A 144179-nucleotide genomic window follows, 5' to 3' on the forward strand; every position below is an offset into this window, starting at 1 on the left:
CATCATGGGGCACAAGGGGTGCATCATGGGGCACAAGGGTGCATCACGGGGCACAAGGGGTGCATCATGGGGCACAATTTTAGGCTGGTCCCCAAGATTCATAAAAGCCTGAACTCCCCTCCAGGGAGACCTACTGTTTCAGGTGTTGAATTCTTGGTGGAACATATGGGGGAATGGGCTGACAATTTATTACAACCAATAGTCAAAAAGGGCCGCGATCCGATATAAATCATCGCCCGCAGAAGCTGGCGATGCCAAATTTTGCACGGGGCGCGGGTTTGGTATCCTATATACGGCGTAACTTAAAAGTTACGCGCGTATATTTCTGCCTTCGCCCATCGTTTTTTGGCCCATAGACTGACATACAAAAAACGCGCAGTTTGGTATCCAATATACGGCGTAAGGACTTACGCACGCAGATTTCAGAAAATCTACTCCATTCTCATCTTGCCACAAATTTCAGCCGCAGGAACCCTTGCACTGACTTAGAAACCAACATAACGCTCTGAAGGCCTAACAAGTGCATGCTTAACAACATACATATCAGCAGCTTGATCACAATAGTTAACCTCTTCAAAGCATTTATTATGCCTGCCCCTGCAAGTTTGTCAAACCAATCACAAAGGGGTGCATCATGGGGCACAAGGGGTGCATCATTGGGCACAAGGGTGCATCATGGGGCACAAGGGGTGCATCATTGAGCACAAGGGTGCATCACGGGGCACAAGGGGTGCATCACGGGGCACAAGGGTGCATCACGGGGCACAAGGGGTGCATCATGGGGCACAAGGGTGCATCATGGGGCACAAGGGGTGCATCATGGGGCACAAGGGTGCATCACGGGGCACAAGGGGTGCATCATGGGGCACAAGGGTGCATCACGGGGCACAAGGGGTGCTGGAAGCCCTACAATCCCCTGTTGTTCCGTCTACACATGCTGATTCTATAGTTGCTGCTGAGGTCCATGGTCATGGTGCTGCCCCTGCTGCAGCTGGTCATCGAATTACATACTGCGGATTTCCACTGCATGTAAGTGAAACTACTACATACCACCCAAATTCCCTTGAACACCCTAATTACTGAAAATATATCATTAGTTCAATTCATGTTTTGGTCACTATGATTTATTGACTATCATTTCGAGGAATGAAAATGGATGTTAATACCTTATGTTCACACCTTCTGTAAAAACATTATTATTTAGCTATATATACCCATGTGCAGGGATAGGCAAGGTGTCCTTCACTAAAAGTCTTTACCTTAGAAAATGTCCGCCACAGCCTTGGCTCGTGCCTATCCCTGCACATGGGTCAATTTCTATTGGATGTGAGAAACCTTGATTTACATCTTAAAAGTGAATATCACTATATGTACCCTTCATACACAACTATGTGATGTGGTTTAGAGAACATGAATATGTCATAAACATGATAATATTACCTTTTTTGGGCCATTTCCACACAGGCCTTATTATATGTTTAAAAAATATTAGTGTACTAAAACACCCCTCACATGGATGTGGATGACAATTATATGGTAAATAACAGAGGACAAGATTTAGGCTGAAATATAACAATATTTTTTTTTAGGCTTCTTAGATGAGGGGGCTGAGGTGCCTGGAGTGGCTCTCCTGGTTCTCCTGGGTTGTGTGGATTCAGAGGATTCTGCAGGAGTGCTGGCCTCAGATGAGAGGCTGGAGGCAGTGTCCTGCTGGTGTGTGAAATGCTCCACCAACACACCCAACAGTTGGTTTTGTTCCCGCCATCTGTTGTCAGTCTGCATCTGCATATCCAAAATAACTCTCATCATCTGAGATTGGTTCTGGACTATACCATTTAAAGATGCTGCCATGTCCCGTTGCAGCTCAATGGAACGCTAGAGTAAGGTCTGTTGGCTCCTGTAAAACCTGCTTTGCTCTCTCTGTCTTCTCTCACAGCTTGCTATGAGCCTCCTCTGGAGGGCAATGTATTCGTCGCCCAGACAGAGGATCTACAGGCTGTTGACCAGCAGGGATTATAGGCGCAGGTTCACCTCTAGCTGCTGTTACATCTGGAACATCCTCAGCTTCTGCTGCATCGGGAACTATGACAGCTGGTGCTTCCTCTGGAACTATGACAGCTGATGCTTGCTGAGGAACTATGACAGCTGGTGCTTGCTGAGGAACTATGACAGCTGGTGCTTCCTCGGGAACTATGACAGCCGGTGCTTCCTCGGGAACTATGACAGCTGGTGCTTGCTGAGGAACTATGACAGCTGGTGCTGCATGAGGAACTACGACAGCTATATGCTCCTCTTCAGATGCTGGAGCTCTTCCAAGGGAAGCGGATGGTGGAGCTCTCCGGGTGGACTGGTAGTCCCATTGCCAACTGGTGTGCGACCACTCAGCCTGTCCAGTTTGTATGTCCTGTTGGTAAAAGTCCTGACTGGCCTGATATTGGGAGGGGGGGGGTAAAGACATCTACCCTTTGGGGATGACTTGGCTCCACCTCAAAACCAAAAGAATAGTCCTCCGGCCAGGGATCCTGCCAGGGCTCGTCTTCCAAAGTTGGTGGCATGACGTATGGGTCCTCAACAGAGGCAATCCAACCCAGCTCATGCCTGGGAGCATACTGTTGATGGATGCTCTGGCCTGGTGGTTGCGGTGGAGGCATTCTCTGGACTGGTGGTTGCGGTGGAGGCATTCTCTGGCCTGGTGGTTGCGGTGGAGGCATTCTCTGGCCTGGATATTGCGGTGGATGCATGCCCGTTTGCACCCTGGTGACAGGAGGTTCTGTGGAGGAGTCAAATGATGAGAGGTATTAGTACAATCATATATATATCCATGTGGGCATACAATGTACATTGATACATGCTAGGGCCTATACTCATTCTAATGTCAAACTCTATAACATGCATGTGCACATTGTGATTTGTGATATGAGGGATTTTAATATGCAAAGTATACATGTATGTGTTTCATACAATAGTTCTTTGTACATGTCAGTGATGGAGAAAATGTGTTCTTTAAGTGACACTATGGTCACACAATTTCCTTTAGCCTGATGTAGGCACATAACGTGCTTTCTTGAGCTAAAAGTATTGTGATGACTATAGTGTCCATTTACTGAAAACTCTACATGTGGCTTGTGGCCTGTGTTACTCTGAGACATATTAGTATTTAACTATTCCACCTCATATCATGAATTTCAATGTGTTAAGTAGCATTAAATGGACATTAAACACATTTTTTTTATTTCATGATTCAGCTAGAGCATGCAATTTTAAACAACTTTGTAATTTACTTTCATTACCTAATTTGCTTCATTCTCTTGATATTCTTATCTGAAAAGCATATCTAGATAGGCTCAGAAGCTACTGATTGGTGGCTGCACATCAATGCCTCATGTGATTGGCTCACCCATGTGCATTGATATTTAATAAACAAAGAATAACAAAATAATGAAGCAAATTAGATAATAGAAGTAAATTGGGATGTTGTTTAAAACTGTATTCTCTATCTGAATAATGACATAAAAAGATTTGGTTTAATGTCCCTTTAATGTGAAATATAATTGTAGATGTTTTTGTTAGTAGGCCAAATACCATGCTCCTCATTGTGTACATGAATGTGTGACATTAAAGGATGTTATATCTCAAATACATATAATACTGGTGTGTGGGATGTTACTCACCAGCATGCTGTGCTGATGTTGCAGCCCCTGAGTCACGAGCCCCTGGAAGTCCACAAACTGCTGTGACGCTCAGGGACCTGCGAATGATCTCCTGCCACACATTATATTCCGCCTCCTGGGGAGGACAACCACCTGTTCCCCTCTGGTACATGGCTTCTTGGCCCATTTTCTCCTTCACCCGTATCTTGCAGTCATTCCACCTTTTCTTGAGCCCATCCACATTCCTCCTCTGCTGGGCCACGCTGTTGACTGCCTCCTCGACCTTCAGCCATGCATCTCTACGCCTTCGGGCAACTCCTTTGCCCTTCTCTTGACCAATGAGGGCAGTGTGGTTCTCCATGACGGCCTGGACTAGCGCGAGGTTTTCGGCAAAAGAGAAGTTGGGGCACCTCATGCACTCCTCGTCCTGGGCCGCCTGGCTCCCTCCCTGGGATGTCCCTGGTGTGGGTTCCTCCCTATCCTCTCCCTCCTCCCCCCTTCAATCCCCATGTGCACCCTCTATCCCTCTTCTGAGTGTGCCTGGCCTTGGGGCAACCCCACTCCAATCCTCCCTTCTAACTCTCCCTCTCCCCACTCCACTCACTCCCTGACGAGGACCCTGCTGCTCCTCCTGTCCATAATCCTCTCCCTGCAACTCCCCTTCCCTCCTCCCCCCCGCCCTAGCTCTCCCTGTCATCCTCAAACTACACACACTCACACACTCACACTCACTCACACTTCAATCACACACAATCACAAGCAAACACTATCACAGCCTATCACACTGTAAAAGATAAATAAAATGTGTGAGGTGTTATAAAAAAAAGTGTTGTGTATTTTGTATATGTGTGTATGCAAAATGTGTGCAATATGTAAAAAAAGGTGTTAATAAATGTACAGGTTTAACAATCCAACAATCCGACCTAACTAACTGAATGAAATGCTCCTCTCTCACTGCTCTTACCACTAATCTCTCTACTCGCTGTAGTGTGCTGTAGCTCCAAGAACCAACCAAACACACTAAATAAAATGGCTGCTGCGCATGGGTTTATGTATGAATTTTGAATGGCGTAATTACGTGGCGCATCTTTTAGAACTGGCCATTGTTTTTTACGATTCGTAGCCTAATTTGCATAAAACTACACTTTATTGAGACTTTATGTGAACAAAATACTGGCGTAAGTACTTGCGACGACTAAAATGTGTATTTGCGCACATTTTAGTTGATTGCCGGTTTTTCCTACTTACGCTAGTTTAGCATCTGACGGCACAGTATATTGGATAGCTCGAGTTGCGAGGTGAAATTACAGGCGGCGCGGGTTCCCTCGCTTGTGCCGCAAACTACGACGTATATCGGATCGCGGCCATGATTCATAACTATTTTAGGGTTTTTAAACAACTGCTACAAAATCTACAACACTTTCAATAGGGGGATACACACAGCTGGCTCACGGTCGATGTGAGCTCGCTGTATTCATGTTTCCCCCATGATCTTGGAATTGACAATGTTAAATACAATTGGAAACTTTGCTTGATATTCCCAGATGAATTGATTAACTACATATTGGAGGTTTTAAGATTTCTTCTGACCCACAATTTCTTCTTATTTAATGGTGATTTCTATATCCAGAGATGCAGGATGGCAATGGGGGCCAAATTTTGCTTTTGGAAGATTTATTTGACTGTATGTCCATTTCATTGGCGATTTAATGTTTATATGGGAAGGCTCGAAATCTTATGCAATCTCCTTTGTTGAATATCTAAATTAAACTGTGAGTTTAAATTCACTTGGGAACATGAAGTTGAAAAAATTAAATATCTGGATGTCCTATTTAAGGGCAATATAGAACAGAGAAAAATTGATGTTGAACTATATTGGAAGGATATTGAGGGTAATACTATTCTCAGATATGATTCATGCCATCCATGCCACCTAAGAAAATCTATCCCCAGAAGACAGTTCATACGAATTTGCAGGAACTGTACATTATTAGTTGACTATGATAAACATTCACTAGAACTAATAGATAGACTGGTACAAAGGGGATATAATAGAGGTTTTTTTTTAACAAAGAGAAGGTTAGGGCAATAAATAGGATTAAGTTATTAAAAGATAAAAAGATAGAGAGCCGATTGGGAGGTGGAGATTCAGATGGCAATACAATTAAATTCATCACAAATTTCAGTAACCAATATACTAAAGTGGTAAATGTTATAAAAAAACAATCTAAATAAATTACAGACCAACCCTGATCTAGATAAAATAGTATCAACAGGGTGCTCACTCACATGTGGCAAGGAGGGCACCAACAATAGGGGATAGATTGATAACTTATGTATATGGTGAAAATAATAAAAATTCAAAAGAGTGCTGGGTAGAAAAAAAGGAACATTTAAGTGTGGTAAAGACCATGTAAAACGTGAATATATAAAAAGAGGGGACACCTTTGTGTTTAGCCAATCAGGTGACACATTTGAGATTAAATTCAGATTGGACTGTACATACAAATACAAAGTGTATTTTATAAGCTGTGAAGTATGTAACAAACAATAGGTAGGGTGCTTTAGTAGAATGTTAAAAGATCATATTAGGGAACATCTCAATGATATAGAGGCAGATCCACCTAGAAACCCTGTTGCCAACCACTTTGCACAACATGTAATCTCCAAGGGAGGACAGATAGGCTCAGAGTACAGTGTATTGATTATGTACAGGTTAACAAAAGAGATGGAACAGATTTGGAAAACTATTATATAGGGAGGCATATTGGATTTTCTCTTTGAAAACTAAAGAACCATCAGATATAAATATAAGATGGGCTATTGATCTATTCCTAGGGTGAAGGATTAAGTGATGCATGGGTATATAGATTTAATAGAAAATGTGATAATTATTTAATGTATAGCAGCTTTCCCATGACAAAATAACAAAATGTATATACTATATTATTCATGATTGCTTTTTTTGCCTCTACTGTCTCAAAAAAAATTGAGTATATATACTCAATGTGTTTTCAAAGTATATATAATATTGTTTTATTTATGACCCCAAAAGCCTGGATGCTTGTGAAATAGACTAAATTTGCGCTAAAGATTTGAGCGCCTTTAAGAAGAATAAGTGATGTGTAGTATTGGCAACAAATGATCTACTTGGTATTACGTGTAGAAAAAAAATTAAACATTTGTTAGAATGAATCAGGCTAATATGACGATACCGGCTTGTGTATAATTGGTGGATGGGTCCGATACATCACTTCAGGTTCACGAGCAAACAGCGTGGAAAGGAGGATTTAAATGCAATCTGTTTCTGCCTGTAAATGAGCTGTCTTTGAGAAAGTGGTTAAGCGAAATGTGTCTGATGGCGTGCTGGTTGGGCTACAGCGTGATACAAGCATGACTATATTTACTCCATAAGTTTTTCTTTTAACTTTGTAGACAATAATAATGGAAATTGTTTAACCATACTGGGCTTCTCCATACTAATTTGGGGTTAACTTAAAGAAGAGCTTAAAACTTAACAAGCTTCAGCAATGTTTTTCATAAAAAAACAACCCTATTGTTCTCAAGGAGAGGCCCATTTAATGGGCTGAACATGCAGAAACAGCAGACCTGGTCCTATTATCTCGTTTTGTACACAGAGACTAATCGTTAGGTATTGAAATGCAAATTAAAGGAACAGTAAAGTCATAATTAGACAATCATGATTTAGACAGAACATACACTTTCATAATACTTTCTAATGTACTTCTATTATTTAATTTGCTTCCTTATCTTGTTATCCTTTGCTGACAGGTTTATCTGCTAATTGGTGGCTGCATATATATGTTCTAATATATATGTTCCTAACCCAACTCTTTTTGTGCGCACTATTAGCATCAAGAAAACTATTTTTATCAGTGGGTTTACGATAATTAGACACTGCCACCCTGTTGTCTTTGTCTACAAATAGATTCAAGTCCAGGAACTCAATTGATTTCTGGGAGTATGTGCCCACAAAGGTCAAATAAAAATAATTTATATTCATATAATTGAGGAATTCATCTATCTCCAATTGTCGTCCCTTTTCACAGGATGATGACATCATCAGTATAATGATGATATTTAATGATGTTATCATTAAATCTATTTTTGTTCCATATGTAATGATGTTCATAACTATCCATAAAGAGGTTGGCGTATGATGGGGCAAAGGTTATCCCCATCGCTGCCCCCTGTTTCTGATTGTAATATCTACCCTCGAACACAAAATAATTGTGCTCGAGGATAAACCCTATGAAAGATAAAATAAACTCTAAATGGATATCTGGAATATTCCAGCCCAACAGGGGATCCTCTGTTGCTTTTATTCCCCTAGAGTGTGGGATGCAAGTATATAGTGCGGCTACGTCGCACGTCAACCACCATAAATCGTCCTCCCATTGCTGTCCTTCAAAAGTCTTGATAACATCTGTAGTATCCTTCAGGTAGGCCCTAATTTTCTGTACAATGGGCTCTAGATAAAAGTCCACATATTTTGGCAAATTATCACATAAAGCTCCAATGCCAGAAACTATGGGCCTACCTGGGGGGTTATCAAGGTCCTTGTGCACCTTGGGCAAATGGTAAAACAAAGATAGACTTGGGTCAGGGTTATATAAAACCGTATATTCTTGTTTGGTAAGTATCCCTTGATCTTTGGCCTGACTTAGTAAATCATTGAGTTCCCTAACATATGCAATAGTAGGATCATTAGGGAGTATAGCATATGTTTTCTCATCATGGAGTAGCCTTATGGCTTCCTTCAAGTAATCTACTCTCTTCATAAATCGTCCTCCCATTGCTGTCCTTCAAAAGTCTTGATAACATCTGTAGTATCCTTCAGGTAGGCCCTAGTTTTCTGTACAATGGGCTCTAGATAAAAGTCCACATATTTTGGCAAATTATCACATAAAGCTCCAATGCCAGAAACTATGGGCCTACCTGGGGGGTTATCAAGGTCCTTGTGCACCTTGGGCAAATGGTAAAACAAAGCTAGACTTGGGTCAGGGTTATATAAAACCGTATATTCTTGTTTGGTAAGTATCCCTTGATCTTTGGCCTGACTTAGTAAATCATTGAGTTCCCTAACATATGCAATAGTAGGATCATTAGGGAGTATAGCATATGTTTTCTCATCATGGAGTAGCCTTATGGCTTCCTTCAAGTAATATACTCTCTTCATAAATCGTCCTCCCATTGCTGTCCTTCAAAAGTCTTGATAACATCTGTAGTATCCTTCAGGTAGGCCCTAGTTTTCTGTACAATGGGCTCTAGATAAAAGTCCACATATTTTGGCAAATTATCACATAAAGCTCCAATGCCAGAAACTATGGGCCTACCTGGGGGGTTATCAAGGTCCTTGTGCACCTTGGGCAAATGGTAAAACAAAGCTAGACTTGGGTCAGGGTTATATAAAACCGTATATTCTTGTTTGGTAAGTATCCCTTGATCTTTGGCCTGACTTAGTAAATCATTGAGTTCCCTAACATATGCAATAGTAGGATCATTAGGGAGTATAGCATATGTTTTCTCATCATGGAGTAGCCTTATGGCTTCCTTCAAGTAATCTACTCTCTTCTGTATAACAATACCACCGTCTTTATCGGCGGCACAAATGTGCCTCTGTGTTATTCATAAGATTTTCTTTTCTGACTATTGAGGTTATCATTAAATTTATTTGTCATTTTGCCTTTTTGGCATACAGATGAGCTTAAATCCTCAAGGACAAGTCTAGAAAAGACAGGTATTTGACCCCTTGTGCATTAATGGGATAAAACATAAACTTATTCTTAAATTTGGTATGTCCTATTTCAGAAGCTTCATTATGTGTTGACAAGTTTAATAAATCCATTGGATCAAATATCTCTTCTGGACTATTCAAATGATCTAAATGTGCCTCATCGAGATCCTTTAAAATTTTTAGTGTATCAAGATCTGCTGATTCTAGATGTTCAGGATTATTTATACTCCTATTCTCTGATCTCTTAAGGAAATTACACTTTAATGTTAATTTCATAATAAATTTGTGTACAGTATATCCATATAGGTTTTGAAATTATTTAACTCCGCTTTTGGGAAAAAACTAAGATCCTTACTAAGCAATGTGGTGTCATTGTTGTTGAGTTCTAAATATGCCAGATTAACTACAGTATCTCTGCTTTTGATTAACTTAATATCTTGCTTTTCTGGTGTTTTCCCTGAACTCTGAATCCTCCTCTATTTCCTCTTCTATATCCAGAGTTCTGTTTCTTACTCTCTGGGGTTGAGGCTCCCAAACTGCCAATGGTGGATGAATTTGGTCCCTGGGCTGGATATATGGACCTTTGTCTTGTGGAGGAATAGTCCCTGGTTCCTGTCCCTGTTCTAAAAAATAAACTTGGGTATTACTTTTAGGTTTAGCCCCCTGTGTGTGCCATGTAGGTTCTTCATTACTTAAAGCTTCATATCTATTAGGGGTCTTAAAGTCAAAATTCTGGCCTCTTGTGGGATTGTTTGTATATGATATACCCTGGTGATGTTTTGCATTCTTGTTAAAAAAATTGTTATTATAATGTTGATTAGTTTGAGGATTGTTATGGGAAAATCTCTCCTTATGTGTAGCATAATTACTAGATCTTCCTGCTAAAATTTGTTGTTCCTTCCTTTTAATAGCTGTAAATAGTGATGTCGCGAATAGTTCGCCGGCGTATAGTTCCCGGCGAACATAGCTTGTTCGCATTCGCCGCGGCGGCTAACATATGCGATGTTCGATCCGCCCCCTATTCGTCATCATTGAGTAAACTTTGACCCTGTACCTCACAGTCAGCAGACACATTCCAGCCAATCAGCAGCAGACCCTCCCTCCCACACCCTCCCACCTCCTGGACAGCATCCATTTTAGATTAATTTGGAAGCTGCATTCTTAGTGAGAGGAGGGACAGTGTAGCTGCTGCTGATTTAATAGGGAAATCAATAGCTAGGCTAGTGTATTCAGTGTCCACTACAGTCCTGAAGGACTCATCTGATCTCTGCTGTAAGGACAGCACCCCAAAAAGCCCTTTTTAGGGCTAGAACATCAGTCTGCTTTTTTTTTTTTTTCCTGTGTAATCTAATTGCAGTTGCCTGCCTGCTAGCATGTGTGTCAGGCTCACAGCGTATACTGTGCCCACTTGCCCAGTGCCACCACTCATATCTGTTGTAACAGTAGTGTACATTTAAAAAAAACAACACTTTTTTGACTGTGTTAAATAATAGCAGTCAGTTTCCTTCACACGTGTGCGTTTCAGTGCCTGCCTGCCAGGGCACAGTGTCACACCAGTGCCACCACTCATATCTGTTGTAACAGTAGTGTACATTTAAAAAAAACAACACTTTTTTGACTGTGAAATAATAGCAATCAGTTTCCTTCACACGTGTGCGTTTCAGTGCCTGCCTGCCAGGGCACAGTGTCACACCAGTGCCACCACTCATATCTGTTGTAACAGTAGTGTACATTTAAAAAAACAAACACTTTTTTGACTATGAAATAATAGCAGTCAGTTTCCTTCACACATGTGCGTTTCAGTGCCTGCCTGCCTATCAGGGCTCAGTGTCATACCAGTGCCACCACTCATATCTGGTGTAACAGTAGTGTACATTTAAAAAAACAAAAAAACTTTTTTGACTGTGAAATAATAGCAGTCAGTTTCCTTCACACGTGTGCGTTTCAGTGCCTGCCTGCCAGGGCACAGTGTCACACCAGTGCCACCACTCATATCTATTGTAACAGTAGTGTAAATTTAAAAACAACAACACTGTTTTGACTGTGAAATAATAGCAGTCAGTTTCCTTCACACGTGTGCGTTTCAGTGCCTGCCTGCCAGGGCACAGTGTCACACCAGTGCCACCACTCATATCTGTTGTAACAGTAGTGTACATTTCAAAAAAACTAAAAAAATTTTACCGTGAAATAATAGCAGTCAGTTTCCTTCACACGTGTGCGTTTCAGTGCCTGCCTGCCAGGGCACAGTGTCACCTCAGTGCAACTCATATCTGGTGTAACAGTAGTGTACATTTAAAAAAAAAAACAACACTGATAGGGGACGTAACAGGGATTAAACTGATAAGAATAGTACTACTTAACACACCACTCCTATCTGGTGGCACATTAGATTGCATGTGCAGTGCCCCAAATTTGAAGTAGGAGGTCCGACCAAGCATCTTTTTCCATCTCCCGGTTCCTAAAATCGATGCCATATACACGTCCCCTGATAGGGGACGTAACAGGGATTAAACTGATAAGAATAGAACTACTTAACACACCACTCCTATCTGGTGGCACATTAGATTGCATGCGCAGTGCCCCAAATTTAAAGTAGGAGGTCCGACCAAGCATCTTTTTCCATCTCCCGGTTCCTAAAATCGATGCCATATACACGTCCCCTGATAGGGGACGTAACAGGGATTAAACAGATAAGAATAAAACTACTTAACACACCACTCCTATCTGGTGGCACATTAGATTGCACGCGCAGTGCCCCAAATTTGAAGTAGGAGGACCGACCAAGCATCTTTTTCCATCTCCCGGTTCCTAAAATCGATGCCATATACAGGTCCCCTGATAGGGGACGTAACAGGGATTAAACTGATAGGAATAGAACTACTTAACACACCACTCCTATCTGGTGGCACATTAGATTGCACGCGCAGTGCCCCAAATTTGAAGTAGGAGGACCGACCAAGCATCTTTTTCCATCTCCCGGTTCCTAAAATCGATGCCATATACACGTCCCCTGATAGGGGACGTAACAGGGATTAAACTGATAGGAATAGTACTACATAACACACCTTATAATAACGCAGAGAGAGGAGTCTGAAGAAGAGGAGTCAGAGGAGGAAGGTGGCTTTGAGGAGATGGAAGACCAAACACAGCAGGCGTCCCAGGGGGCTTGTTGTCACCTTTCGGGGACCCTTGGTGTTGTACGTGGCTGGGTGGAGGAAGAGACCTTCAATGACATCAGTGAGGACAAGGAACGGGACATGGCTAGCTTGGTATCCAACCTTGTGCAAATGGGGAGTTTGCGGTTGTGCAAATGGACTGTTTGCAGTTGTTTGCGGTGCGTTAAACGGGGAGTTTGGTCTGTCACTGTGAAGCGGGCGTAACCCTTACACTACCTGATCGATACAACATCATACCTAATGTTTTAAAGCACGTTATTCCAAACAATTTAGGAATGTTAGGTGATTTATGCCCTTTATGGATTAAAACCAGACTCTGCATCAACTATGTAATTTTCCATGGGAGTTTTGCCATGGATCCCCCTCCGGCATGCCACAGTCCAGGTGTTAGTCCCCTTGAAACAACTTTTCCATCACTATTGTGGCCAGAAAGAGTCCCTGTGTGTTTTAAAATTTGCCTGCCTATTGAGGTCTATGGCGGTTCACCCAGTTCGCCCGTTCGCAAACTTTTGCGGACGTTCGCGTTCGCCGTTCGCAAACGGAACGGCGATATTCTTATTAATATTGTAGTTGTTAAAAGGATTCCTACTACTATACTTCTTTTTATAAGTATGGATTTTGTTATCTTTGAAATCTTGTAAATCCCTCGCCATATATATGGTAAAGCCCTTGCCTGCTTTTTTTCCAACACCTGAGACCTCATACATTTGAGCCCTTATAACTAATTTATGCAATATTTTTAAAATAATTTTTATAAGACAGTGTTATTATGAGTGTAACTGTACTTTTAAATGTATTTTGGATGTGTTTTGTGCAACTTTTTAGTTGAGCGTAACAGTTAACCAGATCTCTGAAGTCGTGCTATCCCAACGCGCGTTTAATTAAATTACGCTCAAGGGAACACATTTAAATAAACTATATGGGCGTTACTTACGCCGTGCACAAAGAGCCGCAATAATCCCTTTATCGCTTGCAAGCAACAGTTAGCACGCCACTCGTAATCTAGCTCATTGTATTCTAGTGCAACTCTCCTGCAATGTAACTTTCAAAATGGCAGCACCCATAGTTAGATTGAAATGCATGAAAAGTATTTATCATGCACAACACATTTTTTTGTATTTGGGCAGAACATAAATCTGCCCCAATACAAAATATAAAATATATTTTTACAAATTTTTTTTTCAATATTGGCTCTGGGGATAATGGATCAGAAGACCATCTTGATGATCAACTGATCAGTAGTAGCAGATTATAACGCTAGCCTTTTATGCAATGTGTTTGAAATTTTACTAAACAGCAGTATATTCAATTTAGCACTGGGTGGCGCCAAAGCTCAAGACATTCTGCTTGTAATGTAGATTCTCGGACTCCATTCAAAAATGCAACACAGGTTACAACAAATTAATATGAGAAATAATAAATACTGTTAAATGTGTCATGATTTTAAGTTGTAGATCAGATGAGTCTGGAGTAATTTTGTATAAACAACTTGTTGGGGTTGACCAGCCCTGATATTGCACAATTGGTTGCATGAACAGGGTAAATTAAAGTTGTGCAGTGATAAAGGCAGCAGTAATTGCCTCCCTACCCCCAAATGCAGGCAGACAGGTTCCATAGCTGCAGAATGAGAAATGGGGCCCTATGAATTAAGCTTAAAAAAATATAAAATGCCACGCCAATAAATAACTAATAATATAGCCCTGGAATCTTGCCATTTGTGGAATATAAGAGGCCTTACAGGCAAACTTGTGTAATACGTGACTAGAAGCATATGATTATGATATATATTGCATTATATACATGAATTGGATTTCCAAAGACACTGCTTTTTTTTTTTTAAATATAATTTTTATTGGTTTTTATGTTAACATAAGAATAAACTTGCATATAATACTAATTTATATAGTAGAATTAACCATATACATATACAAATATACAGGTACATTATTTGTATATAAGAAGAAGAAAAAAAGAAAAAGAAAATGAAAATACTCTTTACCTGAAAATGAAGATTTGGCAACAATGGATACGATACTTGATGTATATGCAATGCAAGAAAAGAAAAAACCATACAAATACTGTACATACAATTATAATAAAATAAAATACATCTCACAAAAACTTATAATGTTCCTTTTTTTTGTAGAATCTGCACAGAATTGCAACACACAAAACCCAAATAAGAAAATCTGTTAGTATGTTACCTCCATGATTTTGTCACGGCACACACACACACAAAAAAAGAAGGGATAATTGGAACTCCCCCCACTCTCCCCCACCATCATCAATCATGTATCCGTGATACATTATCTTATAGATCACTAACCTAACCAAGTAATTGGGAAATGACTTGCATATATATTTTGGAGGACATACACTGAGTTAATGAATGCTTTGACTAGCTGAATCTGTATATTGTTTGGAAATGTTTGGATTACCTCTATCCATTTATTAAAAAAAAGTTTCAATTGGCGATGATTACAACTCTGCATATTATATTGTTCTAAAGTAAATTGCATGATCACAGATTTCTTAAAATCCGGGAATTTTGGCGCCTGGGTGGCCTTCCAGGTTCTTAATATGATGTTACGAGCTACTATCAGTATTAATTAATTTATGGTTCTTACAAGCTGTAGAATATTTAACTAAAAAGAAAATATGTTGTGGGATCACCACAAACCCTAATTCAAAAACATTAGTCAACCAAAATTGTATTCTGCACCAGAATTGTGCAATTTTGGGACATAACCAGAAGCAGAGATACATATCTGCATACTCTGTATTGCATCTTGTACAGAAGCATATATTTTTGTACCAATTTGTCACCTTTCCTGGAATAATATATGTATCATACATAAGTTTTATGTGCGATTTGCGCCATGTCGTAGGTATCCATGAGTCATTGATTATTTTTAAGCTCTCCTGGATATCTTGTATATAAATGTCTGAAAAATATCTTTGCCATTTATATGGTATGTATTTCAAATATGTCTGATCATTATTTGAAATCAAAATGTTGCAAAAGGAAGAAATGGTGAATATGCCTGCCTGATATAATTTAATTCCCCCAGAAAGATGTCCTAATGACCATTCAGAACTATATTTATTTTGTATATCCACAATAAAGTGTCTGATCTGCAGAAATGCAAAAAAATCTTTATTAGCTATTCCAAATTTAGTACGAATATCATTGAACTTGTCTATAGTGCAATCTGTTGTTAATAGTTGTCTAACCCGCTTTAATCCTTTATTTTCCAATCTTGGAAAGCCTTGGGTGTGTAACCTGGTAAAAATTCAGAATTGCCCTGAATTGGTAACATTTCAGTTGCATATGGGACTATTTTTATATTATATTAGCCTGGCAATATTTCTGCCAGGCTAATATAATATTTCTAAAGGTTATCAAGTCAGAAACATTAGATGGTTGTTTAAAAACCGGACAATGTATTATCGCTTTCAGATTCGATTCACATTAAAAGAAGGAGGCATATTCCTTTTCTGTGATCCAATCAATAGCGAATTTAAGAAGAGCAGCCAAATTATAGTATTTAATATTTGGGAATGCCTATCCCGCAGCTAATTTAAGACTCATCAGTCTATTTAATGCAATACAAGGTTTTCTTCCATTCCATATGAATCGAACACAAAGCTGGTTAAATTTATTGACATAATTTAGGGAATAATATGGTTTTCGCTAGCATAATACGTGCAGTAAGGGAAATTGGTAAGCTCATCCAGCTCTCTAACTCCAGCTAACCTTTAAATTACTCAAAAATAGTAATAAATCATCTGCATATAATGATAACATTTATTTCTGACCACCTAATTGAAGACCATCTAAATGTTGACGTAACATAATAATTCAGCAAGTGTAGTGGCATGTAAATCCCACTTGGGGCTCCATTACATATACGGCATCGCCCACAAAAGCCGCCGCCTCTGGTTTTTACGCGGTTTTGGTATCACATATACGGCGTAGCATACAAGTTGCGCGCATATGTTTCACCCGTCGCCTGCCTTTTTTACTCACATAGACTAACATAAAACTAGCACGCAATTCGGTATCCAATATACAGCGCAAGGACTTACACGCGCAGAATTGAGAAAATCTACTCCATTCTCATCTTGCCACACATGGCAGGAGCAGCAACCCTTGCACTGACTCAAAAAGCAACATAACTCCCTGAAAGCATTAAAAAAACACATACATTTAAGCAGCATCTCAAATATTTAAAGGGACAGTCAAGTCCAAAGAAAACTTTCATGTTTCAAATAGGGCATGTAATTTTAAACAACTTTCCAATTTAATTTTATCACCAATTTTGCTTTGTTCTCTTGGTATTCTTAGTTGAAAGCTAAACCTAGGAAGGCTCATATGATCATTTCTAAGACCTTGAAGGCCGCCTGTTATCACATGCTTTTTCATTTGATTTCTACAACAGGTTAGAGCTAGTTCATGTAAACCATATAGATAACATTGTGATCACGCCTGTGGGTTGTGGCAGACACTGCACTAATTTGCTAAAATGAAAGTCAATAAAAATGTCATGTGATCAGGGGGCTGTCAGAAGCTTAAAGGGACAGTCTAGGCCAAAATAAACTTTTATGCTTTAGATAGAGCATGTAGTTTTAAACAATTTTCCAATTTACTTTTATCACCAATTTTGCTTTGTTCTCTTGGTATTCTTAGTTGAAAGCTTAACCTAGGAGGTTCATATGCTAATTCCTTAGACCTTGAAGGCCACCTCTTTTCAGAATGCATTTTAACAGTTTTTCACCACTAGAGGGTGTTAGTTCATGTGTTTCATATAGATAACACTGTGCTTGTGCACGTGAAGTTATCTGGGAGCAGGCACTGATTGGCTAAACTGCAAGTCTGTTAAAAGAACTGAAATAAAGGGGCAGTTTGCAGAGGCTTAGATACAAGATAATCACAGAGGTTAAAAGTATATTAATATAACTGTGTTGGTTATGCAAAACTGGGGAATGGGTAATAAAGGGATTATCTATCTTTTAAAACAATACAAATTCTGGTGTTGACTGTCCCTTTAAGGATGGGTGGGGATACCACAGGCTAAGTAAAATATTTCAAATGCAATCATAAGGGTAAAGGAAATACTTGTAAACAATTTAATACACTTCAGCAGGTAAAGTGGATCATTGGAACAAATTAAAGGGAAGAACATTGTCCCGTTAAACTTTGCTGCCCACTTAATTATTATAATCAATATTCCTCCTCTGCAATTTTGTCAAACCAATCACAAACAGCACAACCTCTGACTTGCAGCCTTAAAACACCTGACAATACACATCATATCAGTAACATCAGTATTATATATACCCATGTGTCAATTTATATTGGATGTGAGATACATTGATTTACATCTTATAAGTGAATATCACTATATGTACCCTTCCTTCATACACAACTATGTGGATGTGAATTATAGTACAAGAATATGTCATGATAATATTATTTGTTTTTATTGCCATTTCAACACAGGTCATATTATATGTTTTAACAATATTAGTGTAATAAAACACACCTCACATGGATGTGTATGGCAATTACATGGTAAATAACAGAGGACAAGGTTTACGGTGAACTATAATAATATTATTATTTTGTTGGCTTCTTGGATGAGGAAGCTGAAGTGCCTGTAGTGGATTGTCTTGTTCTCCTTGTTTTAGCAGATTCTGGTGTTTCTGCTGGGGTGCTGGCCACAGATGATAGGCTGGAGGCAGTGTCCTGTCTGTGACTGGTTTTAAACACTTGCACTTAACAATGCTGCCATGTCCCTCTGCAGCTCTATGCTACATTTGTGTAACCTCTCTTAGCTACTGAAGAACCTCTCTTGGCCCCTGATAAACCTTTCTTGGCTCCTGAAGACCCTCTCTTGGCCTCTTTGTATGCTCTCAGTGCTTGTGATGAGCCTCCTCTGGAGTGCAATGTATTCCTCACTGAGGGGAGAATACAAAGCATCCAGAGGCTCTTGAGCAACAGGGCTGGCAGTTGCTTGAGGGTCAGGTTCAGTTGTATCTTCTGCTGCTTGAGGGTCAGGTTCAGCTGTATCTTCTGCTGCTTGAGGGTCAGGTTCATTTGTATCTTCTGCTGCATGAGGGTCAGGTTCAGCTGTATCTTCTGCTGCTTGAGGGTCAGGTTCAGCTGTATCTTCTGCTGCTTGAGGGGCAGGTTCAGCTGTATCTTCTGTTGCTTGATGGTCAGGTTCAGCTGTATCCTCTGCTGCTTGAGGGACAACTGTAGTTTTTGCTGTATTTCCATCTGCAGATGTTGGAGCTCATCCCATGGAAGAGGATGGTGGAGCTCATCCCATGGAAGAAGATGGTGGAGCTTGTCCCAAGGAAGAGGATGGTGGCGCTTGTCCCATGGAAGAGGATGGTAGAGCTCATCCCATGGAAGAGGATGGTGGAGCTCGTCCCAAGGAAGAGGATGGTGGAGTTCTCATGGATGATTGATAGTTCCAATGATGACCAGTGTGTGACCACTCAGCCTCTACAATCGGCACTTGTGACATAGTCTGTGGGTAATATCAGGGACTGACATGAGATTGTGTTGTGGGGGGTGTAAATACATGAACCCTTTGTGGCTGCCTTGGCTCCCCCTCAAAACCAAAGTAAGGATATTCCTCTGGCCAGGAATCTTGTCAGGGGTCATATGGAAATGGCAGTGACATCACTCCCAGGTCCTCAACTGAAGCCATCCAACCATGCTTATGCCTGGGAGTATACTGTTTGTGTGGTTGCCTGAAGACTGGTGGTGGTGGTGGTGGCATGGCTGTTTGTATTCTTGTGACAGGAGGTTCTGTGGAGGAGTTAAAGGATGAGAGGGATTAGTACAGTCAGATATATGTCCATGTGGGCATATAATGTACATTTCTACATGCTAGGGCCTACACTGATTCACATGTCAAACTCTATAACATGCATGTGAACATTGTGAGTTGGTTGGTCTATGAGGGATTTGAATATGAGCAGTATACAGGGATGTTTTTCATACTGTCAGAGATTGATATAGATTTGCTACTAAGAGATAGTTTTGTAGCAGAATGGGAAATAACGAGAGTTTATGACTGAAAAAAATGGGAAAAGCAATTATGCAGTTAATCCAAGATTGTGTCTCATTTAAGTAGTATATAACCAGTAATGAGTTAATATAATTGTGATGAAACTAAAAATATCCCATATTTGAGAACCCTGAGTTGTTGTGAGATAAAATGTCAAAAACTTCACTATGGCTTATTTGATTAACAGGTAGAAAGGAAATACAGATCTGAATGCAAATATATAATTATAGCAATTGAGAGTATGCTGTCAGTTACATAGAGATAAGAATAATACTGCTTGGTTGCAGATTACTTGCGTGTTTCCCAGGGAGCAGAGAGAGAGTTATGAGCCGAAAGGACAGCGGAGTTCAGAGGCTCTGAGTCCTAGAAGCTGTAGTCTAAGATCCCATGAAGAGACTGAGGAAATCCGGATATGATCAGCAGCTGTTATGGTTCTGGTCTTCAGCTGGGAGTCGGGGAGGAGCTGCGCATGCTGTTCACAAGCTTACAGTTTGGAAACTGAGTTATCGCTGAATGGGTCTCAACAGCTGCACACTGTGACAGATAAGAGGCTTCCCAGATGAGTCAGGAAACGGAGCAGAGGATTAATCTGTGGCTGTAGTGAACTCTGAGAAGTAAGATCTTGTAGAATTAGAAGAAGTGTCTCCTTTACACTGTTAGCAGGACGAGCTTGAACTAAAGTATGCAAACAAAATATTCAAGCAACAAAGTGAGCAGGAAGTAAGGTTTTATAGGCAGGTAAGGGGAGGAGCTACATTGCATATACAATAGTTATGTGTACATGTCAATGATGAAATAACGTGTTCTTTAAGTGACACTATGGTCACACAAATTACTTTAGCCTGATCTAGGCACCAAACCTGCTTTATGGAGCTAAACGTATTGGGATGGCTATAGTGTCCATTTAATGAAAACTCTACATGTGGCTTGTGACCTGTGTTACTCTGAGACATGTTAGTATTGCAATATTCCACCTCACATCATGAATTGCATTGTGTTATGTAGCAGTAATGTCAAGTATAATTGTAGATGTTTTTGTTAGTATGCTAAATACCATGCTCCTCATCATGTCCATGAATGTGTTATATTAAAGGATGTTGTATCGCAACTACATATAATACAGGTGTGTGGGATGTTACTCACCAGCATGATGTGCTGTGGTTGCAACCCCTGAGTCACGAGCCCCTGGAAGTCCACAGACTGCTGTGATACTCCGGGGCCTGCGTATCATCTCCTGCCAGGTGTTGTACTCTATGTCAAGGGCTGGCCCACTGCCTGTTCCCTTCTGGTGGATAGCTTCCTGCCCCATCTTTTCTTTGACCCACCTCTTGCAGTCATAAGGGATAAACCTCCTATTACGTCCTACGTTCTCTGAACTAACTTATAATAAATACAAAACACCACTGCTTGGGGAAAAGACCGGTCACAGTCACGTTTATTAAATAAACATATTTAATTCTGCCTAATATTATCCAATATTAGGCAGCTCTTTAATAACTTATAACTGAACTTGTAGTAAGTTCCTTATAGCTGGTGGCGACATCTTCTTCTCACTAACCTAACCCCTACTGATTGATGGTCAAGGCCCCTCCGATGTTTGCAGCGTGTCACAGGGTTGCTCACGCTCATTGGCACAGAGAGAGAGATTTTGTTATGGAGAGCTCTTCGGCCTGCAGCTCTTTAAAGGGAGAGGAACTCCTAAGCCGGCACTTAGTGGGCGACACCTCTCCCTGTGTTCGGGCCGTCACTCTGCTCTCTCCATGCCTGTGCCCAGTGCCTTGCCCGACCGCCAGCTAGGGCATACTTCAGCCAACCCAGTAAGGCGACCCCTCCAACCGAGTCGTACAACACGCCTGTGAGAGATGGATGACTATCTTACAACCCTGGGCTTATGGGGCTAGTTCAACTAAACCTACCCCCGCCGGGGGCAGAACTTAGAATTAATACCTTCTTGCCGCCACATACCTTCATCCAGGGACGGGCGGGTGGGGAAAATTCTACTTGAAGTCTGGAAGCAGGAAGAGGCCGGATCCACTGCAACAGGACCCTATAAAGGCAAGAGGTACACCTGCCCACCCACTTGCAACATTGTAACATACACACACTAGAACACTCCAGACTTCAAGTCAGCTATCCCTTAATTTTGCTACAGGCCCACTAGAGGGCCCTCCACTGCCATTCCACCTCTTTTTCAGACCCTCTAAGTCCTCCTCTGCGGGGCCACGCTGTTGACGGCATCCTCTACTGCCAACCATGCAGTCTTTCTTTTTTTGGCACTGCCTTTGCCCTTCTCCTGCCCGAAGAGGGCACTGTAATTGTACATGATGGCCTGGACTAGGGCAACATTTTTTTCAAATGAGAAGTTTGGACATCTCAGCCTCTCATCCTCCATGGCCACTTGGCTTCCTCCTTGTGATGTCCCTGGCAGAGTGGGTTCCTCCCTATCCTCTCCCTCCTCCTCCTTTTGTCCCCATGTGCACCCGCTGTCCCTCTCCTGGATGTGCTTGCTCTCTGGGGCTCTCTGGCATCTCTCCTCCCATCATCCCTTCTGACTCTCCCTCTCCCCACTCCACTTACTCCCTGACAGGGGGCCCACTGCTCCTCATGTCCTCTCTAATAATCGTCTCCCTGCCACTCCTCTCCCTGCCACTCCTCTCCCCTCCTCCCCTCTCCCCTCCTCCCCTCATCCCTACCTTTCCCTGCCATCCCCACACTAATCACACTACACACACTCCCACTCACTCCCAGTTCAGTCACACACAATCACAATCAAACACTCAGCCTATCACACTGTAAAAATAAATTAAATATGTCAGGTGTTAGAAAAAAAAGTGTGGTGTATTTGTATATGTATGTATGCAATGTGCGCAATATGTCAGAATATGTGTAAGTGTACAAGCTTACTCAATCCACCAATGCGACCTAACTAACTATTCTGTTTGCGCCTCTCTCTCTACTCTTACTAATCCTCCACACCTGGGCCGTGTGTTTTAGCTCAACGAACAATCCAAACACACTGAAGAAAATGCCAGATGCGCATGGGTTTATCTATGAATTTGAATAGCGTAATTAAGTGTCGAATTTTAAGTTTAATTCTGGTTTCAATTTTACGTGTGTTATCCTCTTTTGCATAAAACTACTCTTTATTGACACTTTACGCGGACATAATACTGGCGTAAGTTACTTGCGATGACAGAAATGTGTATTTGCGCACATTTCTGAAGATCGCCAGTTTGTCCTACTTACGCCAGTCTAGCATCTAATGGCGCCGTATATGTAATGTGAAGCCTGCACCGTATATGTAATCTCGCCCGTAATTTCACCTCGCACATCAGGGTATCACATAAACCCCGCGGCAGTTCATAAAGTGCCGTAAATTGGATAAACTAGCGATGTCCAGAAATGAGCGTAAATACAAATTGGTTTAGACGGTTTAGAAACTGCCGGAGCAGTTAAATAAAATCTCCTGTAAAAGTCTAACCCACCTCCCAAAAATAAACCGACACGTAAAACCCCTATATCCACCATCAAACCCACATCGGAACTAATAATAAAAATATTAACCCCTAAACCGACAACCCCCCACATCGCAATATGCCTAATTCAACTATTAACCCCTAATCCGCAATTCACCCACATTGTAAACTACCTAATAAAAGTTTTAACCCCTACATCCGCAAACCCCAACATCGCAAACTACCTATTAAAACTATTAACCTCTAATCCGCCATTAACCCACAACGCAATAAACCTATTAAACTTTTAGCCGCTAATCCGCCACACAACACAGTAATGCTAATAAATCTATTAACCCCTAAACCGCCAAATCCCACAGCGCAAATAACTAATCACTAAGCCCCCCTAACCTAACACCCCCTAATTTAACCCCATTACATAAATTAAAATAAAACTAAATTAAAATTAAAATAAAAAACCTAACATTACTTTAAAAATAAAAAAATACTAAGTTTAAATTAAGCTAAAATTACTGAAAATACTGAAAATAAAAAAGCTAAAATTACAGAAAATAAAAAAGTCTAACATTACAGAAAATAAAAAACAAAATTATCAAAAATAAAAAAATCATACCTAATCCCTATCAAAATAATAGGGGTTAAAAGATTTATGAGCATTATTGCATTGTGGGTTAATGGCGGATTAGGTTTAATATACTTTATTAGTTATTGCAGTGGGGGATTGCGGTTGCGCATGCTTTAGGTGTTAGCTATTTTCAGGAGGTAGATAGATATTGCGCATGCGTTAGGTGTTAGTTACTATTTTCAGGGAATTACGGTGCTCACATACTCAGCGAAAGGCTTGCTGCGCCTGCCTATGTGTTGAGAGGTGAAAATGGAGTAAAATTTCTAAATTTTTAGCCGTGCAAGTCTTTGCGCTGAATATGTGATACTGATTTGCGACGCGGTTCTATGTTAGCTTATTGGAGTAAACATAGCGTCCGACAGGGGAAATATACGTGCTGCATTTATATATGTAGGAGGGGGTGTCAATCAGCCCGATCGTATAGGATCGGGGGGGATTGATGTCCATGGCCTCAGAGCAGATGGACAAGTTATGGAGCTTGATATGGAGCTTGATAATTCGGGCCGCCCCAATGACTTCTGTCTTCTTATAACAAAAAAGTAGGCCCAATACGAAGTGTAGTGGTTCTAATGCAATTCAAGTCAGTAGTATAGAGGTATTTTTTTATTTTAGTCCAGAAAAAATGTACTTGTAACTAATTGTGTATATAAAATGTAATTTATTTTTTGTGAAAATATAACTTGTAATGATGTATTACTACCAGTAGGTGGCATTAGTGCTACGTAATATGTAAATGAATAGTTGACTAGCGCAAAATAGAGTCTATTTAAGATGAGTGTCAATGTATTTTCAAACATGCAAGATTAATAGCTATTCTCGAAGCGTTGCATGACTTTTGTACCAAGTTGATTGAATAAAGATAAAGATTTCTTCATATTGCTGTATACTATGGTAAGGCCATTGGCAGAAGCTCTGTATTCATTGGCACTTTAAAAGAGCTTCCAATGGAATAAGCTGCTGTTGCAAGTTTGATTGTGATAGATTTAGTGTTAACTAAGAATACCAAGAGAACAAAGCACATATGATGATAAAAGTAAATTGGAAAGCTGTTTAAAGTTACATGTCCTATCTGAATCATGAAAGTTTATTTTTGACTAGACTGTCCCTTTAACTAATGTGAATCAGTGCTAAACCACCCAAGGGGAAGATAAGCGGACAGGCTACACCAATCTACTTTTAAAGGGATAATAAACAGTGCTCCTTTTGTAAAAAAAGAAATGTTAAATCAAAAGTGCTGAATAACCTCAACATATGTGTTTGTCTTAAAGAAGTGGGCAGCCTGCAGGCAACAAGCTTTATTAGTACTAAAGCTAAGCTAGACAATAACATTGGCCTACATGGTAACAGTCATTTCAGTAAATTCAATGTAATATTCACCTACATAACAAGAGGTACAACACATATCCTCCTTTTTCTGTTGACAGTGTACTGTAAAATAATTTCCCCTTTAATGTGTTTCCATTTGTTTGTTATACCAGTATGAAATGTATGGGAACTTGTTAATTTAGGTTTGTTTTTGTATATTAAATAGTTGCTTCTTTTAATAGAAACTACAACCCAATAGAATGAACTGAGCATCCAGGGAGAGCAGACATAATTAGTCTCTCACTTTATATTTGCAAAAAACTCTCCTTATTTTATCTCAATATAGTGAGATCAATACATAAGGAGAACAATGGAAATGAAAGGAGGTCTTGATCTTGAGCTAAAGGGTAGTAGATTTATAAAGAATTTGCGGAGCACTTCTTTACAGAAAGGGTGATTTATTCATGGAAAAAAACTTCCACAAGCGATAGTAATGACAAACACTAAGGGGGACTTTAAGAATGCCTGGGATAAGCATAAGGCTGTCCTACGCACAAATTAATGCCTGGGATAAGCATAAGGCTATACTACGAACTAGATATGTTTATACTGTACTTTTAGGAAATATCAAGCAGACTTGCTGGGCCTATAGTTCTTATCTGCCATCAAAATCTATGTTTCTATGTAGCAGAGTTAGCCTTGAGGAGTTAGTAGGGGGCATTTTAAGGTCTGATATTTAGAAATAGCTCTTTTCTCAGAGCTAAAATACATGACAAGGGGGGCAAAATAAATATTACAAATATATTGTAATGTTTCTTTATGCATAACTAAACATTTTATATATAAATCTCATGTTTACTGTCCCTTTAAGCATTGAAGTTTTCAATACAGGTGGGGACACAAATGTCAAAAACAGCTATTTCAAATAACAAAATCAACGTACTGTAATCAAAGAGCTGTATGTGTAGATATTAAAAAAGTAGGGACATGAAATATAATTATGATTTATACTGTGCATATTTAATACGATTTATTCCTGTGTAATTTGCATACAAATTTAACATTTTTGGAAAAATAAGATTTTTAGGCCTAGATTTAGAGTTCGGCGGTAAAAGGGCTGTTAACGCTCCGCGGGTTTTTTTCTGGCCGCACCATAAATTTAACTCTGGTATCGAGAGTTCAAACAAATGCTGCGTTAGGCTCCAAAAAAGGAGCGTAGAGCATTTTTACCGCAAATGCAACTCTCGATACCAGAGTTGCTTACGGACGCGGCCGGCCTCAAAAACGTGCTCGTGCACGATTCTCCCATAGGAAACAATGGGGCTGTTTGAGCTGAAAAAAAAACTAACACCTGCAAAAAAGCAGCGTTCAGCTCCTAACGCAGCCCCATTGTTTCCTATGGGGAAACACTTCCTACGTCTGCACCTAACACCCTAACATGTACCCCGAGTCTAAACACCCCTAATCTTACACTTATTAACCCCTAATCTGCCGCCCCCGCTATCGCTGACCCCTGCATTACACTTTTAACCCCTAATCTGCCGCTCCGTAAACCGCCGCCACCTACGTTATCCCTATGTACCCCTAATCTGCTGCCCTAACATCGCCGACCCCTATGTTATATTTATTAACCCCTAATCTGCCCCCCACAACGTCGCCGACACCTGCCTACACTTATTAACCCCTAATCTGCCGAGCGGACCTGAGCGCTACTATAATAAATGTATTAACCCCTAATCCGCCTCACTAACCCTATAATAAATAGTATTAACCCCTAATCTGCCCTCCCTAACATCGCCGACACCTACCTTCAATTATTAACCCCTAATCTGCCGACCGGAGCTCACCGCTATTCTAATAAATGTATTAACCCCTAAAGCTAAGTCTAACCCTAACACTAACACCCCCCTAACTTAAATATAATTTACATCTAACGAAATAAATTAACTCTTATTAAATAACTTATTCCTATTTAAAGCTAAATACTTACCTGTAAAATAAATCCTAATATAGCTACAATATAAATTACATTTATATTATAGCTATTTTAGGATTAATATTTATTTTACAGGCAACTTTGTAATTATTTTAACCAGGTACAATAGCTATTAAATAGTTAAGAACTATTTAATAGTTACCTAGTTAAAATAATTACAAATTTACCTGTAAAATAAATCCTAACCTAAGATATAATTAAACCTAACACTACCCTATCAATAAAATAATTAAATAAACTACCTACAATTACCTACAATTAACCTAACACTACACTATCAATAAATTAATTAAACACAATTGCTACAAATAAATACAATTAAATAAACTATCTAAAGTACAAAAAATAAAAAAGAACTAAGTTACAGAAAATAAAAAAATATTTACAAACATAAGAAAAATATTACAACAATTTTAAACTAATTACACCTACTCTAAGCCCCCTAATAAAATAACAAAGACCCCCAAAATAAAAAATTCCCTACCCTATTCTAAAATACAAAAATTACAAGCTCTTTTACCTTACCAGCCCTGAACAGGGCCCTTTGCGGGGCATGCCCCAAGAAGTTCAGCTCTTTTGCCTGTAAAAGAAAACATACAATACCCCCCCCCCAACATTACAACCCACCACCCACATACCCCTAATCTAACCCAAACCCCCCTTAAATAAACCTAACACTAAGCCCCTGAAGATCTTCCTACCTTGTCTTCACCATACCAGGTTCACCGATCCGTCCTGGCTCCAAGATCTTCATCCAACCCAAGCGGGGGTTGGCGATCCATAATCCGGTGCTGAAGAGGTCCAGAAGAGGCTCCAAAGTCTTCATCCTATCCGGCAAGAAGAGGACATCCGGACCGGCAAACATCTTCTCCAAGCCGCATCTTCTATCTTCTTCCATCCGGTGCGGAGCGGGTCCATCTTGAAGCAGGCGACGCGGATCCATCCTCTTCTTCCGATGTCTCCCGACGAATGACGGTTCCTTTAAGGGACGTCATCCAAGATGGCGTCCCTCGAATTCCGATTGGCTGATAGGATTCTATCAGCCAATCGGAATTAAGGTAGGAATTTTCTGATTGGCTGATGGAATCAGCCAATCAGAATCAAGTTCAATCCGATTGGCTGATCCAATCAGCCAATCAGATTGAGCTCGCATTCTATTGGCTGTTCCGATCAGCCAATAGAATGCGAGCTCAATCTGATTGGCTGATTGGATCAGCCAATCGGATTGAACTTGATTCTGATTGGCTGATTCCATCAGCCAATCAGAAAATTCCTACCTTAATTCCGATTGGCTGATAGAATCCTATCAGCCAATCGGAATTCGAGGGACGCCATCTTGGATGACGTCCCTTAAAGGAACCATCATTCGTCGGGAGACATCGGAAGAAGAGGATGGATCCGCGTCGCCTGCTTCAAGATGGACCCGCTCCGCACCGGATGGAAGAAGATAGAAGATGCGGCTTGGAGAAGATGTTTGCCGGTCCGGATGTCCTCTTCTTGCCGGATAGGATGAAGACTTTGGAGCCTCTTCTGGACCTCTTCAGCACCGGATTATGGATCGCCAACCCCCGCTTGGGTTGGATGAAGATCTTGGAGCCAGGACGGATCGGTGAACCTGGTATGGTGAAGACAAGGTAGGAAGATCTTCAGGGGATTAGTGTTAGGTTTATTTAAGGGGGGTTTGGGTTAGATTAGGGGTATGTGGGTGGTGGGTTGTAATGTTGGGGGGGGGTATTGTATGTTTTCTTTTACAGGCAAAAGAGCTGAACTTCTTGGGGCATGCCCCGCAAAGGGCCCTGTTCAGGGCTGGTAAGGTAAAAGAGCTTGTAATTTTTGTATTTTAGAATAGGGTAGGGAATTTTTTATTTTGGGGGTCTTTGTTATTTTATTAGGGGGCTTAGAGTAGGTGTAATTAGTTTAAAATTGTTGTAATATTTTTCTTATGTTTGTAAATATTTTTTTATTTTCTGTAACTTAGTTCTTTTTTATTTTTTGTACTTTAGATAGTTTATTTAATTGTATTTATTTGTAGCAATTGTGTTTAATTAATTTATTGATAGTGTAGTGTTAGGTTAATTGTAGGTAATTGTAGGTAGTTTATTTAATTATTTTATTGATAGGGTAGTGTTAGGTTTAATTATAACTTAGGTTAGGATTTATTTTACAGGTAAATTTGTAATTATTTTAACTAGGTAACTATTAAATAGTTCTTAACTATTTAATAGCTATTGTACCTGGTTAAAATAATTACAAAGTTGCCTGTAAAATAAATATTAATCCTAAAATAGCTATAATATAAATGTCATTTATATTGTAGCTATATTAGGATTTATTTTACAGGTAAGTATTTAGCTTTAAATAGGAATAAGTTATTTAATAAGAGTTAATTTATTTCGTTAGATGTAAATTATATTTAAGTTAGGGGGGTGTTAGTGTTAGGGTTAGACTTAGCTTTAGGGGTTAATACATTTATTAGAATAGCGGTGAGCTCCGGTCGGCAGATTAGGGGTTAATAATTGAAGTTAGGTGTCGGCGATGTTAGGGAGGGCAGATTAGGGGTTAATACTATTTATGATAGGGTTAGTGAGGCGGATTAGGGGTTAATACATTTATTATAGTAGCGCTCAGGTCCGCTCGGCAGATTAGGGGTTAATAAGTGTAGGCAGGTGTCGGCGACGTTGTGGGGGGCAGATTAGGGGTTAATAAATATAACATAGGGGTCGGCGATGTTAGGGGCAGCAGATTAGGGGTACATAGGGATAACGTAGGTGGCGGCGATTTGCGGTCGGAAGATTAGGGGTTAATTATTTTAAGTAGCTTGCGGCGACGTTGTGGGGGGCAAGTTAGGGGTTAATAAATATAATATAGGGGTCGGCGGGGTTAGGGGCAGCAGATTAGGGGTACATAAGTATAACGTAGGTGGCGGTCGGCAGATTAGGGGTTAAAAATTTTAATCGAGTGGCGGCGATGTGGGGGGACCTCGGTTTAGGGGTACATAGGTAGTTTATGGGTGTTAGTGTACTTTAGGGTACAGTAGTTAAGAGCTTTATGAACCGGCGTTAGCCAGAAAGCTCTTAACTCCTGCTATTTTCAGGCGGCTGGAATCTTGTCGTTAGAGCTCTAACGCTCACTGCAGAAACGACTCTAAATACCGGCGTTAGAAAGATCCCATTGAAAAGATAGGCTACGCAAATGGCGTAGGGGGATCTGCGGTATGGAAAAGTCGCGGCTGAAAAGTGAGCGTTAGACCCTTTAATCACTGACTCCAAATACCAGCGGGCGCCCAAAACCAGCGTTAGGAGCCTCTAACGCTGGTTTTGACGGCTACCGCCGAACTCTAAATCTAGGCCTTAGTGAATTATTTTGTTACAATATTTGATGCACCTTAATAATACAAATTTTCCCTGCTTATTTTTGTATGAATGGTTTAATTATTTATTTTGTATGCTGTTTAAAATACGAATTTTATTGTGCACTTTTCATACGAAAATGCAGTATACGCCCCTTAGTGAGACACGCTGTTTTCAGTACTGGCGATCATTCTTTAATAATCTCGCCAGCCCAGACATTTTTAGATTATCAGGCCCCCAGTGAGAACCTATATCATGCACATAGTTAGAATTCTTTTTAATAAAGTGTATTTATTTTATAATTTTATTTTAATAAAGGTTTTTTTCTTATAATTTTATTTTAATAAAGCATATACTTTTTTATATCCATAAGTTTTATTTTCTACCTTTGGCTATAAAAGGGTTAAGTGTCAAAATGAGTTATCTAGTTCCAAAAAACATCAAAAACATATACTTTTGTGTAACAGTTTTGGATTGGATGGCTAATATTTAGCTTACAGTCCAAGCATAGCAGTTTTTTGTGTTAAACCAATCATTCCATCCTTTTAGTATTTGGCCTATATTTGCTATAATTATGTGGAAACCTAGACATATGAGGTATTCCTACAATCAGGACAAAATAATTAGGGCAAGATTACAAGTGGATCGCTAAACATCACTTTTGTGAAAGCGATATTAGCGTTCCACTGAGTGATACCAGCGCACACTAATGTGTGCTGGTATTACAAGTTGACAACAATGCGAACGCGAGCTATGAATGGCTGGGCATATACAAGGTAGAGCAAAGGGTCTTGAAACAAAGGAAAGTGGTCTACTTACTCATACCCTCCTTATTTAGCAATGTTAAAGTTTTATTGACTTATGTGGTATGTGCTTTTATTACTGACTTAGATGAGGTAACCATCAAACAGTAATATCAACCTTACAATCACTGGAAGATGCAATAGACTATGAGATAACTACACACAGTACAACTTCTCAGCCAGAAACATATTTGTAACTGATGTGGTGGTACTTGGAGCAGAAAGTAGCAAAAGGCTTCTCTTATAAGCTTTTCTCCCACAAACTGATTTATTATTTTTAAAGAGTATTTTTACTACATAGAGTCTCTCAGATCTTATAACAAATGCCATATTGAGAGGTGTTTACGTTTCTTGTCATCTTGTGTTGAAGCTACATTAGTACAATTGTAAGATATCTTGTATGTCGGCAGATGATTGTTCTCAATATCTGTCCTAATTGTTGTTTAATACTCAATTTTACCAAAATCTATCAGCACATAATTTATAACACAGTAGATACTTTGCCCCTATAATATATAACAAAGGTGCTGAGATGTTATAATAATGTTATAAAACGTACAGAAAATGGTCTCTGAAGTTTTTTGTAAGATATGATGTATCAGTATTTGATTTTTGTGGACTAAACTACAGAAACCCCTAAGGGACATTGGACTAAAAATGAAATCTTCAGTAACATTTTAACCAAACATAGGAAAAAAATAATGTGGTGTATCTAAGTATATTTGTTCTGCCTTTCCTGCAATTTACTCATACAAATGTACCATTTCCATGCTGTTATGGGAGGCTGTAGTGCATACTGCACACTGATTTTGTTTACATGATCCAGCTACATGACACACAGTGGTAGATTTCCAGAGTCACCAGTTCCTGTATATTATGGGGATGTACATGAGCTTTATATAAGAATTGACAGAGCCGTATAGGTTATTGAGGCTTATTATACTTTTTACCCCCACATCTGAGGATGAGGCTCATGTGGCACTTCGAAAAAGATTAGGGGAGAAATAAATGTCAGTTTAGAAGGAGAACAAGAAGGGGTGGGAGGAGAAAAAAGAAAATGAATGCGAAATTCAAGGAGTTATAAGAAGAACTACATTTGATGTCATAAATCTTTCTAGTGTTGTTGTCTCCTGACCACATTGAGTTGTTGTCCAGAGGACTGGGGTTTGTCCCAACTAATATGTTTTCTGTTTTAAGAACTCTTCTGGATATTAATACATTTTTAAGAAAATGGACTTTAAGAATATCATTTGGGTTTGGAAACGTAGACATTTCAAGTCTTCCTCTCCACCAACCTCTTGTGGGGGTTCTTTTTTAAGTGGTCAACTTTTGGCAATCATTGCATTTTGGAAGAGCTTAGAAGTTTGGAAGAGGATCAATTTGTCCCTTCTGATAATGAGATTCCACTCCCCAACATAGAGATCATTCAATTTTTACCTTATTTAGTTTAGGAATCATCACTTGCACCTACACCAGAGATGGGTTAAACATGAGATATTGGAATTAGAACAAAGCATTAGGAATGAGAGAGTCATCTCTAATATAACACCATCAGAAAGCAGAGCTTTAGTTCAACTACAACGTAATGAATATATTTTTATTAGGTCTACTGACAAAGTTGGAAATGTTGTAGTTATGAACAAGAGTTACTACATCCTAGAAGCAAGACGACAGCTAAATGAGTCATACTTATAGGAATTTAGTGAGATATCAAACAAATGAGTTTAAGAAGAAATTGATAGATCAAGTCTTTGTATTAGGAGTTGTTTCATCTGATCAAGCCAGTTATTTGATTCCTGTCCTAAGACACATTTAAAGTATGACAAGGTCATCTGGCCGTCCCATTATCTCTGGGATAGGGTCTATTTGAGCCATTGTCATAATGGTTATATTCCATTCTTCACTCATTGGTACAGGACCTGAATAGCTATTTAAGAGAATCTAGCCATCTTTTGTGAAACATTGAGGGGAAGGATTGATATGAATGGATAGTGGTTGATGCTGTTTCGTTGTATTCTTGTATACCCCACAATCTGAGCATAGAGGCTGTAAAATATTTTTTAGACAAAAGAAATGTTACTCAGAGGAGTTTAAGTTATTCCTCTTTGAGGTGATGATTGACAATTTACTTACGCATAATTTCTTTATGTTTTTAACAAATAATATTTCCTCCAAATATGCCGACCTGCAAGGGGAAAAATGTTTCCCCCTCATTCGCAAATTTGTTTGTTGGTTGGTGGTTGTTCAACTATATATAAAGCAGCTGCAATTGGTGCTTTTACGTGCAGGCGTGTTTTGGATTTTACTGTGAATATAATTCTTCACAGAGTAATTTCTCAGCTAAGTACAGCAGCTTATCTACATCTCTGCCCTAAGTGGGCAAAGAAAGGGAACTAAGATAAACACTCTTTTTAAGGAGTGCATTCATGGACTGCTGTAAAATAGCAAAAATCCTGCGAAATTATGGTTTAAAATACTTATATAAACATCTATTTTTCCTGCAGATCTTTTACAATTTAATGGCTGATATGTACTGAACATTTATAAAAATGATCTTAATGTACCCTTAATGTGTAAACTTGAAAGTGGATGCCTGAAGAAGAAAAAAAAGAGTATCTATCACTCCTCTCTATTTCTTTTTCTAGACCTGTTAATCTTGATTTAGTTAAATCAAATGTCTTTTCTGCTTAAGGCAATGCATTTGTATTTTTTTTAACTCTAAAATGTTATTTTACCATCTACCCATTGTAGAATATTTTTTATCTTTTTTTACTATTCTGTATAATTTTACATTGCTGTTTTGAATCATTGTATTTCTATTTGGCTTTGTTTATTAATATTATCTATCTAATTCCCTTAGTATATTTCCCTTGAAGAACTGATTGTGATATTTTTAGTTTTGCCTTCATTTTGAACAGAAGGTTTCCTTTCTGCTGTTTGTATATCATGCTTTTGGTTTATAACAAATATATAAAAATTGTGCACTTGTTGTGTCATCATGACTCATAATAAATACTTATCACATTGCAGAATCATCTACTTGATTACATTACATCAACTATTTATTCCAACAAAAAATTGGCTTGTTCTCCTAGCTGAACATAACTGAAAAAATGAACTAGAAATATTTTTTGAGCCATGGGCTTGCTGTATTACAGAGCAAATCTCAGTTTTCAAAAATAAATAAAGTTTGTTTTAATGTAAAAAAAAATAAAATAATCTGTCCTAGTCTTATGGTTATTATGAGTAAAAAAATAAGCATTATCAGTGTCTTTTTACAGCATTTGAAGCTAATATATGTTTTATAAATTAATTGATCACTACATTATATTCTCATCTATTTTTTTCCACATCTTTTAGTAAATCTTCTCAAAAATATTTCAGTTTTGTCTAATGGAATAAAACAGCTTTTGCCAGGAAGTAATGTTGTTTTATATAAAAGATAATTTTATCTTTTCTTTTTATTTCTTGAGGATGATATATGTTTTGCTTGTATTTTTAGCATGATGAGTCCAGAAAGTGCTGTTATTGTGTATGCATGTAAATCGAGCGTTAGTCTTGCGCTAAGCATTCAGCTAGGTGCTCTCCATGGTTCTGAACACAGGCAGTGTCTGCTGCCTGCCTTGTCGTCACTTCCTCCCTCGCAGCTTGTGTTTACAAACAGGATAGGCTGATCTGAGAGATTGAGGGCCCGTTTCAGAAAGAGAGCAACTCTGTGCATGCTCACATTCCTTGGAGACCCCAATACTCCACCTGCAGGAAATAAAGTCATAGAGCCACTGTATTTGTGACTAAAATTCACATCGCTTCTAAACATCTATTTACACTGCAACTAAGTATTACGATCCATAAACTATTGTTGGGTTGCTTCCAATCTAGTTCATCGTGTTTATTGGCTGCAGATATTATTTTTTTATACATCAAGTATATAGGATCGGATATCAGAAAAATCACTCATATGATACATGAACAGCAGCGACTTTGGCAATCATAATCAGAAAGTCATAGGGAAAGTGAAGAGGACACAGAGAGTTTGATTGAGAGAGGGGGGAAAAGGAAGTCAGGGATAGAGGGGGAAAAAGGATCAAAAGGGAGAGGTGTAGACATTAACAGGGAGAGTAAAACAGGCAGTCAGAGGTCAAGAGAAATTGAAAGGGATGCAGAAAGGAGGAAAGATAGTGATTGTAAAAAAACCATGGGGAGAGATAGTGAGAGTCACACATACAGAAGGAGATGTAGTGAGATGAAGAGAGGTAGGAGGAGAGATACTGACAGGGAGACAGACAAAGGGAGGGAGAAAAACAGTGTCACAAGAAGTAAAATGGAGACTAAGGGGGGTAGTTATCAACGTGTCAACTTTCCTGCCTTCGCCGGCCCAATACGCCCGCCTAAGCTCGCCTACCTTCGCCGCCGCGGACCTGAAAAAATACGCCTAAGTTATCAAAAAAAGATGTCAAAAAGCCGCGGGGCGATGAGCAGCGGACTGTGAGAGTTATCACTCATCCGATCTCGCTACTCTTCAGCTGTTTGACAGCTTTCTTGTTAGCCGGTCACTAAGCACCCACACTAAACTACACTGTTCTACCCCCTATACCGGCGCCCCCGGAGCCCCCCGCAACTAAATAAAGTTACTAACCCCTAAACCGCCGCTCCTAGACCCTGCCGCAAGTCTTATAAATGTATTAACCCCTAAACCGCCGCTCCTAGACCCCGCCGCAAGTCTTATAAATGTATTAACCCCTAAACCGCCGCTCCCGGACACCACTGCCACCTACATTATACCTAGTAACCCCTATCCTGCCCCCCCTACACCGTCGCCCTCTATAATAAAGTTATTAACCCCTATCCTGCTGATCCCGCACCTCGCCGCAAATAAAAAAATAGTTTAACCCCATAAACCGCCGCTCCCTGAAGCCGCCGCAACCTATATTAAATTTATTAACCCCTATCCTGCCCCCCCTACACCGTCGCCACCTATAATAAATTTATTAACCCCTATCCTGCCCCCCACTACACCGCCGCCACTGTAATAAAATTATTAACCCCTAAACCTAAGTCTAACACTAACCCTAACACCCCCTAACTTAAATATTAATTAAATAAATCTAAATCATATTTCTATTATGAACTAAATTAATCCAATTTAAAACTAAATACTTACCTTTAAAATAAACCCTAATATAGCTACAATATAAATAATAATTATATTGTAGCTATCTTAGGATTTATATTTATTTTACAGGTAACTTTGTATTTATTTTAGCTAGTTAGAATAGTTATTAAATAGTTATTAACTATTTAATAACTACCTAGCTAAAAGAAATACAAAATTACCTGTAAAATAAATCCTAACCTAAGTTACAATTAAACCTAACACTACACTATCATTAAATAAATTAAATAAACTACCTACAAATAACTACAATTAAATACAATTACATAAACTAACTAAAGTACAAAAAATAAAAAAAGCTAAGTTACAAAAAATAAAAAAAATAAGTTACAAACATTTAAAAACATATTACAACAATTTTAAGCTACTTACACCTAATCTAAGCCCCCTAATAAAATAACAAACCCCCCCAAAATAAAAAAATGCCCTACCCTATTCTACATTAAAAAAGTTCAAAGCTCTTTTACCTTACCAGCCCTTAAAAGGGCCTTTTGTGGGGGCATGCCCCAAAGAGTTCAGCTCTTTTGCCTGTAAAAGAAAAATACAACCCCCCCAACATTAAAACCCACCACCCACATACCCCTAATCTAACCCAAACCCCCCTTAAAATAACCTAACACTAATCCCCTGAAGATCATCCTACCTTTAGTTGTCTTCACTCAGCCGAGCCACCGATGGAACTGAAGAGGACATCTGGACCGGCAGAAGTTATTCTCCAAGCGGCGCTGAAGAAATCTTCCATCCGGGCGAGGTCATCTTCCAAGAGGCGCTGAAGAAGTCTTGTATCCGGGCGAGGTCATCATCGAAGCCGGGTCTTGAATCTTCATCCCGCCAACGCAGAACATTCTTCTTTCCCGACGAACTACCGACAAATGAAGGCTCCTTTAAGGGACGTCATCCAAGATGGCGTCCCTTCAATTCCGATTGGCTGATAGGATTCTATCAGCCAATTGGAATTAAGGTAGGAAAAATCTGATTGGCTGATGGAATCAGCCAATCAGATTCAAGTTCAATCCGATTGGCTGATCCAATCAGCCAATCAGATTGAGCTCGCATTCTATTGGCTGATCGGAACAGCCAATATATTATATATATTAACTATATTAACCCTAATTATATTAGGGTTAATATAGTTAATATCGTTATTATATTATATATATATATATATATATATATATATATATTTATATTAAGTATAATAACCCTATCTAACTCTAACATCCCTAACTAAATTCTTATTAAAATAGATCTAATTAATATTAATATTATTAATTAAAATATTCCTATTTAAATCTAAATACTTACCTATAAAATAAACCCTAAGATGGCTACAATGTAATTAATAATTACATTGTAGCTATTTTAGGGTTTATATTTATTTTACAGGTGACTTGGTATTTATTTTAACTAGGTACAATAGCTATTAAATAGTTAATAACTATTTAATAGCTACCTAGTTAAAATAATTACCAATTTGCCTGTAAAATAAATCCTAACCTAAGTTACAAATACACCTACACTATCAATAAATTAAATAAACTACAAATATCTAAACTAAAATACAATAAAATAATCTAAACTAAATTACAAAAACAAACAAACACTAAATTACAAAAAATAAAAAAAATATTACAAGATTTTTAAGCTAATTACACCTATTCTAAGCCCCCTAATAAAATAATAAAGCCCCCCAAATAAAAAAGTTTCCCTACCCTATTCTAAATTAAAAAAGTTCACAGTTCTTTTACCTTACCAGCCCTTAAAAGGTCCTTTTGCGGGGCATGCCCCAAAGAAAACAGCTCTTTTGCCTGTAAAAAAAAAAAACACAATACCACCCCCCAACATTACAACCCACTACCCACATACCCCTATTCTAAACCCACCCAAACCCCCCTTAAAAAAACCTAACACTACCCCCCTGAAGATCTCCCTACCTTGTCTTCACCCAGCCGGGCAGAACTCTTCATCCGATCCGGGCGATGTCCAATCAAGCGGCAGTGAAGTCTTCTTCCATCCGGGCGATGTCTTCAATCAAAGAGCCTTGAGTCACACTAATAGGAGGCTAAGAGAATGCTAAACCTCCTATTAGCATGGCCCTGGGCTCTGTGAAGAACGGTGGAGATTAGTGTGGCTCTCCGGCGTGCTATAGGTGAGTGTAGCATGTTGTGGAGCTGCACTTATCCCAATCCTTCATTACAGAGCCCAGGGCTGCGCTAATAGGAGGTTCTAAAGGATAATCAAACAACAAGAGAGGCTCCACATGTGTGTGTCAATAAAGACAGATGATCAACAAATCACGCTGAATACGGGGTACTCACATTTGGGGAGAGCACCCTAATGTGCTATTAGGCACAGGCTGAATATTCAACAGCAAACCAGCTAGCGGTACTTCGGTTCTCATGAACACAGGATCCTCAAATGCAGGCAGTAGGTATCACTAGGTTCCCATAGGTAGCTTGAGCTCATTAATAATTTAGGTTCGGCAAGTGGTACAAAGTTAAAAGTTATAAAAGGGTTGGCGGAAACACATTATTTGTACTTACATTATATCACCAATTCTGTTTATATTAGTGCACCCCCTTTTGATAGTATGGAGGTTTATCCACACTATTTATTTATATTAGCTAATAGGAGGTTTTCATTTGCTAGGTCTCATATTAGCGTGATCTGAGGCTCTGTGAAAAAGTGTCAGGATTAGTGCGGCCCTCCAGCGCACTAAAGGTATTTTATACCCTAAGGTAATTGAAAGGATATAAATGAATACTTGTTATATTATTGTGAAAACTAAACGATTATCCATGTTTTATTAAATAATTTACATTCATAACAATAAAAATGCCCGGCTACTTATTTCCTATCAGAATATTCAGGTAATTCTCTCAGTAGACCGACCATCAGTTATTATGAACATGTTTAGTTTTGTAAACAGATAAGAAGTTACATGCTGAGAAGACCAGATGTTCACAATATTCATGCTCCATCATAATGCACCAAAATGCAGGGTCAAATGTTTATTGTTTATAGACAAATTCATAAACTAAACTTTCTTTCAATGTAGTACTCTCTAGGTTCTCACAAACATGTCTCTCTCTAGATTAAAAGTGGAGCGCTAATTTAACGTGCACCAGTAAACGGGCAAATTCACCTGTTTACGGGCGCACGTTAAATAACTAGCCATTACGAGGGGTAGCAGTTTGCGCTAGGAAAATTAACTTCAGACCCCTGGTTAATTATAAAAAACGTACACCAATTGCCCCCCAAAATAAAGTGTACATTTCCTTTTTTAAAAGCACAAAGCAGTTATAAGGGGTAAAAGTTAGGGGGTGTTGGGTGTTAGGAAAAAAAACGGCACTGAAAAGTGCCTTTACATTGCGGTCTTTCCCATTTACTTTCATTATCAAAATCGCTTCATTCTCTTGGTGTTCTTTGTTGAATGAGCAGTATTGCACTGCTGGGAGATAGCGGAAAACATTGGGTCAGCCAATAACAAGGTGTGCTTTTTAGCAAAAATACAAAGAGAACAGAGCAGATTAGATAATAGAAGTAAAATGGAAACAAAAATAAGGTTTCATCCCCTGTAGCGGAACCTTTTTTAATGCTAACCATAATGTTTCACAATTGAGATTTCAAATTATTGATCATAAGCAAAACCCCCAGGAGGGGAGGTATCAGAGAACAAATGTTGAAACAGCGTGAATTATTTTAGATCTATAGATTAGAAGCATTGAGTCAGGTAGGGATGAACAAGGATTCTGTGAAGAATAAGTATACTTTATATTATGGGTTTTATTAGGATTCCTTTGAAATACAGGTTGCAGTTAAGGACATACTTAATGACATGAGATTAAGATATTAATCTTTTATGAAAAATTGTAAATAGGTACATGTATATGTTTGCTATTTTGCAACTATGTGTTTATATGTATAATTTCGATTTTTGAATTGACCACTAGAGGGCATAGCCACATAAATTTGTATAGTATTGTGTTTACCTCCTAACACAGGTGTACTAATTTGTGTAGGAGGGATTTAAGGTATTTAATGTGAGCTTTCAGTATAATGTTTGTACAACATGATTAAGGGGTAACACCCAAAATGTTGTTGTGTTTTTCTTGTCTGAAGGAAATGTAATAAATCTTTGATATTGGAACCTATTTGATGTGCTGCCATCACCACTGTTTTTGCCTTTAAAAAACTGCAACATTTATGTGTTTAGAAGGTCATTTTTAATTTATGTTTATATTGTCCTATACACCTAGAAGTTGTTTTTCTACCCCAGTCACTGCTATCTGCTGACTGACACTTATGTGCTGTTTTTCAGGGACTGACCTATAAATCTTATGGGGAAAGAAAACCAGTGCTCTATCCAAAGTCTCTTAAATAAAATGTTTAATTATGCATCAGATAATTATTCAGTGCATTGCAAATGATCTGCCTGCAAAATAATTATTTTAAATATTTGTACTACTGTCATTTTGTTATAGAAATATGCATTATTGTGAAGGCCAGCAGCTGTTAGATGTATTTAGAATGTAGGAGTTAACATGGGGGGTAACATGCCAACAAACATTGTTGGCATGTTACCCCCCACTATTATAGCAGGTGGAAATTTTCTTATTAGCTACTGAGAAATCAGTCCCTAGGGTCCGGTAATATACAGATATACACTTCCTAAACAGCTTGAAATGGACAATGCCGTCCTAACGGCGCTGGGGTTTAGTGGCATTAGGACGGCATGTAACGTCCTATCTTATATGGTGTACAGCAGCCTCCTTCTTTTAGTTAATGAAAAATGGGACTAGCAGTGTAGCGGTCCTCCATGATCCGATCCTGGCCTTGAAGAAACTTGATCTCATCAGCAATCATGTGATTTCAGTTTTCCAGCAAGTGTATACATCAGAACTTCATACTGATCTAAGCACTTGCCCCCTGGCATGAAGGGGTTAAACACATTTTGCTGTTGTGTTTTTCTTGTAGAGGTCTAAAACCAAATTCTTAAACCTGCAAAATGCTGCATTTTTAAAACCTAGGTTACAGATCTTGCTTTTTGGTCTCTTTAGGGAGACTAGGACAAATCATTTTTTACACAAAACAAGAGGTTTTTAATGTCCCTTTAAGTATTTTAAATAGTGCTCTCTTCTATGCATGTATAGTATCATTTGTTTTATGATTTAATGTCCCTTTAAATATTGTGTGGGACCCAAGCATATCCTCTCATTCCTGTAAAAAGAGCAGCCTAAGAGTTAAAAAGGGAACAGCTGCTCTGGAAGCGTAGGCAGAGTGATCAGAGAGAGGAGGTGAGCAAGATAGGAGGTGGCTGCCGTCTGGCAGGTGCTTAGGGATGCGCTGAACAGAAATTGGATAATATGGGTATATAAGAGTTTGTGAACGCTCAGCTGGTGTTCTTGTTTACTCTATTTACAATGCAAGAAAATTTGTCAGTCTATAAATGTTATCAGGATTAGCCAACTACAAGGCTTCTATTGGAGATGGACCCTGCAGTGCCGTGCTAATGATAAAGGGACAGTCAACATTACTTAAACATTTCCATCATTAAAACCACTGTTATTAATAATGCACTTTCCCATTTTAACCCTTGCAAGTATATAAATCTAATCTTGAGCTTCTCATGACTGGCAATTGGTGGCTACGTACATATCTTTCCCTTGATTGGCTCAGCTCAGTGGCAAGTTCACTTCAGGACCAGCAGTGTATTGTGACTGCTTGCAGCTGAATATAGTTAGAAGTTTAACCAATATAGTATTTTATTATTACTTTTTTTATGTCCCTTCAAATATCAAAAGTTTTTTTTTTTTATTGTCTGAAGGATGATATTCTTTACAGCATCTCAGGTATATATTTACAGTGTTGGGTCAGCTGCAGTTTTCACTCAAGACCAGCAGTTTTCTGTGGCTCCCCGATCAGTACTTTAACCATGTATTTAACCCTTTTGAGGGGGTAAACACATAGTATTACAGTTTAACAATGACATGGTCTAACGAATTAGAGCATATAGGGCTAGATTACAAGTGGAGCACTAAATATCATTTTCGTGCAAGAGATATTAGCGGTCTACTTTGTAATACCAGCGTGTGCTGGTATAACAAGTTAAGCGCAATGCGAACATGAGCTTGTGTTCGCAGTGCTAGCAAGCATTGCACTCACAAGAGCGCGGTTCCTATGGAAGCCTTGTTCTGACGCCGTTAGAGACTCTCATTGCTACTGTGAGCTCGCAGTAGAACCAGCCACTTGTAATGCAAATTTGCCTTTTTGCTGGAGCGCAATAATTTAGAGCTCCACTTGTAATCTAGCCCTTAATGTTTTGACTATAATGGCCCTTTAATGGGGACACAAATCTACAACATCTAGAATAGAATATCTATACAATTTTATTTGTTTTTAACCCTTTAACTGCCAAACTCGCTGCTGGTCCGGGTCCCCCCTCTCCTTTCAGCAGATTTAAAGAATTTTGCTGTGCGTGCAATAAACGCTTTACAAGTTCACTGTGTCCTTTTTGATAACTCAGGGGCTACATATACAGCACATTATATTATCTGTTGCTCATGATTAGTCTATGTATTGATTACAGTAACTGACTATCACTTGTACCAGTAGTTGTAAATACTGTTTGAGAACAGCAGGGGGAAGTAGAGTACCACACTGTTTAAATGTACTGAGCAGTTCTTGCGACCCCAACAAGCTGGTCACTCACACATGAAACACAAATCTTTCACCTGTATAAGTGTTCTGCTGTCACAGAACTGATATATTGCAAGTATAAAATAAAGATGGGGAACTCACAGAATAGGTACTGGCCCCATGATAAAGTTATCACTGCTAGGGCACAATGATTAGTAAATAAATGTACTCAAATCAGGTCTCTCTAAAGCCTTCTATAAAACTTGTGCTTTATTTTTTTTAAAGTACATTTTATTATTTTAATGAAAATTTAAGGGGTTTTAAAAAAATAATTAAAGAGACAGTCTACTTGAAAATTGTTATTGTTTAAAAAGATAACTAATCCCTTTATTACCCATTCCCCAGCTTTGCATAACCAACACTGTTATATTAATATCGTTTTTTTTACCTCTGCGATTCCCTGTATCTAAACCCCTTCAGACTGCCCCTTATCTCAGTGTTTTTTATTTTAGCTTTTTACAATCTTGCATTTTAGCCAATTAGTGATGGTTCTTGAAAAACAATTATCAATCTTCAAAGAAGTGAGCACAATGTTATCTATATAGCACATATGAACTAGCACTGTCTGACTGTAGTGCAAGATTGTAAAAAGCTAAACAAAATGCACTAAAATAATGGGAGGCCTGCAGGGTCTTAGAAGCAGTCAATCCTAGAAGTGATAAAGTGCATTAACTCCTGTCATATGGACGTAGATCTACGTCATGCAGTACATAGCCTATTGTACCGTATAACGTAGATCTTTCTCCATACTGCTGGAAGCCTAAGCAAACTGAGTTGTCAAGTGACAGCTGCTGTTCTTTGACTTCCAGCATCTGCCTTCATTTGGTAACAGAGCACAAACGCTGCTCCATTGCCATATGAAGGCAGAATGACAGATCATTATAGATAGTGACATGGGAGGGAAGGTGGGTGTTCGACACAGAGCCGAAGGGAAGAGGAGGGAGTGGCCCTACGCTGCAGAAACATTTCTGTAGGAAGAGGGAAGGATGGGAAGCTACACTACATCAAAAATGGGAATTGGAAGGGGGCACCCTAATTAATGATTGTGAGGAGGGGGAGGTAGGGGGCACCACTACACTACAGAAAATAATAACAATAAAAAAATAAAAATATATAAACTGGGTAATGGCAGATAACTGCCAATACCTAAGATGGCCACCACTAGTGGTAAGGGGAGGGCTCAAGAGCTGTGGGGGGGGGGGGGGCTCAGGTGGGTGGGGGGTTGAGGAGGGATCACTATAGTGCAGAAAAAAAAATAATTTAAAAAAGTCCTAAACTGCATACTGGTAGACTGTCTGCAAGTACCTAAGAGGGGGGCGACCAGTGTGTGAGGGGGGTTGAGGGAGGGAAGAGAGCTTTTTGGGAGGGATCAGGGAGTAGGAGGTTTCAGGTGGGAGGGAAATCTCTGCATCAAAAATTGATTTTACAAGCTAACCGATTAACCACTTCACTGCCAGCAATCTCAAGTAAATTGCGCAGCTGCAATTAGCGATGCTTTTCTGTTTTTTTTGTTAAAAAGTTAATGATTTTTATTTTTTATTTTATGTGCCGGCCAAATAGTGTTATCAAATATACCATAATGGGTCTAGATCAATAGCTTGGATTGTCGACTTCAAAAATATTTATTGTTTTCATAGGTAAATCAAAAAATGTCTGTTTAAACAGATGGGATAGCAAAACAGGCTAAAAATTCTCTTACTTTGGGCAAGTTTTTCTCTGAAATTCCCGATTGCGAAGGCGTTGATTTAACAATGTTGGTTATGCAAAGTTAGGGAATGGCTAATAACGGAGTTATCTATATTTTTAAGCAATAAAAAAAATCAAGTAGACTGTCCCTTTAATGAGGACCTTACTGGTCAGAGTTGTTCTTCCAGAATCCAACTACAAAATCAATAGTGTCTGCCTACATGTGTGTCCTACTTTTTTTACTTTTTTTCAAATAGTTTTTGTTGAGGTAGCAATAACATACATAACATAATCATACAGTTATCATGGCAACATGCCTATCAACATACATCACTTCCCAAATATCCAATACAGCAGGCATGTCTTAGAGTCCTTAAACTGTAGTATATCCTTGACAATAGGAAATATATAAAGCCATGCGCGGCACCTCTTTTTTTATATATATACATTTTCAAATGGACAACAAAAAATAAAGTAACAAGTGGTAGTCATACGGCCTGACTTTCATGTAGAAATTCTAGGTAACAAGTAGTAGGCCTTTATGCATCCATAACATTCACATCCGAACATATAACAATTTAATACAAGTTATAAGAATGTGAAATTGGGGGATGGGGGGGGGGGGGGTAATATGGCCATCCTTGGGCCCAATCTTATATAGAGTACAAAAATGCACAATATAATACAAGTAATTGCCATCAGAGGTGGACTTAAACATTTCTAAGATGAATATACATTATATCATACCAACATGCCCTCCTAAATATTATGGGCTTCTAAGGGCCTCAAGTTACACAGACATCTAATGTAAGGGGTTACAAGATGTGCAGAATTTAGGGAAATGTTTAAGGTGCAAACTTAACCACCTCTTGTTGTTGCCCTATAAAATATTCTAGGATTCTCTTGGGCCACACGTTAGCCAGGTGCACGATTTGAGGGAATAAATAACTACCAAATGACCATGGCCAATTTACCCCACACATATCATTTAACCTAGCCATCAGCATGAATAAACATATGAATGATATGAGAAATTAAAGCCCCTCCCCAGCAGAAGCCCCACACTGCACAGTACATCATATAATAGAAAGTAACACAGTATAAACAGCATTGCATATTATCGTACACGTCTTACTGTTCAAATGAAGCATTCACTTTTTGCAGATCATACCCTCATTATATCCAACTAAGAAGCCTTCATCCAGAGTATGATCATAAAGTCCTATGCATTCGATACCAGTCCTGCAGGGGCTAACCCTAATGTGGAACTATGACTTATAGCACCTCTCATTAATCCCTTCTGGGTAAATAGCGCCTATCTGTACAGTTAATTGTGCTACCATGAATGCATATGAGTATATCTCTTGTATTTGTGGAACAAACCAAAGCGGGTGTTAGCCAAAATGCGGGAACCTTGCAGGGGCATGATATTTACATACAAGCCCATACCGGAGCTTGCCAGCTAAATAGGCCTCCTCCACTAACCAACCCCAACCCTGGAAATATTGCAAAAACTCGGTCCCTCTAGAAGGCAGGCTGCAGCATGATCAGTCTCCCTATCAAAGTGCTCTGTTGCAGACGCCAATATTGAGGAGGCCCGGACTGGGGACCAGACTCTCCAAGGGGAGACCACAAGCTGACCTGCAGACAAGAAACAGCCTTACGCTCCCCGGATCGATGGTACTGCAATGCGGGTCTGTCACTTACAGGGTACAGTCGGGTAGGCGTCCTCCATTTGAGATATGCGGAGGGGTTGCGGGAGGGTAATAATACATCCCTGCTGTAGAGGCAACAATCATTTCAACTCTGCCGCAGTCCGTAGGCACCCCACTCTCCACTTCAACAATCACAGCAACTGCCCTCTTCTTGTCTTCCTCTAGAGGGCCGGCTGCTTCCCCCTGGGACACAATAGAAGGCAGGGTACTCACACTTTTGTTGGGCCGTATGTAGATTTGGCTTCCCATCTCGGGAGGTGCAGACAAATGTAGTTACTTTCCTCTCTTCGTAGAGGCCGCCAAAGACAGCTGTCCAGTCTGGGAAGTCCTGTCGCTCTATGAACACATATTTTTACATTATTCCACTCAGCAAAGTGTCCTTTATGTCCTGGAGTATGATTACTTGCTGGATGGTTATTTATTATTCAGATCACAGGCGGATTGTAATTCTGAATTGCAGAGCTCCCAGTTTAGCGGTCATCTTGGACCGTGTCCTACTTTTTAACTACATGTATGTCCTACTATCTGACTACATGTCTGTCCTAATATCATACATGTGTGTCCTATCTGACTACATGGATGTCCTACATATGACCATATGTGTGTCCTACTGTCTGATCATATGTTTGTCCTACCATCTGACTGCATGCATATCCTACAATCTGACTAAATGCGTGTCCTACTATCTGACTAAATGCGTGTCCTACTATTTGACTACATGCTTGTCCTACTATCTGATTATCTGTGTGTCCTATCTGATTATTTGCATGTCCTACTGTCTGATTATCTGTGTGTCCTATCTGATTATTTGCATGTCCTACTGTCTGATTATCCGTATGTCCTACTGTCTGACTACATGTTTGTCCTACTATCTGATTATTGGCATGTCCTACTGTCTGATTATCTGCATGTCCTACTGTCTGACTACGTGTGTCCTACTATCTGACTGAATGCATATCCTACCATTTGACTAAATGTGTGTCCTACTATCTGATTATTCACGTGTCCTACTATCTGACTACATGTGTGTCCTGTTATCTGACTACATGTGTGTCCTACTATCTGACTACATGTGTGTCCTACTATCTGACTACATGTGTTTCATACTATCTGACTACATGTGTGTCCTGTTATCTGACTACATGTGTGTCCTACTATCTGACTAAATGCATGTCCTACTATCTGACTACATGTGTGTCCTACTATCTGACTACATGTGTGTCCTACTATCTGACTAAATGTGTGTCCTACTATCTGACTACATGTGTGTCCTACTATCTGACTTACACGTGTGTCTTACTATCTGACTAAACGCATGTCCTACTATCTGACTACATGTGTGTCCTACTATCTGACTACATGTGTGTCCTACTATCTGACTACATGTGTGTCCTGTTATCTGACTACATGTGTGGCCTACTATCTGACTACATGTGTGTCCTACTATCTGACTACATGTGTGTCCTGTTATCTGACTACATGTGTGGCCTACTATCTGACTACATGTGTGTCCTACTATCTGACTAAATGCATGTCCTACTGTCTGATTATCTGCATGCCCTACTATCTGACTACATGTGTGTCCTACTATCTGACTAAACACATGTCCTACTATCTGACTACATGTGTGTCCTACTATCTGACTAAACACATGTCCTACTATCTGACTACATTTGTGTCCTACTATCTGACTAAATGCATCTCCTACTGTCTGATTATCTGCGTGCCCTACTATCTGACTACATGTGTGTCCTACTATCTGACTAAACACATGTCCTACTATCTGACTACATGTGTGTCCCACTATCTGACTAAATGCATGTCCTACTATCTGACTATGTGTGCCCTACTATCTGAATAAAAGCATATCCTACTATTTGACTAAACGCATGTCCTACTGACTACATGCATGTTTTACTATCTGACTACATGTGTCCTGTTATCTGACTACATGTGTGTCCTACTATCTGACTAAGCGCATGTCCTACTATCTGACTACATGTGTCTCCTACTACTAAATACAGGTACATGACAGTATGACAGTCATATAAATGTAACATAATGTCATCCTATGATAAAATTAACTGGTGATTCCTTTAATTTCACTTATGATAATTAAAAACAATGCTGAGATATGTTTTTTTTTATTTTTACAGGAAGATAATGTGTTGCCTGTACCTTCCCTGTGCGTTTACTTTTTTTATATTTTAATTTTTTATTTTTTTATTATTCTATTTGCAAAATGACATTGTTTATTGAGTGGCAGTGTCTGTTTATTCAACAAATGTCTATGCTGTGTGCTCAAGTAAAGAAATCCTAGTTTCCAGACTGCATATTCTCTTATTAAATGCATATTTATATGAAAAGGGATATTGTAGTCATTTTGTTTACTTTCTTTCATCTATCAGTTGGCATTTCTAGGGTACTTTTGTCTACTGGAAATGTCCTTATCAGCAAGTGAACATTATAAATCATGCAACTGATACTGAAGTATTAGTTTATCCAAGCAAAATATATTTTCAGCATAATTCTGCTCTCTCATGTACATGATAAAAAATTTTTAGCACAGTTTATTTTGTTTTGTTTTTTAAATATGCATAATTAAATTACATTCTTAGTATAATGTCCCTTTAATTTGCCAATCCCTGTTATGTATTATCTATATATAGAGAGATGTTTAATTACTTGATGACTAAATACATTGTCTCCTCATTTGTGTGGCAAATCTATCTAAAGCTATTTCCAACACCTATTCCTTAAAATAGCAGCGTATTCCTTCACAGGCACAACTAGAGTGAGGTATCTTTGTGTCTCAATACAAAATATCTTGTCTAGATGGTTCTTTTGTAGTGAGTGAGGCCTTAACAAATCCCTTGTTCTGCATTGTGAGAGAGGCCACAGCAGAGCCTGAGATGGATGTGCACCGCAAGAGACACATAAAGAGAAAACCCACAGAGCAATGATTAAGGATGAAACTGATCTCCTCGGTGGGGAAAGTATTGTTCATTTTACTACCCACAAGGTTATGAACTATCAAGGACCAAAGCAAAATCCAATAACCGACCTTTTTAATGAGTGGTTAATGCATCCTTTATCTTTTTTGGTCAGTAAACTCTATGACCAAGAGAAACCATATCTTCACTCACGATGCATGACTGCCCAGGGGATTCCAGTTATACTACTAGTTGTGGATGACATAAAGCTTCCCTTGATGCGAGGCACCTGCCCGTAAAGCTTCATTCTGCACAATCCATATGTCCAGGGAGGAAATGCAGGTGTTTAGCAATCAATTTTTATTATACATTAAAGGGATAGTAAACCCCAACATTTTCTTTTATGATTCAGATAGAACATACAATTTTAAACAACTTTCCAATTTAATTCTATTATCAAATTTTCTTCATTCTCTTGTTATCCATTGCTGAAGGGACAGCATTGCACTACTGGCAGGAAGCTAAAAATATCTATTTAGCCAATCACAAGAGACAAATGTGTGCAGGCAGCAATTAGCAGCAGCTCCCACTAGTGTATGATATGTGCGTATTCATTTTTTAACAAGGGATACTAAGAGAACGAAGCACATTTGAAAATAGAAGTGAATTTAAAAGTGTCTTAAAATGACACTCTCTATCTGAATCATGCAAGTTTAATTTCCTATCCCTTTAAGGGCCAGATTACAAGTATAGCCATATTTAACGCTATTTAACAGTAGATGAAAACATGAAAAAGCATATTTACGCAATATTCATTCTTAATAAAGTGTTATACTGTGTATTTACTGCAAATATTTCACATTCCAATTTTCTTCATGTACCATAATATGTTCTAAGTATTTATAAATATATATATATATATATATATATATATATATACACACACACATACAGTATATACACCTATATATAATCATGTGTGTGTGTGTATATATATATATATATATATATATATATATATATATATATATATATATATACACAAAACAAAACAAACTTGCACTCTCTGGTCTTTTCAAAATTCCTGTACTGTGAACAGTATAGGTATAGATATATATTGTACCAAAATACCATCAGATATATGTAAAAATATGTATTTATTAATAAATAGAACATTTTCTGCTATTCGAAGAACATTGGAATGTGAAATAATCTTATTTTCATGTCGGTTAGAGAATATGCGATCAGGTTTGCGTTCGAGTAGTGTTTTTCCCCTTTTTTGCTCCATTTGGGGGAGTAGGCACAATATTCTAAGTTAGGCTTTTTACGCTGATCAGGTTAACGCAAGAGTGAAAATTGTTTACTTTCAACTTGTAATGCAAGCTTAATTCTATCACTGTTAACCCTTGAGCAGGCGCGTAAAATAATGCTGCACTTGTAATCTGGCCCACAATCAGGATAAATGCGGCCCCGTCGAGCGCCTGTGAGAGGAGGGGCCAGTGACCTCACTCGAGGCGCAGATGGGCGTGTCTTCGTGAGCCGTTGCTCACTTTCCAGTTCGTCATCGCGTGGAGAAGACCTGCAAAGAAGCGTTCCTGGTACTTACCTCATAGAAGCGCTCCGGTTTTCTGATACTTACGATGGCGGATCTACAATCAATTCTTGGAACAGTGCAAGAGCTGCTGAAGACAAAGGGCGTCGACTGGATCCAGCGGAGACTGGTCCCTGAAGAGGCCGTCGGTTCCGGAGGAGTGATGACGGCGGGTGGCGGAGATTCTAGGCCTGTTCGCAGGTCCCGCCCGCCTGAGAGGCTGAGTCCGTCGGGAGCGAAGAGACAGGATTCCGGTAGCAGAAGAAGGAGAGCGGTGAGGACTTCATCAGCTGGAGGCGGTTCCGAGCAACGGGCGGTGCAGGTCGGCACCGTCGCAAGCAAGTCGGGAACTGTTAACAAGCGGCGGAGCAGGAATGGATTCGCAGCATTCCGGAGGAGTCACGGTTGCCGGTTTCGGAGCCTGGAGAAGGTAATATAATTTCTTTTGCAGGTGAAGTGGGGATGTATCCTGGTTGCCAAGAAGAAAATGAGGCGGCAATGGGGGCCTTTGAGGAAGACTCTGAAGATGAGTCATATTTGAATTTGGCGCCTTTTCGAGACCAGGTAACGGCCATTACAGGCCTTGAGGGCTCATCTTCCCGGAGGGGTATTACGGCCTCAGAGCCTATAGGAGCACAAGGTCTGGATATCACGGCCCTCAATGAAGGTGCCAACTTAGAATTATCAGGACACGCAGGGAATAAGAGCTCAACGGGCGCTAGGCCTGAGGCTAGGATGTTAAATAGGCCAGTGGCTGATACAGTTAGGCCAGGGGCTGACGCGGTTAGGCGTGAATTACATTTTTAAGACCCCAGCACTAAAGGGTCTGGTAAAAAAGCTGTAAGGAAGACGAAGCACTGCACTGATTTAGCTGGACCTGCTCACACTGTGGCTCAGGATGCTAGTTTAGATATAGGGTTTCAGCAGGATTATGACAATAGGGGTGGTAATCAATTTAACAGAAGTGGGGATAGTGGAATCAATCAGGGTTTTAAAGAATTAAGGGGGGCTGCCGTTAGGCAGGGTAATGTGTCTTTTTCCCCAGCTGTTTTTCAGGATAGGTGCTGCAATGCTGGACAGACTGACGGCGCTCGTCGGAGAGGCCATGAAGAAGGCGACTCTCTATGGATTGAGGAGCAGTATAGCGACTTTGGTGATGAGGAGGAGCAGTTACCATCTTGTTCAGGACCAGTTTCAACGGAACAGGTAGTGGGTATTGATGTTTTAAATCAGTTAATTAAGGCTTTAGTTCCAGAAAAAGTTGGGGGGTTAATTAGTAGTCCAGTGGGCAGGAATTCTCCTTTAGTTGAGGGTAATGTAAACAGGGATAGACATAGTTTTGTCAGGGGTGAAAGGGATGTTAATGATTATGTTAGCGGTAGTATTGTAGATAATAGGGATTACGCATCCTCTCGGTCACAGGTTAATTCAGGAGAAGGCAGGAATCAGGAAAGAAGGTCCAGGATTCCAGTTGCACGGCGTCGGGTAAGATCCCGATGACCTATTACTGTCAGAAAGAATCAGGATTCAGAAACGTCTGTCTGGGGTACACTAGACAGTCAGTCAAGGGAGAGAGTCAGGCATAGGAGATCTCCTGATAGAAGGAGTCACAGAGATAGAGTGGTTCCGAGGCATGGAAATGAATCTTTACGCCTGGATGCAAGGAAGGAGACAGGTACATCCAGAGGGTTATCTAGAACTTCACGTAATACAGGTGTGAGTAGTAGCAAGTTGCCGGTGTTGAGTGTGAGTGCGTCTGATGACAGGTGTGAAGTTTTACTGAGAGGTTTGAAGGATTTAGTTTCTAAGCTAGAGAGCAGCTCTCAGTCTAATGCTAGTGTCGTGAACAGTTCTCAGGCTATTGTCAGTGTTCCCTCGGGGCCCGTTGGTGCCTGTGTTGCGCAGAATGTGACTTCTAGTGGAAGTCTCTTGGATCAGGCGGTTTTTGTACCATCTGGTGCTCCTTCGGTGGTGAGTCAGGTTAGAGTATCTGATCAAGCCTTGAAGCGTCCTTGTTTGTGTTCAGTAGGCCCTTTGGGTATTCATCTCTCTAAAGATATTAAAGAAAAAAGTTTGTTTGTTGAAATTTTTTCTCTTCTTCCTGTGGATCAAAGTTTTGACAACAAGGAGGATAATAAAAGTGAGTCGGGTAAGAAGGAGGATGACGAACGGAGAAGAAGGTTTAGGAAGATTCCTAAAACTTTGTCTAACTGGTCTAGAGCATTTTGTATTTTAGCTAGTGTTATTGGTGAGAAGAACCCTGAATTGTGTTCTTCTCTATTTTGTTACTTGGACGAAATAGCAAGTGCTTGTCGTACTTATGGTGGTTTAGCTTGGTGGAAGTATGATGAGCAGTTCCGCCAGCATTTGGCGGTTCGGCCGGAAATGCTTTGGGATGATAGGGATATGGGCATTTGGTTGGAGCTTATGACTCCGTTGAGATCTGTTAAGCCCTTTCGGGGTTCGGGAGGGGTCTCAAGCGCTTCCTCGACAGCTTCATCTGCAGTGGCCTTTAGGAAAGGTCTCTGTTTTCAGTTCAATGAAAGGGTGTGTAAGTTTGGAGCGGCTTGCAAGTACAAGCACGAATGTTCCTTTTGCAGAGGAATTCATTCCAGTGTTAAGTGCTTCAAGAGGGCCAAGTCTTCATCTAAGGCCGATAGTGTCATTCAAAGCCAAGACTCCGGTGAAAGTAGAAAAGATGGAGCCGTGGTTAAGGTTGTACGGTAGGAGAAGGGGTATGGCTTCTGAGGCGGAGATTCTGTTCAATGGTTTCAATGTTGGCTTCCTTATTCCATTTGTCAAAGGTATTGAGCCTGTTTTTGCCAGTAATCTTAAGTCTGCTAGGGATTTCCCTGAGGTGGTGTTGCAAAAAATTTGGAAAGAGGTTTCTTTGGGTAGAATGGTAGGTCCATTTTCTGCTCCTCCTTTTGATAATCTAAAGGTGTCCCCCTTGGGTGTCGTTCCTAAAAAGGTACCGAATCAATTTAGGCTGATACACCATTTGTCTTTTCCGAAAGGTTTTTCGGTCAATGATGGTATTGAACCCGAACTTTCTATGGTTAGGTATGCTTCCTTCGATAAAGCTTTGTTTCTGGTTAGGGAGGCGGGTGCTAACGCATTCTTGGCTAAAGTCAATATTGAATCTGCTTTTAGGTTGTTGCCGGTGCACCCATCGTGCCATCATTTATTGGGCTGTTTTGTGGATGGTTCTTATTTTGTGGACTTGTGTTTACCTATGGGTTGTTCCATTGCTTGTTCCTTATTTGAAAAATTTAAATCTTTCCTGGAATGGGTGGTAAAACAGATTTCTGGGTTGTCATCAGTTATCCATTATTTGGACGATTTCCTTTTTGTAGGTCCGTCTGGACAGAATTCGTGTCAGGTTCTTATGGATTCTTTTTTGGCTATGGCGGGGGACTTTGGTATCCCTATTGCATCGGAAAAAACCGAAGGGCCTTCTTCGGTTATTAGTTTTCTGGGTATCTGTATTGATACAGTTTTGATGGAATGCAGGCTTCCTGAAGACAAGGTTAAGGATTTGTTAATTTCGGTTCATTCTGCTCTTAGGAGAAAGAAGCTTTCTTTGAGGGAGATTTAATCTTTAGTTGGCAAGTTAAATTTTGCTTGCAAGATTATCCCGGTTGGTAGGATTTTTTGCAGGAGATTGTCTTTATCAACAGTGGGGGTTAAGGTTCCTCATTTTAGGATCCGCTTGTCTGCTCAGGTTAAGGAGGACTTGCGTGTTTGGAAAGCTTTTTTAAAGGACTTCAATGGTAATTCCTTGATTCAGTCTGCAGAAGTGGCGAATAGTGAATTGCATTTATTTACAGATGCTTCTGGTGCACATGGTTTTGGTGCCTTGTTTGGCAATAAATGGTGTTCTGGTGCTTGGCCCGGTGTTTGGGCGGCAGCTGGCTTGACTAGAAACCTGGTCTTTTTGGAGTTATTCCCTTTAGTGGTTGCTTTGAAGATTTGGGGTCATGATTTTGAAAACAAAAAAGTGATCTTTTATTCAGATAATATGGGTGTAGTTTTTGCCATCAACCGTTTATCTTCTAGTTCAAAGCCTGTTATTGGTTTGATTAGAATGTTTGTTTTCAAATGTCTGAAACATAATGTGTACTTTAGAGCTGTTCATGTTCCTGGAAAGGAGAATATTGGGGCTGATGCTCTTTCTCGTTTTCAGTGGCAGAGGTTTCGAGAAGCAGTTCCGGATGCAGACACTGTGGGGGCTACGTGCCCGGAGGAAATGTGGTACCTGAATTTTCTAGAGTTTTGAATATGGTGAGGGGAGCTTTAGCTCCTAGAACTTGGAATGCGTATGTGGCTGTTTGGGTCCAGTGGCTCAATAAACTTGTTGAGAATGATAAGCATGTGGACGAAGTGAGTTTGCTTTTGGATTGGATCGAGGTGTGGGGAGTTAAAAAATTCTCTAAATCATTGATAAAGAGTAACATGTCGGCTTTATCCTTCCTGTTTAAAATGTTAGGTTGGGAGGATTTGTCTAAAATATTTTTTATTCGTATGGCAGTGAGAGGCTTGTTAAGGAAGAGAGTAGTTTTGGATAAGAGGCGTCCTTTGAATTTTTCATTATTAGAAAGATTGGTTTTAGTTTTACATAAAGTTTGTTTTTCTTGTTTTGAAGTATCATTATTTAAAGTAGCTTTTTTATTAGTATATTTTGGAGCTTTTAGGGTATCTGAATTGGTTTCCGCGAATCGTTGGAGTCTAGGTGGTTTTGATTTGAATGATATTGTGTTGAATTCGCAAGAGGTTTTGTTATGGCTAAAGATATCGAAGACTGATCAAGAAGGTAGGGGTTGTTGGGTTAGCCTGAAACAGATTGGTGGGGTGTGCTGCCCAGTTACGGCAGTTCAGGAATTTTTGAATTTGAGAAGTTGTTTAAAGGGTAGGGATTTGTTAATCCACGAAGATGGGTCATGTTTATCTCGTTTTCAGTTTGAAGCGGTGTTGAAGAAAGCGTTAGTGGAGATTGGAGTCGATAGTAGGGATTTTGGATGCCATTCCTTTAGGATTGGGGCAGCTACGGATGCGAGTATTTTGGGTTTGAATGAAGGTGTGGTGAAAAGGATTGGAAGGTGGAAGTCTGGTTGCTTCAAGTTATATGTCAGGCCAGATTTAGTGTGATAGTTTTCTGTTTCAGCAGGTCCCCCGCATTGTTGGATCGTTGGGCACTCCTATATTTACTGGGCGAGGAAAGCTGCTTCATGTAAAGTTGCGGGGTCCCAACTTTGTTGCTCATTTGAGAATGTTTTTATTAAATGGTTTGGCATTAGGGGTTTGAGGTGGGATCAATTGGTGGGACATGCTATTAATTGGGCTAGGCTTTTCCACCCTCCTGATATTATTGTCATTCATGCGGGGGGCAATGATCTTGGTTTTATGTCCCAGAAAAAGTTAATAGATATGATTAAGTGGGACATCATTAGATTAAAGGAATTATTTCCTCATATCACAGTGGTTTGGTCTGACATATAATGCAGACTTTGCTGGAGATCAGCCTGGGATGTTAGGAAATTGGACTGCTCCAGAAAGAAAGTTAATAGGACTATTTCCAGTTTCGTTGCAAAATCGGGTGGTTGTGCAATTCGTCATGTAGAGTTTGAAGGTGAAACGGGCAGATGTTTCTTTTTAAAAGATGGTGTTCACCTTAATGAGATTAGGCTTTATTTGTTTAATTTTAATTTAAGCGAAGGTGTGAAAAAGGCCTTAGCCCTGTGGGTTAGTGCACGACTGTAATTCGTGCAGTGGCGGGGTGCTAGCCTAAAAAGTGGAATATTATTGTGGGTACCTCCTCAGATATGGGGAGAGATTTTAGCTGGGGGCATGCCTGGCTGAGAGCCAGTGGAAGGAATCTCTTTTTGTTTAGGGCAAGCACCTTTAAATGAAGTTGGTGTATTTGAATAAAGTTTTGATCTTCATTTAATTTTAATAAATGCGGGCTGCGGCCTTTTTCACCCATGGTTTGTGTCCGTGTTTTATTTATTTAATGTAATCATTTAGTTATGCCTAGATGTGTGGTCAATGCGGCCCCGTCGAGTGCCTGTGAGAGGAGGGGCCAGTGACCTCACTCGAGGCGCAGATGGGCGTGTCTTCGTGAGCCGTTGCTCACTTTCCAGTTCGTCATCGTGTGGAGAAGACCTGCAAAGAAGCGTCCCTCCCTCCCCTTTTGATGTGGTTGTCGCAGCTGTTGTGGGGTGCTAGCCTAAAAAGTGGAATATTATTGTGGGTACCTCCTCAGATATGGGGAGAGATTTTAGCTGGGGGCATGCCTGGCTGAGAGCCAGTGGAAGGCATGTCTTTTTTTTTAGGGCAAGCACCTTTAAATGAAGTTGGTGTATTTGAATAAAGTTTTGATCTTCATTTAATTTTAATAAATGCGGGCTGTGGCCTTTTTCACCCATGGTTTGTGTCCGTGTTTTATTTATTTAATGTAATCATTTAGTTATGCCTAGATGTGTGGTCATTGACAGCCCTTCTAGCAGCGGATTGACTGCCAGCAAGCAGGGGGGCGGCATTACACAAGAATTTCTGGTAAAATGTTTGAGCAATGATAACCTGCAGTGATGTCTGCTCACCATTTGATAAATGGAGCCCTTACAGTGCAGGTCAGCAGCAATAGAGCAGGCTGAATATGTTCAGGGCCTCTTTAATGTAAGTTTTCTATTCACAATACAGGCTCTAGTAGGGAAGTGCAGGGGAGGAATATGTTAAAAGAAAATGAACGGAACAGGAAGGTATGAGTGATGGTTTATTGTAAGAAGAGAATTAGCTCAGCGAAGGGACATTATTATTTTCTTTGTTCCATCTAAAACAGGGTATTTCAAAATCAATGACATCTTTTTTATAATGGATGTTCCTGTGTGACCAAAAATAAATAAATAAACCGTGAGTGTGTTGTGTCTCTGCAAATTAGTACAACTGTGGGAGGTGTTATTTTCAGCCAGTAACTCTCTAGGGATGAGTTATATACAATCCTTAGCTTCATGTGAGCTTCAAAACTTTATTTTGTATCAGCAGACAATATTTTGTAGCATATTAAAATATTGCCTTTTCACTTGCATTATAAAATGACATTAAAATAATACATTTTCTCAGGAACATTTTGAGTAATTATTGCATATTTTAAAAGTATTTTTAGGTGAATTTGAAAATAACTAATTTGCATTTTAAAATAATTTTATGTCCCTTTACCCCAAGTGAACCATACCCCCTGACCAGCTGAGCTTCCTCTTTTTATGACACCCTTAAACACATAGCCCCTCCCCTATGGAACCACCTATCATACATTCTCAGACCCAAGGAACCAGCCACCATAAAGACTCTGTATTTCTGGTCGCACTTAATCATGCCTCTCCCCTTTCAACATGGTAATTAAAATGAAACTTTCATGATTCAGATAGCAAGTAGAATTAAAACACAAAACAATAGAAGTACATTGAAAATTCTTTTTGACATTGTTTGCACTATCAGCTAGATTACAAATGTTGCGGTACGGCTTTAAGCGCTGAAAAATGGCCATTACAGCAAACCCCCCCAAAAAAAATAAAAACACCTAGCCTACAATAAACTACCAATATCCCTTAAAATTGCATTTTGTAGGGCATTGTACTAAGTTCAACATCTCTTTTACCTGTAACAAAATACAAAGTCCCCCTAACAGTGAAACCCACCACCCAACCAACCCCCCAAAATAAAAAACCAAACTAAAAAAAAACCCCTAAGCTACCCAAAAGCAAAAAAAGGGCATTTAGCTCTTTTACAAAAGCCCAAAGCCCTAATCTAAAAATAAAAAACACCCCAAAAAATGAAAAATAATACCTAACACTAACCGCAGAATATCTACTCATGGTTCCTGAGCTTCTGAAATCCAATTGGCTGTTGAACAGCCAATAGGTTTTCAGTAGCTCTCATCCTATTGGCTGTTTAGAATTTGAAAAATCAAATCAGCCAATAGGAATGAAAGATGCGCCATTTTGAAACGGCTACCTTGCATTCAACTTCAGTGTATGGCGTGAACGTATGAAGAGGATGCTCCACGCAGGATGGAATCGGCTTCTAGGATGGCTCCGTGCCGCCGGGATGGATGAAGGTGTCGCCACCTGGATGTAGACTTCTCACCGCCTGGATGAAGATGGATGTCCGGACTTCAGGAACCATGAGTAGATATTCTGGGGTTAGTGTTAGGGTTTTTTTTCCATTTTTTTGGGTGTTTTTTTTTAGATTAGGGCTAAATGCCCTTTTAAGGGCAATGCTCATACAAATGCCAAAAAGATAGAAAAAACATAAGCGCTTCCCTATACCATAAACAAGGTATCGTAGTTGATTTAAATGGGCATGTGTAGTTAAATCAAATATACTAAAATACTACACACAGTCCAGATATGATGAAAGATACATAAAGTCAGAGACCTAAACACCTGCGTCCAAAGGGCAGGAGAGTTCTGATAGTCTCTTAGGATCAAAATGTAGACACCGACCTTAGGATGAAGTGTGTGTCCCGGTTTACAACCACAGACAGATGGAGAGTTAAAAATTGGGCTTGTTAATTCCACAAATAGGAATGGTCATGTCCTCAACGCCGTAGTATATGCAGGCGTGTGATAATGCTGCTCTATGTTACCGGAGGATCTCTGTTGACTCCCTCCCAATTAGATACTGAGAAAATAGAAAAAGACAAGAGCGCAAAAAAGCCTCTCTAAGAGTAACATTTTTTACTAGGCACTCAATTTAGCGCAAATACAAAAAACATACAAACAAGATTTAAAATCAAAACAAGCAGTGTGTGACATTGCAAGAAGCCGTTAATACTTCTATACTTCACCACCAGCAGGACGGCTAATTTCAGGCTTGCATCAGAGGAGAAACACGTTAACCTCAACGCGTTTCTTCTGGTATCCAACATTCCTCTTGAAAAAGTGACACCATAACGCACGCACAAGGAGGCTTTTCAGTAACTCGTAATGGCAGCGCTATGGAGAGTGAAATAACTCAACTTTTTTGTTGTTAGTTTCGCAAAACTCGTAATATAGGTTTATATGAATTATGATTTTTTTTTTATGTCCATTTTACAGCCTACTGGGTAAAAAAATCCTCTTTTTGTTTTCTCTGCTTTATTTAATTTTTCTGTTCCTTTGCCACTTATTTATCTCCTTAGCCATAATACATACACTGCTGCAGCTAGATAGCAGAGGGGTCTTATGACATCACTATTTAGCACTATTTAGCATATAAAACATATAAAACACAGGGAAAATGAATTATAGAATTTCTTCAAACAAAAATGTATCTTTATATGCTAAATAATAAAATACAGATTGCCAGCAACTACATTATTGGGTCACCAACCTCCCATTTACCCCTCTCGACTGACATTGCTGTGACTGTTACTGACAAGGATTGCGACACACCACTCTAAACTAAAGCCCTGGAAGAGATTCACAGTTCTAGTTACACAAGCTTCAAAGTGGCATCTATGCAGATTACAGAGACTCACAGCTTCCTTGGGCAACTTGATGCCAAAACTCACAAGCACAAATTGGATGCAGGCTGCGTACGTCTGTTCTTACTATTCTCAATTGCACACTTCTTACATCTGCTTACTGCACGTTTTCTTTCCTGTCCTCTGGGACACAATATGAATAACTTGCTTCCCGAATTAAAAAGCAATTAGAAAATATAAAACCTCCTATAAATAAAAGTTTTAATACAATGTCAGCTCCCAAGACTACAGCAATACTCTCGAGAGAACAGCTGAAAGGCAGCTCTGATAAGAATGTGCAGAATACACTTCATTTTCATTTCCATCAAACAGAAAAAAACAAAAAGGGTTGCAGTTACTCTGAGTTAAAATATTCTGGGCCAGATTACAAGTGGAGCGGTATTTAGCACTCACGCTTGAGCGATAATACAGCTGAAAGTAAATTTGTAACGCCCGCAGGATATAGCGTGTAATACAAGTTAAAAGTAAAAGTTAGCGAGCAAGTGAAACCTGATGCACTATCTGTAGGACTTCAGATATCGCGACTGCGTTCAATTATTCTCCCCGTAGACTTCAATGGAGAGTGCAACTTAAAAAAAAACAACCTATCGCTCACACGCTAACCCGACACCACGTTAGACCTACATCGCTAACCCAAAGTGAGTAATAAATATTTTACATTCCTATGTTCTTCACATTGGATAAAATGTTTTTATAAATATATATATATATATATATATATATATATATATATATATAATATGCAGGGGCAGAACTACCATTGGTGCAGCAGGTGCAGTGGCACCACGGCCTATATGCTGGGGGGGCACATAGCATTCAGTCTATACATAGGCATGTGCAGAAATGGGTAATGTAAGGAAGCCTTTTATTAGAGTGGGTTGCAGGTATGTCTATCTGTCTGTCTATCTATCTAAAATAGGATTACATGCAGCACTACTGCCCTCTAGAGATCAAATTCAGAAAAAAGTGCGACAGGTGATACAAATTTAAATATATACAAATACCAAATTATCCAAATATAAGAGTTCCACTCAGATCTAATTTGTATGTATGTATACTTCACTCAGGCAGCTATACTATTAAACTTGTATCTTCTTGCAATCAAAAATAAATTTTCCAGCATTTAGAGATATGGTACTCCCACCAACTGGCAGAAAATACAGCTCCTTCGTCTAAATGCTCCAGAAACAATCCATGTGAAATTCTAAGTAAAAGAAAGAGAAGAGCGCAAAACGAAAACGCATCAAGTGCAGTATAAAACTATTTATTGTAGCCCCTAATATGGAAGCTACTTACAATATAAAATATCCTCTCATGCATATCAGTAAAACCAAACTTCCATAAAAGCAAAGTCCCATATACAGTCAAAGACTGAATCAGCTGGTTACCGGTACTTCTCTCTCTGTTATCCAGAGTCTCAGTCCATAATAGGATTGATTTGTTCTTGAGAATTTTTAACCATTTTCGGCTAGTAAAAGACCTGAGACTGTAGGGAAAATGTAGATTGAAACGCAAGTAAACAGTCCCTTGGCTTTAAGTCTTCATGCACAGCACTACAGGTACGGTAGCCTCACTGAGACATAAAGGTTATTCACAACTCGACGTGCGTTTAATTCCACTTCAAAGGAGCTTGCATTTTAGTCTACTTTTCCCTAAAGTCTCAGGGCTTTTACTAACCAAAAATGGTTAAAAATTCTCAAGAATGAATCAGTCCTATTATGGACTGAGACTCTGGATAACGGAGAGAGAAGTACTGGTAACCAGGCGGTTTAGCCTTTGACTGTATATGGTAAGTTGCTTTTATGGGAGTTTGGTTTTACTGATATGCATGAGAGGATATTTTATCTTGTGACTAGCTGCCATTACTTAGGGGCTACAATAAATAGTGTATTACTGTCTGTCTATCTATCTATCTATCTATCTATCTATCTATCTATCTATGATATCTACAAAATTATTACACATGGCAGCATGAGTATTACTATTGCTTACTAATGAGTTACCTTTGGGGGGCTTTAAAAAAAATCTTGCACCAGGATCCTCTGTTGAGTAGGTCCGCTACTGATAATATGTTTTTTAATAGATATCTACCTATATGAATATATACAAGTATATATATACTGTATATATATATATATATATATATATATATATATATATATATATATATATATATATATATATATACACAGATATATACAAATAAATGTTTAGAAATACAATGAACATTTTTCTTCTAAGAGAAAAACATTGTAATGTAAAATATTTACAGTAAAAAACACAGGGCCATCTTTAATATTGATGGAGTCCAGGGCAAACATTTTGTTGCCCCCCACCCCCCCCCATGCAATTTCACATTCCACACCAACATCCCAAAAAAGATTTTTTTATATTTTAATACAACTAGGCTATAATGTGTACATTAAAAAAGGAGGAAATTTTGTAAAAAGTCAGACTTGGGTTGGGTCTTATTTCTAGTGACTGTAAAGAGACATGCTCTGTCAACCATACTTGTGTGCATGGGCTGGCTGCATACAAATTAAGGGATCCACCACATCCACAAAACAAAACCTTTTTAAAGCTATTTGGCTAATATCCAATGCTATTATTAAAATAGGGATGGGCGAATGTGTTTATATTCAAATTAGAATGTTAGAATGAATGTTATTGTTGAAATTCGATTTAGATAATAGAATGTTGATAAGAACGAATATTCTTAAAAATTCTATTATCGAATGTTATTAACAGTTTTCGAATGTCACTTTTGAATTTGAATATTACATTTATAAAACACAGTTGTAGACTTGTAGACTAGAAATACCATTTCGAATTCGAATGTCACATTCAAATGTCACATTCAAATTTGAATATTACATTTATAAAACACAGTTGTAGACTAGAAATACTATTTTGAATTCGAATGTGACAATCGAATTTGAATGTAGCATTTGTATTCGAATATTACATTTATTAAACACAGTTGTAGACTAGAAATACTATTTTGAATTTGAATGTTACATTTCGAAATTGAATGAATACTTAGCTAAACATCTATTATTCTAACAAATATTTTCTAATTTTATTGAAAAATTTGAAAAGGAAAATTAGAAGATAGAATGTTAGAATGTTATATAAAACATTTGAAATTCGATTCGAACGAACTAATGTATCAAAATTAGTTTTTAATTTGGAATTTTTAAAAACATTCGCCCATCCCTACTGTGCATGTGCTGGCTGCATACAAATTAAAGGGTCCACCACATCCACTGTACAGCTGCAATGATTTGATTATAACATTTTGGATTGTGAAGTTGCAACATTTCAATTATAAATAATATTTAAAAAAAGTATATAATTTCTGAAGGTTTTGTAAAATCCAAAGGATTATTAATAACCGGGCACCAATTCATCGAAATTGACTTTTTTTTTAAGTTCTGCAGATTTGACATTTATAATATGTTTAACTAATTGGATTGTGATGTGTGAGAGGGAACAAATGAAAGGATCCACCATATCCACAAAACAAAACCTTTTTAGAGCAGGTAAATAGACAAGTCTCTATAAAGCTTATGCTCCCTCTAATATATACAGAGAGTGCAACAAACTAATAAGATATGATGACTCTTTCATGAATGATGGTAAAGCTGAGGAATAACTGTTAAAATATCTTTACATAAGGAATGTAATATAATGTAAAAAGATGAGAGCGGCCTGTAATATTCATCATAGGTATACCTCAACTATGAGAGACAAAATGTGGAAACAAATCCAGACAATCACATTGTCTGATTTGGAAATAATTTATTTGCAAATTATGGTGGAAAATAAGTATTTGGTCAATATCAAAAGTTCATCTCAATACTTTGTTATATATCCTTTGTTGGCAATGACAGAGGTCAAACATTTTCTGTAAGTCTTCACAAGGTTGTCACACACTGTTGCTGGTATGTTGGCCCATTCCTGCATGCAGATCTCCTCTAGAGCAGTGATGTTTTGGGGCTGTCGCTGGGCAACACGGACTTTCAACTCCCTCCAAAGGTTTTCTATGGGGTTGAGATCTGGAGACTGGCTAGGCCACTCCAGGACCTTGAAATGCTTCTTACAAAGCCACTCCTTCGTTGCCTGGGCGGTGTGTTTGGGATCATTGTCATGCTGAAAGACCCAGCCACGTTTCATCTTCAATGCCCTTGCTGATGGAACTAGGTTTGCACTCAAAATCTCACGATACATGGCCCCATTAATTCTTTCATGTACACGGATCAGTCATCCAGAGAAACAGCCCCAAAGCATGATGTTGCCACCCCCATGCTTCACAGTAGGTATGGTGTTCTTTGGTTGCAACTCAGCATTCTCTCTCCTCTAAACACGACGAGTTGTGTTTCTACCAAACAGTTCTATTTTGGTTTCATCTGACCATCTGACATTCTCCCAATCCGCTTCTGAATCATCCAAATGCTCTCTAGCATACTTCAGATGGGCCCGGACATGTACTGGCTAAAGCAGGGGGACACGCCTGGCACTGCAGGATCTGAGTCCCTGGCGGTGTAGTGTGTTACTGATGGTAGCCTTTGTTACATTGGTCCCAGCTCTCTGCAGGTCATTCACTAGGTCCCCCCATGTGGTTCTGGGATGTTTGCTCACCGTTCTTGTGATCATTTTGACCCCACGGGGTGAGATCTTGCGTGGAGCCCCAGATCGAGGGAGCTTATCAGTGGTTTTGTATGTCTTCCATTTTCTAATTATTGCTCCCACAGTTAATTTCTTCACACCAAGCTGCTTGCCTATTGCAGATTCAGTCTTCCCAGCCTGGTGCAGGTCTACAATTTTGTTTCTGGTGTCCTTTGACAGCTCTTTGGTCTTCACCATAGTGGAGTTTGGAGTGTGACTGTTTGAGGTTGTGGACAGGTGTCTTTTATACTGATAAAAGTTCAAACAGGTGCCATTAATACAGGTAATGAGTGGAGGACAGAGGAGCCTCTTAAAAAAGAAGATATAGGTCTGTGAGAGCCAGAACTCTTGTTTGTTTGTAGGTGACCAAATACTTATTTTCCACCATAATATGCAAATAAATTATTTCCAAATCAGACAATGTGATTGTCTGGATTTGTTTCCACATTTTGTCTCTCATAGTTGAGGTATACCTATGATGAAAATTACAGGCCTCTCTCATCTTCTTAAGTGGGAGAACTTGCACAATTGGTGGCTGACTAAATACTTTTTTGCCCCACTGTATCTATTATACTTGCAAACACGTAGATCAGAAGGTATAACAGCAGCCTCTGAAACAATACAAATATTTTCCACTGCAAATTAACCATATGTAAACAGAAGTCTCTTAGCACCCATTATTAAACATGGTATGGACATAACTAAAAACAGCGCTCTTAACTCTAAACATTGAGAAATGTAAACTCAGGCTTAAAAAACAAAATTGCTCCACAGAGGTGATGATAGGAATCCAAAATTATTCATGCAATTCATGCAAAGCAATGGGTTATTATTTTGAGATTCTGGAAAGAAGATTGAATAAATATAGGCCTTCAGTGTTACCCTTAGCCCATGCCAGTTCTGCCTATCATTGTAGACCCAGGGGAATGAAAACTGGGAGAGCCATATGGGGGAAATCTCCTCCTGAGCAGTTGTAGGTCTCACCGTGAAAGAGAGAAGTAAGAGGCTAACGACAACTTTACCCATGTGCTTGAAAATCAGTTTAACACCTCTACTCTCTCTATCAACCTTCGGATCCAGGCATACACAAGGCAAGGTGTCTAGCTGTGTCACGCCTAGGCCAGCCCAGATATTTCTCAGGTCATGGTAGGTAACTGTTTTACTTGTGGTTGATTGAGATAAAGCTCCATCTTGGCATCTGCATGCTGCTTGGGATCCTTTAATTTGTATGCAGCCAGCCCATGCACAGACCGTGACCACTGACCAGCCTACCCTTATTGCTGCAGACTGCAGTGCTAGCCTACTGCTTGCCTCCCGAGTCCCTCAGCTCGCTCAGTCCGCTGCTTCCCTCTCTCACTCTTCCCGCGACCGTGGCTGCGTGCATAGGATTTTGGGACTGGGAGGAACTCACTCTGGGTGGAAGTGATGAGTGAGTTTTAGGGCTCCGGCAGTGAGTGGCAGTGCCAAGTGGGAGACTGTGTCACATGCAGACTGTGTCACATGAGGCCCCTGTTCCTCCTACCACCAGCCAGATCAATAGTTTCATAGCAGGCTAGCAGCCAGCGCCAGCATCTCATTTTACAGTTTAGATCTGAGAAACACAGTCTGCCCCTGCTGAGTGGGCTCAAGGGGCAGCTGCTTTGGGCCCCAAAATAAAGACTGGGCCAGGGGAAGCTGCCCCTTTTGCCCCACTTTAAAGACGGCCCTGAAAAAACATAGTTTATATTAATATTCAATAAAATTATTTTTCTTTTTTCATGTATTTGAATGGAAAGGGCTCCAAAATATATATATTTGTGTATGAATGTGTGTATATGTATAGTGGATATAATAAGTCTACACACCCCTGTTAAAATGTCAGGTTTCTTTGATGTAAAAAAATGAGACAAAGATAAATAATTTCAGAACTTTTTCCACCTTTAATGTGACCTATAAACTGCACAACTCAATTAAAAAACAAACTGAAATCTTTTAGGTAAAGGGAAATAAAAATAAAAAACTAAAATAATATGGTTGCATAAGTGTGAACACCCTTAAACTAATACTATATTCAAGCACCTTTTGATTTTATTACATCACTCAGTCTTTTTGGGTATTAGTTTTTCAGCATGGCACATCTTGACTTGGCAAGATTTGCCCACTCTTCTTTGCAAAAACACTCTAAATCTGTCAGAATGTGCACAGCCCTCTTCAGATCACCCCACAGATTTTGAATTGGATTCAGGTCTGGGCTCTGGCTGGGCCATCCCAAAACTTTAATCTTCTTCTGACGAAGCCATTCCTTTGTTGATTTGAATGTATGCTTTGGGTCGTTGTCATGCTGAAAGATGAAGTTCCTCTTCATGTTCAGCTTTCTAGCAGAAGCCTGAAGGTTTTGTGCCAATATTGTCTGGTATTTGGAACTGCTCATTATTCCCTCTACCTTGACTAAGGCCCCAGTTCCAGCTGAAGAAAAACAGCCCCAAAGCAAGATGCTGACACCACCATGCTTCACTGTGGGTATGGTGTTCTTTTGGTGATATGCAATGTTGTTTTTGCGTCAAACTTATCTTTTGGAATTATGGCCAAAAAGTTCAACTTTGGTTTAATCAGACCAGAACACCTTTTGCAACATGCTTTTGGGAAACTTCAGATGTGTTTTTGCAAAATTTAGCCGGGCTTGGATGTTTTTTTTTGTAAGAAAAGGCTTCCGTCTTGCCACTCTACCCCATAGCCCAGACATATGAAGAATAAGGACGATTGTTGTCACATGTACCACACAGCCAATACTTGCCAGATATTCCTGCAACTCCTTTAATGTTGCTGTAGGCCTCTTGGTAGCCTCCCAGACCAGTTTTCTTCTCATTTTTTCATCAAATTTGGAGGGACATCCAGTTCTTGGTAATGTCACTGTTGCACCATATTTTCTTCACTTGATGATGACTGTCTTCACTGTGTTCCATGGTATATCTAATGCCTTGGAAATTCTTTTGTACCCTTCTCGTGACTGATACCATTTAACAATGAGATCCCTCTGATGCTTTAGAAGCTCTCTGCGGACCATGGCTTTTGCTGTAGGATGCGACTAACAAAATGTCAGGAAAGACCTACTAGAACAGCTGAACTTTATTTGGGGTTAATAAGAGGCACTTTAAATGATGACAGGTGTGTACTGACTCCTATTTAACATGATTTTGAATGTGATTGCTTAATTCTGAACACAGCTACATCCCCCGTTATAAAAGGGTGTTCACACTTATGCAATCATATTATTTTATTTTTTTATTTTTATTTCCCTTTACCTAAAAGATTTCAGTTTGTTTTTCAATTGAGTTGTGTAGTTTATAGGTCGCATTAAAGGTGGAAAAAGTTCTGAAATGATTTATCTTTGTCTCATTTTTTTACATCACAGAAACCTGACATTTTAACAGGGGTGTGTAGACTTTTTATATCCATTAAAAACTCACACTATTTAGTATATACATTATAGCCCTTTCCAGTCAAACACCTTGTCATACACCATATAGCTTTTAACCCTTAACTGTTTTTATTAATATTTCTATAAATCATTTTATTAGACCGTCAATTCTAACGCATGCACAAAAGGAGACTTTAAAACAGTTAAAGTGAAACAAAAGTCAAATTTACTCTGTCATGATTCAGATACTGCATGCAGTTTTAAGAGACTTTCCAATTTACTTCTATTATCAAATTGTGCATAGTCTTTTTATATGTACACTTTCTGAGGCACCAGTTGCTACTGAGTGTATGCACATGTTCACAGTGTATACGTATGCTAGTCTGTAATTGGCTGATGGTTGTCACATGATACAGAGGGCCGGAAATAGGGAGGGATACATTTGTCAGAAAAATCTAATACTTATTTGAAATTCAGAGTAAGTGCTATTGCATTATCTTTTTATTATGAACTTGTTAATTATGTTTTTCTACTGTATTTAGTGGCCTTTAAAGAGAAATAAAAGAAATAAGAGACAACTTTAATTGCTTTGAAACAGATGGACAAGACCACAAGATACTACAAGACTAGATACTTCACAGATAAAAGAGTCCTTAGTGCAGAATACCGACCACACCCCAGAACGCCAAGCCCTAAAGACAACTTTCATTGTATCCAGCAAGACTACTTTACCATAATAAAACAGACACGCAAGTATCTTTCAATCAGAAATATTTACAAAAAACAATAACGAAAGGCTGAAAAAGATTGGTGAAGAGTAGAGATGTCTATTTGGGCTTCAGATGATTCATTGAGTTGTTGATATACGAACAGCAAATACATTATTGGACGAAACAGAATAAACAAATGAATGATTGGTCAAAAGTTTGGGTAATAGGACAAAGTTCCCAAACCATGATAATCCCACAATATGAGGACAATCACCCAATACTGGAGCTCTATATACCAAAGTGTTCATCACCAGCTGTTTCCATCTCAGGAGCGGTAGTGCATTACTGCTCTGCAGACCTTAAGCGGTAGAACACAATATTACAAGCATTTTTGTAATAATAAAAATTAGGGATGCAACAAAATAAAAATTCTGGACCAAAACCGATACCGAAAATTCAGGATACCCCTGACCGAAAACCGAAACGAAACCGAAAATGACTTTTTTTCTTTTTTAACTACAGTGTGTGTGTGTGTGTAGCTGAGAGAGCTTGAAGGCAGAAAACTCCAACAAATGGGCATGGTCACTTGTACCGTAGGGCGTAATCTGCAGGGAAACTGGTGGAGCTCTATGAGGGAGAGCGTGGTTATAGCCAGACAACAATACGAGGTGGACATGTTGTGTTTTGTTTTTGGGTGTAGTTATCGGTGCGATAGGTGTGGCTACACCTGATCATCTCTCATCCTATCCCCTGCTAGTTCCTAGTTCGGGTCTCACACTGACCCGTCAGATTATATGTCCGGAGCCCCAAATGGAGTCTGCCTGTCCCCTATCACCATGACCACCGGAACTTATCTACAACATTACGTGCAAGGTGGTTATAGAAAGTTACTGTGCTTTTTTTGTATACACTCTCTGGTGAGTGCTAATTTGTACCAACTGTGTGCGAGCTTGGGGCTCATGCATATATAGTGTGCACGCATATTTGCATCAGACGAATAGAATGTCTACGCACATGAGGCTGATGTATGAGCACTGTATATAAGGCTTATACATATTTGCTGTGTGTGCTTAGGGCTGTGCCTGATAATATCAAGTGTTTATAAACATGTTACTTATCCTCCTATAAATACTGTATTCAGAACTTTGGTTTCCTTCTAAAAAAAAAAAAAAATGGGCACTGCTGGTTTCAAATATCATCATGTCATGGTACTTATGTGTGTGCTCTGTGTACCATGCCAGTGCTGTGCTGCTCACCTTATGCTAAGGATAGACATGTAACTCAATAGAACAGGGGAGGGCTGTACATTTGTAGCCATTTTGGTCCTCTTTGGGCCAAAACTGGAATTGCACATTTTCGGACAAAAGTTTCGGCAGCCAAAATTTCAGTGCATCGATAGTATTATTCTTTATTTAGTTCTGTGTAACAGAATCAGATTTAACCAGGTTTTTTTTTTTTTTTTTACCAATTATCCAAATAAAGTATAGTCCTAGAAAACTATTATATGCAAAACAGTAAGTCAAGTAATGAACTCAAACAGCAGCTTTAGGCTGGCATCAAATTTGAAATATGCTACACAATAATTTTACCGAAAATACAAGACACAAAAACGAAAAACAAAATAAACGAAAATGCCATTTTTGGCCGAAACGTTTCTGTGGCCGAAATTTTGGTGCATCCCTAATAAAAATACAACTTTATTATTTAACTATTGTGCTCCTTTAAAAGGACATGAAACCCAGATTTTTTTCTTTCATGATTCATATACAACATACAATTTTAAACAATTTTCCAATTTACTTCAATTATCACATTTCCCTCATTTACTTGGTATCGTTTGTAGAAGGGGCAACAATGCTCTACTGGGAGCTAGAGGAACAAATATGTTGAGCCAAGGACAAGAGGCACATATGTGCAGCCAACAATCATCAGCTAGCTCCCACTAATTTATTTCTGTCCCTGCTCCTACCTAAGCAGGATTTTCAACAAAAGATCACAAAAGAACAAAGCAAATTAGATCATTTAAATGGAAAGTTCTTTCTGAATCATGAAAAAAAAGTTGTAGGTTTGATGTCTGTTTAAGATTTTTAACATCTAAATATAATATTTGTTTGCAGTAATAAAACTTATAATTTTCTTTTTGTTCTCATGATCAGCAGCAGCTTTCAAACCCATATTGTTGCATATTAATATGCAATTTGAAGTTAAATCATCTTTTTTGTTCCCACAGATTTAAGTATACCATAGAGATTGTGTTTCCTACATCCATGTTAATATTTAATAGCATTGAGAACTGAAAAATAATATTTTGGAGTTGGCAGTTTCTATATATTTCAGAATTGGTGGGCTGGCGCTGACTGGCGAACTGAACACACAAGAATAAAATCATTCCCTCTGTGAAAATAAAATTGGAAACATTACTGAAGATTTCTATGCAGTTTTTTTCACAATAACAGATAGCTCTGGACTTAAAATAATGTACTTTAAAAATTCAAAATACGAAGAAGTAACACAAAAGGTTTAAGGACGTTAAAGACATTTCTATAATTAAAAAAAGGACAATTTACGGCTGGATTACGAGTCGAGCGGTAATTTGCGTTCCTGCTCGCACATTAACTCTGCTAGATGGAGGCGTTTTGCGAGCATATTACAAGTTAAAAAAAAAGTTTCACATGAGTGCTAACCCTACCCGCGCAAAAAGGTGAACTTTGAATATCCCTACCGCGTTAATGTATTCCCCCATTGATATCAATGGAGCCTGAAAAGTAGAAAAAAAACAACAACCTTTCTTGCACACAAACCTGATTGTGTTTTCTCAAGTGTGCTAACCCAACATGAAATATGAATATTTCACATTCCAATGTTCTTCATATACCAGAATATGTTCTATTTATTCTAAAATGGACTGGACAAAATTATTGGCACCTTCTCAAAATTGTAAGATATAATTGCATTCCAAGTTTGTGATGCTCCTGTAGTTTGTAATTAAACTCACCTGTATCAATTAACAGGTGCAGACAATATAGAAATCACATCGGACCAGTTAAAATGGTGAAAAATTGACTCAGCCTTTCTGTTGTGTGTCTCTGTGTGCCACACTGAGCATGGAGAAGAGAAAGAGCAGCAAATAATTGTCTGAGGATTTGAGAACAAAAATTGTGGAAACGCATGGACAATCTCAAGGTTACAAAACCATCTCTAGAGATCTTAATGTTCCTGTGTCCACTGTGTACAACATTGTCAAGATGTTTACAGCCCATGGCACTGTAGCTAATCTCCCTGGACGTGGACGAAAGATAAAAATTGATCAAAGATTGCAATGAAGGATTGTTTGAATGGTGGATAAAGAACCTTGATCAACTTCCAGACAAAATCAAGCTGACCTTCAGGCACAGGGTACAAATGTGTAAAAAGGAACGCTATGATAAAAGACCCAGGAGGACCGAACTGCTGACACAGAAACATAAAAAAGCCAGATTGGAGTTTGCCAAAACTTACCCGAGGAAGCCAAAATTATTTTGGGAGAATGGGCTGTGGACAGACAAAACAAGCTTTTTGGTACAGCCCATCATTCTACTGTTTTCAGAAAAAGAAATTAGTCTTTTAAAGAAAAGAATACAGTCCCTACAGTGAAACATGGTGGAGGTTCACTGATGTTTTGGGGTTGCTTGTATGTTTTATTGTTTTGGATAATTTCTTTTGTTATTTTTTGTAATGGTAGGTTTTTTTATTTTTTGTAATTTTAGTGTTTTTTATTTTTTGTAATGTGAGTTTTGGATTGGATCAGCCAATAGGATTTTTTTAACCTTAATTTTGATTGGCTGATAGAATTATATCAGCCAATCGGAATCTAAGGGACACCATCTTGGATGATGTCACTTAAAGTTACCTTCATTCAGCAAGAAAACGTTGGAAGAAGAGGATGCTCCACGCCGGATGTCTTGAAGATGGAGCCGCTCCATGTCGGAAGGATGAAGATAGAAGATACCGTCTGGGTGAAGACTTCTGCCCATCTAGAGGACCACTTCTGCCCGTCTGGAGGACCACTTCTGCCGGCTTCGTTGAGGACATCTTGCCGCTTGGATGAAGACTTCTCCCGGTAAGTGAATCTTCGGGGGTTAGTGTTAGGATTTTTAAGGGTGTATTGGGTGGGTTTTATTTTTAGGTTAGAGCTTTGGGCAGCAATAGAGCTAAATGCCCTTTTAAGGGCAATGCCCATCCAAATGCCCTTTTCAGGTTAGGTTTTTTTAGTTAGGGTTTTATTTGGGGGGTTGGTTGTGTGGGTGGTGGGTTTTACTGTTGGGGGGTTGTTTGTATTTTCTTTTTCTGGTAAAAGAGCTGATTTCTTTGGGGCATTGCCCCTCAAGATCAAGAGGCCCTTTTAAGGGCTATTGGCAGTTTAGTTTAGGCTAGGGTTTTTTTTTAATTTTGTGGGGGCTTTTTTATTTTAATAGGGCTCTTAGATTAGGTGTAATTAGTTTAAATATCTTGTAATTTGTTTTTTTTATTTTCTGTAATTTAGTGGGGTTTTTTTTTTATAATTTAGCTAATTGTATTTAATTTATTTAATTGTATTTAATTTATGTAAGTTATTTAATTGTAGTGTAGTGTTAGGTGTTAGTGTAACTTAGGTTAGGTTTTATTTTACAGGTAAATTTGTATTTATTTTAGCTAGGTAGTTAGTAAATAGTTAATAACTATTTAGTAACTATTCTACCTAGTTAAAATAAATACAAACTTGCCTGTAAAATAAAAATAAACCCTACGATAGATACAATGGCCTCTAGTTATGAAGGTCTGTCGGACCTGATCCGACAGTGCGGATCAGGTCCGACAGACCTCGCTGAATACGGCAATCAATACGCTCACCATATTCAGCATTGCACCAGCAGCTCACTGCTGGTGCAACGCCGCCCCCTGCAGACTCGCGGCCAATCGGCCACCAGCAGGGGTGTCAATCAACCCGATCGTACTCGATCGAGTTGATTTCCGGCGAAGTCTGTCCGCCTGCTCAGAGCAGGCGGACAGGTTATGGAGCAGCGGTCTTTGTGACCGCTGCTTCATAACTGCTGTTTCTGGCGAGCCTGCAGGCTCACCAGAAACACGGGGCATCAAGCTCCATATGGAGCTTGATACATATGCCCCAATGTAACTATTAGTTAGTTATATTGTAGCTAGCTTAGGTTTTATTTTACAGGTAAGTATTTACTTTTAAATAGGAATTATTTAGGTAATGATAGTAATTTTTATTTAGATTTAATTTAATTATATTTAAGTTAGGGGGTGTTAGGTTTAGGCTTAGGTTTAGGGGTTAATAAATGTAGGTAGGTTGCGGCAACATTGGGGACGGAAGATTAGGGGTTAATTAATATAATGTAGGTGGCAGAGATGTTGGGGCAGCAGATTAGGGGTTAATAAGTATAATGTAGGTGGCGGCGATGTCTGGAGCGGCAGATTAGGGGTTAATAAGAATAATGTAGGGGGCGGCAGATTAGGGGTAATAAGTGTAAGATTAGGAGTGTTTAGACTCAGGGTTCATGTTAGGGTGTTAGGTGTAAACATAAATTTTGTTTCCCCGTAGGAATCAATGGGGCTGCGTTACTGAGTTTTACGCTGCTTTTTTGCAGGTGTTAGACTTTTTCTCAGCCGGCTCTCCCCATTGATGTCTATGGGGAAATTGTGCACAAGCACGTAAAACCAGCTCACCGCTGACTTAAGCAGCACTGGTATTGGAGTGAAGTGTGGAGCTCAGTTTTGCTCTGCTCTCACTTCTTACCTTTTAACGCCAGGTTTGTAAAAACCTGTAATACCAGTGCTTTAGGGAAGTGAGTGGTGAGAATAACCTGCAAGTTAGCAACGCACCCCTGTTACCGCAAAACTCGCAATCTAGGCGTTAGTTAATAATTGTAACTTTAATTTAGCTCTATTTTAATTATGTTAAAGTTAGGGGTGTTAGGTTTAGGGTTAGGGTTACGGTTAGGGTTACGGTTTGGGGTTAATATAGTTTAATTTAGGTTTTTGCGATGTGGGGGGTTGGCGGTTTAGGGGTTAATAGGTTTATTTAGTGGTAGTGATGTGGGAGACCAGAGGTTTAGGGGTTAATAACTTTATTTAGTGGCAGTGATGTCGAGGGAGTGGCGGAATAGGGGTTAATATCTTTATTATAGTGTGGGCGATGTTGGGGTGCAGGGGAATAGGGGTTAATAATAACTTTAGTATAGCGATATCAGGAGTGGCAGAGTAGGGGTTAATAGCTTTATTTAGGTAGCAGTGATATCGGGAGTGGCAGATTTGGGATTAATAACATTAAGTAGGTGTTGGCGATGTCGGGGGCAGCAGATTAGGGGTGTTTAGACATGGGGTTTATGTCAGGGTGTTAGGTTTAAACGTATCTGTTTTTTCTGACACCTTCTCCCCATTGATGTCTATGGGGAAAGCGTGCACGAGCATGTCAAAACAGCGCTTGTATTTTGTGCGGTATGGAGCTCAATGCAACCATATCGCACACACAAGCTGTCTGTTTTAAAACTTGTAATGGCTGCGCTATAGAGGGTTAAATAACCCAACTTTTGATGCATTTGTTAAATTTCCTATAGTGTGCATAACTTGTAATCTACCTGTAAGTTAGCTAATATCGGGTCTGCAGCTATTCTATGCATTGCAGTCTGGACTGATTTATAGGCAGCCTGACCTCCTTTATCACGGCTACTAGATCTTGTTCCTTTGAAAGATGCTCGATAGCTCAGGTCTGTTTACACTGATTAATTTCAGCCTGCTAGGCTTGTAATTTGTTTGCTGCAACACAAGCGAACAGCTCATCCTACTGACCTGCCCTTATTTTAATCAATGCACTGCTTCTCATTGGTTCTCAATAGCAGTCACATGACTAAAAAAAAGTACGTTATTCTGAACTGACAGATATTGAACCGGCACAAAATGAGGGCCAACTGTGTGTATGTATGTATATATATATATATATATATATATATATATATATATATATTTTAGAAAAAATAGAACATCTTCTGCTACATGACTGTATATATATTAAAAAAATGTTACAATAAACCATGCAATGTGCTTAGCAAACGGATTTTGATGAATTGGAAAATTGAAAAAATGTGTCATTTACAATAGTGCTGTTTACACACCTCTGAAATATTATTCATTCCTTTCACAATGCTTTTATTAAAGAATACTGCAGAAGTATCCAGGGTGGATTATTTCCATATATATCTAATTTGTAAACTCTTTATGGACTGTTTTCATATAGACCTTAAACAGACCTAAAAAGTCTGCCTGGACTCATAATAAAATATTGAATGAACATAAATATAAAAATCTAGTTGTCCCTTACCTGCCCCCGAACACTTTGAGATTTTCTCTGGTATGGACTCCTCCTTGCAGTTGCGTAACAATGACACTGCAGGAGCTGGTTGGCTGAAGGACCAGTGTCTCAACGTCGATTAAATCACTTTCTTGCGCTTGTATCCGGATTTGAAAAACTGACTGTTTTCTAGACTGATGCCTGCATAAAGCATAGTGTTTCTGCTCCCTGGGTTCGACTTGTAATTAACTTTGAACTGCTTTCCTGCTGTTGAACTTTGCCTGTGACCTGATATTGCATACGCTGTCAGCATTTATCATTGCACCAGCAGTTCTTGTGAACTGCAGGTGCAATGCCGCCCCCTGCAGATCGGCCGCTAGTAGGGGGTGTCAATCAACCCGATCGTATTCGATCGGGTTGATTTCTGTCCGTGTCCTCAGAGCAGGCGGACAAGTTATGGAGCAGCGGTCTTTAGACCTGAAGGCTCGCCGGAAACAAGAGGCATCAAACTCCATACGGAACTTGATAAATATGCCCCCTAGTGAAGACACAGTTCAGTCTATACAAAAAGATAGCGCTATTTGAGGCCCTTTCATAGAAAAGCATCTTCTAAGTTTGTTGATATCAACTTTTTTTAACAAATTATTATTTTAAATCAGTCCTAGCAGCCTTCATTTCAAAGCTACATTGTATCATTATGTATGCAAATGTATGCTAATTAAGAGGAGACATATTCTTTATGGGGTAAGCGGCACCCACTACATTGGTTTAACTGACATAGTGATGCATAGAGTCACAATGTAATCTTCCAGAAATGTAAGTTGGGGAATATGTGGTGCAGAAATGGTGAGTTACTTTACTTAACCACACACAATAAGAATCAATACGCTAGTATAAAGGAGGGTAAGTTCCTCCTAACAAGAATTGTGCAGTCTGTTTAAAATTCAGAACCCGTTTGTCAAACCCAGTTTATTCTTACACAGCCATCATTTTTCCTTCAACCTGTGTATTGTGTGTAACACTGGTCAGGGTAATTCTAAACTCAAACATCAATCCCTCTATAGAAGGCTTGCCATCTGAAGTAGTACCACATGCTGTGCACTGTAATCAGCTGCCTTTTCTTTCCATTGTTGTAAGTAACCTCATTTTCTCTTAATCTTTCCATGTCATTGCAGGTGATAGAAGTTTCTTCCTCCCTTCTGACCTTTAAAAAAATGGAGGCTGATACCTGAATATAACTTCATTTCATTTGAAGTCAAAATAATTTTAGACTCAAGTCATCTTCTGAACATCTGTAAAAGAGCAGGATTTTTATATATAAAAAAAAATAGAACAAGATATTATCTAGAACTAAAAGTTGCATACAAAGGTTTTTCAGCCAGTGGCTTAACAAATAGACATTAGCTATAGATGTATGAGAATGGCGAAACTGCACTTATCTTGACAAGTATACCTCATTAAGAAAAAACACATTAGGCATATGTTAGCAGTCCTTTGGGAACACAGAATGTAGGAACTGTGATTTTAATGACTGTATGTTAACTTTAAAGTAGCAAGAAACATAAACACCGTATTTTATGCATTCAATATGTTTGTTAACTTAGCAGGTTGTATGCTCTTAGGTGCCCTGTATGGTTCATTAATGCATTGCACACTTCTCTTGTAGACAATGGGTCAATAAAGCTACTAAATCAGAGACATTCTTATTGTGGTATCAGTATTCGTTCATAGTTCACTCCCTCGTGGACAGTGTAATAGGTGAATAAATGTGCAAATTAGTTCAGCCAAGCCATTCTCCTAAGCATGTACGGCAGTTAATTTAGAGCTCTATCTACCTTAAAGGGACACTAAACCCAATTTTTTTTCTTTTATGATTCAGATAGGGGGGCATATGTATCAAGTTCCGAACGGTGCTTGATGCCCCGTGTTTCTGGCATAACAGCAGTTATGAAGCAGCGGTCACAAAGACCACTGCTCCATAACCTGTCCGCCTACTCTGAGCAGGCGGAGAGACATCGCCGGAAATCAACCAGATCGAGTACGATCGGGTTGATTGACACCCCCTGCTGGCGGCCTATTGGCCGTGAGTCTGCAGGAGGCGGCGTTGCACCAGCAGCTCTTGTGAGCTGCTGGTACAATGCTGAATACGGCAAGCGTATTGCTCGCCGTATTCAGCGAGGTCTGTCGGACCTGATCCGCACTGTCGGATCAGGTCCGACAGACCTTGATAACTAGAGGCCAGAGCATGCAATTTTAAGCAACTTTCTAATTTACTCCTTTTATCAGTTTATCTTTGTTCTCTTGCTATCTTTATTTGAAAATCATGAATGTAAATCTTAGCAGCCTGCCCATTTTCGGTTCAGCACCATGGATAGTGCTTGCTTATTGGTGGCTGACATTTATCCACCAATAAGCAAGCATAACCCAGGTTCTCAACTAAAAATGGGATGGCTCCTATGCATCACATTCCTGCTTTTTAAATAAAGATAGCAAGAGAACGAAGACACATTGAGACTAGGAGTAAATTAGAAAGTTGCTTAAAATTGTATGCTCTCTCTGAATCATGAAATAAAAAAATTGGGTTCAGTATCCCTAATGTATTTATCAAACTGTGCCCCTTTAATAGTTCATCACCAAAAGCATCCTTTCAGTACCCTAATAAATCTTATTAAATTAAGATACAAACTTACATTTGTGAAACATATTTATGTAATTTCACAAAATGGTGGGACCTTTTAAACCCAGCAAAATGAATTACTATCTTTTAATAGTATTATTTTGTTCAGATTCTAAATTACAAATTTGTAGGAGTTATTAAAATCACACTTCTTAAAATGTTTATTTCGTTTTGCAGTTAAAAAAAAAGCAGAAAAAAAAAATTGAATTTGATCTATTTTGTTGTTTTAATATTTTAATTATTGATACATTATTATTATTTAAAAGAAAAACACACATTTGAAAAAAAAACCCGCTTAAAAAGCAGATGATTTAGTAAGCGTATCATCTGTATTTACCTTGCGGTAAAAAACATATTTCTGCACAATACTACCATATCAATTCACTCCTTAGGAGCAGACTATTAGAGTGCTGCAGGAAGTGCCTCTGCACAAATGAATGGTTTATAAATAAATAATACATTTATTTCTTTTGAATTTATATATATTAAAGTAGCATAGTTATTTGCAAATCTGGACTAATGATGAAAATAATACTATGCTTTGACAATTGTTTTTATACAGGGTTACTACTCTGTTTCCTCTAATGGTATGAGGTCACTCCTCATAATGGGCAAGATTACACCTGGAGCGTAAAATAGCGTTTACACAAAGTCGTAAATTGCGCTGGCGAGATTTTGCTATTGTGAACGTTGCACATTGTGTTTTGGCGTGGGATTACAAGTTGAAAGTAGAAACATTACTTGTTTGCACCATTTGTGTTAGTGCATTTTATAACAAGGGGATTTTCTACACTAATAACGCACTCAAAGGACTGCTTGTTCTGTGACATAATTTAATTGAGGGGTTATAAACACATTTTTTAAATTACAATAAACTAAAGAATTAAAATGGTGACAGCCATTAATGGTTTGGAAAAACACTGAGAACAACTGCATATTACATCTACCATGTGCATATGCATATACAAAATTTATCAGGATTAGCACAAGAAAGGACAATGGTCACTTCAATTCGATTTACATCTTTAGCACAGTTTACAATAATCACTGGAGTGAGCCTAGGGTTGACCCCTTCGGCACTGTTTTTATGGATAATTATGACTTATACATGCTGCAGGTCGTGCAGAGGGGAACAGGAATAGTCATCTCCAGCCTCAATATACATGTGCTGTCCTGGGCCACAATTCATGTTACCATATGCACACCCTGAAACATAAGTAACTTAGAACACTGCTACTGAAACTAGAACACGTGTGCACGCATTATGATTACGTGTTAAACATGGCCGGCATTATATTATTACATGGGCAATACTTTAGAATAATTTGAGTACATTGCGTATGCAAATATTACAAAATTAACATCAATACAATGCAGAAATAACTTCATGCATGCATGAAAAAAAAATATTACAACACATTTATAGAGATTTCTTTAACCCCTTAACGTTTGAGGACGTGCCAGGCACGTTCTACAAAAAACAGTCGTTAATGACTAAGGACGTGCCTGGCACAACCTCAGGGGTTTCAACGATGATGCTGATCGTTGGTGGCATGGGAGGGACAGGAGGGAGGCGAGTAGGTAGCCCATTCCTGGATTGGCAGGGAGAAGGGCGGGAGGGGGCGTGAGAGAGCCGGGAGCGGGTGGGAGGGGGTGGGAGCGGGTGGGAGGGGGTGGGAGCAGGTGGGACGCTACACTACTGAAAGTGAAAGTGGTAAGCAAGTGAGTGGGAAGGAGGGAGAGGGTGTTAAGAGATTTAGGAAAGGGATCTGGGAGGGGGAGTGGGGTAGGTTATTGAGTGGGGGCAGCTACACTACGGAAAAAATGGGTTTATTTAATTGTTTTTAAAATTGAGCCCAATTTTACTAGAAACTGGGTACTGGCAGTCAGCTGCCAGTACCTAAGATGGCGGCAAACAGGCAGAGGGGGAGGGTTAAAGAGCTGTTTGGGTAGGATCAGGGATTTTGGGGGGGGTAAGGGGGGATCCTACAATGCAGAAACTATATTTAATTATTTTTTAAAAAAAAGCCTTTTATTTTAGTACTGGCAAACTTTCTGCCAGTACTCAAGATGGGGGTGACTATTGTGGGTTGGGAGAGGGAAGAGAGCTGTTTGAGAGGGATTAGGGAGGGATAAGGGGTGGGATGTGTCAGGTGGGAGGCTGATCTCTACACTAAAGCTAAAATTAACCCTACAAGCTACCTATTTAACACCTTCACTGCTGGGCATAATACAAGTGTGGTGTGAAGCGGCATTTAGCAGCCTTCTAATTACCAAAAAGCAATACCAAAGCCATATATGTCTGCTATTTCTGAACAAAGGGGTCCCAGAGAAGCATTTACAGCCATTTGTGCCATAATTGCACAAGCTAATTGTAAATAGTTTCAGTGAGAAACCTAAAATTGTGAAAAAGTTAACAATTTTTTTTATTTGATTGCATTTGGCGGTAAAATGGTGGCATGAAATATACCAAACTGGGCCTAGATCAATACTTTGGGTGGTCTACTAAAATAAAATATATACATATGAACGGTTATTCAGGGATTCCTGACAGATATCAGTGTTACAATGTAACTTTTGTTAATTTTGAAAAAAAAAATGGTTTGGAAATAGCAAAGTGCTACTTGTACTTATTGCCCTATAACTTGCAAAAAAAAAAGAAAAAGCAAAGAACATGTAAACCCTGAGTATTTCTAAACTGAAGATAACATTTAGAAACAATTTAGCATTGAATTTGTTTGGTGTTTGTAGATGCGTAAGAGATTTTGGGGGTCAAAGTTCGAAAAAGTGTTTTTTTTTCAAATTGTTCATCATATTTTTTTTAAAAATGATAGCAAATTATATGATATGATGAAAATAATGGTATCTTTAGAAAGTCCATTTAATGGTGAGAAAAACTATATATAATATGTGTGGGTACAGTAAATGAGTAAGAGGTAAATTACAGCTAAAACCAAAAACACCGCAAAAATGTAAAAACAGCCCTTGTCCTTAACGGTAAAAAAATTGAAAAATGGTCTGGTCACTAAGGGGTTAAAGCATGTGAACAAATGTTCCAAACATATTCACATTTCGCGCACACAGATACTTTTATGTTATTAACATGCTAATCTTGAATGGAGTTTTTACTCTTAAATTTGCTATAAGGAAGTCACTTCTATGTAAATACATAGGCCACTACTTGGGACGGATGTCTTTAAATGGACAGTGTTCTACAATAATTGCACACATTCTACTATAAATTTCCATGTATTACTATTGCATTGAAATGGATTATTTTAAATATTTAAACATTATCATAGTGTTATGAACTAATAAAAATATTGTATTCAATTTAAAAGGTGTAGCCTTTATTAAGATTAGATAAAGGGGTAGATTTATTAAATGCCAGGTGGACATGATTTGAGGTAGCGAATCATGTCTGCCCAACATCGCTAAATGCCGACAGCATTTCTTGTGAAATTCTTGTGCAATTCTGCAGGGGGTGTCAATCCTCCCGATCGTATAAGATTGGGATGATTGCAGTCCGTCACCTAAGTTAAGGAGCAGCGTGCTTCTTAACTTCAGTTTCCTGCGGACCGGAAACATCGGGGTAGATTGCAGCATCTGCTGCTTAATAAATCTACCCCTATACGTTAAGCTGATGTCATTAAAAATGTCCCATTATTATATAAAAAAAAAATGCAGATGTATTGTCATTTGGAACAGGCATATTTTAAATAACACACAAGAAAATAATGTTACCCAAGTAACCACCACAAAAACCAAGGCAAAAAGGCTGTGTCCATTTAGTTCTGCAATATTTCATTCTTCCTCCCTTAGGCCTTACAGTTAACATCAACTAGGCCTGGATGTAAGGATATCTCAAGACAGTTCCAATATTTCTAGTGATGATTCCATTAGGCATATTTTTCCCCCTGGTTTTTGTAATGCTTGGAAATCACCTGTAGTTCTTATTTTGTGGTTTTATAATCCATAAGCGACATTTGTATGGATTATCTTGTTGTCTTCACTAATAAAGAATATGGTCAGTCTATAGGTATCTGACATATGCATATTGTAATAGAATTAATTTGCAATTCTTACTGTGCAACACTTGCTAAAATACTTAGCTACACATGCTAGAGCGCGCTGACCCGCTCCTCTTCACTCCAGATGCCAGTCCGCGCTAACTGCAGGCTTATCGCGTTTGGCTTCCGGTGCCTGAACTAACTTTAGTGCTGGCCCCCCGGGAGCAGAACGTGCTAATACTTCAGTTAACGCTGGCAGGGCTCTGGAGTGAAGAGGAACGGGTTAGCACACTCTTCGGCGTGTATAGGTAAGTTATTTAGGTACAGGTAAATTTGTTTCACCTGCACTTTTTAAACATTTACATTTGTATAAAGAAAAATTGATATTCGTTTCATTTTAACCCCTTAATGACCATAGCACTTTTCCATTTTCTGTCCGTTTGGGACCAAGGCTACTTTTACATTTTTGCGGTGTTTGTGTTTAGCTGTAATTTTCCTCTTACTCATTTACTGTACCCACACATATTATATACCGTTTTTCTCGCCATTAAATGGACTTTCTAAAGATACCATTATTTTCATCATATCTTATAATTTACTATAAAAAAAATTATAAAATATGAGGAAAAATTGAAAAAAACCCCACTTTTTCTAACTTTGACCCCCAAAATCTGTTACATATCTACAACCACCAAAAAACATCTATGCTAAATAGTTTCTAAATTTTGTCCTGAGTTTAGAAATACCCAATGTTTACATGTTCTTTGCTTTTTTTGCAAGTTATAGGGCAATAAATACAAGTAGCACTTTGTTATTTCCAAACCATTTTTTTTTCCAAAATTAGCGCTAGTTACATTAGAACACTGATATCTTTCAGGAATCTCTGAATATCCATTGACATGTATATATTTTTTTTAGTAGACAACCCAAAGTATTGATCTAGGCCCATTTTGGTATATTTCATGCCACCATTTCACCGCCAAATGCGATTAAATACAAAAAATCGTTCACTTTTTCACAATTTTTTTCACAAACTTTAGTTTTCTCACTGAAATTATTTACAAACAGCTTGTGCAATTATGGCACAAAAGGTTGTAAATTCTTCTCTGGGATCCCCTTTGTTCAGAAATAGCAGACATATATGGCTTTGGCGTTGCTTTTTGGTAATTAGAATGCCACTAAATGCCACTGCGCACCACACGTGTATTATGCCCAGCAGTGAAGGGGTTAATTAGGGAGCATGTAGGGAGCTTTTTGGGGTAATTTTAGTGTAGTGTAGTAGACAACCCCAAGTATTGATTTAGGCCCATTTTGGTATATTTCATGCCACCATTTCACCGCCAAATGCGATCAAATTAAAAAAAACGTTAAATTTTTCACAATTTTAGGTTTCTCACTGAAATCATTTACAAACAGCTTGTGCAGTTATGGCACAAATGGTTGTAAATGCTTCTCTGGGATCCCCTTTGTTCAGAAATAGCAGACATATATGGCTTTGGCATTGCTTTTTGGTATTTTGAAGGCCGCTAAATGCCGCTGCGCATCACACGTGTATTATGGCTAGCAGTGAAGGGGTTAATTAGGTAGCTTGTAGGGAGCTTGCAGGGTTAATATTAGATTTAGTGTAGAGCTCAGCCTCCCACCTGAAACATCAGACCCCCTGATCCCTCCCAAACAGCTCTCTTCCCTCCCCCACCCCACAATTGTCCCCGCCATCTTAAGTACTGGCAGAAAGTCTGCCAATACTAAAATAAAAGCTATATTTGTTTTTTTGGTGTTTTTTTTTAAAGCATACTTATATATGCTGCTGTGTACTATCCCCCCTTAGCCCCCAACCTCACTGATCCCCCCCAAACAGCTTCCTAACCCTCCCACTCTAACTTAATGGGCGCCATCTTGGGTACTGGCAGCTGTCTGCCAGTACCCAGTTTAGAAGAAAAAAGGTTTTTATTTTACATTTTTTTTAACTTTTCTGTAGTGTAGCTTCCCCCCACACAAAAACCAACCCCCCACCCCTCCATGATCTCTTTTTGTGCTTTTTTTTGTGTGTGCTTATGGCACTTTTAACTTTATACTTTTTATTAATTTTCCATAGTGTAGCGGTTCCCACCTGCTCCCGCCCGCCCGCCACCCTCCGTGCACGCGCGCGCGTCCGTGCGCGCCCCCGGCGGTCCCGCCCCCGATCCAGCCCCTCTCGACGTCACACGGCACACCGATGGCCGCCCACCCGCCTCCCAAGTCGGCTCCCACCCACCAACGATACCGGCCATCAATGTCCGGTGCAGAGAGGGCCACAGAGTGGCTCTCTCTGCATCGGATGGCCATGTAAGGTTATTGCAGGATGCCTCCATATCGAGGCATCACTGCAATAACCGGAAAGCAGCTGGAAGCGAGCAGGATCGCTTCCAGCTGCTTTCCACACCGAGGACGTGCAGGGTACGTCCTCAGGCTTTAACTGCCTTTTTTTTGAGGACGTACCCTGCACATCCTCGGTCATTAAGGGGTTAAACTAAACGAATACTGAATAGTACAGCCAACAAATATTCGGGGAAACAAATTTCCCTGAATATTCATTATGAAAATTTCTGACGAACTGAAAATGTTTTGGCTGCCCATCTCTACTACTTACTATTTACAAATCTAACCTAAAAGCTAGGAACTATTATAACTTATTATCTATGAACTACTTTCTTTTAACTATTTAATAATATCTATGAACTACTACCTAATCTATACTACCTATATCTTCTACTAACAAATCATTTAGGGAACTTTTCCATTACCAGACCGCCACTGCCAGCAAATTGCTCTATATATTTTTTGTCAATTATTGCGAAAGTGCTGTAGAAGCTGAAATTCCCCGATCTCCACTCTCTGGGGTATTCAAGGGGTGTGAAGCATAAATCCACGTTTTTCACTTGGAGTGGATGCCAGAGGATTGGTACAGAGCACACAGATCCCCTGGCATCCACCCCAAGTGAAACTCATGGATTGACGCTTCGCCCCCTTTGAATCCCCCAGACGGAGGGAACAAAGAGAGTGAAGATGAGGGAACTTCAGCTTCTACAGGACAGCAATAACAGAACAAAGCTCTATTGCGCCAGAGTAGTGTTCCATTAATGGAAAAGTACCCTAACTTATTTCTTAATGCATTACTCATTTGCAAAACAACTATACCTGAGGTTATTATTAACCCTTTCAATGAAAGTCAGAACTGCAATATATAATAACTTTATCATTTCAGATTTAACTATTTTGAGAAATTGTACAAAATAATTGACGAAGAGCAAACTTTTGATAAGGCACAAGTGTCTGCTGAGAAAGGTAATTTTAAATACTATTAAATGTCTTAAAAATGAATACATATATGACATTAACCCATTGTTTAACATTTGCAAAAGAATGAGATCCTGGATGTTCAAGCTGAGCTTACAAAATGTGATGCGTGTACAAAAAATGAATCAAGTTTTACAGATATCGAGATATATTTGTTGAGAACATGTAGCACTTAAGGAAATGTGTGCATAATAATTTCAAGAGAATCCTGAAAAATCAAAGTAGGCAAATTCAAAGTGTGTTCGATACTGTGCAATCCTCCAGGGCACTGGTTAAAAGAGGAAGTTTATGGTCATTTTGCAGTAGATTTCTTCATTTTAGAAAATGTAAATCATTATGTGTTTATGTAGAATTGTGTTGGTTCTTTTATAAACAATATTTCTTCATTCACTTAAATAAAACAAAATAATTATGCTTTCTTGGGAGTGACTTCTTTATTCATTTGAATGATTCTGGAGGGAAAAAAACGATGTCATGCACAACATTTTAATTTTACAGAGGGCTGTCATTTGTGTTTTATTTTGTGCTACCGGTACATTTGAGTCACTGGGTTGTGCATGGATAATTTAACATTCTTTTATAATACTAATTTTACAAAGAACGTATACCTTTTTGTTGTCCCAAAAGATGCTTTCCTTAGTTTATCCACATCTGCTTGATGTCTCTTTCATTAATATGATCCAGTGCAGATTAACGGCTAGATTACGAGTTTTGCGGTAAGAGCGGCTCGGTGCTAACTTGCAAGTTATTTCCAACCCTCACCTCCCTATAATGCTACTATTACAGGTTAGCCCCATTGATTCCTATGGTGAAAGAAAAGTTATGTTTATACCAAACACCCTAACATAAACCCCAAGTCTAAACACCACTAATCTGCCACCTCAGACATCGCTGCCACCTACATTATACTTATTAACCCCTAATCTGCCACCCCCAATGTTGCCGCCACCTACCTACACTTATTAACCCCTAATCTGCCGCCCCGACACTGCCGCCACGTACCTACACTTATTAACCCCTAATCTGCCGCCCCCGACACCGCCAACACCTACATTAAACTTATTAACCCCTAATCTGCCATCCCCAATGTCGCCGCCACCTACCTACACTTATTAACCCCTAATCTTCCGCCCCCGACATCGCCGCCACCTACCTACACTTATTAACCCCTAATCTGCCACTCCTAACATCGCCGCCACCTACATTACACTTATTAACCCCTAATCTACCGCCCCAAACGTCGCCGTCACTATACTAAAGTTATTAACCCCTAAACATAACCCTAAATCTAACCTTAACCCTATCACCCACTAAGTTTAATATAATTAAAATAAATCTAAATAAAAATTACTATCATTAACTAAATTATTCCTATTTAAAACTAAATACTTACCTGTAAAATAAACCCTAAGCTAGCTACAATATAACTAATAGTTACATTGTAGCTAGCTTAGGGTTTATTTTTATGTTACAGGCAAGTTTGTATTTATTTTAACTAGGTAGACTAGTTAGTAAATAGTTATTAACTATTTACTAACTACCTAGTTAAAATAAATACAAATTTTCCTGTAAAATAAAACCTAACCTGAGTTACACTAACACCTAACCTTACACTACAATTAAATAAATTACATTAATTAAATACCATTAACTAAATTACAAAAAAAACCCCACTAAATTACACAAAATAAAAAAAAATTTATCAAATATTTAAACTAATTACACCAAATCTAATAGCCCTATCAAAATAAAAAAAGCCCCCCAAAATAAAAAAAAAACCTAGCCTACAATAAACTACCAATAGCCCTTAAAAGGGCCTTTTGCGGGGCATTGCCCCAAAGAAATCAGATCTTTTACCTTTAAAAAAATAATACAAACAACCCCCCAACAGTAAAACCCACCAGCCACACAACCAAACCCCCCAAATAAAATCCTATCTAAAACAACCTAAGCTCCCCATTGCCCTGAAAAGGGCATTTGTTTGGGCATTGCCCTTAAAAGGGCATTTAGCTCTTTTTCTGCCCAAACCCTAATCTAAAAATAAAACCCACCCAATATACCCTTAAAAAAACCTAACACTAACCCCCGAAGATCCAATTACAGTTTTTGAAGACCGGACATCCATCCTCATTAAGCCGGGAGAAGTCTTCATCCAAGCGGCAAGAAGTTCTCAATGAAGCCGCGAGAAGTCTTCATCCAAGCGGCAAGAAGTGGTCCTCCAGACGGGCAGAAGTCCATCTTCATCCTTCCAACGTGGAGTGGCTCCATCTTCAAGACATCCGGCGGGGAGCATCCTCTTCTTTCCACGGCTCTTCAAGAATGAATTCTCCTTTAAATGACGTCATCCAAAATGGCATCCCTTGAATTCCGATTGGCTGGTAGAATTCTATCAGCCAATCGGAAATAAAGGTGAAAAAATCATATTGGCTGATGCAATGGCTGTTCCAATAGAATGCAAGCTCAATCCTGACTGATTGGATCAGCCAATAGGATTGAAGCTGAATCCTATTGGCTGATTGCATCAGCCAATAGGATTTTTTAACCTTTAATTCCGATTGACTATTTAGTATTTAGTAACTAGTATTTAGTAACTAGGCAGTTAGTAAATAGTTAATAACTATTTACTAACTAGTCTACCTAGTTAAAATAAATACAAACTTGCCTGTGAAATAAAAATAAAACCTAAGCTAGCTACAATGTAACTATATGTTATATTGTAGCTAGCTTAGGTTTTATTTTATAGTTAAGTATTTAGTTTTAAATAGGAATTATTTAGTTAATAATAGTAATTTTTATTTAGATTTATTTTAATTATATTAAAGTTAGTGGGTGTTAGGGTTAGGGTTAGACTTAGAGTTAGGTTTAGGGGTGAATAACTTTAGTATAGTGGCGGCGATGTTAGGGACAGCAGATTAGGGGTTAATAACAGTAATGTAGGTTGCGGCGATGTTAGGGACAGCAGATTAGGGGTTAATAATATTTAACTAGTGTTTATGATGCTGGAGTGCGGCGGTTTAGGGGTAAATATGTTTATTAGACAAAAAGAAACAGGAAAAGAGTTGCACACTAATAGGTTAATAAAATGAGTCACTTGAGAACAGGTGCTTCCTAGAAAAGTACATATGAAACAACATAGAAAAGAAAGTGGGAGCTTCACAATAAGAAATTCCCAAAAGTCTAGGTAAATCCAGCACAACTGTAAAATTAAATAAATACACAAAAGCCTATATGTCAAAAACGATATAAATATTTATTAACTATATGCACAAAACACACATTCACACTCAAACAGTGGATCCCGCACAAAAAAGTATTGTAAAGTACTGGCCAAGAAATTATTATCTGGTGCACCAGGGAAAATAGACCAAAAACAGTCCGTTTAAGACTTGCAGATATTGGTAATCCAACAGGTGCAGCGTTAATGCAAAATGGATGCAGTTATACAATCCCCGGTGTATAGAGACCAGTCACTTCAGACTTTAACCCCAATTGTTACTGAGTCAAATAGTGCTTTAAAGGCATAGCATAGGAGGAGCAATAGAAACACGCGTCTTTATTCACAGGTACTGTTTTCTTTTCAGACAGTAGTATTCAGTGCACAGATGCATATCACATATTCTACCTGTATTTATTCACGCGGTCGCCCCTCCTAGCTGCCTCATTCTTAGAGCGTCCAAACATCAGGGGTAAGTCAGGATGAGCAGGGGATCTGCTGTAAGGGCTGCCAAGCACGACGAGTCCAAACGCTCGTTTCGCTCCTTCAGTCAGTGCAGCATGGAGCTTCTTCCAGGTGCTAACGACACCTTGATTACCATCCTTTTTATTGGATGCCGGTTTCTAGAATCTTTTTCATTTGATGAAATTCATGTCAATCACAATTAGCCACTGTGTCGCTGTTACAATGTCTTTGCAATTGTTACTTTTAGATACAGCTATATGCAGGGCTTCTCATGTAACCAAGGTGAAGTATTCCATAGCAGAAATTAATTGAATACACTTCAATGTTTCAAATACTCACTCACACACACATTCGCAACAGTTCATATATACAAAATATGCTAAAAAACTGTTTTATTTTTAATACACCATTGTGCAATATTTAAAAAGACAATACTTAATATGTAATGTTATGTGTGTCAAATTACTCTAACAGCAAATATGTGCAATTTAGCTCATCATAATAGTATGTATTTACAATTTTAAGATGATTTTTGTTATATTTTGATCTTATTTCTTTTGAGATCCCATATTCTATACATATATAGAAATAAATGGAAGTGTGCAGACAAAGTAAGGTATAAGGAATTAGCCTGAAAAGGAAGCAAATTCCAATTTTTCGTTTAAGCCATTGGGAGATAGGGTGTTCAGTTTGTACATCCATCTTGTTTCTTTTTGTAAAAGGATTCTGTCAATGTCCCCCCCACGCATACTTAGTTTAACTGATTCTATTCCAATAAAACGAAGTTCATCCGTTTTTGATTTGTGAAATTGAGCAAAATGTCTCGCCACTGGGCTATCAATATTGAAGTCCTTTACATCGTCTCTATGTTCTGTAATGCGGGAGCGTAGTTCTCTAAAAGTTTTACCCACATAAAAATATTTACACGAGCAATAGAGAAGATATATGACTCCTTTTGTAGAACAATTAATAAATGAATTGATTTTATATTTGACTCCTGTATTTGTGCTAAAGGTCTTAGTTTTCTGCATGAATTGACAGCAGACACAGTGATTACAGGGGGAGCTACCAACTATCTTTTGAGCGTTACGTTCTAACCAGTTACATGTAGGCACTTTGTTAAATTCGCTCTTGACAAGGAGATCTTTCAAATTGTTAGGTCTCCTTGCTGTCATTAGGGGATAGTCCCCCACATTTTGGTGTAATGTAGAATCATTAGTCAGCAAATGCCAGTTGTTGTGTAAAATATTTTTAACTTTACTCCAATGGGCATTATATTTAGTAATAAATCTGATTTTAGTGTCTTCCACATTCTCACTTTTGGTTTTCTTTTGATACAGCAGATCTTTTCTTTGATGCTGAGATGCTCTATAGAGTGCTCTTTTTACGCATCTTTTAGAATAGCCTCTCTCCAAAAAGCGAGTCGCCATACCTTTTGCCTGTTGTTTAAAGGTTTGGTCTCTAGAACAAATTCTGCGTAGCCGCAGAAATTGCCCATAGGGGATACCCCTCTTAAGATTTTCAGGATGGTGACTCGTTCCCAAGAGAAGGCTATTAGTTGCAGTCGGTTTTCGGAACACTTCTGTTTCAATTTTACCTTCGTTCTTACTAATTTTTAAATCCAAAAAATTAATAGTACTAGAATCATAACTACACATTAAAAAGATATTTAGATTATTATTATTCAGGAGGGAAACAAATTTAAGTAGATCTTCCTAACTGCCGTCCCATAGCAGGAGGATATCATCCACATATCTGATCCAGAGGGCTACATGCGCCTCAACTATGTCAGAATGCTCACGAAAAACAATTTGGTCTTCCCATCCACCAAGATGTAAACAGGCATAAGTTGGGGCGCATGTAGCCCCCATTGCTGTCCCTTGTTTCTGTTTATAATATTTGCCATCAAAGATGAAAATATTATTTTCCAGAACAAATTTCAAAAGTTCACTTACAAATTTAGAATGTTTGCTATAGCCCACTCCTCTTGTGTTGAGAAATTTTTCACAAGTTGCAATTCCAATAGAGTGGGGAATGGAAGAATATAAAGATTCAACATCCAACGAGACCAAAATGGTCTTGTCAGTAACATTGATCCCATTGAGTTTTTTGATCACAATATTTTAATATTTTTAGAAGGTGCAAACTCAGAAACTCCAAGGTAGAAATTACTCTTATTCGGAGCTAATAAATTTAGTAGACAAAAAGAAACAGGAAAAGAGTTGCACACTAATAGGTTAATAAAATGAGTCACTTGAGAACAGGTGCTTCCTAGAAAAGTACATATGAAACAACATAGAAAAGAAAGTGGGAGCTTCACAATAAGAAATTCCCAAAAGTCTAGGTAAATCCAGCACAACTGTAAAATTAAATAAATACACAAAAGCCTATATGTCAAAAACGATATAAATATTTATTAACTATATGCACAAAACACACATTCACTTTCAGTGCACAGATGCATATCACATATTCTACCTGTATTTATTCACGCGGTCGCCCCTCCTAGCTGCCTCATTCTTAGAGCGTCCAAACATCAGGGGTAAGTCAGGATGAGCAGGGGATCTGCTGTAAGGGCTGCCAAGCACGACGAGTCCAAACGCTCGTTTCGCTCCTTCAGTCAGTGCAGCATGGAGCTTCTTCCAGGTGCTAACGACACCTTGATTACCATCCTTTTTATTGGATGCCGGTTTCTAGAATCTTTTTCATTTGATGAAATTCATGTCAATCACAATTAACAAGATTGTCAACGATAATCTTACTAAATCTGAACGAAGAGCCCTTAAAGAACTGATTAATCATCAGGAATTGGTCATAAAACCGGACGACAAGGGGGATTATGTTGTCATTCTTACTCAAGAATACTACATTAAAGAAGCAATGCGGCAATTACTTGATGAAACTCAATATGCCAAATCTTCTTTTGAAGAATTTCATAGATCCCATAATGAACTTCTTTTCCTATTAAATGAAGCACGTAGAAATAATTTGATTACAAGTCAAGAGTTTGGTTTTCTATATAATCATAAACCAAAAACACCAGTCTTCTACTGGATACCAAAGTTACATACATCCATTAAAAATCCACCAGGACGCCCCATCATTTCTGGGATGGGGGGCCCCACTGAAGGAATAAGTAACTATATTGATAGGTTTTTGCAGCCATTTGTAAATGACTTACGCACCTTCGTCCAAGATTCAAAAGATGTGATTAAAAAACTCGATGGGATCAATGTTACTGACAAGACCATTTTGGTCTCGTTGGATGTTGAATCTTTATATTCTTCCATTCCCCACTCTATTGGAATTGCAACTTGTGAAAAATTTCTCAACACAAGAGGAGTGGGCTATAGCAAACATTCTAAATTTGTAAGTGAACTTTTGAAATTTGTTCTGGAAAATAATATTTTCATCTTTGATGGCAAATATTATAAACAGAAACAAGGGACAGCAATGGGGGCTACATGCGCCCCAACTTATGCCTGTTTACATCTTGGTGGATGGGAAGACCAAATTGTTTTTGGTGAGCATTCTGACATAGTTGAGGCGCATGTAGCCCTCTGGATCAGATATGTGGATGATATCCTCCTGCTATGGGACGGCAGTGAGGAAGATCTACTTAAATTTGTTTCCCTCCTGAATAATAATAATCTAAATATCTTTTTAACATGTAGTTATGATTCTAGTACTATTAATTTTTTGGATTTAAAAATTAGTAAGAACGAAGGTAAAATTGAAACAGAAGTGTTCCGAAAACCGACTGCAACTAATAGCCTTCTCTTGGGAACGAGTCACCATCCTGAAAATCTTAAGAGGGGTATCCCCTATGGGCAATTTCTGCGGCTACGCAGAATTTGTTCTAGAGACCAAACCTTTAAACAACAGGCAAAAGATATGGCGACTCGCTTTTTGGAGAGAAGCTATTCTAAAAGATGCGTAAAAAGAGCACTCTATAGAGCATCTCAGCATCAAAGAAAAGATCTGCTGTATCAAAAGAAAACCAAAAGTGAGAATGTGGAAGACACTAAAATCAGATTTATTACTAAATATAATGCCCATTGGAGTAAAGTTAAAAATATTTTACACAACAACTGGCATTTGCTGACTAATGATTCTACATTACACCAAAATGTGGGGGACTATCCCCTAATGACAGCAAGGCGACCTAGCAATTTGAAAGATCTCCTTGTCAAGAGCGAATTTAACAAAGTGCCTACATGTAACTGGTTAGAACGTAACGCTCAAAAGATAGTTGGTAGCTCCCCCTGTAATCACTGTGTCTGCTGTCAATTCATGCAGAAAACTAAGACCTTTAGCACAAATACAGGAGTCACATATAAAATCAATTAATTTATTAATTGTTCTACAAAAGGAGTCATATATCTTCTCTATTGCTCGTGTAAATATTTTTATGTGGGTAAAACTTTTAGAGAACTACGCTCCCGCATTACAGAACATAGAGACGATGTAAAGGACTTCAATATTGATAGCCCAGTGGCAAGACATTTTGCTCAATTTCACAAATCAAAAACGGATGAACTTCGTTTTATTGGAATAGAATCAGTTAAACTAAGTATGCGTGGGGGGGACATTGACAGAATTCTTTTACAAAAAGAAACAAGATGGATGTACAAACTGAACACCCTATCTCCCAATGGCTTAAATGAAAAATTGGAATTTGCTTCCTTTTTAGGCTAATTCCTTATACCTTACTTTGTCTGCACACCTCCATTTATTTCTATATATGTATAGAATATGGGATCTCAAAAGAAATAAGATCAAAATAAAACAAAAATCATCTTAAAATTGTAAATACATACTATTATGATGAGCTAAATTGCACATATTTGCTGTTAGAGTAATTTGACACACATAACATTACATATTAAGTATTGTCTTTTTAAATATTGCACAATGGTGTATTAAAAATAAAACTGTTTTTTAGCATATTTTGTATATATGAACTGTTGCGAATGTGTGTGTGAGTGAGTATTTGAAACATTGAAGTGTATTCAATTAATTTCTGCTATGGAATACTTCACCTTGGTTACATGAGAAGCCCTGCATCTAGCTGTATCTAAAAGTAACAATTGCAAAGACATTGTAACAGCGACGCAGTGGCTAATTGTGATTGACATGAATTTCATCAAATGAAAAAGATTCTAGAAACCGGCATCCAATAAAAAGGATGGTAATCAAGGTGTCGTTAGCACCTGGAAGAAGCTCCATGCTGCACTGACTGAAGGAGCGAAACGAGCGTTTGGACTCGTCGTGCTTGGCAGCCCTTACAGCAGATCCCCTGCTCATCCTGACTTACCCCTGATGTTTGGACGCTCTAAGAATGAGGCAGCTAGGAGGGGCGACCGCGTGAATAAATACAGGTAGAATATGTGATATGCATCTGTGCACTGAATACTACTGTCTGAAAAGAAAACAGTACCTGTGAATAAAGACGCATGTTTCTATTGCTCCTCCTATGCTATGCCTTTAAAGCACTATTTGACTCAGTAACAATTGGGGTTAAAGTCTGAAATGACTGGTCTCTATACACCGGGGATTGTATAACTGCATCCATTTTGCATTAACGCTGCACCTGTTGGATTACCAATATCTGCAAGTCTTAAACGGACTGTTTTTGGTCTATTTTCCCTGGTGCACCAGATAATAATTTCTTGGCCAGTACTTTACAATACTTTTTTGTGCGGGATCCACTGTATGAATGTGAATGTGTGTTTTGTGCATATAGTTAATAAATATTTATATCGTTTTTGACATATAGGCTTTTGTGTATTTATTTAATTTTACAGTTGTGCTGGATTTACCTAGACTTTTGGGAATTTCTTATTGTGAAGCTCCCACTTTCTTTTCTATGTTGTTTCATTAATATGTTTATTATAGTGGTGGCGATGTCGGGAGCGGCAGATTAGGGGTTAATAATTGTATTTTAGTGTTTGCTATGCGGGAGGGCCTCGGTTTAGGGGTTAATAGGTAGTTTATGGGTGTTAGTGTACTTTTTAGCACTTTAGTTATGAGTTTTATGGTGCAGCTCTGTAACATAAAAGCCAAAACTACTGACTTTCAGTTTACGGTACGGATCTTGTAGTTATGGGCTGTACCGCTCACTTTTTGGCCGGACAGGCAAACTTGTAATACCGGCGCTTTGGAACTCCCATTGAAAAAGGACTTTTTGAAAGCTGCGGTAGTTACGTTGCGTTCCGGACAAAAAAGTGTGTGGTACAGATATACCTGCAAGACTCGTAATACCAGTGGTAGTGAAAAAGAGCCATAACAATGCTTTTTCACTAATACCGCAAAACTCGTAATCTAGCCGTATGTTAGTGAATATCTTTCCACCAAAGAGGGATATTTATCAAGCCGTCAATCTGAAATACGCTGGAATTCCACAGAGTAATTGTGGTGAGCCTGATTCGAACTAGTTATCAAAGCCTACAGACCGGCAAAAGTTGAAATTTGTGATGTAACGTACGATTCACCGGTCTCAATATGATACAGATTGATGCTTACGTCATTACAGATGTTCCGAAAACAAATTCGGCACTATCTGACAACTTTTTCAAGTTATCAAACTTCTAACAGGTACGCTCGCGGCTATTCCGGCCCAGTGTCCATGGTTTTCAATCCGCCACTCTGGAGGCCACGGATGCCATAGGAATCAATGGGAGTCTGAAAGCAGCGAAAGCTTATGTTTGCTGCTGCCAGATATCCCATTGATTTCTATAGTAGAAAACCAGTAACGTTTAGACCTAACACCCTAACATAAACCCTGATTTTAAACACCCCTAATCTGCCACCTCGACATCGGCGCAACCTAAATAAAATGTATTAATAACCCCTATTCCGCCTCTTCCCCGACACCGCCGCAACTAAATAAATGTAATAACCCCTATACCGCCACTCCCGGAGCCCACCGCAACTAAATAAATGTAATAACCCCTATCCCGCCACTTCCGGACCCCGCCGCAACTAAATAAATGTATTAACCCCTATTCCGCCACTTCCCGACACCGCCGCAACTAAATAAATGTAATAACCCCTATCCCGCCATTCCCGGACCCCTCCACAACTAAATAAATGTATTAACCCATATCCCGCCGCTCCCGGACCCCGCAGCAACTGTAATAAAATGATTAACCCCTAAACCTCTAGCCTCCCACATCACTACCACTTACTAAACCTATTAACCATTAAACCGCCAGCCCCCCATATCGCCATAAACTAAATTAAGCTATTAACCCCTAAACCTAACAACCCGCTAACTTTACATTAAAATTACCTCATCCCTATCTTATAATAAATTAAAACTTACCTTTAGAATTAAAATAAACTATATTAAACTATTAATTAACCTACCCTTACATTACATTAAACTATATTAAACTATTAATTAACCTACCCTAACTATTATACTAAAACTACATTAAAATACCAATTAAATAAACTATATTACATATTTAAAAACCTAACCCTACTCAAGTTATTTAAATCTACTATTAAAAATTACTAAATTACAAAAAAATAACAACTAAGTTACAAAAAATAAAAAACACTAATGGCTAGATTATGAGTTTTGTGTTATGAGGGGTGCGGTGCTAACTTGCACGTTATTGTCACCGCTCACCTCCCTATAGCGCTGGTATTACAGGTTTTCATAAACCCAGCGTTAACAGGCAAGAAGTGAGCGTAGAGCAAAATTGAGCTCCATACCGCACTCCAATACCAGCGCTGCTGGTTTTACTTGCTTGTGCACAATTTCCCCATAGACATCAATGGGGAGAGCCAGCTGAAAAAAAGCCTAACACCTGCAATAAAGCAGCGTAAAGCTCCGTAACACAGCCCCATTGATTCCTATGGGGAAACTAAATTTATGTTTACACCTAACACCCTAACATGAACCCCAAGTTTAAACACCCCTAATCTTACACTTATTAACCCCTAATTTGCTGCCCCCCGACATCGCCGACACCTACATTATATTTATTAACCCCTAATCTGCCACTCCGGACATCGTCGACACCTACATTATACTTAATAACCCCTAATCTTCTGCCCCCAACATCGCCGACACCTACATCATATTTATTAACCGCTAATCTCCTGCTCCCAAAGTCTCTGCAACCTACCTACACTTATTAACCCCTAATCTGCCGCCCTCAACGTCGCCGCCACTATAATAAACATATTAATCCCTAAACCGCCGCACTCCCGCATCGTAAACACTAGTTAAATATTATTAACCCCTAATATGCTGTCCCTAACATCACCGCCACCTACCTACATTTATTAACCCCTAATCTGCCGCCCCCAACGTCGCCGCCACTATACTAAATTTATTAACCCCTAAACCTAAGTCTAACCCTAACACCCCCTAACTTAAATATAATTAAAATAAATCTAAATAAAAATTACTATCATTACCTAAATAATTCCTATTTAAAACTTAATACTTACCTATAAAATAAACCCTAAGCTAGCTACAATATAACTAATATTTACATTGTAGCTAGCTTAGGGTTTATTTTTATTTTACAGGCAAGTTTGTATTTATTTTAACTAGGTAGAATAGTTACTAAATAGTTATTAACTATTTACTAACTACCTAGCTAAAATAAATACAAATGTACCTGTAAAATAAAACCTAACCTGAGTTACACTAACTCCTAACATTACACAACAATTAAATAAATTACATAAATTAAATACAATTACCTAAATTACTAAAAAAACAAAACACTAAATTACACAAAATAAAAAACAAATGATCAGATATTTAAACTAATTACACCTAATCTAATAGCCCTATTAAAATAAAAAAGCCCTCCAAAATAAAAAAAAACCCTAGCCTACAATAAACTACCAATAGCCCTTAAAAGGGCCTTTTGCGGGGCATTGCCCCAAAGAAATCAGCTCTTTTACCTGTTAAAAAAATACAAACAACCCCCCCAACAGTAAAACCCACCACCCACACAACCAACCTCCCAAATAAAATCCTAACTAAAAAAACCTAAGCTCCCCATTGCCCTGAAAAGGACATTTGGATGGGCATTGCCTTTAAAAGGGCATAAGCTCTATTGCTGCCCAAACCCTAACCTAAAAATAAAACCCACCTAATAAACCCTTAAAAAAACACTAACCCCCGAAGATCCACTTACAGTTTTGAAGACCGGACATCCATCCTCAACGAAGCCGGGAGAAGTCTTTAACGAAGCGGCAAGAAGTCCTCAAAGAAGCTGGGAGAAGTCTTCATCCAAGCTGGCAGACGTGGTCCTCCAGACGGGCAGAAATCTTCATCCAGACGGCATCTTCTATCTTCATCCATCCGTCGCGGAGCGGGTCTATCTTCAAGACATCCGGCGTAGAGCATCCTCTTCTTCCGACGTCTAACAAAGAATGAAGGTTACTTTAAATGACATCATCCAAGATGGCGTCCCTTGAAATCCGAATGGCTGATAGAATTTAAAGGTGAAAAATTCCTATTGGCTGATGCAATCAGCCAATAGGATTGGCTATTGGTGGTTTATTGTAGGCTAGGGGTTTTTTTATTTTGGGGGGGATTTTTTATTTTGATAGGGCTATTAGATTAGGTGTAATTAGTTTAAATATCTGATAATTTGTTTTTTTATTTTGTGTAATTTAGTGGGGGTTTTTTTTGTAATTTAGGTAATTGTATTTAAATTATGTAATTTATTTAATTGTGTAATATTAGGTGTTAGTGTAACTCAGGTTAGGTTTTATTTTACAGTTAAATTTGTATTTATTTTAGCTAGGTAGTTAGTAAATAGTTAATAACTATCTAGTAACTATTCTACCTAGTTAAAATAAATACAAACTTACCTTTAAAAAATAAATAAATCCTAAGCTAGCTACAATGTAACTATTAGTTATATTGTAGCTAGCTTAGGGTTTATTTTATAGGTAAGTATTAAGTTTTAAATAGGAATTATTTAGGTAATGATAGTAATTTTTATTTAGATTTATTTGAATTATATTTAAGTTAGGGGGTCATAGGGTTAGGGTTAGACTTAGTTTTAGGGGTTAATAAATTTAGTATAGTGACCGCGACGTTGGGGGTGGCAGATTAGGGGTTAATACATGTAGGTAGGTGGAGGCGATGTAAGGGACATCGGATTAGGGGTTAATAATATTTAACTAGTGTTTACGATGCGGGAGTGCGGCGGTTTAGGGGTTAATATGTTTATTATAGTGGCGGCGATGTCGGGAGTGGCAGATTAGGGGTTAATAATTTTATTTTAGTGTTTGCGATGCGGGGGGGCCTCGTTTTAGGGGTTAATAGTTAGTTTATGGGTGTTAGTGTACTTTTTAGCACTTTAGTTATGAGTTTGATGCAACAGCTTTGTAGCGTAAAACTCATAACTACTGACTTTAGATTGCGTTACGATAGGCTGTACCGCTCACTTTTTGGCCTCCAAAAAAAGCTTGTAATACCGGCACTATGGAAGTCCCATTGAAAAAAGACTTTACGCAAATTGCGTAAGTTAATTTGCGGTACGGCCAAAAAAGTGTGCGGGACAGCTTTACCTACAAGACTCGTAATAGCAGCGGTAATGAAAAAGCAGCGTTATGAGCCTTAACGCTGCTTTTTTACTCATAACACAAAACTCGTAATCTAGCCGTAAGTTGCAAAAAATAAAAAACACTAAGTTACAAAAAATGAAAAAACAATTACACCTAATCTAAGAGCCCTATCAAAATAAAAAAGGGCCTTTTACGGCTGCATTGCCCTAAAGAAATCAGCTCTTTTACCTGTAAAAAAAATTGCCCAAAGTCCCGAACCTAAAATTAAAACCCACCGAATAAACCCTTAAAAAAACACTAACCACCGACAATCCACAGTTTTCGAAGACCGGACATCCATCCTCATCCAAGCGGCAGAAGTCCTCATTGAAGCCGGCAGAAGTCTTCATCCAAGCGGGCAGAAATCTTTATCCAGACGGCATCTTCTATCTTCATCTATCTGGCGCTGAGCGGCTCCATCTTCAAGACATCCAGCACGGAGCACCCTCTTCTTCCGACGTCTGTTGAAGAATGAAGTTTCCCTTTAAATTACGTCATCCAAGATGGCGTCCCTTACATTCCGATTGGCTGATAGAATTCTATCAGCCAATAGGAATCAAGGGGGAAAAATCCTATTGGCTGTTGCAATCAGCCAATAGGATTGAGCATTCATCCTATTGGCTGATCCAGTCAGCCAATAGGATTGAGCTTGCATTCTATTGGCTGATTGGAATAGCCAATAGAATGCAAGCACAATCCTATTGGCTGATTGGATCAGCCAATAGGTAAAAGCTCAATCCTATTGGCCGATTGCAACAGCCAATAGGATTTTTCCCCTTTAATTCCTATTGGATGATAGAATTTTATCAGCCAATCGGAATGTAAGGGACACCATCTTGGATGACGTCATTTAAAGGGAAACTTCATTCTTCAACAGACGTCGGAAGAAGAGGATGCTCCGCTTGGATGAGGACTTCTGCCGGCTTCGATGAGAACTTCTGCCTCTTGGATGAGGATGGATGTCTGGTCTTCGAAAACTGTAAGTGGATCATCAGTGGTTAGTGTTAGGTTTTTTTAAGGGTTTATTGGGTGGGTTTTAATTTTAGGTTAGGGACTTGGGGCAATGTAAAAGATCTAAATGTTCTTTTAATGGCAATGCCCATACAAATGCCCTTTTCAGGGCAATAGGGAGCTTAGGTTTTTTAGATAGGTTTTTATTTGGGGGGGTTGGTTGGTTGGGTGGTGGGTTTTGCTGTTGGGGGGTTGTTTGTACTTTTTTTTACAGGTAAAAGAGCTGATTTCTTTGGGCAATACCCCGCAAAAGGCCCTTTTAAGGGCAATTGGTAGTTTATTGTAGGCTAGTTTTTTTTTTATTTTGGGGTGTCTTTTTTATTTTGATAGGACTTTTAGATTAGGTGTAATTGCTTTTTATTTTTGATACTGTGGTTTTTTATTTTTTGTAGCTTAGTGTTTTTTATTTTTTGTAACTTAGTGTTTTTTATTTTTTGTAATTTAGTAATTTTTAATAGTAGATTTAAATAACTTGAGTAGGGTTCGGTTTTTAAATATGTAATATAGTTAATTTAATTGGTAGTTTAATGTAGTTTTAGTATAATAGTTAGGGTAGGTTAATTAATAGTTTAATATAGTTTAATGTAAATTTAGTATAATAGTTAGGGTAGGTTAATTAATAGTTTAATATAGTTTAATTTAATTCTACAGGTAAGTTTAAATGTATTATAAGATAGGGATGATGTAATTTTAAAGGGACAGTCTAGTCAAAATTAAGCTTCCATTATTCAGATAGGACATGTAATTTTAATCAACTTTCCAATTTACTTTTATCATGAAATTTGCTTTTTTCTCTTAGTATTCTTAGTTGAAACTAATCCTAGGCAGACTCATATGCTAATTTCTAAACCCTTGAGGGCTGCCTCTTATCACAGGCTTTTTAAATTCCTTTTTAACACAAAGAGACTGAAAGTGCATGTGGGCCATATAGATAACACTGTGTACAGGCACAGGGAGTTATTTAAGATTTAGCCCAACACAATGCTAACTGCAAGAAAATATATAATAAATAGTCACATTCATGTGATCAGGGGGCTGGGAGAAGGTTCTTAGATACAAGGTAATCACAGAGGTAAAAAGTATATTATTATAACGGTGTTGGTTGTGCAAAACTGGGGAATGGGTAATAAAGGGATTATCTATCTTTTAAAACAATAACAATTCTATTGTAGACTGCCCCTTTAATGTAAAGTTAGCGGGTTGTTAGGTTTAGGGGTTAATAGCTTAATTTAGTTTATGTTGATGTGGGGGGCTGGCAGTTTAGGGGTTAATAGGTTTAGTAAGTGGTAGTGATGTGGGAGGCCAGGGGTTTAGGGGTTAATACTTTTATTTAGTTGCGGTGGGCTCCGGGAGTGGTGGGATAGGGGTTATTACTTTTATTTAGTTGTGGTGGGCTCCAGGAGTGGCAGGATAGGGGTTAAACATTTTAGTATAGTGGCGGTGTTTAGTGACAGGGTATAAATAAAGTTGGGAAAAAGCCGAATAGCAGTGAGATCGATGACTGTTAGTTAACAACAGTCCACTGTTCATTGCCTCGTACTTGGTGTGCAGCTTTTTGCCAGCTTTTTTTATAAATATGGAGATCATATTCAGGTCTGTGGCCGCGATGTTAGGCAATGTTAGGCGAGCGTATTGGTACCGTCGAATGCAGCATAGTTGAAGGCTTGATAATTCGACCTCAAAGGCTGAACTGTACATGTAAATATTAATGTATGACGAAATCTTCCAATACAAAGCGCCAAGTCCCTAAAATCCTGGGCTCAATTTCTCTGTCCAAATATCTGCCTCTGTCATGTAACTAACACAGTAGTATGCATGTGAAACACATAAATAGAGTATGCTTACCCTCTGAATGTCTTTGGTTCTATGAAGATGAAGTCAACACTCTTCAGGTTTGCCAATGTCAGTGTCCTATGTTTGGAGTTTCCCTGTGAAGATCCTGCCACTGATACAGCACAGAAGACAGGTGACAGGGTCAGCAGTCAGTAATTGAGTGCACTTTTGGTGCTCAGTGTGTTGAAATACCTCTCTTGCCCTGTCATGCGCAGACTTCTTTTGTCAATGCACGGGGCCTACAGAATACCTGTGCAGCTGTACTGTCAATTGTAAATGTATGTGTGCTGTGCATTAGTACTTAACACTGATCCGTGATGCCACTTTGTGCCTCCAACTGTGGCCACACAGTCTGAGGATATGGTAGTTATGAGTGGAACCAGGATACCTTGCAAACACTTTCATAGTGTGCATGTGGCTATGTCAACAAAGTGGACATTGATAGAATGAAAGTGCTGGCAGATGCGATATGCCATTTGCTGGTTCCATGGTGGTCGCAGAGCAATATGGGTGTAGACAGAGTATTGTCCCCCACACGTTTGGTATGCCCCTCATATTCTATTAGTCCCTCTTGAGATCAGGACAAGCATCCTCTGTGTAAGGGAATCCTATGACAGGATGTCACTTGTTGAGGATGGCATTCCTAAACTTCTCAAATACAAAAGTGAAAGTGCCTTGAGTCATCCTTTATGTCATGGTATAAACTAATAACTAATAATTGATAGGTGAAGTTGGTCATCTGGGGCATAATAAACCAGAAGTGGGAGCTGTGATTGAAAAATCTTGAAATTTTCTCCTTAGCAGGGGCATGCATATTACCCAGCAACTTGTAATATGAGTGCAAAATAAAGTTTTTAGTGGCCCATTGAAAAGATAGGATGCATAATTCAAAAGCTCGAGAAACTTAGTTTGCGTTAATCTAACCACTGCTGAACTCATAATACGGGTGGGTGGTAAAACCCCAACCGCAAGCTCGCAATATCATGCGTAAACCTCTAGCAGTTGATAGCGCGCCACTTGTAATCTAACCCCATATGTGTCACCAAAGTAAAATTACTAGACATGTGCACAAGGAAAAAAATCTGTTTCGTCTGAAAGATTTGTTTTGGATTTATTTAAATGTTCGGTTTGGCTGAAATTTGTCAATGCAGGCATTTAATTCAAATGAATATTAGATTTGGAATTTTTACCATTATTTCCAATAGGAACAGCTAATATATACAATTGATATTGAAAAAAATCTTAAATTATAGGATACGAACAATTAAAAAACCCAGTTTTCAGTGTTAACAGAACATACAATTCCTGTATGACTAAAATACGTCATTTAGTGAATGGCCTACTGTCCCTAACATCAGTAATTGGTAATACTACAGCAGAATTTGACAGGGGATGAAGGACAAAGGAATTGTAAGACTCCCTGTACATCATTACAAACAAAGAAGCTTATTAACCAAACAATATAAGCCCTTCCCCCAATTATTGCACCTTTTTGGGGGGCAAAATGGCATGAACCAATGTACAAATTTATTTAGTCAAGCAATCATTCATTTTTTGTCTGTCTAATTTCAAAATTAGAATTCCACTGGTTTAGGGCTAGATTATGAGTGGCGCGCTAACTGTTGCACGTGAACAAAAGGGGGTTTATTGTGGCTCTTTGCTCGCATCAGAAGTAGCACGTGTATAACGAGTTAAAAGTAAACACGTTCATCTGAGCACAATTGAACTTAACACACGTTGGGTTAGCGTGAATTCAGAGTTCTGGTTACATGAGGAAATGGAATCAGGTTTGCACGTAAGAGTTTTAGGATTTTTTCTTCTTTTCGCACTCTATTGAAGTCTATGGGAGAATACGTTAACGCAGTCGCAATATTCCAAGTTCCTTTTTTTGCGACTGTCGGGTTGGCGCTTGTGAGAAATCTCTTTATTTTCAACTTGTAATATGTGTGTTACCCGACGCATGCATAAAGTCTCCATCTAGCGAAATTAACATGGGATCACAAACTACCGCTCCACTGATCTAGCCCTTAGTAAGGTAAGCAAATGCTAATTGTGGTACCATAAAAGATCAAATTATCTGAATTTTTAGAACATTATGTTGTTTTTTTTACCTAGCATACCTAAAAAGAAATACACAAATAAATACATTTTTCCATCACATGTGTTAACTTTTTGGTGTTTGGTGAATTTTTTGCAATTAAAAGTGTTTTCTAAAAGTGCTTGGTCTGCTTTAAGTAAAACAAACAAAAAAAATATCACTTGTCTGGGTACCTCATAAACATTCTAAAATTTATATTAAAAAAATGCAATAAGTACAGATGTAAATGCACAGATAAGTATCATGAATAAATACATGAATTAATGAATGTATGATTTAATTAATAAATACATAAAGTAAATAAACATATCTTTAACAAAGGGGTGTGAAATAGATCAACACTGAAAGAGTTAAAGGGGTCTTCAAATGTTGGATTGAAGCCAGGATGTCATTGCTGCCTTCCCCCAGCCACTGTTTAAACTTGGGGTCTTCTCTTACATCCCCAATATAACCACAGGAGGCTACGTCGACTATGCTCAGCTTCTGCCCGATGGCGCTGTACTTTCTCTCGAACTGTAGAAAGCCAATTGAATTCTTTAGATACTTTTTTTATGAAGCCTTTCCATCATTCTTATTTTAAAATTTAATTTGCTGAGATATGAGAAACAGTGTGCATAAGATATACTTACTCTGAGAACCTGGTCTCCCTGGAATTATAACAAAGTATGATGCTTTTTATTCTCGACCTTTATAATCTGAAGCCTGGAAAATGTCAGTGCTTATCAGAACATTGTATTGTGTTTTATACTGTCTTTTGCTGACTCTTTTTATTCTTTTTTTTATTTGATAAAAAAGCATTAAAACAATAAGTATATACAGTGTGTGTATATATATATATATATATATATATATATATATATATATATATATATATATAGAGAGAGAGAGAGAGAGAGAGAGATACACACACACACACTGCCACATTAGAACATTGCAGAATTTATGCAGATTTTTAACCAACCTTAATGTCATGGAGACAACTAATAAGATGATCAAGACACAACTACGATTCTTATCTACTCTTTCATCATTTCCCGTCTTCACTATTGCAACTCCATCCTCTCTGGTCTCCCCAGCTGCCATCTATCTCCTTTACAATCCATAATAAATGCCTCCAACAGGCTGATCTTACTTACATGTCACTCTTCATCTGCTGCATCTATCTGCCAATCCCTTAACTAGCTTCCTCTAACCTCTAGAATGGGGCCATATCGCCCTGTTTCCGCGCGAGCATTCAGCGATGTCTGTCAGACATGATACGCTGCAGCGTATCATGCCGGACAGACATTAGAAAATCGGCCCCAAAATCCTGACTCTGAGATTCAAGATGCTCCATAGCACTGCTCTCCACTATATCTCAAACCTTATCTTCAGACACTCTCCCTCCAGTCCTTTTCGCTCTGCTCTTGACCTCCTTCTCTTTTGTTATCTCTGCACATTCCCATCTACAGGACTTCTCCAGAAAGACCCTTATTTTGTGGAACTCTCTACTTCTCTCCACAACACTCCTCTAGTTTTCAAAGTTCCAAGCGCTCCTTAAAGACTTTTTTGTTCAGGGATTTATACAATATATGATAACTTTTCTTATATTGGTTCCTCTGCTCTTTTTACCATCCCCTCAACCCCCTTAGCATGTAACCCTATAAGCCCAGCTGTTTTGTAGATCACCTTCATAGATCATAGATCTTTTTTACAACAGTGCAACTCTTGGTAATTACAAGGCGTTTACTCTCCCTTTAAACAAGTCATACATACATGAACAGTTGGTGTAACATACAGTTTCATCACATCTTGTATGTGTTAGATATGCAGCAAAACCTTTGAAAGTATGTGACATTGGAAGAGATGCACTTCCCAAACACACTGCAAGGAGACACTAGTGATGTGTGACTGAATTATTTTGGAAATGATGTTAGGCATGCTATGTAAATATGGCAGCAGCATGGTTTATAACAGTGCACTGCCATCAAACTGCCATCAATAACCATCAGAGGTATATGGTTGTTTTAACTAATGACTCACTTCACCATGATGCCAGGTGGTGGTCCCATATGTTGTTCTTAGCTGCATGCCGAATTGTACCTGTCATCTGGCTTTCTCCACACAGGCTTATACATAACACAAGCACTTAAGGGGACATTAAACACTTTGAGATGATAATAGAAAATTATAAATTGTATATTAAAAAACTTTGCAATATACTTGTATTATTTATTTTGTCCACTTTTCCTGTAATTCCAATCTGAAATTGTGAGCTCTCCAGTTCCTGTTAGAAATGGAAGTGCAGAACACTGCTATTGTCCACGCAACTATTGGCTACACACTCTAGTGACCCATTTATAACTGCCCCTAATTGGCCACAGCAGAGAAGGTAACCTAAGTTACAACATGGCAGCTTCCAATGTTTTATAGACATTAAAACTTTACACTTATTTTGTCAATATTTAAATTGCTAATACAACTTTAAAAAAAACATCTACTTGTTATTCTCAGACTAATCTTTTCTCTTAATGCATCTTTCGTGTTTAGTGTCCCTTTAAGTAAGAACAGGATTGTTGTAGACAATAAATGGTACACAGAAGCTTCTCTCACTGCAACCACTGCAGGTGTGCATAATGTTTAGATACAGTCAGTAAAAGTCCAGCCAAAAGTCAAGCCAATAAACTGCAAGTTTTTGAATCTTTAGCAAAACAGATGTTTCTTTACTTTGGTTGAAAAATTTAAATAAAAAATAAATTAAAAAACAACTCTTTAATTAAAGGAAGTACTTTGATGCAGCTACGTGTGCCTTGCAAAATATTTATAAGTTCTTACAAACCTAATTAAAAAAATAAATAAGAAGTCAATAATTATAGATATTAGTACAAATTTATATACTTGCTTTTGATACTAATGTTTATGAGATACAAATTTTTATGAATTGTGCAATTTTTGAGTTGCAATGTAGCTTTTTTTTTCCGCAAACAGGTTTGATTACACATAGGCCCTTTAGTTAAAACTATTAAAACGTTTAAAGGGACATGAGTATTAACTAGTAGTATTTTATTTTGTCTCCATGCAATGCTTAAAAATAAACACTATGGGATTGATTTATCATTTGTCTAGAGCGAATCATGTCCGCTCGACATCGCTAAATGCAGCATACGCTGTCCACATTTATCATTGCACAAGCAAATGCTTGTGCAATGCCACCCCCTGCTCACTGGCGGCCAATCGACCGCCAGCAGGGGCTGTCAATCATCCCAATTGCATCTTACGACTGCTGCTTCTTAACTTTCATAGGCTTCCGAAGTCGCATCCACGGCTTAATAAATGGAGCCCTAAACCGTGCTTTCCTGTTGAGGCCTGCTCCTCCTTAAGTTAAATAAGGATGTAAAGGTAAAATCCTTTTAAATTGATGAATAATACATATTGCAATGATTAAATCAAGTATCAACCACTGCTTAGAGCTTTTTTGCTACTACAATAAAAAAAAATGCTTAACATCCCTTTAATAGAAGAATGTCCCTTAAAATTGCATGCTCATGAAAGTCATGAAAGTTTAATTTTGTAATTTTGACCTTCTTGCCCTTATAAATAAATAATTATTGTGTTATATTTCATATAATCTCCATTGGGAATTGTTTGAGGCTCTTTCAGGATAAACAGAATGATAACACTACTTATAAAATAATTATCGTCAGGGAAGCATACAGTACAAAACTGAATACAACATGTTCATTAGCATACAGCACCGCTAATAACATATCTTACCACTACCATTCTGTGCTACACTGCATACAGTACAACACCGCTAAATACACAGGTCTGACATGACATTTTTGCAAGCTGTTAGCTGTTTTTAATGTATTTTTGGCTGCTGAATTAAAGAATCACTATAAAAATGTCATATCACCCACAGTTTTTCACACCTTCGATGTTTTGTTACCAAGTACTGATTTCTGCTAACCACAGTATTTTAGACAATTTTGATATTTTGTTATTTTAAACTGATTTCTGTGTTTCATATCGGTGAATTATTTTACATGTCTGTTAGAAGACATTCACCCCTTTCTTTCTCTTTCTCTGAAAGGCGAGACTCTTGTTGCGTTCTGCTTACTGTCGTTGTGAAACATGGCTAGACGTGGATGCGTCAACAGTCCAGTCCACATTTGTGGGGAATTAGTGATCAAAACACATAAACTTAATGTAATGCCTTTTATTAGAAATGTGTACCATGCCAATTTTGGAGTGAAACTAGGAGACCAAGACAAACCATCCTCACAATGTTTGTTTTATTTGCATAGAGGATCTAAGGAAGTGGTCAAAAAGCAAAAAGAAAGCATTCAGAATTTGAGTGCCAATTATATGGAGGGAGACAAAAAATCACCATTTTTTGCTCTTGTGATGTTAAAGGCTATGGGGTCTATTTATGAAGCAAACGGTGCTGCTTCTGACCCACTCTGCTTCAGTTCTGACTGAAGCGGAAGTTAAGAAGCAGCGCTCCTAAGACCGCTGCTCCTTAACTCGTCCGCCACCTCTGAGGTGGCAGACAGCAATCAGCCCGATCGAATACAATCAGGTTGATTGACACCCCCTGCTAGCGGCCGATTGGCAGCGAATCTGCAGGGGGCGGTATTGCACCAGCAGTACACTAGAAATGCTGGTGCAATGATACATGCCGACAGCGTATGCTGTCGGCATTTATCGATGTGCGGCGGACATGATTCGCTATAGCGGATCATGTCTGTCCGCACCTATATAAATAGACCCCTATAACTCGAAAAATAAGAAAGCCATTTTCTATCCAAATTTACCATCAGCTATACAAGCTGTTCCTTAAGGCCTAGAAACTCCAGTTCCGCTGCCAAAAGAAACATTGGAAGATTTTGCTTCCTAGAAAGGTTTAGATTCTGATGAAAAGAAAAATACTAGCCTTTCTGTAGTTACTCTTTTTACTGTCATGTGAATGGTGAGAAAAACAACCAATCAGCATCATCAGTGCAGCAGTTACTCTTTGCTTTACTGTGATCTTGATGAATCCCAAAACAAGTGTCCTGATTGGACACTTAAATCCCTTTACAATGGGATGTGGCTACTGAGGATGTTTTGCGGTAAAATATCTTCCTTTTTTGCATATAGATGTTCATGTGATATTTTCTAGACAGCTTTTTACTGATATTTAGCATATGGCTAACACGTGCCTTTAAATTTAGTATAGAGACAAAATGGAATGGGTGTATGAGCAATGCATTTTTTTAGCTCAGTTCAATGTATTTTTTTTTTTATTAATAAAATGAGAAAAAATGCTTGTGGTCCTTTTCCCTTTTGTTGGACTACTAGTTGCTTACCTTACAACCAGGGCAATAACTAGATCTCACTGGGCCCCAGGGCAAAGGCTTTTCGTGGCCCCCCATTTCAACAGTGCCATTTCTGGCTGTTTACAATTAACAGAAGCTGAAACAGCAGCCATATAAAAGAAAGAGGGTCTGCTTCCCCCTTGGCTTGTCGGTGCCAGAGGTTTTGCTTTTGTGCAGCCTTTCTGTACAAATATGAAGGAAGGTTTTTCTGTACATCAACACTGTGGCGGCCATCTTGGAAACTTGCCACCATATTATAAAGGAAAATCTATACACTCTCCTAAAGCCGTGAGCCATGTTTTGAAGGGGGCACACAAAGGGTACAGACATGATGCAGATGGGCTCCCTAGAGGTATTGGCCTGGTCTCAAGTGAGGTCTCTGGGGACCTCTATAATTATGCTTCAGCTAACCACTAATTTTAGTTCTGTACTTTACTTCATATAGTACAGAGCTGCTAAAGAGCATACAATGTTGCTAAGTATTATACTATACCAAACCTGCAGCACAATAAAGCATATAGTTTCACTAATTGCTTTCACAACAACCGATTACCATACTATCCTTCTCATTAGTATACTGCACCACTAATTATTGTTTCTTGTCTTTTGCTTGCATATATTAACACATATTCACACACTGTTCTTATTAGCATACAATGCTTATTAAATCATCTAAGACTGATTTTAAATAATGATTTGTCTAAAATTAGTCCCACACAGTTGAAAGAATGTTCACAATAGGCCTTTTATATATTTGGATATTTACTCTTTATGATCTACATTTAACTTAAAGGGAACGTAAACACTTTGAGATGTTTAGATGAAGTGTTTAGTTATGCATAATTAATCAACTTTTGCAATCTACTTTTATTATTTATTTTGCCCCCTTTAATGTCATTTAGCTCTGAAAATTGGGGATTTTTTAATGCTCAGAATTTGAAATGCACTTAGACAACTTCTAAAGGCTAACCCTGCTACATATATTTCCCTAACTTGACTTTAACTAATAACAACTGCAAAACCATACACTATGGCTAGTCTTGTTGTCTGCAGACTAAAGACCACATTAGCTCCTCCAAATTAAGCAAATGGTGGGTGGAGATTGGCTACTGAAAACCACCACATCACAACAAAAAAATGTCCCTTTAACATTAAAACTGCCAGTTATGCAGTAAGAAACTGAGAAGGTGGCAACCCTAGGTACACATTAACCTGTGCAGTACCACTAATTATAATTTAACACCACAAATTAGCATACAACGTTCACCGGACTGTCATATTAACAAATATTATTTAAAGGGGCATGAAACCCAACATTTTTCAGACAGGGCTTGTGATTTTAAACAACTTTTCAATTTACTTCTTTTATTTCATTTTCTTCATTCTCTTGGTATCTTTAGTTCAAAAGCTTACATAGGTAAACTCCAGAGCAACAATGCATTAGTGGGTGCTAACTGCTGATTGGTGGCTGAGGATAAGTGCCTCTTTTCATTGGTTCAACAGATGTGTTCAGCTAGCAGTAGTGCATAGCTGCTCTTTTAACAAAGGATACCAAAAGAATGAAACAAAATCGATAATAGAAGTACATTAGAAATTTGTATAAAATAACACTCTATCTAAATCATGGAAGAAAAAAATTTGGTTTCATGTCTCTTAAAATAGTATCCATAACCCATACTATGGCATTTTGCTTCAATACATAGATTTTTATTTTGAACAATAGCCTGATATTTTTATTATAGACACTCAACCTTTGATTACTACTACAGTTTACTAATGAAATTTTAGCATTTTGCTTAAAACATTGTATATATTTTTATTACTCAACTATTGTATACAGTGGGACAATTTATCAAACAGTCAATAGGCCCCAATGAATCTGTTTCCACCGCAAGCCTTCAGGCTAGCCTCCTCTGAGGTGGCGGACAGCAATTCGTCCGATTGTGTACGATCGGGTTGATTGACAGCCCCTGCTAGCAGCCAATTGGCTGCGAATTTGCAGGGGGCTGCATTGCACAAGCAGTTTACCAGAACTGCTTATGCAATGTTAATTCCCGACAGCATATGCTGTCGGCATTCAGCGATGTCATGTCCTCCAGACATTGATAAATTGGCCCCATAGTATTTAGTTATACATTCAGAAAAAAAATTGTGTAAACACAGCTAAGACATTTTTGAGTTTTTTTTAGGTAGTTGCTCTTTAGTAGCTGCCTATTATTTTATTAAGCATTTTATTTCAAATACAAACAAGATCAGGCCCTTCTGTTCCTTATGGTATCTAAATATAGTTCTAATAGATGTGTAATCACCACCCTTCAAAAGTTTCATAGAACTCCCTATCAAGTGGCTAACCTGCAAGACCATGTTTCATCTAGCGGTCACATCAACTAGGACAAATCAAGGGTACACTATATTTGTTTTCCTAAGTTATATAAAGAACTAAGGAAAAAAATAAAGGGATAGCAAACATCTTATAATTAAGCTAACATACTAGGTGAATTTGAAAATATTTGGAATGTATAATCACTTTTTTTGCTGCAATTGTTTTTGAATAGCCAAACCCCACACACCATTTCCATTATTTGAAGGAGACAATCAGTACTTTATTGGGGTAGAAAACACTAGCGACAGTTATTATGTTATCAAACTCTTCACTGTTTTGCATTTCTTATCTTATTTCGATTGAAGCCAATTAGAGACAGATATAGTGCAATGTACATTGTACGTCGCTGGTCGTTAAGGGTTTTTCAGGCCATAATAGCACGGGTATCACTGCCAGCATCAAGACCACACAGAATAGCTTGTGTCATCATCGCGCTATAAAAAAACAAGCCCCATAGAAAGACCAGCGACGTAAAAAGAGAAGCCAAAGTGATAGAGCGAGGAGAAAAAAGAATGAGAGCAGGAGATAGTGCAGAAAGAGAATGTAGCTAGTAAAGGAAGGTCAAATATGAGGCCTGGCAGATGTGTTTATTTTTTTTGTAATCATTATCAGCATTACAGACAGGATTATCCTCTGGAGCTCCCTCAAACAGGCTGTCCCATGCTCCCTACTTCTCTTCATGCAGGTTGTGGCTAATTCTCACATCCTCAGGTTCTTCAATTGTTCACACTAATCTCTTCTTCTTCAATCACACGTGCATATTTCTACTCGCTGTGTGAGATTCACCCTAACTGCCCCGCAGGGTACTCATGTTTTGAGACACTCAGGAGACAACAGGGGTGGCATTGAGACATGCAGGATAGGAGGCTGTGCAATATAAACCCTCAGCCACAACTCTCTTCTTACATTACTGCATTTTGAAACATGTAGTCCCCGGGTAAACAGTAGTAGCTAATAGAATGTCTGAGAGAGAGAGAGCTCACAGGCACCTACTATGCTTCTTTCTCAACTAGCCAACAGTGTTTTTTTTTCCTCATCAATGTGCCATGCAGATGCTGCACATAAAAAATCCCCATATGAAGAAAGAGACAGAATGTGAGGCCCCTGTTTAAGTGAGGCCTTAGGCGACCACCTATTTGGCCTAAAGATTTGAGGCTTTATTTAAAGTCTTAAAAGTCTTCATGTTATATAGTTTTTAGAAATAATATTGGAGGTTTAAATATATGAAAATCATGTCAAAAACATATGTATCATTGTGAAAGAACATACTCCATACTTTTTTTTCAGGGCTTTCCCATCTCTAATCACATCTTTTTAATCTGGAAATATTTTTATTCTAACATTCCTCTAATTCATGGGTGAATGAATCCTATAAAATTAATGACTTCTGACATATGAACAGGAGACACTAAAGCAGTTCAGCAATGAAGGTCAAGAATATGCTCAGTTTGTATCCTGGTCACTTCCTCTCAAGGTTATGACATTTGACATGTATGGACATATGCCAGGAATACAAAGGGATTCTACAACTTAAGCACCAGTGAAAAAAAGAGCTAAAAACCAAACCAAACAAAAGAACATAAACAAAAAGAGAGAAGCGCTCAACCTGGGAACGAACAATAGCATAATAGCTTGTTCTATGGCTAGTTACCACCCAAGAAGCAGCCTCTTTTTGCTCAACATGTGCCTTTCACAGAGAAGAACTTTCCTGTAGCATATCAGTCTGATCCTGACTTCACAGTACAGTCCAGCCCCGAATTGCCAGGCAATCCCTCTCTGAACAAGAGAAACAGCAAAACCACAGACGTACATTTCGGCCTATTGTGGGGCTTGTCAGTGAGGTGCAGTCATATCCCTCTAGGTTTTTAAACCCGTTGCTGGCAATGACACTTTATTGAACAATTGGAAAGATGCACTAAAGCAAGCTTCCCATAGGGGGCGCTTCCTCACTGATGGCTAACCAATACAATAAAACCCATATAGTGACCCATACAATATACAGAATATATATGATACCTATACAGATATAAATATATAAAACAGACAAGTGTATAGACCAAAATAGCAAATCAAAGAACAGCAAAAAAGAGTCCTTGGTATCCAAATAGGAGGCAGCACTTTGTTGCATGATGGTCAGTCCCAGATGGGCAATGATCTAGAGAAGAGAAAACACAGAGGCGCCAACATGGCCTAGTACTGTCAAACCAGGGGATAAACAATAATAGATGGAGGTAATCACAAACGGCCAGATTACGAGTTTTGCGTTATGAGCTGTGCAGTGCTAATGTGCAGTTTTTTCTCACCGCTCACTTACCTGCAGCGCTGGTATTACGGGTTTTTACAAACCCGGCGTTAAAAGACAAGAAGTGAGCTTAGAGCAAAATTGTGCTCCATACCGCACTTCAGTACCAGCGCTGCTTAAGTCAGCGGTGAGCTGGTTGTACGTGCTTGTGCACGATTTCCCCATAGACATCAATGGGGAGAGCCGGCTGAGAAAAAGTCTAACACCTGCCAAAAAGCAGCGTAAATCTCAGTAACGCAGCCCCATTGATTCCTATGGGGAAATAAAAGTTATGTTTACACCTAACACCCTAACATGAACCCGAGTCTAAACACCCCTAATCTTACACTTATTAACCCCTAATCTGCCGACCCCGACATCGCCGACACCTACATTATATTTATTAACCCCTAATCTGCCACTCCGGACATCGCCACCACCTACATTATATTTATTAACCCCTAATCTGCTGCCCCCAACATCGCCGACACCTACAGTATATTTATTAACCCCTAATCTGCCGCCCCCAATGTTGCCGCAACCGACCTACACTTATTAACCCCTAATCTGCCGCCTCCAATGTCACAGCCACTATTCTAAATTTATTAACCCCTAAACCTAAGTCTAACCCTAACCCTAACACCCCCTAACTTAAATATAATTAAAATAAATCTAAATAAAAATTACTATTATTACCTAAATAATTCCTATTTAAAACTAAATAGTTACCTATAAAATAAACCCTAAGATAGCTACAATATAACTAATAGTTACATTGTATCTAGCTTAGGGTTTATTTTTATTTTACAGGCAAGTTTGTATTTATTTTAATTAGGTAGAATAGTTATTAAATAGTTATTAACTATTTAATAACTACCTAGTTAAAATAAATACAAATTTACCTGTAAAATAAAACCTAACCTAAGTTACACTAACACCTAAAACTACACTACAATTAAATAAATTCCCTACATTAAATACAATTAAATAAATTAAATAAAATTAGCTAAATCACAAAAAAACACACTAAATTACAGAAAATAAAAAACAAATTACAAGATATTTAAACTAATTACACCTAATCTAAGAGCCCTATCAAAATAAACCCCCCCCCCAAAAAAAAAAAAAAAACTCTAGCCTAAACTAAACTATCAATAGCCCTTAAAATGGCCTTTTGTGGGGCATTGCCCCAAAGAAATCCGCTCTTTTACCTGTAAAAAAAATACACAGATCCCCCCCAACAGTAAAACCCACCACCCACACAACCAACCCCCCAAATAAACCCCTAACTAAAAAAACCTAAGCTCCCCATTGCCCTGAAAAATGGCATTGGGATGGGCATTGCCCTTAAAAGGGCATTTATCTCTATTGCAGGCCCAAAGCCCTAACCTAAAAAATAAACCCACCCAATACACCCTTAAAAAAATCCTAACACTAACCCCTGAAGATTCACTTACCGGGAGAAGTCTTCATCCAAGCGGCAAGATGTTCTCAACGAAGCTGGCAGAAGTGGTCCTCCAGACGGGCAGAAGTAGTCCTCCAGATGGGCAGAAGTCTTCATCCAGACGGCATCTTCTATCTTCATCCTTCCGGCGCGGAGCTGGTCCATCTTATAGACAACCAACGCAGAGCATCCTCTTCTTCCGACGTACTAACGACGAATGAAGATACATTTAAATGACGTCATCCAAGATGGCGTCCCTTAGATTCCGATTGGCTGATATAATTCTATCAGCCAATTGGAATTAAGGTAGAAAAAATCCTATTGGTTGATTGGATCAGCCAATAGGATTGAGCTCGCATTCTATTGGCTGTTCCAATCAGCCAATGGAATGCAAGCTCAATCCTATTGGCTGATTGGATCAGCCAATAGGATTGAAGTTCAATCCTATTGGCTGATCCAATCAGCCAATAGGATTTTTTCTACCTTAATTCCGATTTATTTAGGTTTATTTAAATTGTATTTAAGTTAGGGGTTGTTAGGGTTAGGGTTAGACAGGTTTAAAGGGTTAATAAATTTAGAATAGTAGCGGCGACATTGGGGATGGCAGATTATGGTGCTAATGGCGCAGACTAGTCATTAGTGATGTCGCGAACCTAAAAATTTGGGTTCGCGAACAGCGAACGCGAACTTCCCCAAAAGTTTGTGAACGGGCGAACCGGGCGAACCACCATTGACTTTAATGGGCAGGCGAATTTTAAAACCCACAGGGACTCTTTCTGGCCACAATAGTGATGGAAAAGTTGTTTCAAGGGGACTAACACCTGGACTGTGGCATGCCGGAGGGGGATCCATGGCAAAACTCCCATGGAAAATTACATAGTTGATGCAGAGTCTGGTTTTAAGCCATAAAGGGCATAAATCACCTAACATTCCTAAATTGTTTGGAATAACATGCTTTAAAACATCAGGTATGATGTTGTATCGATCAGGTAGTGTAAGGGTTACGCCCGCTTCACAGTGACAGACCAAACTCCCGCAGCGGGTACAACATCATCATCATCATCATCAAACCGTACGTCCATGTGTGTAATGCTGCCTGACTGAGACATATCCCTGTTATCTACATCCTCTGGCAATAATGGTTGCGCATAACTCATTTCTTCCAACTGATGTGTAAATAACTCCTCTGACAGATCAAGTGAAGCGGCTGTGGTGCTAGTGTTGGTGGTGGTGGCAGGCGGGCGAGTGGTGCACGAAGCAAAGAAGCAAAGCTGGAGGAGGATGGTGCGTCAAGGTTCCGAGCGGAAGCTGTAGAAGATTGGGTGTCCTGTGTTAGCCAGTCAACTATGTCCTCAGAACTTTTTGAGTTCAGGGTACGTGGCCTCTGAACACTGGGCATTATTCTAGGGCCAAAGGGAATCACAGCACCACGACCACGACGGCCCCTGCGGGGTGGCCTGCCTCTGCCTGTCATTTTTTTTTCCATTAGTGGTACTATGCGTTCAAGCTACTGTGACAACAGATATGAGTGGCACTGTGCACTGGCAGAAGTTGGCAGAGTAGACGCTGTAGGCCGGACACACACGCTTGCAGACAACTAACTGCTATTCAATCTATTACAGTCAAAATTGTATTTTTTTTTTAATGTACACTACTGTTACACCAGATATGAGTTGCACTGGTGTGACACTGTGCCCTGGCAGGCGCTGAAAAATCTGTTACACATCAACAACCACCAAAAAACAATCATGCTAAATAGTTTTGTCCTGAGTTTAGAAATACCCAATATTAACATGTTCTTTGCTTTTTTTGCAAGTTATTGGGAAATAAATACAAGAAGCACTTTGCTATTTCAAAACCACTTTTTTTTTTTCAAATTGAGCGCTAGTTACATTGGAACCCTGATATCTGTCAGGAATACCTGAATATCCCTTGACATGTATATATATTTTTTTAGAAGACATCCCAAAGTATTGATCTTGGCCCATTTTGGTATATTTCATGCCACCATTTCACCGCCAAATGCGATCAAATAAAATTGTGAAAAATGTAACTTTTTTTTTTAAAGTTTCTCACTGAAATCATTTACAAACAGCTTGTGCAATTATGGCACAAATGGTTGTACATGCTTCTCTGGGATCCCCTTTGTTCAGAAATAGCAGACATATATGACTTTGGCGTTGCTTTCTGGTAATTAGAAGGCCGCTAAATGCTGCTGCGCATCACACGTGTATTATGCCCAGCAGTGAAGGGGTTAATTAGGTAGTTTGTAGGGAGCTTGCAGGGTTAATTTTAGCTTTAGTGTAAAGATCAGCCTCCCACCTGACACATCAGACCCCCTGATCCCTCCCAAACAGCTCCCTTCCCTCTCCCACCCCACAATTGTCCCCGCCATCTTAAGTACTGGCAGAAAGTCTGCCAGTACTAAAATAAAAGGTTTTTAATTTTTTTTAATTATTTTTTTAGCATATTTACATATGCTGTGGTGTAGCATCCCCCCCTTAGCCCCCAACCTCCCTGATCCCCCCAAAACAGCTCTCTAACCCTCCCCATCTGCCTTATTGGCGGCCCTTCAGGACTATAGTGGACACTGAATACACTAGCCTAGCTATCGATTTCCCTATTAAATCAGCAGCAGCTACACTTTCCCTCCTCTCACTAAGAATGCATCTTCCAAATGAATCTAAAATGGATGCTGTCCAGGAGGCAGGAGGGTCTGGGAGGGAGTGTCTGCTGCTGATTGGCTGGAATGTGTCTTCTGACTGTGAGGTAGAGGGTCAAAGTATTACTCAATGATGACGAATAGGGGGCGGATCGAACATCGCATATGTTCGCCCGCCACGGCGAACGCGAACATGCTATGTTCGCCGGGAACTATTCGCTGGCGAATTATTTGCGACATCATTATGCCTTTGCCTGTTTAAACTGTACTAGGCTATGGTAGCTCTGCTTTTTAATCACCAGTGACACTCCTGTGCTAATTTCCTGTGTGGGTGCCAAGCCTGTCTGCATACAGTGAGCTGGACGGCTGCAAAGTTCCAATCTGCCCCATTAGCACCATTGGGTGCTTTTCGTTTGTGAGTACCTCCATCTATTACTGTTTATTCCCTTGTTTTGATGGTACTCTGTGTTTTCTCTTCTTTGAATGACACTTTATTACCAAGCTATATGGATGTGGTGCCATTGGCAGCTGTTTAATTACTTGGTGGCTCTGCCCTGAAGTGAACTGAAATGTTGCATTAGACTTCCTTTATTCTCTCTAGGCTGATAGACAAATATACACTATGGAGTGGTTTGCATTTGTATTTATTCCCTTGGATGTGTTTCTGCATTTTGTATTGGGATTTGTATCTTTTCATTTACACAGGATACCTAACAAATAATCTGTTTATTGTTCAAAAAAGTTACACCCCCAAAAAATTGTATAATAATAATATTGCATAAATGTTCAACCCCCTGAGTAAATAAAATGCACTGTAGATTATATATGTAATGAGGTTATTCTAAAATAAAGAAGAAAAGTGGCAGGTGTTTATTTCTTTAAGAAGATAGTGGCTGCAACATATCTCATCTTCTAAAACTGGATTTTTACAGTTCTTACTCTGTAAATCATGAAACTGGTGACAAGGATTTAAAGATAGTGCAAAGTTGCAGAATTCACTGTACAAGCTGCAATTTCCAAAACCCACTGTATTTGAAAAACTCACTCTCACTGTACAGACTGCAATACAGGCTGCTATATGAACATATCACGATACACTTGAAAGTGCTGCACCATAGCTGTAAAAAGCTGACTAGAAATATCACCTGAATATTTATATGTTGAAAAGAAAGATATTTTACCTCAAAATGTCCTAAGTATTCACCCCAAATTGTAAAGGACTTTAAGCAGCATATCAGTATGCCTGTTCCGGGACGTGCAAGAAAGTGAGCCTCATGCACACTCTCATGATAAAATCTCATGAAAATGAAGATCACAGTAAAAGCGTTCATGACCACTGCTGATGCTGATTGGCTGCTGTTCCTTTCTTCATTCTTTTTTTTCCCCTGCAGCTGGGCTGCAGCAGAGTATAACTTTTTACACGGAACTTACTCTGCTGAGCTGAGGAGATTGTGAGGTAAAATATCTTCCTTTTTTACATAGTGATGCTCAGGTGATATTTTCCTGTCAGCTTTTTACAGTTATACTGCATCAGTTTCAAGTGATTTAGCATATGAGTATTATGTCCCTTTAACAGACTGTGATTTGAAAACCTCACTCACATGGCAAAGACCGTGAATTGCAATATGCAGGCGGTGAATATCAAACTTCACTTGCACCGTACAAACCAAAAAATTACAAACCTCACTCTCACTGTATAGAACTCTGTGGCCTCTACTTATCAAGCCGTCAACCGCAAATACGCTGGAATTCCGAAGCGTATTTGTGGCGAGCCTAATTCGCCTTAGTTATCAAACCCTACAGACCGGCAAAAGTAGAATTTAGTGACGTAACATATGATCCGCCAGACTCAGTCCGACACAGATCGATGCTCGTCACTACAGATGTTCCGAACGCAAGTTCAGCACAATCTGAATACTTTTGCTAGTAATCAAATAACTAGCAGGTACGCTCGGCACTTTTTCGGCCCAGCGTACCTGGTTTTCAATCCGCCGCCCTGGAGGCGGCGGATGCCATAGGAATCAATGGGTGTCGGAAAGCAGCGAAAGCTTATGTTCGCTGCTGCCCGATATCGCATTGATTCCTGTGGGAATGTCTACACCTAACACCCTAACATGTACCCCGAGTCTAAACACCCCTAATCTGCCCCCCCCTACACCGCCACCACCTACATTATACATATTAACCCATAAACCGCGACTCCCAGAGCCCACCGCCACCTACATTATACTTATTAATCCCTAATCTGCCCCCCTACACCGCCGCCACCTACATTATATTTATTAACCCCTAATCTGCCCCCCCTACACCGCCGCCACTATATTAAATGTATTAACCCCTAAACCTAAGTCTACTAAACTAAATAAAGTGTTTAATAAAGTGTTTAACCCCTAAACCACCGCTCCTGGAGCCCACCGCCAGCTACATTATACTTATTAACCCCTAATCTGCCCCCCCCTACACCGCCGCCACTATATTAAATGTATTAACCCCTAAACCTAAGTCTAACACTAACCCTAACACCACCTAAATTAAATATAATTTAAATAAATCTAAATAAAATTATTCCTATTTTTAAACTAAATATCTTTCTATAAAATAAACCCTAAGCTAGCTACAATATAACTAATAGTTACATTGTATCTAGTTTAGGATTTATTTTTATTTTACAGGCAACTTTGTATTTATTTTAACTAGGTAGAATAGTTATTAAATAGTTATTAACTATTTACTAACTACCTAGTTAAAATAAATACAAAAGTACCTGTAAAATAAAACCTAACATAAGTTACAATTACAACTAACACTACACTATCAATAAATTAATTACCTACATTAACTACAATTAACTACAATTAAATCAAATTAAATATAATTATCTAAAGTACAAAAAACCCCACTAAATTACAGAAAATAATAAAATAATTACAAGTTTTTTAAACTAATTACACCTAATCTAATCCCCCTAATAAAATAAAAAAGGCCCCCAAAATAATTAAAAGCCCTACCCTATACTAAATTTCAAATAGCCCTTAAAAGGGCTTTTTGGGGGGCATTGCCCCAAAGTAATCAGCTCTTTTACCTGAAAAAAAAGTACCCCCCGAACATTAAAACCCACCACCCACGCAACCAACCCTACTCTAAAACCCACCCAATCCCCCCTTAAAAAAACCTAACACTAACCCCCTGAAGATCACCCTACCTTGAGACGTCTTCACCCAACCAGGCCGAAGTCCTCCACGAAGCCGGGTGAAGTGGTCCTCCAGACGTGCAGAAGTCTTCATCCAAGCCGGGGCGAAGAGGTCCTCCAGACGGGCAGAAGTCTTCATCCAGGTGGCATCTTCTATCTTCATCCATCCGGCGCGGAGCGGGTCCATCTTCAAGACAACCGACGCGGAGCATCCTTCCTGGCCGATGACTAACCGATGAATGAAGGTTTTTTTAAATGACGTCATCCAAGATGGCGTCCCTTGAATTCCGATTGGCTGATAGAATTCTATCAGCCAAACGGAATTAAGGTAGGAAAAATCCTATTGTCTGATGCAATCAGCCAATAGGATTGAGCTTGCATTCTATTGACTGTTCCAATCAGCCAATAGAATGCGAGCTCAATCCTATTGGCTGATTGCATCAGCCAATAGGATTTTTCCTACCTTAATTTCCGATTGGCTGATAGAATTCTATCAGCCAATCGGAAATCAAGGGATGCCATCTTGGATGACGTCATTTAAAGAAACCTTCATTCGTCGGTTAGTCGTCGGCCAGGAAGGATGCTCCGCGTAGGATGTCTTGAAGATGGAGCCGCTCCGCGCCGAAGATAGAAGATTCTGCCCTGTTGAAGACTGCTGCCTGTCTGTAGGACCTCTTCGCCCCGGCTTGCATGAAGACTTCTGCCCATCTGGAGGACCACTTCGCCCGGCTTCGTGGAGGACTTCGGCCCGGTTGGGTGAAGACGTCTCAAGGTAGGGTGATCTTCAAGGGGTTAGTGTTAGGTTTTTTTAAGGGGGGATTGGGTGGGTTTTAGAGTAGGGTTGGTTGTGTGGGTGGTGGGTTTTAATGTTGGGGGGGTATTGTACTTTTTATTCAGGTAAAAGAGCTGATTACTTTGGGGCAATGCCCCGCAAAAAGCCTTTTAAGGGCTATTTGTATTTTAGTATAGGGTAGGGCTTTTTATTATTTTGGGGGGCTTTTTTATTTTTTTAGGAGGATTAGATTAGGTGTAATTAGTTTAAAAAACTTGTAATTCTTTTATTATTTTCTGTAATTTAGTGTTTTCTATTTTCTGGACTTTAGATAATTTTATTTATATTTATTTAATTGTAGTTAATTGTAGTTAATGTAGGTAATTAATTTTAGTGTAGTGTTAGGTGTAATTGTAACTTAGGTTAGGTTTTATTTTACAGGTACTTTCGTATTTATTTTAACTAGGTAGCTATTAAATAGTTAATAACTATTTAATAACTATTCTACCTAGTTAAAATAAATACAAACTTTCCTGTAAAATAAAAATAAACCCTAAGATAGCTACAATGTAACTATTAGTTATATTGTAGCTAGCTTAGGCTTTATTTTATAGGTAAGTATTTAGTTTTAAATATGAATACATTTATTTAGATTTATTTAAATAATATTTAAGTTAGGTGGCGTTAGGGTTAGTGTTAGACTTAGGTTTAGGGTTAATACATTTAATATAGTGGTGGCGGTGTAGGGGGGGCAGATAAGGGGTTAATAAATATAATGTAGGTGGCGGTGGGCTCCGGGAGCAGCGGTTTAGGGTTTAAACACTTTATTTAGTTGCGGTGGGGTCCGGGAGCGGCGGTTTAGGGGTTAAACACTTTATTTAGTTGTGGCGGGATCCGGGAGCGGCAGGATAGGGGTTAATAACTTTATGTAGGTGGCGGCGGTATAGGGGTGGAAGATTAGGGGTTAATACATTTATTAGAGTTGCGGTGGGCTCCAGGAATGGTGGTTTAGGGGTTAAACACTTTATTTAGTTGCGGCGGGGTCCAAGAGCAGCGGTTTAGGGGGTAAAACAGTTAGTATAGTGTGGGTGTTTAGTGACAGGGTACCAAGAAAGCTGTAAAAAAGTCGAAGAGCAGCGAGATCGATGACTGTTAGTTAACAATAGTCCGCTGCTCATCGCACTTGGTGCACGGCTTTTTGACAGCTTTTTTGATAATTTTGGAGAACGTATTCAGGTCCGCGGCCGCGATGTTAGGCGATCTTAGGAGAGCGTATTGGTGCCGTCAAATGAGGGTAAGTTGATGGGTTGATAAATAGAGGCTTGTTTCTCTACTGCATTTCTACAAATGTTAGAAGGTCACAGTTTTAAACAAATCAGACTGAATGACAACTCTTAACTGCTTAACTCCTGATCACAAACACATCATTCCCAAGAGAAATTCAGTTCCTAAAGCCAAAAAATACTGTACTTTACAATCCCAAAAATGTGAATATAAAATAAAAACAAACATATTTAAAGTGTGATTGCAAACTGGCATTTCTTGCTATTGCAGTTGTCATTTACATTTTGTTACATTTCCTGTTAGCTGTACTAGATATCATGTATCGTTCTATTAAATACATATACATATGTAAATGTTTGTCCTTACCACTGCCAATGGTCTATTCAATAGTGCTGAATGTAGGTTTGATGAATCTAGAACATATATTGATCTGTACATCTAAAATGATATCTGTGTCCGTTTCTACAGTGTTTTGCATATGCGCAAGATAATAGAATTTTTAGAATTTATCAACATCCTTTCTGTGTTGAATTTGATGTGTCTATTTTGTTGCAGAAATAAGTACAAAACCTGTGGTCGGGAGATTTGTGATTACCAAAGCCAGTGCATGCATCATATGGTGATTTTCTATCTCCTTGGGTCCGGACTGAATTTTTCCCAATATGGAAATTTTCTTAATGCTTGGATTATAATCACTTAGGAGCCAACACCCCCCCCCCCCCCCACACACACACACACACACACACACAGATAAAAATATTAGAAAGTCTTGGGGGGGCGGAGTCGGCCGCAACGATGACAGTTGCTTAAGCCCAGAGCTCCTTGCTGAGAGCCGCAAAACACCGGACCTACAGTAGGTTCATCCGAACCTATCACTACTTAATTAGATGGAATAGACCTGGGAATCTTCAGGGAACACTCCGGTGTCACTCCGGAGATTAAAGGACAAAAAATAAGCACTTTAACTCACTTTTACAGATTTGTGAAAGCACAGTCCGGCGGCCATCTTGGAAATCGAGTGGCGCAGCACTTACAAGAGATCCTCTAATCCGCACAGAATAGACCTAGCTGGGGTAAGTCCTATGCCCAAGAAAACTTTAAAAAAGTGTAAGGAAAGGTCGGAGGAATGCTGGGGACTGTGAACTAAATTACTGGAAGGAGACAGCCTAGTACAGTGAATGCCCGATTACCACAAGCAACTAGACACAGTGCTGGAGTTTTTCTGCTCTCCCCATTGTCTTTTTTCACCCACTAAAAGAAACCAGAAACTTTAGCACAAGCAAAACCCTGTGCAATAATAACAGTTTGGCTTTACAATACTAGAGAAGGGAAACATTTGTAATCAACCATATATCACAAACTGCCATATCATGACTACTAAGAGAAATGTTAAACCGGTTAAAACAATTAAACCACAACAAACTAAAGGACATTCAGTCACCTCATTCTTTAGCCCATCAGAGAGGAAGGAATTGGAAAGCCTTAAAACAACTGTGGTATCCCCGCACCTCACAGCCCCTTCACAAGATTCCCCAGAAGCATCGAATGAGGAGCATACTCAGATACCCACACATATCCTTTCCTCGCTGGCTTCTACACAGGACATTGCTAAAATAGTAAGAACATGTATCAGAGAAGAGCTGATGGAACTAAAGCAAGATTTACATACTGTAGGCTTTAGGGTGGAAGCTCTAGAAGATAACCAAGATATGATTAAAACAGAGGTGACAACCATACAAGAAACAATTGAACAGCAAGCAGAACAGATAGTGGCGCTGCAGGATAAAATGGAGGACATGGAAAATAGGAATAGACGGAAAAACATAAGAATAAGAGGTGCCCCAGAATCAGTTCTCCCCAAGGACCTCCCAGTGTATCTACCAGCTTTATTTCAACATTTGTTAGATGACCCTAATGCAGCTACCATACAATGGGTGAGGGCACATAGGGCGTTAAGGCCCAAACCACCTGATACAGCGCCCCCTAGAGACATCATCATTAAATTCAAAAATTTCCAGGAAAAGGAAAACCTTATGGCAGCGTCGAGGAAAAAACAACCCGTCAGGTTTCGCGGTGTTGTCTTACAATTCTACGCAGATCTGGCAGTCCGTACTCTACAACGTAGAAAAGAACTTTCTCCAATCACAACCATCCTTAGAAATAAGAGGATCCCGTATAGATGGGGATTCCCATTTCAACTCATGGTTATTCATAATAACAGATGGGTCCACTGTGCAAGTCCACAAGAAATACCACAGTTTTGTAAATTATTGGACTTAGATCCTCCCCCTATACCATCCACTCAGCAGGAATGCCCGTCGGAGAGTGCAAAATCTCAAGCGCAGAAGAAAAAAGAAACATGGAACACTATTCAACCAAAAAAAAAAGGTAGACTCTCACAAACACAGAAATCTACTGCTTCACCCTCACAGCGAAGGGAGTCGGGGTCCCCTGCCTCTTCCAAGGATGAAGAGGACTCAGAACCAGAATCTCTGTGAATATGGCTGTTCGGATTCGTGAGTAAAGTTATTTTATGTGTGCTATAATTCCATGACTCTGTTTATCGCCTTAAGGCGAAGATTTCTATAATTTTATAGAGACACTTTGTTTCAGGACTAACTCAAAGACATTCCTGTTGGCCACCTAGGTGGCACAATTTAAGTTCTCTGGTGTTACTTAATTATAGTAATTATGATAAGAATACTCGCGGTTTCTCTAGGATACCCCTGAGTTTGTGTTATTAGAAAATTGATGCTAATTATTAGATGTTTACTGTTAAGACATGTGTTTTTATTTATATTTGTATTTTTTTTTAATTACGTTTTCAATGCAGGTCCCATTTTTTCATATTTCATGTACATTCAAAGGAAAGCAGGTTATTGGTATTTACAAGATTTCAATTCTGGTATGATTTCAGATGACAGGTATGATGTTAGACATATGTTACTATGACACACACACTACAAATAATCTCACAAAATGTTAGGGGATTTAATTCACCTAACAAGCGTTCAATGGCATTGCTTGACTTATCTAGGAGGAAAGCAGATATCTTGTTTCTACAGGAGACACATTTCAAAAGGCACAAAGAACCTAAATATCTAGGCTCCCACTTTACCCAACACTACCACAGTTCCGATCTACAAAAAAAAAAGGGGGGTTAGCATTTTATTCCATAGGAACACAGCCTTCCATCACATACAAACCACCAAAGATACTGAAGGACGGTTTCTGGGAGTCTTTGGACTTCTATATGGAACCCCAGTCTCATTAATTAACATCTATGCCCCAAATGTTCAACACATCCCATTTTTTCGTAAAATGTTTCAGAAACTAGTAGACATGGCCAAAGGTATTGTCATCCTGGGGGGAGACTTTAACTTCCCTCTCCAACCACTAAAAGATAGTTCAAATATCAACGTCTGCGTTTCTAAGAAAACCGCACAATTTTTGTGGAAAAATATAAGGGAACACAATCTTTATGACTCCTGGAGATATTTCCATGAAGACAAGATCGATTACACATTCTTCTCAGCCCCCACAAAAATGTACAGCAGATTAGATTATTTTTTTGTAAACCAAGTAGGTCTCCCGCACCTTTCAAACTCCCAGATCAAAGCCACCACATGGTCTGATCACTCTGCTGTATTAATCTCTCTAAACTGGCCCAACTCCAGGAATTCTGAATTCATATGGAAGTTGGACGATGCAATATTACACAAGACTGAGCACACAGAGGCCTTGACACGCTCCCTGCAAGAATTTTTTACTATCAATAACACCCCTGATATTGAAATCTCCACTTTGTGGGAAACACATAAGTGCTATATGAGAGGGGAGTTCATAAAAATTAGGGCACAAAATAAGAAAAGAGCCCGCTTAAGATACACCGAATTGGCTGAATCACTATCTAAATTAGACTTACAACACAAGAAAACACCTACCGACCCACAAGTATTACAAGATTTAATGCGCACTAGAAATCAATTGAAATCTCTCCTAGCCCAAGAACAACAAGCTATCACTCATAAAGTTAAACAAAAATTTTTCTATGAAGGTGATAGGGCAGGGAAATTATTGGCCAGAGCTCTTAAAAAGAGAAAACTAAAATCATATATCCACCATTTGATCACCCCTCAAAAACAAAAGGTGCAAACTACCCCGGAGATAGGTGCACAATTCCGGGAATACTACCTTAAATTATATAATATAGCTCCTACCACCGCTAAGCCCATTGAAGACTCAGAGTTAGAACATTACCTACAGAACTGTGTCCTGCCTTCCCTGACTCCCGAACAGAGAGCTGAGTTAGATTCACCCATTACCCATCAAGAAATTATTAGAGGACTTAAGGAAATGAATAAGGGTAAAAGCCCAGGCCCAGATGGCTTTTCAGTGAATTACTATCAATTCTTTAAAGATATTTTGTCCCCTTTTCTTCTCCAACTTTTTAATGAGGTGGGGGAGGGGAATCCATTTTCTAAAAACATGGTTGAGGCTCATATAACAGTACTACCTAAACCTGATAAGCCCCCTACAACCCCATCAAACTTCCGCCCTATCTCCTTAATTAATACAGATATAAAGCTTTATGCTAAGATTATTGCCTCCCGTATTAATAAATTTCTCCCTACACTAATACATGTCAACCAAGCAGGCTTTACTCCCTCCCGGGAAGCTAGGGACAATACAATAAAGCTACTCAACCTTCTCGACTATGTCACAGTTAATGAGATACCTACTATATTTCTATCAATAGATGCCGAAAAGGCTTTCGATAGACTAAATTGGAAGTTCTTAAAGGCAACTTTATATAAATTTGGATTTGGACAAACAATAGTTGAAAAAATATTTGCATTGTATAATTCCCCCTCGGCTAGAATTAGACTAAATGATTCCCTAACCCCCCCAATAACTATTGCCAATGGTACGAGACAGGGCTGCCCTCTCTCGCCTTTGCTGTTTGTTCTGGCAATGGAGATTTTGGCATCCAAAATTAGGCAGAACTCAGAGATCAAAGGAATTGAGGCCCAAGGCAATCACTATAAAATGGCATTATATGCCGATGATGTCATGCTCACATTAACATCCCCTGCCACCTCCCTTAAGGCGATATCGTCAGAGCTTTCAAACTATAGCAGGTATTCTTACTTCAAAGTTAATGAAACTAAGTCAGAATTCATCAGCTTTTACAACCCCTCTAATTTGGTAGATAAGATACAAACAGACTTTGGGTATCATCATAACACTAAATCAATTAAATATTTAGGTGTTCAAATCCCTGAAAATAAATCATTAGTATTTTCATTAAACTATCTCCCACTACTGCAAAAACTTAAAAAGGAACTACATGAGTGGAAACATAAAAGTATATCTTGGATAGGTCGTATAAACTCAATAAAAATGATGGTACTCCCCAAGATACTATACACTTTCCAAGCCCTCCCCATACAACTTCCGGACTCATATATACGCTCTTTACAAAAGGCTCTCAACTCCTTTATCTGGTCTGAACATATGATAAGGGTTCCTATGCACACGTTGTATATGCCTAAAGATAGAGGGGGATTAGGGGCCCCAAACATAGCACTCTATAGATTAGCAACACAGCTGGTACGTATCATTGATTGGTGCAAAAATGGGATAAATAAGGAATGGATTGCACTAGAACACTCACTAGCCTCTTTCCCCAATCTTGGTAGCGCCTGCTGGATACCCCCTACCGAACAAACATGTACTACGTCAATATCTTCACTCACAAGAGAAACCTTTAAATCATGGCACTATGTTCTCAAACATTTCCCTTCTATATCATCCGTCCCATCCCCCTTATCCCCAACTATTACTAATCCTGTCTTTCAAATAAAGTACAAAAGTATTGGTACAACCGACAGCACGATCCACACTCTAATTCCATTTAGTAAGGTTTTAAGGGGGCAGTCTCTATGTACAAAAGAAGAGCTACTAGAATTGAATATTGATCACTTCCAACAATGGTATAAGTTTTTCCAACTTCAACACTATATCAACACACACCCTGATAAACAGCAAATTCTTAGAACACGTACACCGTTTGAAAATATATGCTTCTCACAAGTGGCGACTAAGGGCCACCTCTCTGTGACCTACCAACAACTATTAAGTTATCACTCACGCAAGCTACCATCATATACAGAGAAGTGGGAGAAAGATTTTAACTCCCCTCTTACAGAAAAGGATTGGCTTACCATAATTAAACACATGAACTCTTCCACCACATCTATGAAATTCAGGGAGACAAACATGAAGTTACTAAGTAGATGGTATTTGACACCACATAGGTTATCCCTGATCTACCCTAACACCCAAGCCTTATGCTGGAGAAATTGCGGCCAGACAGGTACACTGCTTCACGTGTGGTGGCACTGTCCAAAAATACAGGAATTTTGGAGAATGGTGACCTCTGAGATTCGCAAAGCCACACACCATGACATATCCCTAGACCCACAGACGTGTTTATTTCATAAGCCAACCAAGATTAGATGCAGGCTTAGAGCGGTAATACTGAATATGATGCTGAATTGTGCTAAACAGTTAATTCCAAGACGATGGAAAAGTATTGAAGTTCCATCTAGAGAGGAATGGATAAACTCCATCACATTAACATTATCCCTAGAGAAATACCACTATGGTTTAGTGAACAAACTGGAGGAATATTATTCTATTGTGTTTCTATGGGAAGAATATTTGAATGCTGTAAAAAAGAAAAGAACTTAGAATGCCTTAATCACCAACCTGTTTAAGAATACCACCTCTGTAAGTTAACCTAGTTTTGAAGGACTAGAACATTATTGTTAATTTATTGCCTGTGAATTAACTGAGACCTGAACTGCATTATTGTTTTACAACTGTAATTGTTTGATTTCTGTTAATAAAAAATGTTTCAAAAAAAAAAAAAAAAATATTAGAAAGTCTTGAATTGACCCTAGTATATAATTTCTGATATACACACACAATACATGTATAAAAACAGCATGGGTAGACATGTATAATAAGTGAGATAGAGCTAGTCCAATTTATTTCTAATTCATGAGTACACTTTAATTATGGGGAAAACTTGAGGTTCTTTGGGAAAAATGATATTGTAGTTTTAGTTATTACAACTACATAATGTTTATATCGGTTCAAATATTAAAGTGATGGTAAATCCTAGCGTTTTTGGACTTCTTTTTAATTACCATTGCTACAAATAAAAGGGACTTTCAGTCCTAAAGAGTAAAAATCTTCATGCTAAAAGTTTAGCCCACGAAAGAACACTATTTTTTTCAATGAGGTGACATTTCAACTTCTTAGCCAATAGCTGTGCAGGACAATCAGCATTATGCTGTATAGCTAGCATGCTATGCAGGCTAACATCACCTCATTAATAAAATAACGTTCTGTCATGGGCAGACTGAGGAGCATGACATAAAGTCCCATTTATTTGTAGCACTGGTAAATCTATATGAATTACACAATTCTAGCATTGCTGTGTTGCAAGTGTTTTCAGTGAGATACTAGTTTCACAAACAGGTTTAATTGAATCCAGGTGATTGAGCACAACATTTTTGCTGCAAGATCCAGGCCACATATTTTAATCATTGATCTCATTGTCATGGTATTCTCACAGGGCGGATGAACAGATGGCAATATTCAAAATAGGACAGTTGTAGTGCATGGTGAGAATCTGGCTTCCACAACACTGCCAGCACTGGAAGACTGCTGACAACATTCAACAAATTAAACAAATTTTAACACATTAGTCTGTTTGTACAACATTCTAACATTTGTTTAATTTAATAGTATTTCTAATGCTTTCTTTAAATGCAATATTTGATTCTATTTTTTCTAATAATTCAATTCGAATTATGCAATATTCAAATTTCTATATTTGTAATAGTATTTCTAATACTTTCTTTAAATGTAATATTTGAATTATGCAACATTCGAAATAGTCATTCAAATTGATATATTTGTATCTATATTGTAACAATTTACTAAACTCCTTACTACATGAACTATTGAACTTCTGAAGAGTATTTGTTAAATCGAATGTGTACATTCAATTAATTATGAACATTTGAAAACTCTAAATAGCATTCGATTATAGAATTTTTAAGAATATTTGTTCTGACAAACTTTAGATTATGTAAATCAAATTTCTACAATAACATTCATTCTAACATTCAAATTTGAATATAAACACATTCACCCATCTCTAACCTATCCCTAAACCCAACCCCAGTCCCTATCTCAGAAAATACCTTGACAAATGTGCCCCCTCTCTGGACTTCTGGAGACATCAAGAGCAAGTTGTGTGACCCAAATAGACATGTCACCTATAGAAAAAGACTGTTCATTTGGTCTCTCTGCAATCAGTGTTAATTTCGTCGGCTAAAACTAGACTAAAATGAGCCTAAAACTAAAGAAATTCTGATGACTAAAATACGACTTATTCTAAAATGACATTTTAGTCAAAAGACTATGGGGCCTATCTATCAAGCTCTGAGCAGGCGGACAGACATCGGGTTGATTGACACCCCATGCTGGCGGCCGATTGGCTACGAGTATGCAGGGGGCGGCATTGTCGTTGTGCAAGATGTTATAATCAATCCATATCTAATTACTGCTCTTTTGTAAAAAAAAAAAAGTATATAATGAGTTTGGAAGTTCTAGAGCAGTGTTAATTTAGTTGCCAAAATATTTTCGAATCTGTGAACAATCAATTGATTGACACTGCCCTGTCACCTAAACTTTTGTGATTAATCAATCCTTTGAGTGCTGAGTTACTGTCACCTTTTTCTTGTATATTCCTAGAAGAGGGTTAACAATTCAAGGGGCATAACTTGTGTGGGCTATATCTATTTCTTAACAACAATTCGCACCACATTATTCCTCATGCTCCCCATACACGTAGCCATAGAAACGTAACTATGCTGATGAGCTTTTATTTTTCCGCTTCTTTTTCCACACTGGGATTGCATTTGAAAGACTTTAGTAAATAAATATTTACATAGAAACATAGCAGAAGAACATGAAACACCCAAACAATATGTATCTTTTAGCTCTGTTTATGGGAGATTGGAGAAATCTGTCCCAATTTCCTTACAGAGCCGAGTTTGAGTCTACACCATTAAAACTATGTTATAATGATCTGTTTCTCCCCAATGATTTTGTGTTTATCACTTGGATTTTAATATCTCTACTATACAGTTATGTAATTATTGTAACTTGCACCCAGAGGTACTATAAGAATACTATACATTTAAATTTAGTATGTTACATGTAAAGTAAAATCCCGTCTTTGCTCTGCATTCAAATCACGGCACTACTTCCCCACCCAGCCCTCCCTCCTTTCTCCTTTCTTTCTGCCAGCAAGGCCAGCTTGCGAATTGACTCATCAAACTGCTGTTTCTACAATTGCAGATGGGAAAGTGAGGATTCTGCCTTGGACAGTTCCCCAGCAGGGATCTGCTCTGCTAGCCATGTTTCCTCGGCAGCATGCGCTCGCCATGCTAATCACATACTCTCTAGAGGAGGAAGTCTGCCAGCTACAGCACAGTCACCAACTGAAAGTTGTGCAGAATGCTGGGTTCAAGTAATAATAGAAGAAAACAAGTCTTAGATTTATGCAAAAGCCTGGCCCACTTTTTGTTTTGTTCTTTACTAGCACATTTACTGTGTAGTTAAAGGGATATGAAACCCAACATTTTTCTTTTCTTATTCAAATAGAGGATATAATTAAAGGGACATAAACACCAAAAATGTTCTTTCGAGATTTAGATAAAACACACATTTTTAAACAACTTTCCAATTTACTTCTATTATCACATTTTCTTACGGCTAGATTTAGAGTTGGGCGGTAGCCGTCAAAACCAGCGTTAGAGGCTCCTAACGCTGGTTTTTACCGCCCTCTGGTATTTGGAGCCAGTCATTAAAGGGTCTAACGCTCACTTTCCAGCCACGACTTTTCCATACCGCAGATCCCCTTACGTCAATTGCGTATCCTATCTTTTCAATGGGATCTTTCTAACGCTGGTATTTAGAGTCTTGGCTGAAGTGAGCGTTAGAAATCTAGCGACAAAACTCCAGCCGTAGAAAAAAGTCAGTAGTTAAGAGCTTTCTGGGCTAACGCCGGTTTATAAAGCTCTTAACTACTGTGCTCTAAAGTACACTAACACCCATAAACTACCTATGCACCCCTAAACCGAGGTCCCCCCACATCGCCGCCACTATATTTAAATTTTTTAACCCCTAATCTGCCGCTCCGTACAACGCCGCCACTTACATTATCCCTATGTACCCCTAATCTGCTGCCCCTAACACCGCCGACCCCTATATTATATTTATTAACCCCTAATCTGCCCCCCACAAAGTCGCCGCCAGCTACCTACAATAATTAACCCCTAATCTGCCGACCGGAGCTCACCGCTAGTATAATAAATGTATTAACCCCTAATCCGCCTCACTCCCGCCTCAATAACCCTATAATAAATAGTATTAACCCCTAATCTGCCCTCCCTAACATCGCCGACAGCTAACTTCAAGTATTAACCCCTAATCTGCTGACCGGAGCTCACCGCTACTCTAATAAATGGATTAACCCCTAAAGCTAAGTCTAACCCTAACACTAACACCCCCCCTAAGTTAAATATAATTTAAATCTAACTAAATAAATTAACTCTTATTATATAAATTATTCCTATTTAAAGCTAAATACTTATCTGTAAAATAAATGCTAATATAGCTACAATATAAATTATAATTATATTGTACCTATTTTAGGATTAATATTTATTTTACAGGCAACTTTGTAATTATTTTAACCAGGTACAATAGCTATTAAATAGTTAATAACTATTTAATAGCTAAAATAGTTAAAATAATTACAAAATTACCTGTAAAATAAATCCTAACCTAAGTTACAATTAAACCTAACACTACACTATCATTAAATTAATTAAATACAATACCTACAATTTTCTAAAATTAAACCTAACACTACACTATCAATAAATTAATTAAATACAATACCTACAATTACCTACAATTAAACCTAACACTACACTATGAATAAATTAATTAAATAAAATACCTACAAATAAATACAATGAAATAAACTAACTAAAGTACAAAAAATAAAAAAGAACTAAGTTACAAAAAATAAAAATATATTTACAAACATTAGAAAAATATTACAACAATTTTAAACTAATTACACCTACTCTAAGCCCCCTAATAAAATAACAAAGCCCCCCAAAATAAAAAAATGCCATACCCTATACTAAAATAAAAATAGAAAAGCTCTTTTACCATCAGCCAATCAGAATTTTCCTACCTTAATTCTGATTGGCTGATAGAATCCTATCAGCCAATCGGAATTCGAGGGACGCCATCTTGGATGACGTCCCTTAAAGGAACCGTCATTCGTCGGGAAGTCGTCGGAAGAAGAGGATGGATCCGCGGTGGAGGTCTTCAAGATGGAGCCGATCGTCATCGGATGAAGATAGAAGATGCCGCTTGGAAGAAGATGGTTGCCGGTCCGGATCTACTCTTCTGCCCGGAAAGGATGAAGACTTTGGAGCCTCTTCTGGACCTCTTCAGCCGTCGCTTGATAGAAGACTTCAGCCGGATGATGGTTGTCTAGCCCCCGCTTGGGCTTGGATGAGAATTTCGTAGCCTGGAACGATGGGTGATACCTGGCATGGTGAAGACAAGGTAGGAAGATCTTCAGGGGCTTAGTGTTAGGTTTATTTAAGGGGGGTTTGGGTTAGATTAGGGGTATATGGGTGGTGGGTTGTAATGTTGGGGGGGGGCGGTATTGTATGTTTTTTTTTTACAGGCAAAAGAGCTGAATTCTTTGGGGCATGCCCCGCAAAGGGCCCTTTTAAGGGCTGGTAAGGTAAAAGAGCTTTGAACTTTAGTAATTTAGAATAGGGTAGGGCATTTTTTTTATTTTGGGGGTCTTTGTTATTTTATTAGGGGGCTTAGAGTAGGTGTAATTAGTTTAAAATTGTTGTAATTTTTTTCTAATGTTTGTAAATATTTTTTATTTTTTGTAACTTAGTTCTTTTTTATTTTTTTGTACTTTAGTTAGTTTATTTAATTGTATTTATTTGTAGGAATTGTATTTAATTTATTTATTGATAGTGTAGTGTTAGGTTTAATTGTAACTTAGGTTAGGATTTATTTTACAGGTAATTTTGTAATTATTTTAACTAGGTAACTATTAAATAGTTATTAACTATTTAATCGCTATTGTACCTGGTTAAAAGAATTACAAAGTTGCCTGTAAAATAAATATTAATCCTAAAATAGCTACAATATAATTATAATTTATATTGTAGCTATATTAGGGTTTATTTTACAAGTAAGCATTTAGCTTTAAATAGGAATAATTTATTTAATAAGAGTTAATTAATTTCGTTAGATTTAAATTATATTTAATTTAGGGGGGTGTTAGGGTTAAAGTTAGACTTAGCTTTAGGGGTTAATAAATTTATTAGAGTAGCGGTGAGCTCCTGTTGGCAGATTAGGGGTTAATACTTGAAGTTAGGTGTCGGCAATGTTAGGGAGGGCAGATTAGGGGTTAATACTATTTATTATAGTAGCGCTCAGGTCCGGTCGGCAGATTAGGGGTTAATAAGTGTAGTTAGGTGGAGGCGACGTTGGGGGCGGCAGATTAGGGGTTAATAAATATAATATAGGGGTCGGCGATGTTAGGGCAGCAGATTAGGGGTACATAGGGATAATGTAGGTGGCGGGGGTGTACGGAGTGGCAGATTAGGGGTTAAAAATAATATGCAGGGGTTAGCGATAGCGGGGGCGGCAGATTAGGGGTGTTTAGACTTGGGGTACATGTTAGAGTGTTAGGTGCAGACGTAGGAAGTGTTTCCCCATAGGAAACAATGGGGCTGCGTTAGGAGCTGAACGCGGCTTTTTTGCAGGTGTTAGGTTTTTTTTCAGCTCAAACAGCCCCATTGTTTTCTATGGGGGAATCGTGCACGAGCACGTTTTTGAAGCTGGCCGTGCCCGTAAGCACCGCTGGTATCGAGAGTTGCAGTGGCTTTAAATATGCTCTACGCTCCCTTTTTGGAGCCTAACGCACTGAAAACCCAGCCATTCTGTGAACTCTAAATACCAGCGGTATTTAAAAGGTGCGGGGGAAAAAAGCACGCGTAGCTAACGCACCCCTTTGGCCGCCAAACTCTAAATCTAGCCGTTAGTTTTCTTGTTATCCTATGTTTAAAAGCAAGAAGGTAAGCTTAGGAGTGTGCACGTGTTTGCAGTACTATATGGCAGTAGTTTTGCAACAATGTTATTCATTAGCAAGAGCACTAGATGGCAGCACTATTTCCTGTGTCATGTAGTGCTCCAGTCATGTGCACGCTACCTATCTAGATATCTCTTCAACAAAGAATAACATGGGAATGAAGCCAATTTGATAATAGAAGTAAATTGAAATCGTTTTTAAAATTGTATTCTCTATCTGAATCATGAAAAAATATATTTGGGTTTCATGTCCCTTAAAAATAAAAAAAAGTTTCCAATTTACTTCTATTAAATTTACTTTGTTCTCTTAGCATTGTTGAAAAACAGGTAGGCAGCTTCAGGGGCCCGATCCGATATGCAGCGTTGCCCGCAAAAGCCTGCGACGCCAGATTTAGCGCAATTTTGGTATTACATATACTGTGTAGCATAAAAGTTCCGCGTGTATATTTCACCCTTCGGCCGTATTTTTTTTACCCATAGACTAACATAGAACTACGCGCAATTTGGTATCCAATATACAGCGTAAGGACTTACGCGCGCAGATTCAGAAAATCTACTCCATTCTCATCTCGCCACAAATTGCAGGCGTAGGAACCCTTGCACTGACTAAAAAAGCAACGTAACTCCCTGGAAGCCTTAACAAACACATACATTTAAGCAGCATCACAAGGTTAAAGGGACAGTATATGATATTGCTTTTTTAAGGTTTATTTGTGTATTTGAAATAGTTTTGAAGCCACAACATAATCAAATGAATTGAGCTTGTAGGTACTTTATCACATTGTGGACATATACTTGCTTATTTACTTTCAATTGGATTACCTTCATCTCTTTAGAACCCACTGGAGTGTAATTTATTCTAATGCTAACACAGCTTGGCACTGATGCCAAAATATATAAAGGGACAGTCAAGTCCAAAGAAAACCTTCTTCTTTTAAATAGGGCATGTTATTTCTAACTACTTTCAGATTTAATTATAACACTTGCTTTGTTCTCTTGGTATTCTTAGTTGAAAGCAAAACCTAGGATGGCTCATATGATCATTTATAACACCTTCTTGAAGGCTGCCTCTTTGCAATTGTGTCAAACCAATCACACACACCACAACCTCTCACCTGCAGACTTAAAACACCTGATAATGCCCACCCTATCAGTAACATCACTACTATATATACCAATGGGTCAATTTATATTGGATGTGAGATACATTGATTTACATCTTAGAAGTGAATATTACTATATGTGCCCTTCAGAAACAACTATTGTGGATGTGAGTTATAGTACAAGAATATGTCACAAACAGGATAATATTACCTTTTTTGGGCCATTTTCCACACAGGCCTTATTATATGTTTTAACAATATTAGTGTACTAAAACACACCTCACATGGATGTGGATGACAATTATATGGTAAATAACAGAGGACAAGATTTATGGTGAACTATAAGAATATTTATTTCTTTTTTGGCTTCTTGTATGAGGGAGCTGAGGTGGCTGTAGTGGATTGCCTTGTTCTCCTGGTTTGAGAAGATTCTTCTATTTCTGGATGATAGGCTGGAGGCCGCCAGCTATATTAAATCTATAACCCCCTAAAGTGAGCCCCTAACACCGCCGCCATCTACCTTACCTACCCCCTAAAGTGAGCCCCTACCCCGCCGCTATCTATTTTAAAATTATTAACCCCTAATCTAATCCCCCTACCCCGCCGCCATCTATATTAAATTATTTAACCCCTTTTTTGGCTTCTTGTATGAGGGAGCTGAGGTCGCTGTAGTGGATTGCCTTGTTCTTCTGGTTTGAGAAGATTCTTCTGTTTCTGGATGATAGGCTGGAGGCAGTGTCCTGCTGGTGTGTAAAGTGCTCAACCAACACACCCAAGAGTTGATTTTGTTCCCGCCATCTATTGTCCATCTGCATCTGCATATCAGACAGAATTCTCATCATCTGCGACTGGTTTTGAACAATTCCATTTAATGATGCTGCCATGTCCCTCTGCAGCTCTATGCTACGCTTGAGTAACCTCTCTTGGCTCCTGTGAAACCTCTGTTGGCCTCTTTGTCTGCTCTCGCAGCTTGTTATGAGCCTCCTCTGGAGTGGAATGTATTCCTCACCCAGGGGAGAATACAGTGCATCCAAAGTCTCTTGAGCAGCAGGGCTTCTAGGTGCTTGAGGTGCAGGTTCAGCTGCATCTGCTGGTGCTTGTGGGACATCTTCAGCTGCATCTGCTGGTGCTTGTGGGACATCCTCAGCTGCATGTGCTCGTGCTTGTGGGACATCCTCAGCTGCATCTGCTGGTGCTTGTGGGACATCCTCAGCTGCATCTGCTCGTGCTTGTGGGACATCCTCAGCTGCATCGGCTGGTGCTTGTGGAACATCTTCAGCTGCATCTGCTGGTGCTTGAGTAATTCCAGCTATATGCTCATCTGCAGATGGCGGAGCTCTTCCAAGGGAAGAGGATGGTGGAGCTCTCCCAAGGGAAGAGGATGGTGGAGCTCTCCCAAGGGAAGAGGATGGTGGAGCTCTCAGGGTGGATTGGTAGTCCCATTGAAGACCAGTGTGTGACCACTCAGTCTGTCCAGTTTGCACTTCTTGTGAAATACCTTGTGTGTAAAAGCCATGACTGCCCTGATATTGTGTTGGGGGGGGGGGGGTAAAGACATGGACCCTGTGTGGCTGACTTGGCTCCCCCTCAAAGCCAAAAGAAGAATATTCTAATGTAAAGTCCTCCGCGCGCTGATGTGATAATATAAAGCTCCCTGCGCACTGACGTGATAAAATAAAGCTCTCCGCGCGCTGACGTGACAATATAAAGCTTTCCGCTCACTGACGTGATAATATAAAGCTCTCCGTATGCTGACGTGATAATATAAAGCTCTCCGCATGCTGACGTGATAATATAAAGCTCTCCGCACACTGACGTGATAATATAAAGCTCCCTGCACTATCATGTGACAATATAAAGCTGTCCGCGTGCTGACGTGACAATATAAAGCTCTCTGCGCGCTTTCGTGATAATATAAAGCTCTTCGAGTGCTGACGTGATAATATATAGATCTCTGTGCACTAACGTGATAATATAAAGCTCTTCGCTCACTGACGTGATAATATAAAGCTCTCCGTGTGCTGACGTGATAATAAAAAGCTCACCGCGCACTACCGTGACAATATAAAGCTCTCCGCACGCTGACGTGACAATAGAAAGCTGTCCGCGCACTGACGTGACAATATAAAGCTCTCAACGCGCTGACATGATAATATAAAGCTCTCAGCATGCTGACGTGATAATATAAAGCTCTTCGCGTGCTGACGTGATGATATAAAGCTCTCCGCATGCTGACGTGATAATATAAAGCTCTCCGCACGCTGACGTGATAATATAAAGCGCTCTGCACGAAGACGTGATAATATAAAGCTCTCCGTGTGCTGACGTGATAATATAAAGCTCTCCGCGCGTTGACGTGATAATATAAAATAGTCCTAGTGAAATTGTGAAAAGACTTTGCTAAACTTCTCAAACAATACGTTTTTTTTTTTTTGTTTTGTTTTTTAAACGTGTGCACAGAATCATTTGCTTTTGTTTCAGTTATTCAGAATTTCGGACACAAAAACACAGATGTCAGCTCATTTTTTAAGCTTGAAAAACTCTTAAAGTAACCACAAAAAGTAAAATGCAGCAAATAATTCAATAAATTGTTTAGGTAACCATAGATATCAACATAAGACTTTTTTTCAGGAATGTCATATTTAAAGGGACAACATTTTCTTTTATTATTTGGAATTTTAAACAGCTTTCCAATTTACTTCTATTATCAAATTTGCTTCATTCTCTTGTTATCCTTTCCTAAAGGAATAGCATTGCACTACTGGCAGCTAGCTGAACACATCTAGTTAGCCAATCACAAGAGACACATGTGTGCAGGCACCAATCAGCAGCTAGCATCACTAGTGTAGGATATGTGTGTATTCTTTTTTCAACAAGGGATACCAAGAGAACAAAGCACATATGAAAATAAAAGTAAATTTAAAAGTGTCTCCAAATTACATGCTCTATCTGAAGCATGCAAGTTTAATTTTAACTTTTCCTTCCCTTTAACATATATAAAACTGCAAACAATATTTTGCCATTGAAATAATCATTCTCATTGCATTTCATTAATAGTTTTACAATGTGGGGCGCGATCCGATAAACGGCGTAGTTTGCGGCGCAAGCGAGGGAACCCGCGTCGCCCGCAGTTTCAGCTCGCATCTCGAGCTATCCAATATATGGCGCCATCAGATGCTAACGTGCCGTAAGTTGGATAAACCAGCGATGTCCAGAAATCTGCGCAAGTACAAATTTCTGGCGTCGCCAGTGACTTGCGCCACGTTAGAAACTGCCGGCGCCTACAAAACCTGACTAAAGTCTAAATCACCCGCACTGTCTAACACGCCTCCCAAACATAGCCCGACACGTCTAACCCTCTATCCGCTATCCCCCCTCTCTATCCTAACAATAAAATATGTATTAACCCCTAAACCGCCGCTCCCGGAGCCCGCCGCTACCTAATAAAGTTATTAACCCCTAAACCGCCGCCAGCTATATTAAATCTATAACCCCCTAAAGTGAGCCCCTAACACCGCCGCCATCTACCTTACCTACCCCCTAAAGTGAGCCCCTACCCCGCCGCTATCTATTTTAAAATTATTAACCCCTAATCTAATCCCCCTACCCCGCCGCCATCTATATTAAATTATTTAACCCCTTTTTTGGCTTCTTGTATGAGGGAGCTGAGGTGGCTGTAGTGGATTGCCTTGTTCTTCTGGTTTGAGAAGATTCTTCTGTTTCTGGATGATAGGCTGGAGGCAGTGTCCTGCTGGTGTGTAAAGTGCTCAACCAACACACCCAAGAGTTGATTTTGTTCCCGCCATCTATTGTCCATCTGCATCTGCATATCAGACAGAATTCTCATCATCTGCGACTGGTTTTGAACAATTCCATTTAATGATGCTGCCATGTCCCTCTGCAGCTCTATGCTACGCTTGAGTAACCTCTCTTGGCTCCTGTGAAACCTCTGTTGGCCTCTTTGTCTGCTCTCGCAGCTTGTTATGAGCCTCCTCTGGAGTGGAATGTATTCCTCACACAGGGGAGAATACAGTGCATCCAAAGTCTCTTGAGCAGCAGGGCTTCTAGGTGCTTGAGGTGCAGGTTCAGCTGCATCTGCTGGTGCTTGTGGGACATCTTCAGCTGCATCTGCTGGTGCTTGTGGGACATCCTCAGCTGCATCTGCTCGTGCTTGTGGGACATCCTCAGCTGCATCTGCTGGTGCTTGTGGAACATCTTCAGCTGCATCTGCTCGTGCTTGTGGGACATCCTCAGCTGCATCTGCTCGTGCTTGTGGGACATCCTCAGCTGCATCTGCTGGTGCTTGTGGAACATCTTCAGCTGCATCTGCTGGTGCTTGAATAATTCCAGCTATATGCTCATCTGCAGATGGCGGAGCTCTTCCAAGGGAAGAGGATGGTGGAGCTCTCCCAAGGGAAGAGGATGGTGGAGCTCTCCCAAGGGAAGAAGATGGTGGAGTTCTCAGGGTGGATTGGTAGTCCCATTGAAGACCAGTGTGTGACCACTCAGTCTGTCCAGTTTGCACTTCTTGTGACATACCTTGTGTGT

This window comes from Bombina bombina, chromosome 7 (genome assembly GCF_027579735.1).
Source record: "Bombina bombina isolate aBomBom1 chromosome 7, aBomBom1.pri, whole genome shotgun sequence".
Taxonomy (NCBI): Eukaryota; Metazoa; Chordata; class Amphibia; order Anura; family Bombinatoridae; genus Bombina; species Bombina bombina.